Source organism: Bos grunniens, chromosome 11 (assembly GCF_055505025.1).
Source record: "Bos grunniens cultivar Pamir isolate PY7600 chromosome 11, Bosgru_T2T1.0, whole genome shotgun sequence".
NCBI lineage: Eukaryota > Metazoa > Chordata > Mammalia > Artiodactyla > Bovidae > Bos > Bos grunniens.
Window position 1 is genome coordinate 17,071,958 of NC_141175.1, and position 144,179 is coordinate 17,216,136.

General features: G+C 44.3%; 1 long non-coding RNA gene and 1 other non-coding gene across 3 annotated transcripts; one reads left to right on the forward strand and one right to left on the reverse strand.

Moving 5' to 3' along the window:
• Positions 1-21,911: 21,911 nt before the first annotated feature.
• On the forward strand, positions 21,912-104,991 carry LOC147362659 (uncharacterized). Of its 2 annotated transcripts, none has more exons than XR_015135743.1 (4): positions 21,912-22,410; positions 97,593-99,995; positions 100,655-100,994; positions 102,985-104,991. It is a non-coding gene; the product is annotated as an uncharacterized LOC147362659 (long non-coding RNA). The 2 variants fall into 2 exon arrangements; XR_015135744.1 differs by having other exon boundaries at positions 21,915-22,410; positions 97,593-97,718.
• A 2,541-nt stretch (positions 104,992-107,532) lies between these two features.
• TRNAY-GUA (transfer RNA tyrosine (anticodon GUA)) lies at positions 107,533-107,604 on the reverse strand. The gene has a single exon. It is a non-coding gene; the product is annotated as a tRNA-Tyr (tRNA).
• Positions 107,605-144,179: the final 36,575 nt, after the last annotated feature.

Here is a 144,179-nt window from a genome sequence, read left to right on the forward strand (position 1 = left end):
TTCCTCTGTCCATGAGATTCTCCAGGCAAGAATACTGGAGTGGGTTGCCATTGCCTTCTCCAGGGGCTCTTTCTGACCCAGGGATGGAACCTGGGGGTTCCCGTGTTACAGGCCAATTTTTTACTGTCTGAGCCACCAGGGAAGCCCATAAGAATGGTAATAATATTAATATATTTCTAATACTATATTGATTTTTCCTGAGAAGGGGACTTGCTGATCCATGTACATGGAATGCAATGAAGGTTATTCACAGAACACTTAGAACATCTTGCTTACATTTGGCAATACACATTTTTTTTTCTTTCAAGTTACTTTGCTCAGTTGTTAACTGGGGAACATAGGCTTGCTTAAAGCTGTCTTTCTTGTTTTGGAAATAAAGAACTGCAATCATGTGCTAGAAGAAATAGAGCTTTCCTTACCATTAAATCACATGGAAGTGTGCTAGTATTCAAATAAATTCTTGGAATATTAATGAATTTTGGAATATATTACTTCAAGGGTTCTTCTTTCTGTTTGTTGATAATATAACTCAAACTGTCTGATCTAGAGAATTTCTAGTGGCTTGTAGAACTCTGCTCAGGCCTGGCCTGCTCCAGAAGGCCTGCCTGAGAGTCCTGAGCCTTGGTTAGACACCTCTTCTCTGTATCTCCCTGGTACACACCAGCCTTTACACCCCACATGCCATTGTGTTTAGGTCCTTTCAATTATATCAATTTTCTACACACTGAATTCCTTGAAGACAGTATTTTGTGTTCCTCTCTATATGCCTAAGACCCAGCCTAACAGAAAGCATGTTATAAAAATCACAGTCAGTGTATGGAAAGTAGATTTAGATAAAACTTATTAACAAAAATCTTAAATAATACTGATAGACTAACATGCAATGCAAAAAGATTCCCAGAAATGTGTATGGGAAATAGGAAATGAATTAACCAGGGCTGGGAAGACATAGAGGAAAAGAAATAACATTAGAAAAAGAAAAGTATGAATAAATATGAAAGGAAAGTAATGTGCTTTTTATGATTAAGAACCATGATTAGTTCAATATGGCTCAGGAATGTTAGAAAGTCAGGTTGAGGGGAAATTAGAAGAAGCTTTGAAGATTAGGCTGAGACTTAATGGACACATCGATTGGCCAGGCGGAGATGTTTATGAATATATCCTGTGGGCAATTCAATCCTGCATGTGTGTTGTAAAGATAGAATCTTCCCAAGCCTCGGTTCCTCACATGTGAAGCCAAAAGGTTAGATTCCAAGGTGACCCCTAAGGTCTCTTTCTGATCCTTTCTCTATGATCTAGGGCTGGACTGGCTTACTCCACACTGACAGCCCTTTGGAAAGTGTTCACCTCACTGGGTCAGTGTTCTCTAAGCCCAGGGTATCAAGTAAATGCAATTATCACCTTGGCCTGTTCATTTAGCTTTCTTTCCTAACTCTCTTTTTATTTGTTTTCTCTTTTTTGTTGATTTATAATTGACACGTAACATGATATCAGTTTCAAGTTTCAACATCAGTTCAGTTCAGTTCAGTCGCTCAGTCGTGTCCGACTCTTTGCGGCCCCATGAATCACAGCACGCCAGGCCTCCCTGTCCATCACCAACTCCTGGAGTTCACTCAGACTCATGTCCATGGAGTCAGTGATGCCATCCAACCATCTCATCCTCTGTCGTCCTCTTCTCCTCCTGCCCCCAATCCCTCCCAGCATCAGAGTCGTTTCCAATGAGTCAACTCTTTGCATGAGGTGGCCAAAGTACTGGAGTTTCAGCTTTAACATCATTCCTTCCAAAGAAATCCCAGGGCTGATCTCCTTCAGAATGGACTGGTTGAATCTCCTTGCAGTCCAAGGGACTCTCAAGAGTCTTCTCCATCACCACAGTTCAAAAGCATCAATTCTTCAGCGCTCAGCCTTCTTCACAGTCCAACTCTCACATCCATACATGATGTCAACATAATGTGTCAACATAATGATTTGCTATTTTTGTACACTAAGAAATGGTCACTGCAAAAAGTCTAGTTACTCTTCATCACCATCATATTTACAGATATTTTTTCTCATAAGGAAAACTTTTAAGATGTATTTTCTCAGCAACTTTCAAGTATGAAGTATAGTGTTAATATCTGTAGTCAGCATGCTGTACATGACGTCTCCCAGGCTCATGAATTTTATAACTGGATGTTTATACCCTTTGACTCTTTTCAACCATTTTTCCCACCCTCTACCCTTTCCTAAACGTCTTGAAGACAATTCGTTAAGTAGCTCCTGCTCAGTTGTGTCCAACTCTTTGTGACCCCATGGACTGTAGTCCACCAGGCTCTTCTGTCCATGGGATTTCCCAGGTAAGAGTACTGGAGTGAGTTGTCATTTTCTCCTCCAGGAAATCTGGAGAAGAAGATCCAGGGGATCTTCCCAATTCTTTAACTCAGCTCTTTAGAAACATAAGATAATTAGTTCAAGAGAACCAAACACACTTTACTGACCTCAGGGAAGTGCTTTTCTCTGGGCACAGCTCAGTCAGAAACCAGGACCTAGAACCAGAGCTGGGTTGACTTCATATTGAGGAGGATGGAGAAATTCTGAAAAGGAGCTGGAAATTGAGGCCAGAACTCCAGAGTATGTGGTGTAGGTATGAGCAAGGAAAGATCTGAAACTCTGAAGTCATTGTGGCCAGGCCCAGAGAGGGTCAAAGTGTTCCGAGGAACCCCAGCAGACTACTGTGGCTGATTAGTTGTGTGTCCATGAGTTTGCGTTCCTAACCACTTCCCATGGGTATCTCCACTTGTGTTTCAGAGAAACATAGAGGCCCCAAGTTACTTATGATGGTTTGGAGGCAAACTGACCACGCAGAAGCTCAGATTGGCCAATACAAAGGCACTTTGGCAAATAGTTGAGTGAAATGCATTTATTATTGTACATAGCAAGCAACTGGAGGAGGAAATGGTGACCCTATCCAGTATTCTTGCCTGGGAAATCCCACGGACAGAAGAGCCGGATGGGCTACTGTCGGACACAGATTCGGACAAAACTGAGCAACTAAACAACAGCAATAGTAAGCAATTTGCATGGTTCTGTGGCAAAATAAAAATAGGACGTGGACCTTTGGATATAAAAAATTTTTGTCTACTATAATCTAGACTCAAAAAAAAAAAAAGACTTTATATGTGAGGAGTTCCTCTGACTGCTTCTTTCACAAGATGCTTTGACTCGGTTGTTTATTCACACTTGTGGGATAAAACATGACCCAAACACATGAAGTTAAGGTTTTTGAGCTTACAGAGTTTTATAGGAACAATGAGGATCATAAAACACACCTCTATTTACAGAGCCAGGTTCACACGCTTATAATCTGTATTGTCATACCAGGCCCATGCTCAGCAGGGTCCCACCATTGGTTCAAAGCTCTGGGATCACCACCTTGAAATTCTCATCATTTTTGAAAAAGGATTCAATATTTTTATTTTGTGCTGCAGTCCTACAAATTATGTAGTGATCCTGTCTGTGTGTGTAGATAGAAAGATGGGTAGATAGATGACAGATGATTGATAGATGATGTATAGAAATAGATGATGATAATGATGATGATGATGGTGATACAGAGAAATCTGAGTGAAGAAAACAAACCTCGGGGATGGGGATCTATTTTCTACCGTATGTTGAGTTGTTGGGCCTTTATTTTTCTGCAGATTCACTCTTCTTCTGCTCATTCACATTCTGTCTAGAGAGAACATTTCCATCCTATTATTAAAAGAGAATTTAAATGCTCTAAAGCACCTGATTTTTATGAGCTGCCCTAAGATTAGTTTGCATGCTTCATTAAATGGAGTCAACATTATTTATGTGGGTATTTTAAAAGAGATTAGAAAGCCACTTTTTCCTGAAAAGGTAGTATATTTGTCAATAACCTTCTCTTGACTTCTCTTTATCATAACTTCATGCCTCAGAACTAATCCTCAGTGAGAAAGATGACTCATGAACTCAAGATCATCCTGGATAAGCAAACTCGGACTTTGGGCCTGAGTTGCAAAGTGACTAAGGGAGATGCATTCTGAAGGCCATTCTGTGACAGCTGAGGATCCTTATATGGAGAGAAAGGGTCACTATGACAAGATGAGTATATTTTACAAAATAAGTTGCTTGAGATTCTCTAAACCTCAGTGTTAATCCACACCGCATTATTATTTTGATGATTACATATGAGTGGTTTCCTGCCTTCCCATCATCCAGTTATTCTACATTTGGGTTACATAAAAATATATATGGACTTCCCGGATGGCTCAGTGGTAAAGAATCTGCCTGCCAGTGCATAAGATGCAGGAGATGTGGGTTTGACTCCTGGGTTGGGAAGATCCCCTGGAGAAGGAAATAGCAAACCACTCCAGTATTCTTGCCTGGAAAATCCCATGGCCAGAAGAGCCTGGCAGGCTACGTAGTCTGTGGGGTCACAGCATTGGACATGACTGAGCATACATGCGAAAAAATATATATGTTTTCTTTCTAGTGAAGGAAAAATCACTGATTCCTGAATTATTAGAGCTGGAAGGTTTATTTGGCATTACTTACTTCATTGTTTTATACTTTTTCAAGTATTTGGTATTAGCTTCAGATACCAAATATTTGAAACAACAATATCCATTAAATTCTGGCTTTAATAAACTAATTTTATGTTTTTCAAAACAAACATACACACATATGCGTAACTACTTTTTCCTAAAGTTTATCTATGATGATCTATAAAATGGTTCATGTTTTTCTCTAAAAATATACAAGTTGAACAGAGGTGTAATTCAAACTTCTCCTGGTACACATGAGCCAGTGAAAGCAGAATGAGCTTATTAAAATAAAAACACAGATTATCCCACAACCCAATTAAAAATCAGTCTTAGAAATAAATTTCACAATCTTTATTCTGCATTTTCTTACCTCTTTGGAAAAGTCACTTAAAATCCTTGAACCTCAGTTTTGTCATATGTGGAACCTGAGTTTAATCAGCATCCTAGCTCATAGGATATTCCAAAGCAAGGAGGAAAGTTCGTGGTGGGGGTGACAGTGACAGATGACATGTGACCTGATCATGACAGTGAATATAATTCTGAGTGACAGAAGAGATCACCACCCAAGGTCACAGAGTCATCATAACACAAGGGTAGTTGACAGAGCATGAACAAAACCCAACTTTCCTAACTCTCCATTCAATGACCTTGGTGCCGAATGAAATAAGCTAATTAGATGTTGAATAAACTTCCCTGAAATCATGCTTCTGTTTCCAAAGCATTGGGTTTTTATATGGCTGATGGTGTTCACAGATCACTGATAACACTTTTTGATGAAAATATATGAGTACAGTATTGCCTAACGGTCACTGGTTCCATAATTCTTTTCTGACATGGTGGCCTCCCTGCAATTTATCTCTGAAGCAAAAGGTAGGATGGTTGGTTCCTTTCTGATTTTTCTTTCAATCTAACATATGGTTCTGTTTAAATGTGTCCATGTTTGCAACTTACAGTTGACGTTTTTGGCACTCGGAATAGTATCTTGCAATTATACTTAGTTTAGAAAGAAGGGTTTGCTTTAACAGCAGAATGCATGAAATAAAAAAAGTGCAAGTCAAATTTATTGGCTGCTGAGAGTGCTCGAGAATGTAGACGTCTGGTCTGGGGGAACTCAATGGATTTCTGTTCTTGGTACATGCACCCACTTACGTGCTCGTGTCCACCCCCATCCTCACAGCCATTACATGAAAGCATCTGAGTGTTGTACAAGGCTAAAGCTTTTTGTGTTAATCTGTCCCATATGGAGTAGGCATTAAACAGACAGCGAATTCACTCAAGGCCTGGGGGTAAGCATGCATTTGTAACACGGGGACACTGTCAAGGGACTTGTGTAGCAAAGAATAAGGGAAAAAAAATAGAGAGAAATGAGCAATAGAGAAATGTGAAAAGTAGTACCTTCTCGGCTACATTCAGCCTGAAAATAATTGTTTTTGAAGACTATGGTGGTTGAGGACATGCACAAACAGCTGAGGGGGCTGTCCTTGGAGGAAGGCTACTCTCCTGCAATTCTGAGCCCAGGAGACACAGATTTTTCCTGTTTCTGGGTCTCCCTGCAGAAATTAGACCCAGAAAGAGAATGATTCAGTGAAACCCAATCATATCCCAGCACCAGATTCTAGACATATGGAAATTAATGAAACACAGGAGTTCTGCAAATGTAACAGAAATGCACATGCAGACCCCTTTGTAATTTAAGCAGGACGATTTTATGTTTTAGGTGCTAGCTTTAAGCAAATGAGAGAGAGATTGAGAGATTTTGGTGGCTAGAGTATCTGTACCAAAGCAAGACATGGTCAGGCCAGTTGGTCACATCTCAGCCGACCCCAGAGATCTAGGATGGCTCCAGGGCAACAGAAGTTTCTGGGGCAAACTAGGAGAGAGAGGCATTTGTATACATGACCTTGGTTCAAGGACAGATTTGCCCCGCTCCCTCCAGAAGGGAGTAATGGAAACTTAATACCAAAACACAGCAATTAGATTGGTTTATTTCTATAACGTCTTATGTGCATTTTTGCTTGTTTATTAGATTTAAAATAGCTTTTTCTAGAATGTGGATCCATTTCTTCTGGGCAATTTTACTCTTTATCTGTCCTCACACAGTTCTCAAAGGACTCTCTCAGGTGATGCAACCCTAACATCTATTAATGGAAACCTCTTACACAGAATGAACCCATGCAAAGCCTGAAAAGTCATTTACCAAGCAGAACACATGCCCTAGTGAGTTTGTGAAGAGATGGAGTTTGGAGTTGGATGATGTCTAAATTTTCTTTTAGCTCTGAGACTATTATTCAGTGAAAGTTCCCTGGCTTCAAAAAGCCCAGCAAACATGACTCCCTGGACTGTACTTCTACCCTGCTTCCAGGGACTGAACAGCTCTGTGAGTCATTCAGATCAACATTCTTCTAGTTAATGCAGTTCTGTTCAACAGATACTCAGAATGTGCTATGAGCCCAGTACCGAGGACACAAAGTGAGAAAAACAGGCATAATCTCAGTTCCCATGGAGGTGACAGTTTCGAGGAGCAAATGTCACTCAAAGAACCACAATCAAAAGGACACCCATGAGAGTGCATAGACACAGTTGGAAGGAAAAGAACATGATTTCAGGCACCTCATTACCAAAGAGTCTGAGTCAGACTGGACAGTCAGGGAAGGATTCGTGGAGGAGGTGGTATTTGAGCCAAAATCTGGAGTAAGAGAATTTGACATGGGAAAGGGGAACATGAGAGATGAAACAGCTAAGCCCAAGGGGAAATTGTGACATTAAAAAAAAAAATAAAAGCCTAGATAGAGGCCAGTGGTCCAGAGTAGAAAGGTGGAGAGAAGTGATGGACCTTCCCTAGTGCAGGAGCTGCTCACAGACTCAGAGATCAGGTGTTGACCCTAAAGGGTGGAGGAAGACACTGGAGGTTTCTAAGCTGAAGGTTAACAAAATTGGAGTTGAATTTGAAAGCATCAATTTGGCATCCACTTACCCAGAAACAACCAAACCTAAATAGTCTTTGTATCAATAGCCAGGAGATCAAACCAGTCAACCCTAAAGGAAATCAACCCTGAATATTCATTGGAAGGACTGATGCTGAAGCTGAAACTCCAATACTTTGGCCACCTGATGCAAAGAACCAACTCACTGGAAAAGACCCTGATGCTGGGAAAGATTGAAGGCAAAAGGAGAAGGGGATGGCAGTGGATGAGATACTTAGTATCACCAACTCAATGGACATGAATTTGAGCAGACTCTGGGAGATAGTCAAGGACAGGAAAGCCTGGCATGCTGCAGTCCATGGGGTCACAGAAAGTCAGACATGACTTAGCGACTGAACAACAACTCTCTTTTACACTATCTTAGTAGATAATTCTCAGAAAATCTCCACTGCTAGGTGCCTGCTCTGTGTATCAGTGGCTGGGCTAATTAGCACATGATATCTTAGACCTAGTGGATACTACGCACTGGGGTTTCCTGGCCATTTTGTGCAGAAGAGCCTCTTTGATTTCCTTGAAAAGTTAAAGTCATTGGGAAAAAGCCAGGAGACACAGAGAGGTGTCTGAACAGAGACTGTGTTTGGAGAAGAAATATAATTAACTAACAAGACTGAACAATGGAGTTTTGAGAGATGGGATGTGGGAAGAACAGCCCAGAAAGGTATCAGAAATCCAGTTTCCGATTAGATGGAACACAGAGCCACTTTGCACTTCTGTTTACTTGCTTATAAAATAGGATCTGTTCATTCACACTGCACCTATGCTCTTTCTTATTTTTAAACAATGCAGCCATGCACCAAATCCTGTGCTAAGCTCAAGGGATAAAAAAAAAAGCATGGGGCTAGCCTTCAAGTCGGTTTTCCAGGTGGCTCAGTGGTAAAGAATCCACCTGCCAACGCAGGAGATGCTGGAGATTAGGTTCGATCCCTGGGTTGGGAAGACCCCTTGGAGTAGGAAATGGCAACTGGCTCCAGGATTTTATCTGGGAAATCCCAAGGACAGAGGACCACGGGGGTCCCAAAAGGGTCAGACATGACTGATAGACTGAGCACACACACAGCCTTCAAGTCACTGGTATTCTCCCTGGGGAGGCAAAAATCCAGCATGTATCAAACCCTGACCCCCTTCTAGACCCTGGGCTTGGCGCTTTCACATGTGTTCCATTTTTTTGGTCCTGAGCACAACCAGGTGAGATCAGAGACCTCTTGGCTCCACTCTTACAAATGAGAAAACTGAGACTGAGAGAGAGGGGGGCCCTCGACCCAAGATCTGCAAGCGGCGGAGCCAAATGTCACATGCAGGTCGGTGCAATTCCAAGCCCCTCGTCCACCCCACCACAACACAGTGTGAGCAAGTCATGAGAGAGCAGACCGAGGAGTGTTTGCGCTGAGGTATGTGGCAGGAATGAGGGCAGCAGGGTGCGGAGACACTAAGAATAGCCCCTCTGCCGCCGTGCAGGGCTGTCCCCAGGATCACAGGCGCTGATGGACTTGAAAGCGTCCTGGACATTAAAAAGTGCCGTGTAAATAGAAGGGATTACTCTCACCCACACAACCGGATCTGCTAAGTGGAGGCTCTGAGTAACTCTCAGGGTGAGGTTGCAGGCTGGGATGGTGGCTATTTCATTCATTCTTTTCCAGGACTTTCTTGGCATTTGAGACACCACCGCAGGGGTGGGTCTGCCAGCCAGCAGTCCCACACTTTTTAAATGGAAGCCAAAACCTGACAGCTGTGTGGGGACATTCCTGGGCGCTGAGTGCTGGAATGACACTTAAGGTTTTTATCTCCAAGCCGAGAGGGAAAGGGTTGATCTAGTCTGGAGCGGTCCCAAGGAGCACCCTCTTTCTCTCCCTCCCCTGGGCCTGAGACCCCAGAACTCAGAATCAGAGTCCTCTAGTGATCAGCAATGTGCGCCCCCCGCCTCCACCCCCAGGTCCTCAGCTGTTTCTGGTGGGATTGCCTGGGTTGGGCTGAGTCACGTCTCTACCTTGCTGCTGAGGCGGGGTGGTGGGGCATGCTCAGGAATGGCTTGGGGACAAAGCCTGTTTAAGATTACAGGGGTTTTCCAGGCTGCCCTGGGTGGGGGCTGCGTGGATTATAAACAGCTGTGTTCAGTAGCCAGCGACTGGCACCAGGGCTTTGTGACCCGGCTGGAGTCCTTGAGGAGACATCTGTGGCCAGGCTCAGGGCAGAAATTCTCACACTGACAGTGCTGGTGTTGTGGTTAGTGTGGGCACTGCCTGTCTGAATGTGTATTAGTGTGTGTCCCGGGGGAAGAGGGGAGGGAGACAGTGGGTGACAGTCTTGCTTTTCCCTTGTCAGGAGAATTACCCTCTCAAGGCAGACTCATATGCCAACTTCTGACACAAGGAATTTTATTTACTTATTTGCTTTTTTTTTTTTTTGAGATTTTTGTGACAAGAAGTAGAAAAGCAGAGAGATGGAGACAACTGAAAAAGAGAAAAGGCGGAACCAGAGGGTCAGGTGATGAGCATCTCGGTGCTGGGAGGAGAGGAGGAGGTGGAGACCTTCCTGACTTCCAGCCACGCGAGAAGAGACGTTTCTGAGGCCTATCAGAAAGACTCTGTGGTTTACACAACATTGTTGTTGTTCAGCTGCTAAGTCGTGTCCAGTTCTTTGCGACCCCATGGATGGCAGCACACCAGGCTTCCCTGTCCTTCACTGTCTCCCAGAGTTTGCTCAAGCTCATGTCCACTGTGTTGGTAGTGCCATCCAGCCATCTCATCCTCAGTCATCCCCTTCTCCTTCTGCCTTCAATCTTTTCTGGCATCGGGGTCTTTCCAATGAATTGGTTCTTTGCATCAGGTGGTCAAAGTATTGGAGCTTCAGCTTTAGCATCAGTCCTTCCAATGAATATTCAGGGTTGATTTCCTTTAGGGTTGACTGGTTTGATCTCCTTGCTGTCCAAGGGACTCTCAAGAGTCTTCTTGCAGGTGGTGCTAGTGGTAAAGAACCCACCTGCCAATGTAGGAGATGTGAGACACGGGGATTCAATTCCTGGGTCAGGAAGATGCCCTGGAGGAGGTCATAGAAATGCACTCCAATATTCTTGCCTGGAAAATCACATGGACAGAGGAGCCTGGTGGGCTACAGTCCATCGGGTTGCAAAGAGTCAGACACGACTGAAGTAACTTAGCATGCAATGAGAGTTTCAGGTTTTCAGGACTCCCATGTGGCACAATACCTACCAGGACTTGAAATACCTTTTCCAAAAAATGAGTCAGTCTAGATAAGCCACCTGAATATTAAATGCCAGATTTCTCTGAAAGAAAACTGCAGAAGCGTCATCCATGAAGGACCACAAATGTGCCTAACTTTGGACCTGGTATCCACACACATCGTAGTTCCCGTCCACAGAAGCTCTGGCCTTTGGACCTGGTATCCACACACATCGTAGTTCCCGTCCACAGAAGCTCTGGCCTTGTGCTGATTTAAGAAAACCATGCAGCACTCTTTCATTTATATTTTTGTGAGGACCGTGGGGTCACAGACAAAAGGTTATTTTCATGTCTGTCTTCAGCACTATTATTTTAAGAAATTAATATCACCCACCTTATCTAGGAATGCTTTTAGGGTCACGACCTGACCCGAACCGTGAATGAACCCCAAACTGAATGGAACCATATTAATTTGCAAAACCAGCCACTGAAACTGAAACCGTGTAGTGATTTTTAGCTGAAATGTACACTGAAACGACATCTTCTAAAAATGTGACTTGGCTTGATATATTTCGAAAGCTAATGAAGGGATGTAAAAACGTCTCTGACCGATGGGTCATCCAAGCCTTATTTGTAATATGAGTCAAAGCACATGCAGTGTGACTAAAATAATTAAAGAAGAGAAAAACCATGCAGGACCTTTGCCACGACTGAGCCATCGGCTTTCCAGACGGTTCTGCTGGGGAAAGTGAGGGTGGGGTGGGAGGCAGCCAAGGCTGGGAGGGGAACGGGGACTGAGGGAGCAAGGCTGAGCCTGGGAGTCAAGCTGGGAGGAGAGAAAGTGAAATAGTGAGTGGGGGACCTCTTCCTGGGGAGTTCAATGAACAGACTGAAGCCTTCTCTTAAGGCTGATGAAAAAGGAACGTGCCAGATGGCAAGTGATCCTCACACTGATGACATAATTGAATTAGAAACTTGCCTTGGTCCACGCCACTTTGGGATACTGCTTTTAGTTTAAAGCACAGCTTTGTGGTGGTAGGTCCAGATTGGGGATGCAGGGTCAGGGAGGATAAAGAAAGAAAGAATCTAGAAGGACTTCCCTTGTCTCTTGCACGAAGGACTCCCTGAGAAAGCAGCCCCCGAAGGCCCTGATTCCTCTGAGGTTCCTGCCCCCAAGCCCAGGCCTCCAGATTCACCGTCATGTCCATCCTGTCTTAGCCTCGCCCATCTGTGGACAGACAAATGACTGTATGAATGCCCCAAATACTCTCCTTGCTCCTCCATCCTCCTCTTTGCACCATGCCATGCCAGCCTGAAATGCATTCATTCAGGGTCCTTTTCCCCTGGGTCACAGGCCCTGACTCTCCATCTCCATCTCCATCTCATTCTAATTCCTCCATTCCCTTGCTTGGGTGTTTGTATACTTGGTCTCCCAGTTGTGTCTGACTCTTGAGACCCCATGGAGCCCTCTAGGCTCCTCTGTCCATGGGATTTCCCAGGCAAGAATACTGGAGTGGGTTGCCATTTCCTTCTCCAGGGGACCTTCCCAAACCAGGGATCGAACTCACACCTCTTGTGTCTCATGCCTTGGCAGGCAGATTCTTTACCACTGTGCCATCTGGGAAGCCCTCATTCTCTTGCTTAGCTGCTTTGAAATAATCCTTTTCCTTCAAATACCTTCTACTTGAATTATCATCTTGTCTTTCCTTTTACTTTAATAGTTGTATTCACTTCCTAGGGTTGTCTTAACCATGGTTTACAAAGCATTCGGCCTAAAACAGCAGCAATTTATTTTCTTCCAGTTTTGGAAGCTAGAAGCCCCAACCTGAGATGCTTGTAAGGTTGTGCTCCTCTCTTAAATTTTAGAAAAATGGCATGTGTTGAATTCTATTCCCCCAAATTCACATGCTGAAGTCCTAATGTCCAGTTCCTCGGAATGTGACTTTGTAACTTAATTTGGAAATAGGTTCATTGTAGAGGTAATTAGCTAAGATGAGGTTATACTAGAGCTGGTGTCCTTGTGAAAGGGGGATGAGGGCACACAGCAGAAGCCCAGGGAGAATAGCAAGTGAGGATGAAGCCAGAGAGCGGAGTCATGCATCTAGAGGGAATATGAGACAGTGCCAGCAAATGACCAGTATCGGGAGAGAGGCAGGAACTGACCCTTCTCCTCCCTGAGAACCTTCAGAGGGACCATGGTCCCCCAGCATCAGACTTTCTCCTCCAGAATTGAGACAACAACTGCCCGTTACTGAAGCCATCAACTGGTAGTACTTTGTCCTGGCTGCCTGAGCAGACATGGGGAGACCCCTTCCCCGCCTCCCCCAGCTCTGCTGACTGCCAGCCATCCTGAGCACCCCCTGGTTTGCAGCCGCCCCCTCTGAGCCCTGCCTCATCATCACACAGGTTTCTCCTGTAGCTCTGGGTCTACATTTCCCTCCTCTTATGAGTCATCTCGGAGAAGGCAATGGCACCCCACTCTAGTACTCTTGCCTAGAAAATCCCATGGACAGAGGAGCCTGGTAGGCTACAGTCCATGGGATCGCTAAGAGTCGGACATGACTGAGCGACTTCACTTTCACTTTTCACTTTCACGCATTGGAGAAGGAAACGGCAACCCACTCCAGTGTTCTTGCCTGGAGAATCCCAGGGACGGGGGAGCCTGGTAGGCTACCGTCTATGGGGTCACACAGAGTCGGACACGACTGAAGTGACTTAGCATAGCATAGCATAGCATGAGTCATCTTGGCTGAGTGCCACCCTAATGGCTTTGTCTTAGCCTAATTCCATCTGCTAAGACTCTATTTTCAAATCAGATCACATTCACAGGTGCTGAGGGTGAGGACTCTTTCTGGGGGACACAATTCAATCCAGACTCCTTGAATGGGTTAAGCACACTCCTAGTTTCTTCCTCAGAACCTGGTTACTCTTCATCTTTTCAATGCAAAGTGCATCCTGCTGCAGACACCCCGAACTGGGATCGTACCACTTTCCTCTTCACCATCTTAATCTCCGATGTTCTATTTTCTTCCTTTCCCTGACCTTGATGAGATTGCCTCCCAACCACTTTGGAGCAGACTTCCCACCTTTCTGATTTCCTGGGCCTTCTGTTGTGGGCCTGCTCCCCAGGCCTGGCACTCAGAGCACTGGTGATTCAAGCGGTATCCGCCTGCCTCTCCTCCATCCTCCCCTCCTTTGTCCTCCTGCCCCTCCTCCTTCCTCCCTCTCCTCCTCCATCCTCCCTCCCTCTCCTCCATCCTCCCTCCCTCTCCTCCATCCTCCCTCCCTTCCTCCCTCCTCCCACTCCTCCTCCATCCTCCCTCCCTCTCTTCCGTCCTCCCTTCCCTCTGTCCTCCCTCCCCTCCTTCCTCCTTCCTCCCCTCCATTTTCTGAGCATGGAGACCGTGTGATTTAGGCACCGGCAGTCCTCACACAGAATAAACATGCAGCAGCTCTTGAAGGAAAGAACAAAGACTTGAATGAATGGGACCTTGTGAATTTTCAGTAAGGGAGAATGACACAGCCTCGACTTGTGGTCTCTTTATCCCACCTTGAGAGATGGGCCCAGTGAGGCACTCATCATGTTCTGCTCGGTTGCACCCCAAGGTAAAGAAAGGAACAACCATGGAGTGTTGTGGAGAAAGGAACTGGGGGCTGTGGACACAGGCTGATCACTGCCCCCTCTCCCTAGGATGTGTGGGCGATGCTTCAGCGGGGGCTGGGGTCCAAGAACCTGCCCACCAGTGGCGGCTCTCAGAGTCCTTGTCTGACTGTGAAATGAATGAACATCAAGGATAAATGTCCTCCTTCACAGGGACATGACAGGGACAAATAGAATATTCTTACTTCTCTAGTGGAGACATTTAAATCCTAGCATAAAAGACTAGAAATAAAAACATCATAATGTGGGCAATAAGAAAACATCTTGAATCTGGACAGGAACAAGGGCGGGCTGCACCTACCAGCCAGGAGGGGTTTTGCAACTGCCCTGGGCTCCCCATTCAGCAGACCACACCCCCCCGCCCCCAGTGCAGGTGTGAACAGGTATGCTGTCTACTCGGATGGAATTCAAAACCTTCACTTCACATGAAGGAACTTTGAGCCTGAGAGGATTCAAAACAATGTCTTTAAAGTTATATGGAGACAGTCTCATTGTGAGAGCCCTTCTCTGAAACAGGAAAGCGTGGGGATGGTTTTACAAGAGGCACCATGCCACCCAGGTCCTTTTGACATTGGCTTGTGCAGTTAAAGAAATGACATGATTTGGGTAATTGAAAATTTGCAAAGACCATGATAGAATAGTAAAAATGAGTAATAATGGGTTGTTTCAATTTCTTCTCATTTTCAATTCAGAGCAGGAAATGAGACAGCACATTAGGTCAATGGTTATGAACTAATTAAGGGGCAAACTAAAAGCAATTTCATTTTTAAATAGGTTATGCACGGAATATGCAATACCTTACAAGTCTGTCCACTTACAGGCTTACAGCTTGGTTTCTAGGGCAGATAGCATGGGTTTCCATGGGTTCTTTCACTTATTAGCTGTGTAATATCAGGCAGTTTACCCCAACTCTTTGGATCTGGATTTGTTCATCTGTACTATATACACCTCACAGACTCTTGTGAAAATGTTACTGTATGGCTCATGTCAGCATCCTTTCTGCAGAGCTGGCTAGAGGATCTGTGTGTGATATTTTTAATCAGCATCTGACTTCAGACTGGGGGAAGCCAGAAAGGAAAACATCTCACTAAAAATTAAAATCAGCTGGTTGGGACCTCACCCCTAGATTCCAGCATTCCTTGCTTTGCCACGTTAAGCTGTTCATTAAATATTCATGGGCACTGTTCGTCTCTGAATCTACCTGGTAACCCTGGAGGAAAAAGCACATCCTGTGTCCTTTGAAAGGTTACCCCGAGCTAACGGACATGCTTGGATGCTGGTGGTGGGCAATCGAAGAGCAGGCGATGACGGAATGAGGAATGAGGGAGGCTGGAAAAAAGGCAGGTCAATTCAAGGGCAGGACCTGGCTTCTGAGCCACGTCAGCCAGAAGCCTGCCTTGGGCTACTTAGACCCAGAATCTCTCTGTGTTGTCACGCGGGTGGGAAGTGCACCTCGCCCCAGGAGCCCCTGACTGAGATCACAGGAGGGGTGCCTAGAAAGCACACAGGACTTTTCCTGCAGCCTACTTGCAAACTCCACAGTTTCTCAAAAAGACTAGATCAGCAGATTCTATCTTCACAAAGATGACCTCATCAACACAGAAACCATTTGTATCTATAAAAGGCAGAGTAACTGGTAACTACCAAAGTGAAATATTTTTGCTGCCTGTTTGAGGTTTCTTTATGTCTTGTCCTAATGGATTCCAGTAAGAAATGATGGTGAAATAGGGTCCAGAGCGCATGAGTGGTGACATGCTTTGTGCTCCAATTACTCAACTTAAGATCTTTACAGTTTGCATTGCACAGTGATTCGCACCTCAAAAAGGTCGTTTGCCAGGGCTGTTTCATCTCATTCATGTTAGAGGATCATTTTGCCTTTAAGAGAGAATTGGTGAGAGAGTGACCTGAAATAATATTTGCACCACAGGAGGAGAGTCCCTTTCCAGTTTTCAGCAAGGAAACTGACTCAGATCAGGGAAGGAAGTGTGGGGCGGGTCCCAAAGCATGTGTTCTCTGCCAGACCCTCCCTGAATGAATGGCCTGGCATATGGATCCTGGGCGAACAGCCCTGAGTGGTGGGTTTTACAGTGTTTTATTTAATGGATGAGGAAACTGAGATTGACACAGGTTAAGCAATAGGGCAAGGCTCTGTGGTTAGTTGATAGAAGAACTGGCATTTAAACTTCAGTTTTCTAGCTATATATGTGGTTTTGCTTAAATGATACTGAGAGACATATCAATGTAGCCTACTTATAAAAAGTATTTTCATGGGCTAGGCATAATAGCATATCTGACCAAAAAGAGAAAATAATTTCTAAAAGCAGACTGAGGTTGATGACTCTTGTGTCTTGCTGTTACCTGGAGGATGAAAGCACAGATTTTGTATTATGCAGGACTGGGTGTCCTTCTTCATCCTTTGCTTCCATGGCAAAGTCACAGGAATAGAGAAGAGCAGGGGAAGCATGGACCAGGAGAAAGAAGATGGATGATTTGACCCACTGACTGTGCAGCTTGGTGAAGGTGGCCTGGTTCTGGAGAAGGAGAAGGACCTGGAGAAATATCAACAACCTCAGATATGCAGTTACACCAGTCTAATGGCAGGAAGTGAAGAGAAACTAGAGTCTCTTGATGAGGGTGAAAGAGGCACCATCAGCTGGTGGCAGGAGACTTTTCAGAGGCACCCAGTTCACTGGAGCATTGCTTTCTAATACTCTAGAGATGCCACTTTGCTGACAAAGGTCCACGTAGTCAAAGCTGTGGTTTTACCAGTAGTCATGTATGGATGCGAGAGTTGGACCATAAAGAAGGTTGAGAGCCAAAGAATTGATGTTTTCGAACTGTGGTTCTGAAGAAGATTCTTGAGAGTCCCTTGGACTGCAAAGAGATCAGACCAGCCCATTCTAAAGGAAATCAACCCTGAATATTCACTGGAAAGCCTGATGAAACTGAAACTCCAATATTTTGGCCACCTGATGTGAAGAACTGACTCATGGAACAGATCCTGATGCTGAGAAAGGTTGAAGGCAAAAGGAGAAGTGGGGGTCAGAGGAGGGGCTGGTTAAATAGCATCACCAACTTAACAAACACAATTTTGAGCAAACTCTGGGAGAGAGTGGAAGCCTGGAGTGCTGCAGTGCGTGGGATTGCAAAGAGTCAAACGTGACTTAGTGATGGAACAACACCACCACCAAAAGGTTTGTCATAGATTTCCTTCCAAGGAGCAACTGCTAAGTTGCTTCAGTCGTGTCTGACTCTGTGCGACCCCAGAGATGGCAGCCCACCCGTCCCTGGGGTTCTCCAGGCAAGAACACTGGAGTGGGTTGCCATTTCCTTCTCCAATGCATGAAAATGAAAAGTGAAAGTGAAGTCGCTCAGTCGTGTCCGACTCTTAGTGACCCCATGGACTGCAGCCTACCAGGCTCCTCCGTCCATGGGATTTTCCAGGCAGGAGCAAGTGTCTCTTAATTTTATGGCTGCAGTCATCATCTGCGGTGATTTTGGAGCCCCACAAAATAACATTTGCCACAGTTTCCATTTTTTCCCCTTCTATTTGCCGTGAAATGATGGGACCAAATGCCATGATCTTAGTTTTTTGAATGTTGAGTTTCACGCCAGCTTTTTCTCCCTCATCAAGAGACTCTTTAGTTCCTCTTCACTTCCTGCCATTAGACTGGTATCATTGTATATCTGAGGTTGTTGATATTTCTCATAGCCACTGTCAACATGCAGAAAGTTATCAAACCCATGTGATATGGCTCAGGTGACTCTGGCTGTGTGACAAATCACCCCAGAGCTGTGTGTTTTGAAACAATGATCACATCCATTCCACTCACAGACCTGAAACTTCGGTGGGACTTGATGGAGGTAAGGCTCCTTTGCTGCTTGAAGGCTGGCATCATTGAGAAGCTCACCCACTCAGGTCTGGTGACCAATGTGGTCACTGGCTACAGTCTCAGCTGGGTCTTTCGACCAGGACCCCTGCGTGGTACCTAGCCACGTCACCTGAGCTTCACCACAATATGGTGCCCAGGTTCCCAGGTCAGGGTCTCAAGGTTCAGAGGGCCAAGCAAAGCAGTCCTACTTTTTATGAGCTTGCCTCTTGAGTCACATGGTGTCACCTCTGTCACATTCAATTAGAAGTGAGTTACTAACTCCAACATGTATTCAAAAGGAGATGAGTTGGACTCCACGTGTTAGGAGTGGAGTGCCAAAGGACTTAGAAGCATGTCTTTAAAATCATCACAAATATTCCCTCTGTATAAGAGAGGAACACCCACCCTGGAAACCCTTGGTCTTCCTCCTGCCACTAGGATATTCTTACTTTTCTCATTTTGTGTCCTATCTTTTCTAGAATGTTAGCTACATGAGATGATATCAATTTCGCTCAATATCAAATTATGAATATATAGCACACTGTCTAAATATTTTCTGCATAAATAGTATTTTACTGCACTCACTTGTTTACTACATTTTCTTATCCTACCATTGCCCGAAGGCTTGAGCTGTGTTTTATGTAGCTTCATAGTCCATTCTCCAGGCATGATAGGGTATAATACAGAGCGAGAACAACAGCTACTTGTGACAGAAATTAATCAGTGCATGGTGACAATTGCCTTTGTTATCTGTGCATATATGTGATATTTGTGTGGAGGTGTTTTTGAAAGTCTTTTTATTTGTCTGCTAGCTTCAGTGAGAACAGACATTTATTTTTCCTGCAACTCTTCATTCAACTCTAGGAAAGTATTTAGTACATAGATAACACATTGGCTTCCCTTGTGGCTCAGCTGGCAAAGAATCCCCCTGCAATGTGGGAGACTGGGGTTCAATCCCTGGGTTGGGAAGATCCCCTGGAGAATGGAAAGGCTATCGATTCCAGTATTCTGGCCTGGAGAATTCCATGGACTGTAAAGTCCTGCCTTTCACTTCACTAACATATAAAGGAGAAAAGGAAAGATATACCCATCTGAATGCAGAGTTCCGAAGAATAGCAGGGAGAGATAAGAAAGCCTTCCTCAGCGATCAATGCAAAGAAATAGAGGAAAACAATAGAATGGGGAATACTAGAGATCTCTTCAAGAAAATTAGAGATACCAAAGGAACATTTCATGCAAAGATGGGTACAATAAAGGACGGAAGTGGTATGGACATAACAGAAGCAGAAGATAAGAAGAAGAGGTGGCAAGAATACACAGAAGAACTACACAAAAAAGATCTACATGACCCAGATAATCACGGTATGATCACTCAGCTAGAGCCAGACATCCTCAAATGTGAAGTCAAGTGGGCCTGAGGAGGCATCACTATGAACAAAGCTAGTGGAGGTGATGGAATTCTAATTGAACTATTTCAAATCTTAAAAGGTGATGCTGTGAAAGTGCTTCACTCAATATGCCAGCAAATCTGCAAAACTCAGCAGCGGCCACAGGACTGGAAAAGGTCAGTTTTCATTCCAACCCCAAAGAAAGGCAATGCCAAAGAATGCTCAAACTACCGCACAATTGCACTCATCTCACACGCTAGCAAAGTCATGCTCAAAATTCTCCAAGCTAGGCTTCAACAGTATGCGAACCGTGAACTTCCAGATGTTCAAGTTTTTTTTAGAAAAGGCAGAAGAACCAGAGATTAAATTGCCAACATCCACTGGATCATCAAAAACATCTACTTTTGCTTTATTAACTATGCCAAAGCCTTTGACTGTGTGAATCACAAAAAACTGTGGCAAATTCTGAAGGAGATGGGAATACCAGACCACCTGACCTGCCTCCTGATAAATCTGTATACAGGTCAAGAAGCAACAGTTAGAACTGGACATGGAACAACAGACTGGTTCCAAATTGGGAAAGGAGTACGTCAAGGCTGGGTATTGTCATCCTACTTATTTAACTTATATGCAGAGTACATCATGAGAAATGCTGTACTGCAAGAAGCACAAGCTGGACTCAAGATTGCCGGGAGAAATATCAATAATCTCAGATACTCAGATGACACCACCCTTATGGCTGAAATTGAAGAACTAAAGAGCCTCTTGATGGAAGTGAGAGAGGAGAGTGAAAAAGTTGGCTGAAGACTCAACATTCAGAAAACAAAGATCATGGCATCTGTTCCCATCACTTCATGGCAAATAATGGAAACAGTGAGAGACTTTATTTTTGGGGAGTTCCAAAATCACTGCAGATGGTGACTGCAGCCATGAAATTAAAAGATGCTTGCTCCTTGGAAGAAAAGCTATGACCAACCTAGACAGCATGTTAAAAAACAGAGACATTTCTTTACCAATGAAGGTCCATCTAGTCAAAGCTATGGTTTTTCCAGTAGTCATGTATGGATGTGAGAGGTGGACCATAAAGAAAGCCGAGCTCTGAAGAATCGATGCCTTCAAATTGTGGTGCTGGAGAAGACTCTTGAGAGTCCATTGGATAGCAGGAAGATCAAATGACTCTATCCTAAAGGACATCAACCCTGAATATTCATTGGAAGGACAGATGCTGAAGCTCCAATACTTTGGCCACCTGATGCGAAGAGCTGACTCCTTTGAAAAGACCCTGATGCTGGGAATGATTGAAGGTGAGAGGAGAAGGGGATGGCAGAGGATGAGACGGTTGGATGGCATCACTGACGGGAAGGACATGAGTTTGAACAGGCTCCGGGAGATGATGAAGGACAGGGAGGCCTAGTGTGCTGCAGTGCATGGGGTCACAAAGAGTAGGAAGTGACTTTATAACTGAATAACCATAAAGGTAGCTGGGGAAGAGCCGGGTTGACCGTGGCGAAGAGTAATAAAGACAGGTCACAATGACATGGAGTGAGTCCTGTTCATGGTGGTTTTGCATGCGTCAGCTCATTCAGTTCATACAGCACCTGGATCAGCCCAGCGTCAGGCAGTGCTTTCCTGTCATGTAGACGAGGACGCTGATGCATCTACGTCTTCCAAGTTCTGGCGGAGTCACAGAGCTCAGAAGGGTGAGTGACTTGAAATCTGTAAGTCTTCAGTAACTCCAGTGATTGCCCATCTGTTGGCCATGCTGCCTTGAAAGCTACAAGAAGATGGCTTTTAAGGAAAGCTATTATAAGGGTGACGCTGGAGGGACTTTGGCAACCCACTAGCCTAACTGCTTGCAAGCCTGTGTGCACAGTGCAGCCCGAGAACCACGTCACCGGCATGAATCTGCACAGTTCAGTGACTATTAGAACTGGCACTGGGACCCAGGTCCCCCTGGTCTCAGGTCTATGCCCCTCTTCTGTGTCTCTCACGTTCCTCCAATAACATAATCCCTATTCTAATGTGCATTATTAATTTCCTATGTGGTTTCACTTTAAAAAATACCATGTCTCCCCAGTCAACCATATCCTCTCCATATGGAGTTTAAACTCATATAAATCAAATGAGAACATGACATGCAGGAACGAAGGAATGACTGCTGGATTTTTTTTTTTTAAGATTAAAATGACTTCGATGAATAGGTATTTATGGGAAAACACTAGAATCTTGACACATACCTTAATGCTGAAAACATATTTTATTGGCTTCATAAATAAAGGGGAGGAACTTTAACAGAAGCCTTGGAATTAATCGTGGCTGAACACGATGATTTCTTGGCTGGCATCTTTTGCAGGGGATGGGTTGTGAACCCCTGCATGGCTGGAGCCCTGGCAGAGAGCAGACCGGGCGTCAGAGCAGTGGCATCACAGAAGCCTGCATCTTGGAGACACGTGAGGGCTCAGAGCTTGGGGACGAGACAGTTAATGCCTCCCCGTGCGAGCGAGTTATATCACACAGCGCCAGTGCGAGGTCAGCGGTCTGGCTGGAGCCCGGATGGGGCTGAGTGTGCCAAGCGATGCCAGGCACCCAGGCAGCCCTGGAGAGGGTTTCCACATCTAGGTTTTGTTCTGCAGCTTGGAAGAGGCTTTGACGATCGCTTGGAGAAGGGAAATGTGAAGCTGCATCTGTGATTCCCAGACCAGCCACTTTGGAGCACGGACCTCTCCCAGCTGGAGCCCACTGCTGCTGGGACAAAGGGAGCCTGGGCTGAGACCCAGCTCAGGTGAGACCGGCCGCGGGCTTTGAGGTCCTGTCTCTGCCGTGTTAGGAGAGCGGAAGTCAGTCTGCTGGGACTGGATGCTGCCATCAGGCAGATTGATGGCTGAATGCTGTTGCCTTTTCTCTAATTCCTTTTTAAGAAGCGTGAGCTAGTTCGACGATGCATTTTGGTCAGAAAGCCACCTCTAAGATTGGGGAGCTGGTTTCCTAGAGAATCCAGCAGCTGGGGGATTCTGGCTCAGGCTCTCAGAGGTGTCAGCAGCAGACCAGAGTCGGATTAGCTCGTCCCCAGAGGCGATTTCTCCATGGTGCCCCCAGATTAATACTGGGATGGTGGCGACACAATATGCCAGGGGACCTGGGGTGCTGACTTCTAACTCAGAACCCGCCCTGGGGTTACCAGGGAACTACGTGGTCTCGGGAAAGATCACGTAACCACTTGGCATTTCAGTTCTTTACTGAAAAACGTGATTAAATATTTGCTGCAACAGGTTTGCGCTCCTTGGGGTCAGAATTGTGTCCTGTTTACTTTTGTGTCCTGAGTCCTTGGCACAGGATCTGATGAGCAGAGTGCCTAAAAATTATGCACTGGCTATCACAGTGGTTTAAAACAGAAAACAGCAACAAAATATGGGTGTGAACCTGTAAAGGCCATGGAGCCTAGGTTATCATCGCAGGGAATCCAGTTAGCCATTCAGATCCTTTGCAGAACGAAGGAACAGAGCAAAATCATGTGTGGTGATGTTGCCATGAATTGAGATCTGATCAGCCATGAGGCTAGTGTGGGCACCCGGTTGGTTCCCCGGCCCAGGTGGCCTGTGCTTTGGGTGAAGTGAGATCCCGGTGACAGATCTCAGAGACAGAAAGATGTAAGAATGAGCCTGGGACTTTGGGGGCCAGTCTGCATGAAGCCTAGCTACAAATGCCCAAAAAGTCCAATGACCTTGAGCCATACTCACTTTGGTGTCAGTCTCCAAGATGTCTGACCCACTGGGTGGGGCTTGTCATTGGGAAGCCCAGTGGCAAACAGGGTTCATAATTGGACAGATACCTGCTTTCGATCGCCAGAAAAGCCCTCCAAATGGCACCTCTAGCTGAACTCTTGAAAAGGCAGGTATCACTGTTCCTTTCTTGGTTGACACTGTCAAGCCTCCTCTCTGCCTTTAGGGCTGTGTTCAGTCTTCCTCTTGTGACCACCAGGCTGATTCCAGCCTCCGAGACCTGTCTCCTGTTCCCCTGTGCCCTCTGGTCTCGTTTCCGGACCCTCTGCTCCACGCGGAGCCTGCTGTGTGCTCATGTTTTCCTGCTGGCTCTCTGGTGCTCCTGTCATCACATCTGTTTCTGCGGGACCCTCTGTCTGTAGCTGGCAGCCTGTACCACTTGTATTCTTTGCTTAAGACCAAGCTTAGCTGCGGCTTCCTCCAACAAGCTCTGGGGCTCGTTCAGGATCTTCTCTTCCTGCCCAGAAAGCATCCTGTGTTGTTTCTATTCCATTGCATTGCAATCACCCTGCTGGGGGACGGGGGACGTGACTTGGGCATCCTGGTGCACTCAGAGCCCGACCTGCAGTAGAGACAGCCCTGTCTGACCACATGTAGAAAGAAAGGCTGTCCACTTCTGGGAAAGGCTTCAGAGGCTTCCAAGATTTCTGTGGTTCTCCCCAGAATGGGAACCCAACAACAAGATCAGGGAACCAAAACAGGAATGCAGAGTCCAGACACCAGGACTGAGGGCATCAGAGGGGCCCTGGCTCAGAAAGCTGAGCAGGAGGGTTCACCGGGACCAGGGCACCAAGACCCTCCCACGGGGCTCCATGACTGCCAGCCTGGGTCCACCCGGATGGGGACACTGAGGCACTGAGCTAAAGACCAAAGCTAGGTTGGAATGCTGGGGCGGGCAGTAATGGTCAAGCTGCATTGTCCCAAGTGTTCATACTTGCATCACTTGGCTCTCACAGGACCGTGCATTGCAGCGTGATGTGGGGGCATTTGCACAGAGAGACCTGTGAGACTCTGAATTTGTCCCCAAATCAAAATCCATGGCCCCCTGGTGTGGAAGGAAATGGGGCCACTCCTGCCCTGGGAATCTGGGTGCACAGGCAGACCCCTGGGCCCAGGAGCCAGGCACATTGAGAAAAAGCCCCTGAGTACCACTTTGCACAGAACTCACTAGGGGCAGGTTAAATAAAAACACACAGGTCACAAGCGGTGTCTGTGAGTCAGAAACTGCCTTGTGGCAAATATGTCTCAGACTGGTTTAGACGTGAAGGGACATTTTGGGGGTCAGGTAACCACGGGGATCAAAACACGATTTTGCTTCTGTTCCCAGCTGAATCTAGGGGTTCGATGAAGTCAACAGAAATCCACGGGTGTTTGTGTTTGTTTCGTTGTTTCCGCCCCCTCTCTCTCAGGTCTGCTTTTTTAATGAGATGGTTTCATTCACAAGCAAACAATGCCCAGAGGGCAAGGCAGAGGCTACCTCTGATAGTTCTAATTAGTAAGCTCCAAGACAGAAGACCTCTTTCCCCCAGAGTTCCAGAGAAATCCCAGTGTCCTTTGTGTGGCCTCATTTGGCTCCCAATTCCATTCTCCATTCATGGCTCAGACAGTAAGGAATCTGCTCTAGGGCAGGAGATCTGGATTCAGTCCCTGGGTGGGGAAGATCCCTTGGCGAAGGAAATGGCTACCCACTCCAGTATTCTTGCCTGGAGAACTCCATGGACAGAGGAGAGAGCTAAGGGTTTTTGTTTTTGTTTTTGTTTTAATTGGAATATAGTTGCTTTACCGTGTTGTGTTGGTTTCTGCTGCATAACAAAATGAGTCAGCTGTAAGTCTATTTACCCCCTCTCTCTTGGACATTCCTCCAACGCCCCGAATCCTGATCATCTTTTTTGCATGGCTAAGAAAACCAAAAATGAGATGAAAAGACAGCTCTCAGAATGGGAGATAATATTTGCAAACAAAGCAACTGACAAGGGATTAATCTCCAAAATATACAAATAGCCCATGCAGCTCAATATCAGAAAAACAACCCAATCAAAAATTGAGTGAAAGACTTCAACAGACATTTCTCCAAAGAAGACATACAGATGGCTAACACACACATGAAAAGATGCTCAACATCGCCCATTATTAGAGAAATGCAAATCAAAACGACTGGGAGGTATCATCTCACACCACTCAGAATGGTCATTAGGAAAAAATCTAGAAGCAAGAAACGCTGCAGAGGGTGTGGAGAAAAGGGAGCCCTCTTTCATTGTTGGTGGGAACGTGAATTGGTGCAGCCACGATGGAGAATAATACAGAGATTCCTTTAAAAAAAAAACGCAATAAAACTACAATGCTGCTGCTGCTGCTGCTAAGTCACTTCAGTCGTGTCCGACTCTGTGTGACCCCACAGACGGCAGCCCACCAGGCTCCTCTGTCCCTGGGATTCTCCAGGCAAGAACACTGGAGTGGGTTGCCATTTCCTTCTCCAATGCATGAAAGTGAAAAGTGAAAGTGAAGTCACTCAGTCGTTTCCGACTCTTCGCGGCAGCCTACTAGGCTCCTCTGCCCATGGGATTTTCCAGGCAAGTGTACTAGAGTGGGGGTGCCATTGCCTTCTCCAAAAACTACAATATGATCCAGCAGTCCCACTACTGGGCATACACCTCAGAAAACCTTAATTCAAAAAGACATATGCACCCCAATGCTCACTGCAGCACTACTTACAATAGTCAGGACAGGACATTTACAACAAGGCCTTGAGATTCTGAGTAAATCAGTGCAAGAGGTTATTTTCTGTTTCTTTTGTGGACATTGGCCATTTTACTAATCGGTGAGATTGCTCAGAGGCTTCCCTGGTAGCTCAGCTGGTAAAGAATCTGCCTGTAACTCGGGAGGCCTGGGTTTGATCCCTGGGTTGGAAGATTGATTCCTGGATTGGGAAGATCCACTGGAAATGGGATAGGCTACCCATTCCAGTATTCTTGGGCTTCCCTGGTGGTTCAGCTGGTAGAGAATCCGCTTGCAATGTGGGATACCTGGGTTCCATCCCTGGGTTAGGAAGATCCCCTGGAGAAGGGAAAGGCTACCCATTCCAGTACTCTGGCCTGGAGAATTCCATGGGCTGAGATTGCTCAGAGTCTAACTTCCATCTCCTATAAGTGCTTCAGTTGTGACATGAATTTTCCACTCTGTAAAATGGTGTGGACTGTCCAAATTCAATTTAATTGTTATCGATTAATCCCGATTGATCTACTAACAGGCATTAAACCCCTCGATGGGTCACTGAAGGGCCTCTGGGAAGGGCAGGTGTTCACAGCCCCCATCCTAGAAAAAGCCTTGATTCCCTTGGCAGAGAGACAATCCAGGTCTTTTGATGGCAGTTTTCTGGATAGTTTAAGGTGAAAACCAGAATACTTACTCTTCATCTAAGTTCAGTTTAAATATGCAACATAAGGGACTCTCTAAAGAGGACCCTCAGTTACCAACCTATTTGCATGACATGTGTGTGTGGCTCAGTCATGTCTGGCTCTTTGTAACCCCATGGACTGTAGCCCGACAGGCTCCTCCATCCATGGGATTTTCCCAGGCAAGAACACTGGGGAGGGCTGCCATTCCCTTCTCCAGGGGATCTTCCCAACCCAGGGGTCGAACCTCATCTCCTGCATTGGCAGGCAGATTCTTTACCACTGAGTCACCAGAGAAGCCCAATTTTCAAGATATTTTCAGTATAAAATGTGCACATTCATCCACATAAACACAGGACATGAGCGGGATCTTCTTGAACACCCTGTAGCTGGATATCATTTTTTTTGTTGTTATCTTTGGCTTAGCATTTATGAGATGTGTGCTTGGATGCTCTTGAGCCTCTCAACACCTTCCTTACTGAGTTCAAGATTCTGTGGCCCTTGGTTTGTGAATTAGGTGTGCGGACTATTCCTGTGACAGGAGGTGAAATTGAAGGCTCTTTTGCCCTGGGCCTGACATAGAAAAGTTGTCCCGGGGAAGGTTGGTCCCTTCAGCTCAGAGGTGACAAACTCAAGTGGCCACACAGGTGAGGCTGACAGCAAGAAGGGGTGATGCCGGCCAGGTACAGGGGAGCAGGGGTTGCCTGTCCTGCCTGGGGGCTGACTTGCTGAAGACCCTGGTCCAGCATCGCAGGGAAGTCAGAATCTGAACTTGGAGTCTCCTGGCCGTGAGAGCCCTGGTGCACCCAAACACCTTGGTGGGAGGGAGGGGTCTGAGGGCCCCAACTTTGTTACATCTGCTTGGTGCCCTCAACAGAACAGAGGCGTCTCCTGCTGGGAGGCCCAGTCCCCAAACCCAGACCTAGAATGGCTTAGAAGTGGTTAGTGGTTAGAAGATACATAAACAGAATCAATTTGAATGAAAGCATCTTTAAAAGAAGTTTCAGCTCTGGTTTGCCTCAGGCCTCACCACTCCCTGCTGTCTTACCCCAGCTCCCAGGCCTGCATCTGTGCTTCCCCTCTTTTCCCTATAGGCGTCTGCACAGTGAGCTGTGTGTACAAACAGAGGGCTCCCGGGTGGCAATAGTGGTAAAGAATCTGCCTGCCAAGGCAGGAGATGCAAGAGACACAGGTTTGATCCCTGGATCAGAAGATCCCCTGGAGGAGGGAATAGCAACCCACTCCAGTATTCTTGCCTGAAAAGTTGCATGGACCAGAGCCCAGCGGGTACAGTCCACAGGTCGCAGGGTTGCAAAGAGTCAGATACAATTGAGTACGCACGCATAAACAGATGGGTGTTTTAGTTTCTTGTCTATTCGGGTGTGACTCACTGGAGATCTAGGGTTGAACCAAAAAATACAGGACCAAAAATTGTTATAAATGACATCCTGTGGCCCACAGAGTGGGCCTTGGCCTTGGGAAGGGGGAGGGAATTTCCTTCCACCCGAACTTTCCCCTTCTGGTCTGTAATGTGCTAATTGTGATGTTGGAAACAAAATGCCTGAAGCGTGGATCACAGCACTCAATCCATAACAGGAACTCAGTGTATGAAACCTAATTATTGCTGCCATGAGCATTTTATGAGGAATATTTTTATTAGAATAACCTACCTCACTGGACCCAAATACACAAATAGCCTTGGAGTCACTGCAGAAAGGCTTGTGTTCACAAGCTTACAGGGCTCCTCTGCCAGGGGTTTCTTAGGACAAACACAATAGAGGCAAAATTCTAAAGCCCCAATTAAGTGGAAAAGGTCGCTTTTACGGTAACAATAGGGCAGAGCTAAGCAACAACAAAAAAAAAGCTACTTAGTTTGGCAACCTTTGTTCCAAAGAATCTTCTGAAGAAGCCCCCCTGGAACCTTCTGAATGGGGCCTGAGCCAGGCTTCTTAATCCCCTGCCCGTCTCACATAGGGTTAATTGAAAGCTGGGGAGGAGGGGGCGTCCCCTTTTGTGGCAGACGCTGGTCACAGAACAAAAACCAATCTCCAGGTTCCAAAGGGCTGCTTCCTCCGTCTCTGCGCTAAAACCACCCGGTGACCCCTTTTCCTTCTCGGCCCGGAGGGGTGGAGAGAAAGGTCAATCTTGCCAACACACCAAATTTACTGGAAAAGGTGGGAAGCTCCACCTCAAGCTCCAAATTTGAACGCAGACCCCCCCACCACCGGTCAGACACTGTGGCCCTTCTTCGTCTGAGGGAGCCACAGACGTCCCTCTAGCTTGGGCCGCAGCTTGGCCTGGAGGCCTCCACTCCGCACCACCCCCAGCCCCACCCCCAAACAGCAGGTTGCACCCGGTAATTAAACCTCTGGGGCCCAGAGATTTTGGACTCCCGGTTTGGAGAAACATGACAGAAAACCCGCCCCCAGCTCCTCCTGCTAGCCTGTGGGAATTTTCTTTAGTTACACATGGCTTCCCAGGTAAACAAGCTTGGAAGAAAAAAAAAGTCACTGGCGGGAATTAAATTAGCACCTTAGCGTTGCTTGTAATGAAGCAGTCTGCTTAATGAGATGAGCATGAACTGATAAGGTTGAAAAACAGCAGAGTGTAGCCAAAAGCGGAGGCTTTGCTCTCGCTTTCATAGGTCCTTTGCGGAACATCCTTATTAAATACGATAACTTCTTAAATACGAAGGTGCTTTGTTTACAGTCAACAGGTTGGAGTCATACAGATCCGGCCCTTGTTACCGAAGGACCATGCTACAGGGGTGCACGCGTCCTCATTCTCTGGGCTCCCTTTCTGGAAACGCTCATGGTTCCACCGTCTGTCTGGGAGTCCGGTCTGAGGGTGAAGGAAGGCTCTGTAAGGCCACGCCCTGAACATTTAGGATGCGGGCAGTGCTGCTGAGGTCCACTCATCTGGGACTCCAACACGGCCTTTGGCACACACAGGCCAAGAGCTGTCGGGCATGTGGGGGGTGCAGTAACTCACCCGCGACCACAGACGGCACGTGACGGCGTCCAAGCTCAAGGGGAGCTCTGCTGATCAGAGCCGTGCTTCCAGCACAGACCAAGGCCCCCAGACTCCGTGCCCACATGGCACAGGAGTGTCCATGCTGTCGCCGGCATCTGTGTCCAAGGAAAGAGACCGTCTTGCCTGACCTGGGGTTTGAGGTCCACCTGTGAACGTGGAGTCTGCCCAGGCGTCCCTGAGGCTACAGTTTACAGACGGGGACTTTACCTCAGGAATAATCACGGGGCAAGTCTGCTGGTTGGGCTTCCCTGATAGCTCAGCTGGCAAAGAATCTGCCTGCAATGTAGGAGACCCCAGAGACCCCGGTTTGATTCCTGGGTCAGAAGATACGCTGGAGAAGGGATTGGCTACCCACTCCAAAATTCTTGGGCTTCCCTGGTGGCTCAGCTGGTAAAGAATCCGCCTGCAATGCCGGAGACCTAGGTTCAATCCCTGGGTTGGGAAGATACCCTGGAGAAGGGAAAGGCGGCCCACTTCAGTATTCTGGCCTGGAGAATTCCATGGACTGTATAGTCCATGGGGTCGCAAAGAGTTGGACACGACGGAGCAACATTCACTTAATGTCTACTGGTCAGGGGAAGAAGGAAGGACACCTTCAAACATGTGCCGGGGATGGACGTGCAGGCTGCTCTCGCGAGACGTGTGTGTGTCCAGGGTCACCCTGTGGTCTTTCATGGGGGAGGCTGGGTCCCCTGGTATTCTTTCAAGGGTGGACGTGGGCAGCCCCCAGCCTGAAATCTGTCCTTCTAGGGACACAGAGGGAAGAAGGTGGGTGTCTCCAGCACCCTCCAGCACGTTCTGTAGAGACTTCCACATCAGCGTCAGCAGACAAAGCTAGTTGTTCAGACAGAGATGGTGATGGGAGAGGGGCTGTTTAGATGCCAGGTTCTTGGCGTTCGGAACCAGCGGTCACTACAGTGGCTGTGGTCGTAGAGGTTATGATAGCAGGAATAGAAGTAGGAGCTGATGGTCAGTGACTATTTACTCTATGTCCCAGAGTAAATGCTGGGATGCTCTTTATTTACCTGGATTTTCTATTTCTTACAAAAACCATAGAGGTAGTAGGGGTTTCATTTTCCCTGTGAACAGATGAGGGGTCTGTCAGTTAGAGAAATGAAACTCTTGGCCCAGGCACCACCCAGCCAGTAGCCAGGGCAGCTCTGGAGGATCCGTGTGTCCATGGCTCCCCATCTACCTTATCACAACACATCCTATTTTCTTGGGAGCAGAGGTCTTGGGGGAGAAAACACTGGGTGCGTGTGTGTGAGGCCGAGAGCACGGTGGATTCTAATGAGCGCCTCATGAGTGATGGTTTCCCCAGCCTCCTTCGTCCCAGGCACAATTCAAACCCCTGGTCCCGCCAAGGGATCCTTGGTTCCATCTGAAACGAGCTGTGGGCAGGGACCTTGACTGGCGCTCCCCCTAGTGGCAGTCAGCAGAACTGCCCTGTTCCCTCTGGGCAAGCCCCTCCTTGACTTCATCTCTCAATAGACTGAAAGCTTCTTGAAGGCAAGGCCTCTCCAGCAGTTTACTGTCCACCGATGTCTTCTGAAAGCTGGGGGCACAGGGCATCGAACAAGGCACGGTGACTTTCTGTGAGCAGCTGACGTCAAGGAGACAGAGGATAGGAACCCAGGCAGGACAAACACACAGACATCCGAGGACGGTTTTAGGAGCAGAGAAAGGAATGCCTGGCTCTGCCCAGAAGTGATCTGAAAAGGCGATGAGGTGGGGAGCAGCATTGGGTCTCCACCTAATAAAGTCACATGCTTCAACAGGTGGGTTCCTGGGCAGCGGGGCAGGCCAGGGGGTGAAGCTATCAGAGCTAAAAAAAACCCCAGGGACGATGGAGTTGGTCTCAAGCACTGGGGTAGAGAGTGTGAGGAGACAGCAGGTGATTTTCCTGGCTGATGGATGCTCTTTATCATCTCCATTTAAAAAATTTTAGTCTTGGCTGTTCTGGGTCTTCGTTGCTATGCTTTTCTCTAGCTGCAACAAGCAGGTGAAGTAAAAGTTGCTTCAGATCAGATCAGATCAGTCGCTCAATCGTGTCTGACTCTTTGCGACCCCATGAATCGCAGCACGCCAGGCCTCCCTGTCTATCACCAACTCCCGGAGTTCACTCAGACTCACGTCCATTGAGTCAGTGATGCCATCCAGCCATCTCATCCTCTGTCGTCCCCTTCTCCTCCTGCCCCCAACCCCTCCCAGCATCAGAGTCTTTTCCAGTGAGTCAACCCTTCACATGAGGTAGCCAAAGTACTGGAGTTTCAGCTTTAGCATCATTCCTTCCAAAGAAATCCCAGGGCTGATCTCCTTCAGAATAGACTGGTTGGATCTCCTTGCAGTCCAAGGGACTCTCAAGAGTCTTCTCCAACACCACAGTTCAAAAGCATCAATTCTTCGGTACTCAGCCTTCTTCACAGTCCAACTCTCACATCCATACATGACCACAGGAAAAACCATAGCCTTGACTAGACAAACCTTTGTTGGCAAAGTACTGTCTCTGCTTTTGAATATGCTATCTAGGTTGGTCATAACTCTCCTTCCAAGGAGTGTCTTTTAATTTCATGGCTGCGGTCACCATCTGCAGTGATTTTGGAGCCCAGAAAAATAAAGTCTGACACTGTTTCCACTGTTTCCCCATCTATTTCCCATGAAGTGGTGGGACCGGATGCCATGATCTTCGTTTTCTGAATGTTGAACTTTAAGCCAACTTTTTCACTCTCCACTTTCACTTTCATCAAGAGGCTTTTTAGTTCCTCTTCACTTTCTGCCATAAGGGTGGTGTCATCTGCATATCTGAGGTTATTGATATTTCTCCCAGCAATCTTGATTCCAGCTTGTGTTTCTTCCAGTCCAGTGTTTCTCATGATGTACTCTGCATATAAGTTAAATAAACAGGGTGACAATATACAGCCTTGACAAACTCCTTTTCCTATTTGGAACCAGTCTGTTGTTCCATGTCCAGTTCCAACTGTTGCTTCCTGACCTGCATAGAAATTTCTCAAGAGGCAGATCAGGTGGTCTGGTATTCCCATCTCTTGAAGAATTTTCCACAGTTGATTGTGATCCACACAGTCAAAGGCTTTGGCATAGTTAATAAAGCAGAAATAGATGTTTTTCTGGAACTCTCTTGCTTTTTCTATGATCCAGCGGATGTTGGCAACTTGATCTCTGGTTCCTCTGCCTTTTCTAAAACCAGCTTGAACATCAGGAAGTTCACGGTTCACATACTGCTGAAGCCTGGCTTGGAGAATTTTGAGCATTACTTTACTAGCGTGTGAGATGAGTGCAATTGTGTGGTAGTTTGAGCATTCTTTGGCATTGCCTTTCTTTGGGATTGGAATGAAAACTGACCTTTTCATTCCAAGGTTTGCCATTTCCTTCTCCAGCACTGTGGCCACTGCTGAGTTTTCCAAATTTGCTGGCATATTGAGTGCAGCACTTTCACAGCATCATCTTTCAGGATTTGGAATAGCTCAACTGGAATTCTATCACCTCCACTAGCTTTGTTCATAGTGATGCTTTCTAAGGCCCACTTGACCTCACATTCCAGGATGTCTGGCTCTAGATCAGTGATCACACCATCGTGATTATCTGGGTCGTGAAGATCTTTTTTGTACAGTTCTTCTGTGTATTCTTGCCATCTCTTCTTAATATCTTCTGCTTCTGTTAGGTCCATACCATTTCTGTCCTTTATCGAGCTCATCTTTGCATGAAATGTTCCTTTGGTATCTCTGATTTTCTTGAAGAGATCCCTAGTCTTTCCCATTCTGTTGTTTTCCTCTATTTCTTTGCATTGATCGCTGAGGAAGGCTTTCTTATCTCTTCTTGCTATTCTTTGGAACTCTGCATTCAGATGTTTATATCTTTCCTTTTCTCCTTTGCTTTTTGCTTCTCTTCTTTTCACAGCTATTTGTAAGGCCTCCCAAGACAGCCATTTTGCTTTTTTGCATTTCTTTTCCATGGGGATGATCTTGATCCCTGTCTCCTGTACAATGTCACAAACCTCATTCCATAGTTCATCAGGCACTCTATCTATCAGATCTAGGCCCTTAAATCTATTTCTCACTTCCACTGTATAATCATAAGGGATTTGATTTAGGTCATATCTGAATGGTCTAGTGGTTTCCCCTATTTTCTTCAATTTCAGTCTGAATTTGGCAATAAGGAGTTCATGGTCTGAGCCACAGTCAGCTCCTGGTCTTGTTTTTGCTGACTGTATAGAGCTTCTCCATCTTTGGCTGCAAAGAATATAATCAGTCTAATTTTGGTGTTGACCATCTGGTGATGTCCATGTATAGAGTCTTCTCTTGTGTTGTTGGAAGAGGGTGTTTGTTATGACCAGTGCATTTTCTTGGCAAAACTCTATTAGTCTTTGCCCTGCTTCATTCTGTATTCCAAGGCCAAATTTGCCTGTTACTCCAGGTGTTTCTTGACTTCCTACTTTTGCATTCCAGTCCCCCTATAATGAAAAGGACATCTTTTTTGGGTGTTAGTTCTAAAAGGTCTTGTAGGTCTTCATAGAACCATTCAACTTCAGCTTCTTCAGCGTTACTGGTTGGGGCATAGACTTGGATTACTGTGATATTGAATGGTTTGCCTTGGAAACGAACAGAGATCATTCTGTTGTTTTTGAGATTACATCCAAGTACTGCATTTTGGACTCTTTTGTTGTCCATGATGGCCACTCCATTTCTTCTGAGGGATTCCTGCCCGCAGTAGTAGATATAATGGTCGTCTGAGTTAAATTCACTCATTCCAGTCCATTTTAGTTCACTGATTCCTAGAATGTGGACATTCACTCTTGCCATCTCTTGTTTGACCACTTCCAATTTGCCTTGGTTCATGGACCTGACATTCCAGGTTTCTATGCAATATTGCTCTTTACAGCATCGGACCTTGCTTCTATCACCAGTCACATCCACAACTGGGTATTGTTTTTGCTTTGGCTCCATCCCTTCATTCTTTCTGGAGTTATTTCTCCACTGATCTCCAGTAGCATATTGGGCACCTACTGACCTGGGGAGTTTCTCTTTCAGTATCCTATCATTTTGCCTTTTCATACTGTTCATGGGGTTCTCAAGGCAAGAATCCTGAAGTGGTTTGCCATTCCCTTCTCCAGTGGACCACATTCTGTCAAATCTCTCCACCATGACCTGCCCGTCTTGGGTTGCCCCACGGGCATGGCTTAGTTTCACTGAGTTTGACAAGGCTGTGGTCCTAGTGTGATTAGATTGACTAGTTTTCTGTGAGTATGGTTTCAGTGTGTTTGCCCTCTGATGCACTCTTGCAACACCTACTGTCTTATTTGGGTTTCTCTTACCTTGGGCGTGGGGTATCTCTTCAAGGCTGCTCCAGCAAAGCGCTTTATTGCTCCTTACCTTGGACGAGGGGTACCTCCTCACTGCCGCCCTTCCTGACCTTCAATGTGGGGTAGCTCCTCCCGGCCGCCGCCCCTGACCTCGGACGCGGGGTAATTCCTCTCGTCGCCTACCCTGGCCTCGGGCGTGGGTTGCTCCTCCAGGCCGCCGCCCCTGACCTCGGACGTGGAGGCGTGGGGTAGCTCCTCCCGGCCGCCGCCCCTGACCTCGGACGCATGGTAACTCCTCTCGTCGCCGCCCCTGGCCTCAGCGTGGGTTGCTCCTTCCGGCGGCCGCCCCTGGCCTCGGACGCTGGGTATCTTTTCTCAGCCGCCCCCCTTAACCTCGGACGCGGGGTAGCTCCTCTCAGCCGTTCCTGCACTGCAGCAGTCTGGTACTCTTGGCCGCTGCCCCTGACCTCGGACGTGGGGTAACTCCTCTTGGCCGCCGCCCTTCGGGCATGGGGTCCTCCCGGCTTCTGCACCTGACCTCGGACGTGGGGTGGCTCCTCTCGGCCTCATGGCGCGCCCGTCGCAGCCGGCGGTGTGAAAGTTGCTTAGTTGTGTCTAACTCGTTCATGGGATTCTTCAGGCCAGAATACTGGAGTGGGTAGACTATCCCTTCTCCAGGGGATCTTCTCAACCCAGGGATCGAACCCATGTCTCCGGCATTGCAGGCGGATTCTTTACCAGCTGGGCCACCAGGGAAACCCAAGAATTCTGGAGTGGGTAGCCTATCCCTTCTCCAGTGGATCTTCCTAACCTAGGAATTGAACTGGGGTCTCCTGCATTGCAGGCAGATTCTTTATCAACTGAGTTCTCAGGGAAGACTGTGGCAAGCAGGCATTACTCTCTAATTGTGGTCATGGGCTTCTCATTGCAGTGGCTTCTCTTGTTGCTGAGCACAGGCTGTAGGGCACTCGGGCAAATGGTCTCAGTAGTTGCAACTCCTGGGCTCTAGAGCTCAGGCTTAGTTGCTCTGCGGCATGTGAGATCTTCCTGTATCAGGGATCGAACCCATGTCTCCTGCATTGGCAGGCAGATTCTTTACCACTGAGCCACAAGGGAAGTCCCAGCATCTCTATCTTTGAAAAATCATCTCTAAGATGCTGAGCAACACCTGGATGGATACTTAACAGAAGCCAAGAATTTTAAAATATTAAAAAAAATTAGAAAACTCAAACGGAGAATGAAATAGGAATAAGACCCTCAGAGACTAACATTTATCCTCCGAAAGTTTTAGCTTATCATTTACCTCATTAGTTATCCCTCATGAGGACAGTGGCCAATAGTGGAATACATAAGTTGTAAAATTCAAAGCCAAAGAGCAACACAGGCTTAGTCTACTGTGTAAGTGATCCATGCCTAGTACGTGCTCATCGGCATGCACTTGGTAAGCATTTTTGGTCCAGACCGTGTGTACAGGGTCCCCACAGGGTTGGAGCACAGAGTCACAGGGTCCCCACAGGGTTGGAGCACAGAGTCAGCGGGGTTGTGAGAGGCTGAGCTCACAACACAGAACAGAAGAGATTCCCGTCCATGCTCAGGCATCTGAATACCCCTTTAGCATTTGCTGTGTGGCTCTCTGTGTGAGCTCCTGCACCCCTTTGCCTGGACGCCTCCTGGAAGGAAGATGTGCACTTCAGTCAGGGTGGGCCTCACCCCAAAGCAAGAGCTGAGGACCGCTGTCTCCCTGGATGGCTTCTCAGCGGGTGGGCAGGTGAGACCCTGCCCAGAGATGTCACAAGGCGGGCTGGCAGGGGCCTGGCTGACCTGGAACTGTAGAGAGCTCCTGGGCCCTGCACTCATGAAACCTCAGCTTAGAGTCAGGGGTGAAGCTCCATGGGGTTTTGCCCCGCGTGCCCGAGGCGGGGTCCCCCTGTGATGAGCCCCCAGGCTCCCCTGACCCTCAGTCCCCTCCCTGCGTACTTCTCGCCTTCTCAGTGGACTTGCTTTAAAGCTGTTGGAGCCCACACTTGTGTTTCGCTTCTGCTCTCAGAGACCCAAGGCAGCACCAGGTCCCCTGCCCTCAGAGCTCCTGTTCAGGGACCACAGACCAGGCAAGGAAGGACCACCGCCCCGTGGCTGAGGAAGTCCCCGTAGGCGTGAAGGAAGTACTCAGTTGCCTAAGGCACAAGCATCAACTTAACTACATCTCATCTCTCCAAGCTACTGTATTTTTTTTTTTTTTTTAAAGAAGGAGAAAGTACTGCTTTGATCTTAAACGAGACAAATGTTCTTCGGATGGGCCCACTGCGGGGCATCAGGAGCAGGACTTGGCAGGGCTCTGGAGCCAGCAGGCACCAGGCCAGGTGGTGATTTCTTCTGGGGCATTTCCCCTGGTGGCTGGGGGTGGGAAGGGGTGGTGTGAACAGACCGGGCTGCAGGCTGCTGTCACTGGGTGGGGGGCGGGTTTCACTCTGATTTTTTCGCAGGTGGCTTCCCGGGGAGGAGCTGTGTTTCAGCAGAGCCCCCGTCCTGCCTCCCCTCCCCCACCCCTAAGGGCACAAGTGTACAGTTAGGAGAACACAGCGGGTCTGGACCCTTTCCACCATACACCCCGCCCTGCGGGGTCTGCCGAGCCCCTTCTCAAATGTCCGGACTCCCTCCGCCGGGTTCCCCAGAACAGATGTCAGCCTGGCTCCTATGACATTCACTCATGAACTTCACATATGCCGAGTGACGGACCCCTGGCTGTTGTATGTACTTCACTGCACGTTCCGAACGCACGCTGGTGTGGTTTTGTAGAGACTCTGCTCCCGGTGAAATTCTGATTTCTGTTCTCATCAGCCTTGCCCTAGAACTTTGCCAGGGAAGAGGAACCCTAGCAGCCCCTAGCCTTCCTGCTGGAGGGAATGGCAGACTTAGGAAAAGGAGGTGTTCATCCAGCTTTGCCAAGTTCAGGGACCGGCTTGGGGCTCAAATCTCTGCTCTGAATTTCTCATCCATCTGGGCTCTTTATGTCTCAAAATCTAACTCCATATTATCAGAACTTTTACAGATGGCATATTTAAAAACAAATGGTTCTGTAATTTTAATTTTTTAAAGACTTTATTATTTTAGAGCAGCTTTAGGCTCACAGCAACATCAAGGGAACACACAGAGACTTCCCATGTGCCCCAAATCCCATAGACGAACAGCGCCCCCTCAATCATCAACACTCGCACCAGAGCGGGACCTCGGTTACGCCTGATGAACCTGCCCTAACGCGTCACCATCACCCAGAGTCCACAGTTTACAGGAGGTCTCCTCTGGGTGTTGTGCGTTCTGTGGGTTTGGACAGTGTGTGATGACACGAACCCACCTTTACAGATCTCACCGAGTGGTTTCACTGCCCTAAACCGCCCTGTGCCCTGTCCAGTCATTCTGACTTCCAGTTCCTGGAAACCACTCACTGCTTTACTGTGTTCATGTTTTTCCTTCTTTGATGTTTTTTGAGGTTTCATTGCTAGCCTGAGTGATTATATGAGTAAAGAGTTCCACCCACCACAGCCTAGGGGTCAGATCAGCCAGGTGTCCACCTTCAGGACAGAAGCATTTCAGGAAAGCCCTGACAATAGCTTCCTTGTACGTATCAGAGGCTTCCTGTCTCCATGGCGACATGGTTCCACCCCTGCTCTGAAGACCGACGTCCCTTCTGGATTCTGGGATTCTGATTCCCTTCTCTTATACCCTCCACCTTCACCCCTCGGTACACCCCGCCTCCCCGGCACCCATATCCTGGGTGCCTGCCCAGCTTTCTGGGCTCTTCCAAGCCTGTTTGGACCTAGGTCCTCAGGGGGGAGCTGGTGGTTGTGCTGACCACTGCTCCCATCCCTGGAGATGCCGGCTGGGTTTCGGAAGGATCTCCAAGGATAAATCTCCAAGGAAAGAACAAATGCCGTGTTTAAGCCGGTCTTTCTGATGTGGTACACTACCTACCCCAGAGTCTGAGGTCTTGTCTCAGGGTTTCTAGGACTTTGGGTACAAAGCCATCACTCTCTAAGCCAGACTCCCTGGCTTCAACCACAGGCCCTGAGTCAGTGTGTAGGGTGAGTCCGCCTCCAACACAGGGGGCCCCAGGCTTCTGGGGGAGGCACTGTGGTGTGGAAGAGCCCGTGAGGCTGAGTGCTCCGGGACGGGGGACATGGTCTCCTCACCTGCCGGTGCACCTTTCTGTCCTTACGAGGCCGCAAGACTAGGGATCCAGCAGACGTCTGGGCTGCTGGCTGCAGCTATGTGTCCCCCCACCCACCGCTGCCCAGAAGCCATGGACAAGGTGCTGGTGGCCACGCCCTGCGAGGGAACACCCGCACCACATTGCAGATGCTGCCACATTTCCACGTGACCATTCACCCATGGAGGGGGGCCCTCCCATTGTGGAGAACCTCAGCCCACCCCCTCCCTGTCTGCTCCCACTCTCTGGCTAGTCCAGAGCAGCTGGGGTCATGGAAACTACTCAAGACCAGAGGTCAGAAGGCTCAGATTCCAGGCTGCCTCAGCCACCATGGACTGGGACCATGAACTGGTCACTTTCCCTGACTTTGGTTTCCAGTGGACACAGTGGGGGTGTCTCTATGCATTCCTGGTTCTCTACGCAGAGCCTCTGTGTGGTTTCTCTGTGCCAAAAAATACTCTTAACTAGGTTCTAACCTCAGATGCTTGGGCTCGGGAAGTTGGAACAGGGTTCAGACGGACGAAACTTGGGGCACAAAACAGCTGCAGAGTGCTGTGGACTCTGATGGGCTCTGCTGGGTCTTGGTTACAGTGTTCCCCTAACTAGTCATTGCTGGATCTGTGATCGCACCCCCCAACATCAAACTAGCAGCCTGGCCCCGTCGGGACAGCATCCCCAGGCTGTGATGCTGTGCGTGAGATGCGGCCTGCGATTGTACGTCTTCTGCTGCTCTGTCGGCTCCAAATGCACTGGGATCCCCGGGTCATAAGTTGGGTTGTCGTTGTTTAGTTGCTCAGTTGTGTGTGACTCTTTGCAACCCCAAGAACTGCAGCACACCAGGCTTTCCTGTCCTTCACTGTCTCCTCAAGTTTGCTCAGAGTCATGTCCATTGAGTTGATGATGCCATCCAACTATCTCATCCTCTGTCATCCCTTTCTCCCACCTTCAATCTTTCCCAGCATCAGCATCTTTTCCAATGAGTCGGCTCTTCGCATCAGGTGGCCAAAGTATTGGAACTTCAGCATCAGTCCTTCCAATGAATATTCAGGGTGGATTTCCTTTAGAATGGACTGGAAATCAACAGGGACCACCAGTCATAAGTGAGATCGAATCAGTCCTAAGATGCCGTCTGGGAGCGGCACAGGAGCAGCCCCCGCGTGGCCAGCATTCACAAAGCCATGATCAGGTGTTCGGGGTGGAGCCCTGAGTCCCCAAGGACTTTCCTTGAACTCAGAAGGACAGCCCTGGAGTTGTAGCCCTGCAGAGTCTGGCCTCATTCATCTAGGTGCTCACCCCTCACAGGGCAGCTCCACCTGTTGAGGTCACCCTCACTGACAGGCACTCACTCCCATCAGTGGAAAGATGAGACGCGGCCTCTGCTCCTGTCCTGGCCCCTTTGCCTGTGGATTAAATATGTGAATAGAAACAGTGCTAATAATGAGTTTGTCGGGAAAAGTTACTGAGGTTTCCTTGGTATTTCCCTCCCCTTCTGTGGACAAGTTTTCTTTCTGAGAAAATAGGCAAGACCATGTGCTCTCCTGCCTCTGGGATTACCAATATTCCACACCACAGGCTCCGGAGCAGAGGAGTTGAGGCAGCTAGATGGCATTCAAGGCCTTGTATGTGAAAGCCTGGGCTTCCCAAGAGGAATCGTACTGGACAAGCCAGTGGAGGAAGCCACAGGGATATGGGGGTTTCAGGGATGAGAGGCCAAGAAAGGGTACCAGATGGCTTGGGTGGAGCTTTGGATAACTTCCTGTTGCTGACATCATTGAGACTGTGGTCCAGGGAGTCCCCAGGACTCTGCTCACATCCAAGATGCTGGGGGATATGAGGATAATGGACACAGGCCTTGGGGACAGGGACAAAGAATCCCTGTGTTCACACTCAGCTCAGATGCAACCCACCTCAAAGGGAGCACAGGAACTGAACGGGAGTTTATCCATGGGGCACTCAGGGCTGAAGAACAGAGAAGGCTTCCTTGAATCGTTGGACTATACAGACCTTCTGGAATTTTGTTCAAGTCTGGGAGGGAGGGCTAAAGATAAGACTCATTTGCAGTGAGAAGGTTGAAGAAGCATTTGGATCAGATTTTATTTAACTTGGAGAAGTAACGGCATGTGGTAGTTCTGCTGGGGCCCAACGGGCTTGCGGGCCTTCACGGAGGGAAAGGGGTAGAAGGTGATGTGATGGGCTGTCTCCTGGTGTTCATCTCCAGGGAAACGGGGGCTGTCTTCAGGAGCGGGAGAGGTATAGGGCCCACACCGCCACAGTGCTGAGAGGGAAGCGGGGAGTGCCCTCCACCTGGCCCCAGCACAGCTGGGCTCAAACTGTGCCAACATCTTCAGTGGAGACAGTGAGGGAGGGGAGGAGAAAGTGGAGCAAGACAGGAGGGTGTGTGTGTGTGTGTGTGTGTGTGTGTGTGTGTGTGTGTGTGGTGTGTGTGTCTGTGGTGTTTGTATATGTGTGTGGTGTGTGTGGTGTGTCTGTGTGTGTATATGTGTGTGGTGTGTGGGGTGTGTGTGTGGTGTGTGGGGTGTGTGTGTATAGTGTGTGTGTGTAGTGTGTGTGTACTATGTGTGTGTGGTGTGTGTGCGTGCGTGCAGTGTGTGTATGTGTGGTATGTGTATGTGTGGTGTGTGTGTGAGTGATTGTGATGTGTGGTATGTGTGTGTGTATGTGTGTGTGTGTGGTGTGTGTGTGTGTGTGTGGTGTGTATGTGGTATGTGTATGTGTGGTGGTGTGTGTGTGTGCGGTGTGTGTGGTGTGGAGTGTGCATGTGTGTGGTGGTATTTGTGTGTGTATGTGTGCAGTATGTGTGATGTGGTGTGTGCGTGTGTGTGTGTGTATATAAGTGGTGTGTGTATATGTGTGGTGTGTATGTGTGTCCAGTGTGTGTGAGTGTGGTGTGTGGTATGTGTGTGTGTGGTGTGTGTGGTATGGTGTGTGTGTATGTGGGGTATGTGTGTGTGGTATGTGAATATGTGTGTGGTGTGTGTGTGTGTGGTGTGGTGTGTGTGTGGTATGTGTATGTGTGGTGCTGTGTGTGTGTGTGTGGTGTGTGGTGTGGTGTGTGCATGTGTGTGTGTGGTGTGTATATGAGTGGTGTGTGTATATATGTAGTGTGTGTATGGTGTGTATGTGTGTGTGTGTGGTGGTGTGTGTGTGTGTGCAGTATGTGCGATGCGGTGTGTGTGTGTGTATATGAGTGGTGTGTGTATGTGTGTGGTGTGTATGTGTGTGTGGGTGTGTGTATGTGTCGTGTGTGTGCAGTATGTGTGGTGCAGTATGTGTGTGGAGTGTGTGTGTGTGTGTCCAGTGTGTGTGTGTGTGGTGTGTGTGTGTGTGTGGTGTGTGTGGTATGGTGTGTGTGGTATGGTGTGTGTGGTGTGTGTGTGCAGTGTGTGTGGTGTGGTGTGTGTATGTGTGTGTGTGGTGTGTGTATGAATGGTGTGTGTATATTTGTGGTGTGTGTGTGGTATGTATGTGTGTGTGTGCAGTGTGTGTGTGTGGTATGTGTGGTGTGGTATGTGCATGTGTGTGTGTGCAGTGTGTGTGTGTGGGGTGTGTGTGTGTGGTGTGCATATATGAGTGGTGTGTGTATATATGTGGTATGTGTGTGTGGCACAAGAGTAGACCCAGCTACACAAATATTTCACTGATGCCCAAGTTGCAGCTACTTAGAAATAAGCACTTTCTGGCTGGTAAACGTTCCATAGGATTTCAGTGTAAATTAGTGTTCGTTTTTTTGAGGAGTTTTCCATTTTCTTTCGTATTGGAGTATGGTAGATTTCTGCTGCTGTGCTCATTTTGGGTGCACAGCAACGTGACTCAGTTATCCGCATGCATGCACCTGTTCCTTTTCAAGTCCTTTTCCCATTTAGGTTGCTAGAGGATATTGAGTAGAGTTCCCTGTGCGATAGAGCAGGTCCTGGTTGATTATCTATTTTATATACAGTAATGCATATATGTTAATCCCAAATGACTAATTTATTCATCCTCACCCTCACCTCTTCCCTTTGGTAACCAAAAGGTTGTTTTCTATGTATGTGAGTCTATTTCTGTTTTGTAAATGATAAGTTCATTTGTATCTCTGTTTTAGATTCTACACGTAAATGATTAAGTGATAAAAATGTATGAGCTTTAAACACACACACACACACACACATGCCTCTGTCGCCTGCCCCCCGCCCCTGGCCCCTGCCCCCGGAACAGACAGACCTTAGGCCCAACCAGCGTCTGGAAGGTCAGAGCATGGAGGTGTCAGTCCTGGGCAGCTATCACCCCGAGTGCCCCAGGGGAGCAGGGTGGCCTGCATCGCTGCTCAGAATCTTCCCAACTAAGCCTCCCCAGCCAGCCAGAGGGCAAACTTTTCTGTTAGGGACCAGAGGGGAAACATTTCTGTTAGGATCCAGAGGGCAAACCTTTCTGTGAGAAGTCAAAGGGCAGTTGTGTTCGTGGTGGTGGCTGCATGGGGGAGTCACCTGTCTGCAGCCTTAGCTCATGGGCTGGCATTGGCCTGTGGGCCCATGGCTCACAGAGGCCGCTGCCTGTAGTGCCTGGTGCCCCACAGATTTCTCACAAGCATCACAGATCTGGAGAGAGACCTGGGAAAAGGCAGCTGGCTTGGGAGTTCATCACCCCCACATGGAGAGCATATATATTCAAAAAGAACCTTCTAGGTAACAAAGTAGTCATGTATGGATGTGAGAGTTGGACCATAAAGAAAGCTGAGCTGCAAAGAATTGATGCTTTTGAACTGTGGTGTTGGATAAGACTCTCAAGAGTCGCTTGGACAGCAAGAAGATTCAACCAGTCCATCCTAAAGGAAATCAGTCCTGACTACTCATTGGAAGGACTGATGCTGAAGCTGAAGCTCCAATACTTTGGCCTCTTGATGTGAAGAACTGACTCACTGGGAAAGACACTGATGCTGGGCAAGATTAAAGGCAGGAGGAGAAGGGGACGACAGAGGATGAGATGGTTGGATGGCATCACTGACTCAGTGGACACGAGTTTGGGTGAACTCTGAGAGTTGGTGATGGACAAGGAAGCCTGGTGTGCTGCAGTCGATGGGGTCGCAAAGAGTCAGACACGACTGAGTGACTGAACTGAACTGAACTGAACCAAGGTAACAAAGGGGCCGTTGAAAGCTCCAAATGGGAGCTTCCTTTCCCAGCAACATCCTAGCTGCTTGTCAAACAGGCTCTGTGGTCTTGCGTGCTCTGCGTACACTCCTGTCCTCTCGTCCTGAGGCAGCTGAAGGAGGGTGGAGGATTATCCTTCCTCGAGGGAGAGCAATGCAAAGGGCAGCATTCTGTCTGCAGAGACAATGCTGAACAGGGAGGCATTTTCCAGGCACCTCTGCAAGGCAGGACGCTGTCTGGGTGAGAAGCCTCTCTTATACTCTGAGACCCTTTCAGCACATGTCCCCCTGTCTGATGATGTCTCCAAGTGCCTGGGATGATGACTCCAAGGGCTTTTATTTCAGATACAGTCACCTGCACAGCTTTACCCTGACTGTCTCGGGAAAAGTCCCTTGGGACTGCTTTGCTTTTTGAAAGGAACCATGATGACTTGGCCTTTTGACTCAGTTGGATGTGAACGTGGTGGCTCACTCTCTCTGCTCCAAAGCTGTACAGAAACATGTGGAAATGTTCTGTTTCTTAGATCAAAAACCATGTGCGCCACGTTTTCCCAGACCTGATCTTAATGTAGATAAAAGTGAGAAACCCAGAGGGGAGCCTGCTGTCGAAGGCCTGCATTGTATGCTCTAATTTAATCATCATGTGCCTTGGGATTTCTTTGCATAAATTATAACCACGGCATCACTTTCACAAAAGGTGGCCTCTAATCAGTTCAGATCTCCGAGAGATGGGCGGCAAGTCCAAAGCGAGAAGGGCTGCCCTCTGCCTTACAGAGCTGGAGGCGGCACCTGGGGCTCGTGGCGGACGCCCATCCACCAGCACCTCCCGGTTCTTCACCTACTCAGTTCATTTTCTTTTTCACTTGACACCTACTAGCTGCTTGGTTCTTATTTTCTGGGAACAAAGGGTCATTGGCAGTGGGTGCCAGCCTGGTGTCTGGAGGAGGGGGCTTCCAAAATGCCCCCCAGAGTAGAGAAGTAGTGGAGGGAACTGTCCTCTTCGGGTACCTCCCGTGGCCTCCTGTTTCTTGTCCTCTCCTTTTTCCCTTCTGTTGGACAAACACAGTTGTTAAATTGTCTGCATTGTCAACGCTCTTGGGTCTTCATCAGGGAATGCACTGTCTCTCATGCTTCTCTGAGCAGACCTGGGCCCATGGCCTCCTCTCTCCAGGCCTAGGAGGGTCTGTCTCCCTAGGAGCCCCGGGAGAGGTTTTATAAGCCCCTGCATTGAAGGCAGGCTGCCAGCCAGCTATGCATGTCCACGTTGTGCTGATCCCAGAGCATATGGACAATCCCTCTGGAAGAATGGCGTTGAGAAGATTCTCAGGATAGAGACAGCTCATTTCCATCTTTGGAGCTTCCCCTCACAAAGGACATTTGCTGTAAAGACAGAATTGAGTCTGTGAAAACTTTACTCTTTATTTCCCAATGGGTTAACCCTAGAGGAAATGGAATTTTTTTTTTCACATTTTCCCAATAGAGTGATGCTTTTAGTGCCAAAATCCTCAAAACAGAACAAAGATCGCATATCACCTGTATGGGCAACAGCAGGAATGTGTGATGAAAATTCAGGGACTACAAGGGGAGAGCTGCTCTTCGATAAAGGTTAAATGAATGAGTGAAAAATTCAATAGTGTCCGTGCTGCTGAATGAAGTAGTGGTTATCAACATATGCAGGTGTACACCGCCTTTTATGACCACAGCAATGCAAAGCCTTATCTCCTGTCAAATCACCATGAGAACCACTGATATTTATTCCTGAGGGCAAAATAGGAGACCAGCCGTCCTGGGGGTGCATGTGGCTGTGTGGGTACATGTATGTGTGTGTGCGTGGACACACACACGCCAACCCACCTGGACAGCCCCGCTCTGCAAGAACTCCTCTTGTTTTGTGTGTTTTCAGTGGGGTGAGGGGTCATAAGTCAAAATGCTTCCTTGGAATGATGTAAAGAATGTCAGACCATACAGCCTGAGCCAAAAGTCTTCCTCTGACTCAATTGACATGTATAAATATGAAGTTCTGAGTCTTAGAGAATAGTGAAAACAGACATGGCTACAAAAGGTATGAAGAACACAACAGATGCCTTTTTCTTTCTGCAAATCAGATTGTTCTGTCTTATGAATGCTCCTTTAATGCTCCTATGAGGTCAGACTTGGGAGATGTTTGGATTAGTAGCCTAATAAATCTCTGGTGTAAGACTGTGTGTGTGTGTGTGTGTGTGTGCGTGTGCGTGTGTATATGTGTGTGCACATCTACACACGCACGCGAGTGCATGTGTTCCCGTTCGTGCTGTGTAACTGAAGTCAGTCTGGACCCTGTGTCGTGCACATTCACCTAGCAAACAGCCCTCCTTTTCAGTTTCAATGGGGCCTGCCGACATGGGAACCAAGTTGTGGGATTTGTGTTGGGGCTGAAAGAAAAATTTGGCTTCATAACACTCCCCAGTTTTGTTTCTATGTGTTCCTTGTTTCATATTTCCCCCTCTTGTTTCTTTAGATTAAAAAGAGAAAAAAGCTATTGGAATGGTCCTGTGGGGTTTCTATTCGTTTAAAAATAAGCCTCCTCACTCAGTGAGACCTCGGATATTTGGGAAGCTATTAACACTGGCTCCGGAGTCGGGCAGAGATGGTGTGCATCCTGGTTTCCCTGTTTGCTTCGTGGAATCTTTCCATCTACTCTGCCACTCCAGCCCTCTTACTGAGGGTTTTCTTACCTGCAGAACAGAGGAAGCTATTCTTACCTTGCTGGGTCATAGTATTGAGTATAGTTCACATAGGAAAAACACGCAGTGCACAGTAGGCACTTAATACATAAATAGGAATTATTACTTGGTTTGTGGGTGTGTATCAAAGTGCACAATGCCCTTGACAAGTGAAAGTGAAAGTTGCTCAGTCGTGTCAGACTCTTTGCGACCCCATGGACTATACAGTCCATGGAATTCTCCAGGCCAGAATACAGGAATGGGTTGCCTTTCCCTTCTCCAGGGCATCCTCCAAACCCAGGGATTGAACCTAGGTCTTCTGCATCACAGGTGGATTCTTTACCAGCTGAGCAACAATGTCTTTTTATGTATTTAAAGCAAGTACATTACAGGTTAAAGACAGAGGTTTACAAAATGCCAGAAATGGGCAAATTTGAAATATTCACAAAGCTTTCAGTAAGAGATAATACAAGAGGGTCTTAGCTCTGCCATGAGTTAGTTTATGTAGCCTTAGACAGGTCATGTCACCTCCCTGGATTTCAGCTGTGTCACAGATAACCGTAAAGAGTCAGTGCTTCCTGCAGGGGCCTCTGGTGTGTCCCCTGGAGGGAAGTGTGGGTCTGCACCTCCCCCTCCCCAGCTGGACCCCTGCAGATCCACTTTTGGGTTCTCCTCCCGGGAGACTGTGGCCCTTCTTTTCATGTCTCACTTTCCGGAGATTGTGAGGGGTAGTGGTCTTTCTGGTCCTCAGAGGTAGGGAGGCTGAGCCTCTGCCCCACCCCACGGCCGCTCAGACGTCAGGTCTCCTCCCGTTGGCCACCCTGCTCCTCCAGGGCTCTGCTTTGCTGAGTGGGAGGCTGGAGGCCCCATCTCTCTGGAGCCTCAGGGGCAGCTCTCTCATTTCCTGCCACCAGAAATCAGCCACTCCTCAGCTCTGGTTCTGGCTGGGGCCTCAAATTCGCTCACCTCCTCGAGTTCCACTCCCCCTAAGAGGTGGAGGGCAGACCCATTAGGGCTCCTGCAGCATCAGGATATCAGGATTTCCCACGAGAACCCAGGAGGCTGCTGGAACTGGCAGGGACTTGTCATCCAGGTGGCGTGCCCCAGAGCAGACCCCCAGAAGCAAAAGGGACAGCCCATTCCACCATCTGTGGGGACACAGAAGGAGGGTCCCTAGCGAAACAAAAGACATTCCCATCAGCGGGGGCTGGGTGGGAAAGCAGCCGGTGGAGACGCCGGGGACGGAAGGTGACCAGAAGGCTGAGTCCCCGGAGACAATTAGAGACAGGCCAGCAGGCAGCAGCTGAGGCCTGGGCCCCGAGAGCCATTTCCTTTGCAGGGCTGCTGCAGAAGGGCCTGCACACTGTCTCTGCCCGGCAATTTGTCCACAAGGGAAATAATAGCCCGGGTCTCATTGCTCTGGGTGGCAGAGAGGACAATGACCTGCCGTGGAAAGAAAGATTCTGAGGACAGGAGAAGAAGGCCCACACGGTGGCAATTCAGGCGCCTTTGGATGCCGCGAGCACGCTCTTTAATGAAGCCCCTCTTCTTCAGCACACCCTGCAGAAACGCACCTGCCTTCCATCTGCCCGCTGGAGCGGCCCGAGCGTGACTTCACGCCGTCCTTCCTGAGTTCCGCCCGGGACTGTTCACGTGAGGCGGCCACGGGCTCACTTGCTCTTTCTCTCTTTTTCCTTTTTCTTGCTCTGAAAGATTCTATGAAAATCATGTTAAAAGTGTGTGAGCCAAGCGATTCCATTTATCAAAGGGAGAAAGCTGTAAATAGCATTCATTCTGAGAATAGCAAACAGTACTACCAGATTCCTAGGCAAGGGAGGAAGGCCAGAGTCCCCTTAATTGACCTAATCTCCATTTCATGCCCAACGCTGCATCTGCGCCTGCAAGCTGGAACACAAAATATCTTCCTCTCACAGAATTATTTTCGGCAGCAGCAGTAAACAACCAGGGCCTGAGACATGGGTGTGTGCGCTGTTTGCTGAACGACCCTGTCTTGTTTTGTGTCGCAGTGGTGGTGGCTTTTTTCGGGTGGTTTGGTGCTGACTCCGTTCTGCAAATGGGTTCCACTCACGTGGGCCGGGCAGTGGGCAGGGCCCCATGTCTGGCGAGGAGGCAGCGGGGTGCGCCCGTCTGCCCTCCTGGAAATCTTGCTGTTGCCAGGATGGTGCTGGGTCGTCGCTCGGGGCCCCTCCCCTCCCCTCACAGATGTTCTTGCCTTTTCAGGAGAGGCCCTGCGTGAGCTGCTTCCCTGTCCATATGCGCCTGCTGGCTCCAGCAGCAGGGGAGGCTGGTGCGAGCCCAGCCCAGGCCTGGCACCACCCTGGCCCCCATTGCAGCTCAAGCTGCCTGGCTACAGCTCTGGCTTCAGCAAAACCACACCCTTTATACCTTCTGGGAGAATGGCTGTCCCAGGAATAGGGAAGAGAGGGCCCCTATTGATTTGTGCAGGATGCACAGTAACTGCAGGAGATGCCTGTGTCCTAGAAGCTGTGAGCGGAGCCTCAGAAGCAGTCGCCCTGGGATCTGAGATCCTCCTGGGTCCTCCTGGCCCTGAGGGCTCACCCATCAGACACTGGCTCCTGCTGGCTGATCCTCTGCGCCTATGCACTCTCCAGGCTTCCCTGACCACCACCCCCATCCCCAACGTGGTTTCTGGACACACCCCCCTTTCCCTGCCTCCTTCCATCCTCCTTGACTTCGGCTTCTCTGTGCATTGCCCTGAAGGCTCAGGACCTCTGGGAACACCCTTGTTTCCCCATTGTCCCATTCTTCAGTGATCAGCCCAGAACTTGCTGGGTCTGTGGAGCTGAGAGGGCTCTTTCTTTCTTTCTTTCTTTCTTTTTTTAATATGTTTGTAATTATTCCGATAAAAGATTGCTAGGCTCTGATTTGTCTTCGCTGCCTAAAGAAAAATGGAAAATTAAACACAATTCTGCTTTGAGAAAAACCCAACCGTAAAAACAAAATGATGATTCAATGGAAGGTATTCAGGAAAATCTGCAGTTTGAATAAGCTTGATGATTTTTAGCACTTCCAATAGATTTGCAAGCCCTTAGCATCATTTATTAACTATTTGGAGACTGTGGATTGATGATTATTCTGTCTCCTTTACAGACTAACAGAGGTGTCCACTGTCTCCCAGAGTGGCTGGGGCAAGGAAAGAAAGAAACCTGCCAGAAAAACAGTCTGGCTTCTCAAATGGCTCATAATGGCTCGTGAAATTGAGGAGAGGAGTAGAGACAGAGAGGGAGCTACTATTCCGGTGGAATCTGTTTGCAGCTAAGGCCTGGGCAGTTCTATGTGGGACATGGTTTGAAGTCAGGGATTCGGTTTCACAGTTTGCACAGGAGAATGTACACGCTCTCCCAGGTTAGGGGGTTGGGGCAGAGTGTTCTCTGGCGAAGGGGCTGCATCTTGCTCAGGGGTGCCTCTAGCATCCGGCAGCCTGGGCCACTGTCCTATAAGGTCTTGAGTGTGCCAGCCCTGCCCACCTCCACAGGTGTGGGTGATGTGTCCAGGACACACCTCCATGATTCCACGGGTCCTCCTCCCCTGTGGGTGCCCCTTCCTGGAGCAGCTTTTCAATCTTTCTCATTGTCTGCTTCCAACGTACCCCACTCTTCACAAAGCTTTCTCTTGCCTCCCCCCACCTTCACTTGATGCTATACCTTTCCCTTCAACGTTCCCACTGACAACGGAGACTTTGACTTCCAAGTTTATGTTCATAATGCTTTCTATCCAGCTCACATCTCTCTGATGAATCCTAGACAGATAGCTTCAAAGCCTGCTGGGCTCCTCAATGCCCCCCAAATGTCCAAACGACCCAGGGGTCTTTGCTGTCTCTGCCCTGACCTTGTCCTTCACCGTCTGCTTCTTCTCCATGGAGTCCCCCTCCGTAGAATCAGTGGCATTCGTGTAATTAACCTAGACTGGAGATGCACCCCTTCCTTCACACCTTCACACCCCTTTTTAATTGATTTACTGAGTCTTGCTTCCTCTGATGTGGGAAGATTTCTGGACCCCCTTTCCTCCCGTGACCCCTGCAGGCGCCTGAATTCAGTCTCTGCCCACAGGGATCCAAGGGCACCTGATGGGTTCCTGTCTCTGGTTTGCTCCTCACCCTCCAGTAGGTCTTCTACCTGCTGTGGCTTGTTTTTGCATAGAAAACTTTTATTTTCCAGCACTTAGACAATAAGCTCTTTAGCCTGACACTCGAGTCTTTTCAACAGAGCCCCCAACCACTCTGTGCTCCTGGGCAAGCTCCTGGCTACCCTCTTCCTGAGAGGCTGTGTGCAGGGCCTGGCAGCTCTGCTTGTGCCCCTCCACCTGACACCATCCCTCCCTTTGCATGATAAATCATGTTTTAAGATGACTTTAAAAGTTATCTGTGCTATATAATAATAATACTATAGCGTATGGTATTTGCTCTCCGGTGTATGCCATGTGGTATATGACATACAATATATGTCATGTGATATAAGTTATCTGGTTGCATTATGTGGTATATGCTATCTGGTATGTCATACGATATACACGATGCAGTATATGTCATGTGGCATATGCTATCTAGTATATGTCATACTGTATATACCATGTGGTATATTCCACATGGCATATGTCATGTAGTATATGCTTATATAGTATACTGTATCTAGTATATACCATATAGTATTAATGTATACCATGTGGTATATGCTACATGATATATGCCTGTGGTATATACTATCTAGTATATGTCATATAGTATGTACCATGTGGTATATGCCATTTGGTACATGCTATAGAGTTTATGCTCTCTCGTATATGCCATATAGCACATATCATGCGGCGTGTGCTGTGGCATATGTCATGTAGTACATGCTATTTGGCATACATCATATGATATATCAGTGTTATTCTCTCAGTCATGTCTGACTCTTTGTGACCCCATGGACTGTTGCCTGCCAGGCTCCTCTAACCATTGGATTTTCCAGCAAGAATACCAGACTGGGATGCCATTTCCATATGCTATACAGTATATTCCATATGATATATGCCATGAATTGTATGACATATGCTGTATGTGTCATATGATGTAATATGGTGGAAAATGCAACCAGACCTTATGAATCAAAGTATAATTCCATCTCGAGCCCACCATCTGCCTCCCACTCTGGATGCTCTGCCTGCTCTCATGTGCAGCCTCGTATTGGCTCCAGGTGAAACGAGGTGGCTGCTGACCCTGGAATGGTTCTGGGAGCCTCTCTGCTGTTTCAGGGGCTGAGAATAAGCCTCTAACTAGCTTCTTCATCCCAGGTTGCGGTGAATGTCTGCCTGTAAGGCGGCATCCTTGCTGAGTCATTAGCAAGCTGTGTGCTTACTGTCTATAATGACTCAGCACCTGTGTTGTTGTTATTCAGTTGCTAAGTCACATCTGACTCTTTGTGACCCCATGGACTGCAGCGCGCCAGGCTTCTCTGTCCTTCACTATCTTCTGGAACTTGCTCAAACTCATGTCATTTGAGTCAGTGACACCATCCAACCATCTCATCCTCTGTCACCCTTTACTTTGCTCTTTTCAAAGTACTTTCCATTCGTTTCTTACTCAGGGCAGGGAATTTCCATCCTATCATACAAAGAGGTGATAAAGATTCAGAAAGGGTAGCTCATTTTTCAAGGCAGTGGTTAAACCCTGCTTTCTCCTGACTTGGACCACTCTGTGGAAGGCCCACCTCCCTTTCTCTTTCTCTGTCTCTCTCCTCCCCCAGCCCCCTCTCGGCTCTGGTCTTCCCCCTATCTCATTTTCTGGCTACTCAGAAGTCTTGCCCTTTGCCTCGGCCCCACGCCATAACCTGGTCTTCCTCTGAAGTGCTCCAGGGTTCCCTGATCCTGTAAAGTCCAGAAGTGTGAGTGGTGACAGGTATGTAAGCGATGCTTTGATGGAGGTGGACGGACCACCAGAAGGGAGCTCTGCTTCCAAGGATTCCCCTGGTGGGCTCTCAGTTTTTATGCCAGAAGATAGACCCAGCTTCATCTGACTCACTGTGTCTTTTATGTAATATGAATTTACATTGGTTTTTTGCATCTTGACCAAAGGAATGTGTGATAGTCAGAGTTGAGTTTCCCAGAGGTTTTGCCCATGCTCATTTGAAGTCCTTCATTAAGAGGTCCAATTAAGTCACAAATATCAGTGCAGCACTATATTGTACAAAGTTCATCAAACTGCAGTGGGAAAGGGACCCTGGAGGCTTTCAAAACCTGTAATTGGCCTCATCTCTAGAGATTGTGACTGAGTCACAGGATTCCTTGCATGCCAGATGATTCTTTACCTTTTCCAGATTTCCTGAGATATAATTAGCTAATAAAAATTATACATACCTAAGATATATAACTTGATATAAACAGATAAGAATCCCACTCAGAGAGTTTCTGGTAGAAGGAGAATTGACTTTACATTTAGACAGACTTGAATTCAGAGCTGATCTTTGCTTTTCATTAACTTTCTAATTTTGAAACAAGTGTTCATTTTTGACCTTCACTTTATCACTTAGAAAAAAAAAAAAACTATGTCAAAGGATTGTCCTTAGGGTTAAAATAAAATCAATTAATTATATCATTAATATAAATACCCCCATGTTCCTCATGAAAATGGAAGATTGCTTTTTTATGTGAGTGACTAGTTTATTAAACTATAATGATATGTAAATAAAAATACTACAATCCATTGGGAAATATATTGGCTGCTTTATTTAGTTTGAGAAATGCATACAATTAATGTATTTCTATCTCTGGAAAGTGTGCAGGAATTACAATAGAAAATGATGATAATAATATATCTTGACATTTCAACTTCCACAGTGTGTTAGGCCAAGTACCAAAAACCTGTACCTCTAAAACCGAGCGGTAATTCTGATTACTCAGTTACAAGCAGGGTTTATGTGTATGGCTGAGTTTACAAAGAAGGACGGAAGGTCAGGAGCAGCCAAAATAAGGAACAAAGTATTAGAGCCCTAGGGCTGGCATGGGAGGCGGGCAGGAGGCAGGGAGGTCGCTCCGCTTTGTATATCAAGGGGCTTCTGTGTAACCATCAGAGGAGACACTGAGGGAAGTCTTGGAGCAGAACTCAGTCTACTCTCCTGCCCTACCTACAGGATAAAAATCAGGTACGAGGTGATTACATCTTAGTGGAAATCACACAAGAAAAACTGTTCACCAGCTCAGTGAATTGACACATTTTCAGGGCTAATTCCACCTGGAATAAGGTTTAATTAAAAGGCAGGGGTGGGGGCAAGTCCCCCTGAACGCGTGCGGCTGTGACCTACCTCATGTGGAGTTGGCAGTCAAATGGAGGATATCAAAGCCGTGAAGTCTGGGCAACCTGGCAAAAGCAAACCCAAAGCCACTCGAGAAAACTCAGGTCCACCAGAGAGGAGCCCAGCATCGCCAAGTGCAGACTCCCTGTGGCATGAGGGTGCTGGAAGGATTTAAAGACATCAGAGGAGAAGGTGAAGTCATTGAGAAGACTACTGCAAAGATGTCAGGTAGATTTTGGAGAAACAAGATAAAATGAAACGCTTAGAAATGAAAACTGTCACCACTGAAGTGAAGATAATTCAGTTCAGTTCATTTGCTCAGTCGTCTCCAACTCTTTGCGACCCCATGGACAGCAGCACACCAGGCCTCCCTGTCCATCACCAACTCCTGGAGTTTACTCAAACCCATGTCCATTGAGTCAGTGATGCCATCCAACCATCTCATCCTCTGTCATCCCCTTCTCCTCCTGCCTTCAATCTTGCCCAGCATCAGGGTCTTTTCCAAGAAGTCAGTTCTTCGCATCAGGTGGCTAAAGTATTCAGCATCAGTCCTTCCAATGAATATTCAGGACTGATTTCCTTTAGGATGGACTGGTTGGATTTCCTTGCAGATAATTAGAATGAGATAAATAGTATGTATGTCTGGATGCAGGAGAAATCTTAACATAAAAGAGCCCTCACGCCTTCCTTTCTTCTTGGTTATCTCCCACAGAGAGGCTGGACACATGTCTCCTCAGGTTCGCGCAGTCAGTGAGTGAGGGAAAGCTACAATTCAAAGGTGCTTTGCTCTGCCTGCAGCCCATGGCAGGAGTATGCCTTACAGAGTGCGTTGTGCACCAACGTCGGGAAACCACATCACAGTCAAAAAAAGTGTCATTGGCCAGAAGAAAGACTGACTTCTGTGGACCTCCCTGAAGGCAGGCGGCCTCCATGGGCCTTCTTGAAGGAAGACGATAATGTGAAGGTCGTAAAGTATAAGAAAAACAGAGAACAAATCTGCATGGACCGGGCCTACCAAGGATTATCTGTGTACTCTCGAGGCCGTGGGAACCTAAACCAGAACTCAGGGAGTTTCGGTTTTTCTGTGATATCGTGAGAACTATTATAATGAGAAACATAATTATATGGAGACAAACCCCCAGTGGTTTCTAAGCATCCTTCTCAGCCTTTAACAAATAAAGACATATGCATTTTGCATTCACGCTAAGGAATAAATAATAAATTATAAACAGAATAGAAACTATAATACAGTGGTGTGGTGTCTGTAGATTTTTATGGTCCCTGGAGTGTGCTGTTGTAGTAATGTATGCTCTTTCCTGATTTGGAAATATTCACAAGTCTTTGTGAATCCAGTTCACCATATCAGTACAGGAACATTGGAATGGAAAATGTATTTAGAATTCCATGGGCTCCGTTCCTCCATTGCATTTCAATTAGAGACACCATTTGTCTTGGGCCTTTTATCTCTTGGAACATTCTCCCATGTGCTGTCGGAAGATAACGTGGTTTTCAGGTCTTTGAAGTTGTGGGGTTTTACTCTGTGTCTCCACACGCCCCACAGGTGTATGTAATCTGGCTGTAACAGAGTGTTGTCATGTCTTGTTGACTAATTAAGCCCCTTCCCTTGAAATCCCAGCAGCTGAAAGTTCAAGTGTTAAACGGTGGGACGGTGAATCCAAAAGGGAGCCAACACCGAGCCGCCCCAGCCCCAGCTGGGTTTCATGTTTCTGCCTTTCTTTGCTCTATTTCCTGTCTGTCTGGCCAGGGGCTGCCTGATTAGAGATGCTAGTGTGTTCAGTCTAGAGCCAGAGACACCATACAAACGCGAGACTTGGAACCAGCTGATACGTGATGAGACACAGCAAATTCTCACAGCTTGGTATTGCAGTGGCAGGGTGAAAATTGTCGTGATCAACTGATCTGTGTATTCACAGGGCAAACATTGAGTGTCTACTGTGTGCTGGACACTGGGAAAAAGACTGGAGCTACAAAGATTTGGAAGACGAGATTTTGCCCTCAAAGTACACGATCTGGTGGGAAAGAAAGACAAACAGACAATTGCGGGACCTTGCGGTGGAGGTTGAGACAGGGTGTCTCAGGAGTCCTGAGAGCTTGGAAGAGAGGGGAAGACCATTATCTTTGTCATAAACAGGGGTCAAATCCGACAAGGTGACTTTGAACTGTGTGAAAATCAGTTCAAAGAAGGATGTGAATTGAAGGAGAGGAAGCAGGGCCCATCATAAAGGGCCACACATTTCACAGTCCAGGCTTTTGGTAAAAGACTTGAGGGTTGGTTGAAAGATTTTAACTGGGAAGTTTCAAGGGAAACCTTGAGGTTGAATCCATACATTGACAGCGGTGTTCAAGGATGGACTTACTGGGGAAGAAAATGGGATCAGACAAACTGGGGGACTCTTTGAAAGAAAGGGAGACATTGGGGCTCGGGGCTGAGACAGTGACCGGTTCTAGAATTACGAAGGAGCTCTTTGGTAGATGCAGCATGCAGCTGGGGTGAGAAGGGCTGGAGTCCCGTCTGGCTGCCTCGAGTGGAGAGGATGCTGCTTGTTAAAGCAGGGACTGCGGAGAGAAGACAGCAAGCTTCCAGTGCTGGTCAGTTGTGGTCTGACATACCAAGGAGGCATCCAGGAGGAAATGTGATGACCAGATGGCCAGGAGTGGCCAGAACCCCAGAGAAAGATCTGGGCTAGTATATAGATAGGTTCCTAATTCAGAAGCTTTCCAGAGCAGCTATAAACCAGGTGTGTAAACCATAAAACTACAGGTAGCAACAAGATAACTATAAAATTCTGGAGAATGATTCAATGGAAAGAAAATGGAAAGAAAGAAACCTGAGAGGCAGAGAGGGAGCCAGGGCCTCAAGAGGAAAGAGGAGACCCAGAGAAGGGAAGAATCATCAAAGCTAAGAGGAGAGATGCCATGGAGAGCTTGGGTCAGCGTAGAAGGGACCCCTACCCACTGCACTTGGAAATCCGAAGGCTCAGGTAAACATGAGATGAGTGATGTCAGTGGATTAAAGAGTGAATTAAACACTAAGCAAAGCAGAGGTCGTGTAATAGAGGTGAAAGAGGAGCTGAGAGTTACTCTGGCTCATTTGCCTCTGTCTGTAGATGAAGAGATTGAAGTCCAGTAAGGGTGTTTACCCAGCACACTTACAGGCTTGAAAACTGGGCTCATATAAGGGACTGGAAGAAGCATGCTTAGAAAGATGGCAGCCGGCTCTTGCGTATCGTCCTGAATTCCAGTGCAGGAATACAAGCTTCACTTTATTGCTGTCATCAGTTTCAACACGGAGCCACTAAAGTTTTTGTGCTGAGTGCTCGCGTGTTCATAAGAACATTTAAGAAGATCCATCTAAGGTAAATGAGCATGAGGGTGCAGAAAGATAAAGGATGAAAAGACAGGAAGTAGAGATTGGAGACAATAGCAAATTCAGGTGAAAAGGGCTGGGCTTACAGGATGCGAGAAAATTAGAGAATCATGAAGACTCTGTCAACATAGGAACAGAGGAAATGAAATTGAGATGTAGGTTCTCTCCATTCTTGTCTTGAAGGAAGAGGGATTCACTGGTAGGAATAGGAAAATCCAGTATTATTTTTGACATATATCTAATGACTTTTTTTTTTTGGCCATGCTGCCCAGTTTGCGAAATCTTAGTTCCCAACCAGGGATTGAACCTGGGCCCTTGGCAGTGAAACCACGAGTTCTAACCACTGGACTACCTGGGAACTTCCAAAATGCTTTATTTTTCAATGGTGCTTCTGATTTCCTGGAGAAGAACCTAGATTGTACCAGGAGGAGGCTAAACACGTCACCTAATATGTGTCTTTTAAGGTGTGTGTGCTCACTGATGGGAGAACACTGAGCAACCTTCACTTTATCCCTGAGTAAATTCTTTCTGACTCTCATGCTGCTGTATTCCCCAGCCCAGCCATTGGAATGCAAGCCCCTGGTGGTCTGCCTCACCTGTCAGGAGCTATTGAATAACAGAGAACAGCGGTGAGGGCTCATGTTACTAATATTCCATTACTTTTGCAAAGGAGACAAGAGTACATTCATTAGTACACTATGAAATATTACCCTAAATAAGTAAAATTAAATTATGCTTGTCAAAATAAATGAACACTGCACATGCCACAATTCCGTGTCTCTAATTCTTTTAATTATGTTTTTTTTTTCTTACTTGCTAATTTGTGAAATTTGCTAACTCACAATGGGCTCCCCTGTCATTAGTGAGAATGAGCTGACTTCTGCCTAGCAGTTTGCACACCCTGCTACCCGTGGCTTCTGGCGTGTTCTACCTTGGCCCCATACAGACTAATTGATTGGTTCTTTTCCTCTCTTCAAGCTTGCTGCAAGCTACATATTAATTTTCACCTTTTGAAATTGGTGATTAGGAGACAAACATTCTCTCTGCAGATGGAAGGACACCATTTCGCTCTGAAATTGGAAATTCCAGTCTACACAGTGACTGTACTTGCCTTCTTTTAAGTGTGGTGTGTGTGTTGTGTTTTCTTTTCAATCAAGAGAAACGATTGTGTTAATTTCCAGCGTGTGACTGCTGATCCATCACCCGGAGGGATGCAAAAGTCACTTTGGCCCAGGTGTTCCTTGAGAGGGCTTCGAATCCAGGCCGTTGTTCCCTGAGTACCTTCTTGTAGTGTGATGCATTCTGAAAGAGTTTTGCAAATATCATCCAATCCATCCTCCCAGTATTTCTATAAGTGAGGCATTTTGAACACCTTTTAATGAATCTGTAGCTCAAAGCTGCTGCTGCTGCTGCGTCGCTTCAGTCGTGTCTGACTGTGCGACCCCCAGATGGCAGCCCACCAGGCTCCCACATCCCTGGAATTCTCCACGCAAGAACACTGGAGTGGGTTGCCATTTCCTTCTCCAATGCATGAAAGTGAAAAGTGAAAGTGAAGTCGCTCAGTCGTGTCTGACTCTCAGCGACCCCATGGACTGCAGCCTACCAGGCTCCTCCATCCATGGGATTTCCCAGGCAAGAGTACTGGAGTGGGGTGCTGTTAAAGCAGTTAGAGGGATTCCCCAAGTTCACGTATTCGTGAGAGACAGGATGGGAACACATCTCCCCATCACATGTCTTTTCCTGACCCTGGTGTGTTATGGGCTCACATCAAACTGCCCGGAGATTGCCTATTATTAAGAAACCATAAAGAAATAGAACCTGTGAAGAGAGAGAGAGAGATGATGGTGGGGAAGTGTTAGAGGCAGGAATTGAAGAAAGGCTTACATAGTTATCTCATTCCTAATTTTAACTATTTTTTTGAAGGATATGTTTATTGAAGAACATTGAGAAAAGTACAATGAAAGAATGGGTTTCCCAGGTGGCTCAGTGATAAAGAATCTGCCTACCAATGCAGGAGACGTGGGTGTGATCCCCAGCTCAGAAGATACCCCTGGAGGAGGAAAAGGCAACCCACTCCAATATTCTTGCCTGGGAAATCCCATGGACAGAGGAGCCTGATGGATTAGAGTCCATGGGATCACAAGAATCGGACACGGCTAAGCGACTGAACAATCACAACAGTAACGACAGAATTGATGCCTAGCAGCGCGGTATTTGCACATTTTATCTTTTAATATTCTCAAGCTGGGATCACACAGCCTCCCCTTGACCATGCACTGGATCTCTGGGCTCACAGAGCAGGAAGAAGACATAGGACGCTACCTGACCTTCTCTCAGGCTGGGCTCTGTGGGGCTTCCCACTGGCTCTGTTCTTCCCTGGGGATATGCCCCGGGGAACCCGGCACGGCCATGCTGTGTGCTTGTTCACCCTGAGGCCACCAGGCTGGAGACACAGATTAGACTCAGGGAAACCCCAGGAGCTCAGTGTGGTCCTGGCACCCGCGGGTGAGTGAGCGCACCTGCCAGCCTCAAGCCACATCAGCTCTCCCAGGGAGAGATGCTGTCCTCATGGAGACCTGCCCTGTAGGCTGAGTTGTGAGGGAAATTAAAAGAAGTGGATTCTGTTTTAAGCCACTAAGTTTGGGGTGGTTTGTCACATAGCCATTGTTACGGGAACACAGGCATAGTTTTCCTTTCCTGCTTGTGATCATACTGTACCAGGCTCCTCTGTCCATGGGATTCTCCAGGCAAGAATACTGGAGTGGGTTGTCATCCCCTTCTCCAGGAGATCTTTCTTATCTAGGGATTGAACCGGGGTCTCCCATATTGTGGACAGATTCTTTACCATCTAAGCCACCATGGAAGCAATTAAGTATATGTAATGTCTAAAAGAAAAGCTCTTGCAGATACATTTCTTTTGTCTAATTATGAGAATGTCCATATAGTAAGGGGAAACATTTTTTGCTGAAACTATTTGATACTTTGGCCACCAGATGTGAAGAGCCAACTCATTAGGAAAAAACCCTGATGCTGGGAAAGATTGAGAGCAGGAGGAGAAGGGGGTGACAGAGGATGAGATGGTTGGATGGCATCACCGACACAATGGACATGAGTTTGAACAAACTCTGGGAGTTGGTGATGGACAGAGAAGCCTGATGTGCAGGTGACCTTGGGGTTGCAAAGAGTCCAACACAACTTTGCGACTGAACGATAGTTTACTTTTAAACGTCTAATGTAATCATGAACCAAATCCATTGTGTAGATGTGTTACTGTGGCCAATTCAATAAGATAGGTTTGGCTCAGATGATTTTTAATTCTCCTTCGAAAACATTTGGATTGGGTCTTGGTTAGTCAGAAGGTGATCACCAGATCCAGTGCCATAAAATAATGTGTGCTTAGTCACTCAGTCATGTCTAACTCTTTGCCACCCCATGGACTGTAATCCTCTAGGCTCCTCTGTCCATGGGGATTCTCCAGGCAAGAATACTGGAGTGGGTTGCCATGCCCTCCTCCACGGGATCTTCTCAACTGAGGGATAGAACCCAGTTCTACTGGGTTATTACAAAATAATGGTAACATGAAATACCTTACATTCTCTTAATACTGAAGCAACACTAGTTGCCTTATTCATTTAATTTAAAGACTGTCAGCATCAGTGTGGGTGTCAATCTAATATGCACTTGGGGGCTCACCTTATGTTTTGGGGTGTTTCTAAAATCATGGATGTCCCACGTGGCACGGCATCTCGCACTATTCACTGCATCCCCAGCCCGGGAACTCCGTATGAATTTTGCCCTTCTGGGGAACTTTGCTCCCATTAGTCCATCTTCCCATGGCTCCTTCTCCATCTCAATATTCAGGCCTTGCCTCCTCCTCAGATCCTGATCATGTGAACTAAAGAGTTTCCCATATCTCTCTTAAGCCCATCACCCTATTTCATATTTTAAAAGTATGTATCATTATCTGAAAACACTCTACCACCCTGCTGGTTTGCTTGTTCCGGCCTCTCCTATTTTCTGTGGAACTGAAACTGCTGAGAGCAGGACCCTTCCCTGTTATTCACTGAGTTATCCCCCACTGCCTGATACATGCCTGGAAATTAGCAACTGTGCCATAAATACTTGTCAAGTGAATATAGGAAGCAAGGATGGATAAGGACTTGATTTCCTTAACAGAAAATCCTTAAAAAAAAGGTTATTTTTGATGTGCTGACCACACCTGTCCCCATCTTCTCTTATTCTGGCTCCTGATTCTTTCCCACCCTGTTTTGAATTCTGCTTTTGGCTCCCTTTGCAGACATGGCAAGCATGTTGCATTCAGATCTTCTGCTATCTTTCTGCATCCATTTCTTTTATTTACCCTGCCTATAGCATCACACCAGTCAATCAATCCCAAAGGAAAACAACCCTGAATATTCACTGGAAGGACTAGTCACTGCTAAAGCTGAAGCTCTGTTACTTTGGCCACCTGATGAGAAGCGTCAGTTCATTGGAAAAGATCCTGATGCTGGCAAAGATTGAGGGCAGGAGGAAAAGGGGGTGACAGAGGATGAGATGGTTGGATGGCATCACTGACTCAATGGACGTGAGTTTGAGCAAACTCCGGGAGATGGTAAAGGACACGGAAGCCTAACATGCTGCAGTCTATGGGGTAGCAGAGAGCTGGACACAACTTAAGTACTGAATAACAGCAAAATGTAGCACAAAAGCCCTTCACATACACACACCTGAAAGTTGCTGGATGTAACTGGTTATATAAACAGAAATATTTGGTTGGGAGAATATGACAGTGACAAGCTCACGGAGCAGCACTTAGGAAGCCAGGCGGTAGCCTGAGTGTTCCAGTTTGGAATTTCCCTATTATGGAGAAAATGAGAAGCAGGGAAGAGGATTCTTTTCATCTGTCTTCAGACAGGCTTGGCACAAGTACATGAAAAAATATTATCCACTTAGTTCCACTGGCCTGGCAGTTGTCGTAAATGTATCTTAAATTCCTAAATGTATCTTAAATTGCATTCTATCCTCCCATGGTGTAGTCAGAGGTTTGATTTCTGAGGCTACTAGCCAGACACACATTTTGACAAAAACTGGGGTCCATTTGTCTTTACTGGAAATATATATATATTTCCAGTAAAGATATATATATATATATGTGTGTGTGTGTGTATATATCTATCTATATATATAGATATATATGAACAGATCCAAGTGGGGAAGTATTCACAGAGGACAACTGGTTTTCATTCAGTCTTCACATTGGTGCTATTTTTGATGGAAGTGTAATTTGCACAGAGTAGCAAGAGATGCTTTGAATACTCTGAGATCTGACTCTGAGAACCAAAGGTGGTTTTCACAGAAAATGCTTTGCAACCATCAAATCTATATCCATTAGTGGAATAAAGGTTTCAGTCCCATTGCATTCCAATCAGAAATTAATGCTTTCAATGCAGATTAACTGTGGGTTACTTGCTCTATCGGATTTTTAAATGTATCCCTGGAAACTAAGCTTGATGCTTTGCCAAAGAGCAGGCCTTTGCCCTTGGCCTTGACATAGCTATTCTTCCTCCAGCAAGCCCCTAGATACTATCCAGAAGGACCAAGAATCCCACTCTAACGTGTCGGGGTGCAGGGAGGGAAGGGGGCTGAGGAATCACGCAAGAACTGCAATGCCGGGGGGGAGAAGAGCCACTCATCTGGGTGTCAGCACGTGTGAGACCTCAGCCTGGACACCCATGTGCAGGACCGCTAGGTTCATTCACCCAACAGTAAGCACAGGGAGATGCAAGGTAGACTCTGCATGGTCTCCTTCTGTCTTTTTAGACGGCATTTCACTTGCAGTTGTAATACTTTGGAGATGATTTAATCTTTCATTGAAAGAGTCATGTGAATCAAAGCAAGCAGTGGTGACCATGCAGGCAGTACTCAGCAGGAGTAAAGGAAGGACAGGAACCAGATTTGAGAGGATGACAGATTTTAAGAGCTTTGGAAACTGCTTAGCTGTGGCAGAGGGGGAGAAGGGGCAGGTGAGTGAGGCTTGCAGGACCACTCCAAAGCAGATGCCCTCAAATGCACTGGGTCAGGATCCAACAAGCCAGTCGGTAAAATTAGGCTAAAAACCAGTTTAGTTTACTTCTCTCTGGCTCTGTCGATGCTCCTACTGAGAACAGCAGCTCTTCAGATTCCCTGACTTCCACTTTCCCATTCTGTGAATGCAGCCGTGGCATCTCTGAAGTGTCCTCCTTTGTCATGATGCAGCCACTGCCTGCTGCTTTCCTCTGGCCCCACTTTGTCTACTAGAGGCCTGGCCCTTTCCCCATCTGTGTTAGTTTTCTCCAGCCCCTATAACAAAACACCAAAGATCAGGTGGCCTAAAGACAGCAAATAGAGAAATGCATCATGTCACAGTTCTGGAAGCCAGAGGTCCAAGATGGAGGTGATTCAGAAGGCTGTGGGGGGAGTCTGCTTCTGGCCCCTCTCCTAGCTGCTGCTGGTTTGCTGGCATCTTTGGCCTCCCTTGGTTTATCGATGAACCTCCCCCGTCTGAGCTTCATCTTCACCTGGTGTTGTATATGCGTGCAAGGCTGTGTCCAAGCGTCCCCCTTTTATACAAACTGCATTAGGGCCCACCCTGCTCCTGCCTGGCCTCATCTTAACTAATCACATCCACAACAGCACTGTCCACACATCAGGCCACAGCCCAGGTGCTGGGGGTTAGGACCTTGACATGTGCCTTCCCAAGGAACACGTTTCAGCCCATGACACCATCTGGTGCTAGGACCAGCAGATATACTCACCAGGACAGGGAAGACACTGCCTCCAGCGGCCCATGTTGGAGGCACCACCGTTACTGTTGATGAACCCCGAAGCTTCCACGCTGGGTATTCTCTCCAAGGGTAACATTACCTGTGCACGCAATGAGTGGTGTGGTGCTGCTGTGATCTCAGATGTTCCACCCTCCCAGGAGACCACAAGGAAATGTTGTCCACTTGAGATTTGTCTTTAATACATCCCTCTAGCTGGGCAGTTGAGCATGACCCACAGAACTGGACTATTGGATGACTGAAGAAGAGACCCTTGTTTTGTCTAATGATCCCTGTGATGGCTTGCCATAGAACATGGACAGGTGATGAAAAGGCTGATACTGAAAACCACTGTTCAGCACATCACTTCACAAAGTCATATGGCGACATTCTGAAAACCACAGTCTTTTCATTGTCTCTCTTAGCCTTGCAAGGCCTTCTGTGTTTTATAAAACCTGAATGAAGTTAGGAGGAGATAACAATGATGAATGGGTCTCATTCATATATCAAGGAAAAGTACCAAATGATTTTTTCAATTCTATGTAAAGCTACTGAGACCACTGTAGAACTCACTGGGTACATAATACTGGATTTGAGTCGGGAAGTTGTGCATTAAAAAGATGTTGTCAAGATTCAAGTTACTCCGTGGAGGATGGCATGGATATAGAGTGTTGACCGTAGTGAATTCCCTGTCAGTGAATGTGGTCAAGTCCAAGGTAAATGATGAAAGGCCAAAGAGCTGGGCAGAGAGCCAGGTGGTGACTAACTCATCATGGGGGTTCAGTGTCTGTTGGAGGGATGAATGAATGAATGGAAACATCATATGCATCACCCAAATTCATTGACTTTAAAGTGTCTCTTAACCCTGAGAATCTATGAGTCTATAATTATCTTGTCCCATATCAACCTGTGAAAAACTAGCAGTATTCTTTCTAAAATGTGTGTGCAATGTAAATTACTTTATTGATAGCTAAGCCATAGATTCATATTTTGGCATTCTGAGAGAGGAAATTCTCTCTGAATGCTCAATGCTGATACGTGTATTGGCTGTCTGGCATGCCATCATTCATGCCATCTGTTCTGGTGGCATTATGCCTAATTGCAAGGTGGCCTGACAGTTTTAAGGGGCTTTGCATGCCAATCACATTTGAGCTTAGCTAGCTAACCTGGAGAACTCAGAACATAACAAGCTGAAAAAAGTTGCCCTGCTGGTAGATCACAACTTCAAATGAAAAGATCATGCCTCATTAAAAATGGCCATGTTTTTTGAGTGTGGCAGGTACCCTTCAAAGAGTCTCTTGCATTTACCTTTCCTTCAGTGACCACTGCTGTGGGCAGGTCATGTGTGAAGAGGATATAATGGACAAAGATTCCGTCTTGTCCAGCCTGAATCACTGACATGTTATAAATGCTCAGGATCCCTAAAACTCTCATGCTTGGGAATAAATGCAGCGACCTGCCAGAATTTCACAGCATTGTCTTCCTATAATGAGCAAACATCTGTTCACTCAAATCCAGTTTATCTTTTGGAAATGATGCAGTTGGAGGCTGGATGTGGGTGCATTTGCTTACCTCCTGAAATTGTCATGGAAAAGACCCAACATAAGCATTAAAGTATGTAGATTGCAAAACAGGAAATTAAACTGCTTTCTTGACACTGAAAATCTGGGAGTGTACACTTAGGCTTACAGCTGCTGGTTACAGATGAGATAGTAGTAGGCTCAGAGATGTTAAAAGACTTACTCAAAATCAAATAGGTAGCTTCTGCAGAACTGGGATTATATCAGCCAATATACTCTCCTTTCTTCCAACATTACTGGAATAATGATATTTGTTATTCTGGTTAAAATGGTCATCATGGCTCTACTCAAGTCTGGATTGACCATAATGTGTTTTTCCTTTTTACTTTCTCGCCCTTTAGTAGCTTTTTTTTTTTTTTTTTTTTTTGCAGTATCAACTCAACTGTCCATGCATTTAAACATATGTCTTAAGTATTGTTGTCATTGTTTAGTCACTAAGTCACATCAATTCTGCAACCCAAAGGCTGTAGCCTACTAGGCTCCTCTGTCCCTGAATTTCCCAGGCAAGAATACTGGAGTGGGTTTCCATTTCCTTCTCCAGGGGATCTTCCTGGCCCAGGGTTCAAATCTGCATCTCCTACTTGGCAGGCAGATTCTTTACCATTGAGCCACTAGGGAAGCCCTTCTTAAGTATAATTTGAAGATCTGATGTTTTTCATCTTATAAATAAACTCTTTGAGATATTTAATAAGAGTTAATATAAGTCATATTTTTAATGAAGTGATCTCTGTTTGGAGCTGAGCTCTCACTGTACCTGCTGCAGACAGATGCTTTTGTGTTTTCATATATTCCATAGTATAGTACTCAGTACATAGCAGAAGCACAATACTATTCTGTTCTGAATAGAGAGGAATGATGTGAACAAGACCAGAGAATGTGGGAATGGAAGGAAAGGGAAGTAACATTGCCCATGACTGTGTATATGAATGATGGTGGCTTCCGAGGGCAGTGCTCCTCACACACTATTTCTAGGTATCATTCTCTATTTAAACACATTTGCACGCATGCGTGACTTCAATACTGCATGCACTGAACTTGACAGAGCCTAGTTAAGACTATATTTTTATCCCATTTTAAACCCACCTTACTGGTCTTCTTTACTTCATTTCTAAGTGGTTAGTTCTCATCCCTATTTTCATCACAATAATGTATTAAAATACACTCATTTGCAGTCATTAAAACCTCCAAGGTGGTCTAAGTCAGCATTTGTATCTCACTTCTATATTTCCATTGATCCCTACCCCAGGATTCAGGCCTGAATAAGGCTCTGCAGCCTTCCACGGGAAAGCAGGGTGTCATCTGCTCTGACTCTTCATCTCATGTTACTTTCTAGTTTCTTACACATGCTTCCTCTAAAGGAAGGAGCAGGATAAGGTCCTCTGTGATTAAGGACCTCTGTGCAGATTCTACAACATTGGTTAGTCACGCTGGCGCAAATGCTGTGGGTTTAACTGAAGTATAATTGGCTCCATGTCCTCCTTGTTCTCCCTGCTGATGTCAGATAATGCATTGATTGTGTCAGATAATGCATTGACTTTGTCAAATAATGCATTGATTATGTCAATTCAGATCAGTTCAGTCACTCAGTCATGTCCAACTCAGCAACACCATGGACTGTAGCATGCCAGGCTTCCCTGTCCATCACCAACTCCTGCAGCTTGCTCAAACTCCTGTCCATTGAGTCAGTGATGCCATCCAACCATCTCATCCTCTGTCATCCGCTTCTCCTCCCACCTTCAATCTTTCCCAGCATCAGGATCTTTTCCAAAGAGTCAGTTCTTCACATCAGGTGGCCAAAGTATTGGAGTTTCAGCTTCAGCATCAGTCCTTCCAATGAATATTCAAGACTGATTTCCTTTAGGATGGACTGGTTTGATGTCCTTACAATCCAAGGGATGCTCAAGAGTCTTCTCCAGCACCACAGTTCAAAAGCATCAATTCTTTGGCTCTCAGCTTTCTTTATGGTCCAACTCTCACATCCATATGTGACTATTGGAAAAACGATAGCTTTGACTAGACAGATCTTTGTCGGCAAAGTAATGTGTCTGCTTTTTAATATGCTGTCTATGTTAGTCATAGCATTTCTTCCAAGGAGCAAGTGTCTTTTAATTTCATGGCTGCAGTCACCATCTGCAGTGATTTTGGAGCCCAAGAAAAGAAAGTCTGTCACTGTTTCTATTGTTTTCCCATCTATTTGCCATGAAGTGATGGGACTGGATGACCGACAGAGGATGAGAAGGTTGGATAGCATCACCAATTCAATGGACATGAACTTGGGTGAACTCCAGGAGATGAAAAGGAACAGGGTAGCCTGTTGTGCTGCAGTCCATGGGGTCCCAAAGAGTCAGACACGACTGAGCGACTGAACTGAACTGATGGGACCAGATGCCATGATCTTCATTTTCTGGATGTTGAGTTTTAAACCAGCTTTTTCACTCTCCTCTGATAATGATTTCACTCTTTTCTGATTATGTCAGATAATGCATTGATTGCATCAGATAATGCATGGATTGTGTCAGATAATGCATTATCTGATGTCAGACTCTGTATTACACATGACCCAAAGTATGGTATTATCAATGTTTATGGGAAAGCAATGAGATAATGCCTCGGTATGGATGATGTTCAGTTGCTTTCCTGGGAGTCTTCTCTTGCCTATAGGAAACCCCCAGAATTCTTGCTCTCCAAAGTCTGCAAATATATACACCTGCCAGGGGGAAATACAGACCTCTCCCAAGGGAAATGAAGACACTTGACAAGAGACGTAGGGCTGCCTGAAAGGAAAATGCCAGCACCTTCCAGTGTTAGAGCATCCTTCTCCAGTGGAAAGGCAGACACATCCCTATAGCAACACAGACCTTCCCAACAGCAGAGGTGTCTGCCACTGGAGTTACATTCACCTCTGGAGGTGATGCTGTGTCCACCACTCACCCAAGTGGAATCCAGGCCCCTCCTGAGAGCCCTCCTGTTCCCTTGGGGGGAGGCTAGTGTCCCCAGCCTCTCCCAGGTTTGTTCCTGACTGTGGGAGTGGTGCAGTTATTCCCAAGATGGGATGGGGGAACTGGCTGGCTCTTGGTCTTTTCTTGGGGTGGCACCCATTCTCTTCCTGAGGCACCTCACTTGCACCAGCCTGGTGGTGATCCTGGGGGCCCTCTGCCCTGTCTTCCCTTTTCTCTCTCCAGCTAGAGTTCATTTCTAGTATCTCCTTATTTAAAGTTCAAATAAGAATGATAGATTATCTCAGAACCACCTTTGACTACTTCTTAGTAATTTCTGAAAAGGATGGGTCTAGCTACCATTTTTAGAAAGCGACAGACTTGTCCATCTTGGTTCTCAGCTTAATGGCTCTAAAAATGAGGAAAAATGTATATCCAGTTACATTTATTTATATTCAATCTTGATCTTAAAACTCTCCAAGGTAGTTCTTAGAAAAAATAATATTTAATTACTGGTGCACGATAACACAGTTGAATAATTTTTCTAGGAATTCACTCAATCCCTGTGTTTAGGACTGTTTATTATATGATAACCCAAAGCAACCTTCAGTTCAAATGAGTTCTCTAGACAAAGGATGTATAATAATAGTACAATGTTTTAAAGTTTCTTTGATAAAATGCAGCATTTATCTTAACAATGTTTATGAGAAAGCAGTGAGTCATTTTCTCAAAGGGAGGCAGAGATCAAAACGCTATAGATGGTCCAGGTGCCATACATGCAAATTGAAAGCCTGGGATTCACTTAGCTCTTAGTGAATTCACTTAGTTCTTACACAGAAGTAGCAACACCATTTTGATAGCATTCCTGTAAAGGAATGGAAATTAAATGTATCTCAATGAGTTAATCTAGGGTTTGCACAATGTAGCATAATGTCTCCTAACTGACACATAGAAACATTTCTTTAAATTTGTGAAAGAAAAATGTGATTTATTAAAATCAGTCTTACCTAAGTAAACACATTTTGAACCATTCAGAGGATGAGATGGCTGGGTGGCATCACTGACTCGATGGACGTGAGTCTGAGTGAACTCCGGGAGTTGGTGATGGACAGGGAGGCCTGGCGTGCTGCGATTCATGGGGTCACAAAGAGTCGGACACGACTGAGCGACTGAACTGAACTGAACCGAACTGAACCATTCACATCTCTCAACATTTTGTTTCAAGAAACCCGGATAAATATTATATCCCCATATAATGGATGGGAAAATTGATCCCAAGGACATATTTGCTAAATAAGTAAGAACCTTTCTTGAAAGACAAATCATAGCATCATAGTTTTTATCATGACTGGGGAGTGAAATCACTTCGCAAAGCGAGAATGTTCTCCGCGTGCTGTCTGGGTCAATTATCATCATTTGGCCGGTCCTTCTGCCTCTCACAGGGAGGCCATGTCAATAAGCCAAGCCCTCCAAGGCTTCATGTGGCTGCAATTAAGGTTCAGCCCTCCCCTGGGATTTTCAGAATCTGGGCATATTGTGGATAAATCCACACCATCTGAAAAGGTGGAGAGGAGAGAAATAAACAGGACAGGAGATTGCCAGCTTTCCATGAGACATGCTTGCTTTTCTGCAGCCTTCTTCGCTTCAGTGATGACTTTTATGTTCTATTGATTTTCATGTTATTTCCCATTTTTGAGCAGAATGGCTTGAAGCAATAGCAGCAATAAAGCAATGTTTCTGTCAGTCATCTCTGTCTTTCTCACTCACACACATGTTCTCTCCATCGCGTACATACAAACACACATAACTCTCGTGAGTGTTGAGTTTCCAAATAGAGGAAATAAGGCTGAGATTTCTAGGACAATCTAGGACCACCCCTCAAAGCTTTTAGAATTTAGAACTGTTCTTAGAACACATCTGAAAAGGGATGAGCGCATTGAACTCCAGCACCTCTGATCTTGAGGGCTGACATCATGGACCCGTCAACTTTTTCAACTTTGGCATTTTACCCAGAAATGTTTCCCCCCCCCCCCAGTTTCTGCCCTATGTTAGGCCATGTGATAGTATTCAAGAGTATCTGTAGAATAATCCTGAAGAGGACAGCAGGGCAGAGTCAGCATAAAGCCAGGAGGAGTTAAAGACCAAGGGCCATGGTTGACAAAATTATAAGAAGCCCACCTGGTTTACACACCTGGTGTAATCCTTAGGACAGTGAATAGAATGGATACCACTCCCACGATAAGATTAGATTACAAAGCAGAGCTGGCCCTAAGGTAAAATGTCCTGGGAAACACTGAGCTAAAGATGAGCCCTTATAGGTGATAAGCCTAATCCTGAACGTATGCGTGCTCAATTGTGTCCAACTGTTTGGGACCTCATGGACTGTAGCCCACCAGGCTCCTCTGTCCTTGGAATTCTCCAGGCGAGAATACTGGAGCATGTTGCCATTTCATTCTCCAGGGGATCTTCCCAGCTCGGGGATCAAATCCCCATCTCCTTCAAGTCTCCTGCATTGGCAGACAGATTCTTTACCACTGAGCCACCTGGGAAGCCCCTCAACCTGAATAAAGATGAGGAAACCAAATACATAAATAAGAACAAAGTATGAACAGGAAGATTTTACGTGAGGAGGATACTTTATTTCTGGCTTTGAGATGGGGGGAACCACCTGGCAGGGAAGATAGGAGGCCTCTAGGAATGAGTGGTACCAGCTGTGAGTCCTTCAACTTTGTTCTTCTGTTTAAAGATTATTTGGCTGTTCTGTCTGCGCTGCATCTCCCTGTGAATCTTAGGTTTGGCATGCATTTGTTTTTCCTTAAGATTATTTATTCTACAAAAAAAATAAATAAATAATTTTCTTAGGTACAGGCAGCAATTCCATCACCATTTATGGAAAATGAAAAAGGTTTTGATGCTGGAACACTGAATCTTGAGTCCTGTGTCTCAATCACTTTACATTTATCGTCTCATGTACTTTCTTAGGGAGGCAATGGGCTGGTTGAGAATAACTGGCTTAAGGGAAACACTGGGACTGTAGCTGAGAAGGAAAGAACAACCTGAAGGCCAGGGGTGAGAAACAGATAGAAATTCCAGGCCCGAGTGAAGCCACAGCCACAAGCATAAGTGATGTGGTCGAGGTGCCTGGCACACATCACACTACTTCACAGGCATGTACTGAATTAATTACTAGGTCAAGGTCAAGAATCTGAGTAATGGTGTGGGATTCACACGGAGGCTCTCTGAGCCATGTGGAGGGCCAGAGGGTCATTTCTGTGAGGGTGTAGCTGTTGCCTGGGTCCCAGAGTAGCTGAGTAATGAAAGTATACAATCTACATTGTATAATTGTGTCCTCCTCTCTTATTTCCCTCTAAGTCCAGTTCTTTTGAGCCTAACCGCGACACACTCTTATGACATTTGATTACTGGCTTTTCAAGCACAACATAACACAGTCTGTTTTCATCTGCTGTTTGCTTAGTGCTCATCAGATGCTGGCCACCCCCAGCAGCCTCTCAGTGGAAGGGCACTGCCTAGAGATCAGCTCGGGTCTGCATGCTAGTATCTTAGCTTGTTCCGATGCCGTCAGAAAATCCCACGGACTGTGTGGATGGTAAACAGCAGAGATTTATCCTTCACAGTTCTGGTGGCCACAAGTCTAAGATGGAGGCACCAGCAGGGTCTCCTTCTGGTGAGGGTCCTCCTGGTTCACAGTTCACACCTCGTTTATGGAGGAAGGGGCGATGGAGCTCTCTGTGTCCTGTTTATAAGGATCTCCTAGAACTAACGCAAAAAAAAGATGTCCTTTTCATCATAGGGGACTGGAATGCAAAAGTAGGAAGTCAAGAGATACCTGGAGTAACAGGCAAGTTTGGCCTTGGAGGACGAAATGAAGCAAGGCAAAGGCTAAGAGAGTTTTGCCAAAAGAATGCACTGGACATAGCAAACACTCTCTTCCAACAATGCAAGGGACGACTCTAAACATGGACATCACCAGGTGGTCAATACCGAAATCAGATTATATTCTTTGCAGCCAAAGATGGAAAAGCTCTATAGAGTCAGCAAAAACAAGGCTGGGAGCTGACTTTGGCTCAGATCATCATTTCCTTATTGAAAAATTCAGGCTCAAATTGAAGAAAATAGGGAAAACCACTAGGCTATTCAGGTTTATAAGAACATGAGTCCTATTTATGAGGGTTCCTCCCTGGTGACCCTCCCAGCTCCCAAAGGCCCTATCTCCTAACACCATCACATGTGGGGTTGAGGCTTCAATATATGAATTTGGGGAGGACACAAGCATTCAGTTTCAAGCACAGGTCAAACGACATAATCTTTCCATGACTCAATCTCTTTGTCATTAAAAAACATGAATAATCGTCACACCTACCTCATAGTTTGTTTTGAGGATTAGATGAGTTCGTATATGGAAACTACTTAGAATAACCTCTGTCACGCTGCTGCTAAGTCTCTTCAGTCGTGTCCGACTCTGTGCGACCCCATAGACGGCAGCCCACCAGGCTCCCCCGTCCCTGGGATTCTCCAGGCAAGAACACTGGAGTGGGTTGCCATTTCCTTCTCCAACATCTGTCATAGATAGTATTAATCTAAATACATATTAATATATTCCACTGTTCTGAAAGGTATCTGAAAAATTATACTTCTCATTTCTCCAGGGATTTAAAAAGTACTTAGGTAGATATAATGCAGACATGAAATAACCGGAGCATAACTAAGTAATAAATCTTGTTTAATTGCCTGTAAGTACAATGGGTATCGGGGCTTCCCAGGTGGTGCTAGTGGTAAAGAACCCACCTGGCAATGCAGGAGCTGCAGGAGACACAGGTTTGATCCCTGGGTCGGAAGATCCCCTGGAGGAGGGCACGGCAACCCACTCCAGTATTCTTGCCTGGAGAATCCCATGGACAGAGGAGCCTGGCAGGCTAGAGTACACGTGGTCGCTAAGAGTCAGACACGACTGAAGAGACTGAGCATGCAGTGATTATTCAGAGGTCGAGAGAGCATCTGGAATAGGCACAAGCAGAAAAGATTCCTAAAGAGGATCAGGAGTCATCCTCAAAATACAAGATGCCGCTTTTTTCTGCTACACTGTTTCTCCTCAAGTCCAACGTTTTTGGCAAGAGCAGCTACTGCCCTAACTTCCCCCTCCTGTCACATTATGCAAAATATTGCCATCTTTAAACCTTGGCCGGGAGCATTTGTGCAGTTATATGAGGAATGGAATGTGTATTCCAGAGGGATCTAATTCCATATATCACTCAGCATCTAAATAGCATTTTTGAGTAGTTTTTAGGGTTCTTTGATTAATCCTCTCCCCCTGACAGGTTTTAAATAATCTATTCAGGATGTTTAGAGCTTAGCAGAACCTAAGCACCACAGCCCTATTCTGGAATTTCTCTCTGTGGTCACTGCTACACATTATTCTCCATGGTCAGGGTGCGGAATGGTCTTCCCTGGTGGCTCAGATGGTGAATCCGCCTGCAAGGCAGGAGACCTGGGTTCAATTGCTGGGTTGGGAAGATCTCCTGGAGAAGGGAACGGCTACCCACTCCAGTATTCTGGCCTGGAGAATTCTGTGGACTGTATAGTTCACGGGGTCGCAAAGAGTCAGATGCAACTGAGCAACTTTCAGTTTCAGGGTGGGGCGCACCCAGCACTCGGTCAGGAGGACTCACTCCAGCCAGCACTGCGGGTGCTGACCTGCTGGGCTCCACCAGCATCTGCATCAGGTGGTGTGCCTTCTCTCTGGCTGGTCCTGCTTCCCGGACACACTGAGTCTTCTTGAGAGGATTTCTTCTGACTTAGGATGGTTCACCCTATTTTCTGACGTTATGACATGCATGCAGTATAAACGGCACATGAAGTTTGAATTTTGATTTTTTCCACGGTGAGAGACATGCTGTGAGAAACCCTCTGGTGAAGCTGGGAAGGGACAGTCCCAGCTCCTGTGAGCCACGTGATCCAAAGGGTAAGTAGCTTCCACCCTGACAACTGTTCTGCACCCAGATGACACTTCCAGCACAGTATTCAATAAATCACAGGAGATTTTCAGCACTCTATTATAAAACAGGTTTTGTTCTAGACAATTTTACCCAACTGTGGGCTAATGTCAGTGTTCTGAGCATGTTTAAGGTAGTCAGTGACAACTGACTCCAGTACTCTTGCCCGGAAAATCCCATGGACAGAGGAGCCTGGTAGGCTGCAGTCCATGGGGTCTCGAAGAGTCAGACACGACTGAGCGACTTCATTTTCACTTTTCCCTTTCATGCATTGGAGAAGGAGATGGCAACCCACTCCAGTGTTCTTGCCTGGAGAATCCCAGGGACAGGGGAGCCTGGTGGGCTGCTGTCTATGGGGTCGCACAGTGTCGGACATGACTGAAGCGACTTAGCAGGAGCAGCAGCAGCAGGCTACGTTAAGGTGTTAGGTAAATTAAAGCATTTTTTACTTACAATGTTTTCAACTTCTGATGCATTTATCAATCTCTACTTAAATAAGTCTGATAAGTAGATAAAGATCTGTACATAAAATAATACATATATATAGAATACATTTATACTTATATATTAAATAGAGTATAGGAACTCTATTTTTGGAATATTAAAATAGAGTTTAATATTTTTAATTTTAATTTTAATATTTAAAAATATTAAAATTATTTTACATAGTTTTAATATGTACAATATGCAAATTGTTATGATTTATCAGGTTTATATAATGCTATCATAATTAAAGATCTGTACATAAAATAATACCTATATATATAATACATTTGTGATTATTATAGATAATACAGGAATATATGTCACATATAATATATTTATATAATCTATAATATGCACAATATAAATATACAACATATTTATACATTATATATTATATATCATGTTTTATATACATGTATTAAAAATCAAGAGTCTTCCATTCCAGAGACAGTAAGAGCATTACTTCTCTTTGGAGGTAGTGTGGTAAATAATTAGCATGTGTATGTTGAGTGGAGGACAGAAGATATTGTAGAAAAGGAGAGGTCAGGCAGCAAGCAACAGCTAGGAGCAGGAATCTACCACTGGCCACTGGAGAGACTCCCTGTGGGTAGGATAACATGGTGAGGAAGGGTCTGCCTTTTGGAAAGAAGCTGAGATTTCTTGGCCTGCATTTGCCACATCTGAACTATCTAGTATTGGGCAAGCCTCTTTGCATTCTTATCTGCAAAATGAGATTAGTAACACAACTTATTCCATAGCATTGGTGAGAAGAAAAAAATTGAAAGTAAAAGAAACAGAATAGTTGTGTTAGGACATTGCATAACACAAGATAACTTTGTCATAAATATCAGCTTTAGTCATTAGTATTTTATCCACTTTTAAATGAAATGTTTGAGAAAACAGCTGTACCACACTTTGATAGATAACATAGCATTTGAATCATCCAACTGACTCCACATGTTTGGTTCCCATTCTTACTAAAACAATTTCTGATTTTGCTTCTTTCATAGCTCAGTTGGCAGAAAATGAATTCACGTTCACACTGAAATGAACTTTCCAGCCTGTGTGACACAGCTTTCCCATTAGAAAGGAACATCCTGACATTATGGTTCTGGCATTAAGAACTGAATCAGTATCATTTAATCCCCCTGAGACAAATCTCTCCTGGGTATAAACAAGAGTGGATTTCTGGTCAACCTCCCACCCCCAAGCATTTTGAGTTCATTTGAACAACATCAATAAATGGGACCTTTAGTGGTCATCTGTGGTGCTAGTTCCCACATCTACTTAGAACCCACTGAAGTGTCCCCAGGACACCCAGGGGAGTCCTATGCACACTGAAGTAAGTGGGAAAGGTTGGTTCCATTGGCCTTGCTTCCCTGGGGTTTGTTAATCATAATATGATCTGATACAAACATCTTTGTTCATTATTCTTCCCAGCAAAACACCTACAAAGATACCCATCTGATTGTTATATCCTGTATTTGAGCTCTTGCTGCTGGACAGGCTGCAAAACCAACTGGGAGGTATGCAATCTGTTATAGGTTGAATTGTGTCACCCAGAAAGATATGTGAAAGTCCCAACTCCCAGTGTCTCCAGATATGATCCTATGTGAAAATAGGGCCATTGAGGATAAAATTGGTTAGCATGAGGTTATGACGGACTACAGTGGGCCCCAAACCCAATATGATTGGTGTCCTTAAAAGAAGAGGAGAGACACAAATAGGAGAATGACATGTGAAGACAGACACATGCTAACCAAGGAAGGCCAAGGATTGGTATTAAGTCTAGAGCTGGAAGTGGCAAGAAAGACTCTCTATAGACTTCAAGGGGAGGATGGTCCTGCCAACACTGTGATTTTGGAGTTTTCCTCTCCAAAACTGTAAAACAATAACTGTCTCTTGTGCTGTCTCCCAGTTTGTGGTGTTTTGTTCCAACAGCCATGCCCCCCACCAGCAGCCATTAGAACCCTTGGCCTCACTGACCCTGGATTTGCTTAAGGCACCATCCTATGCTGAGCATGTGTTTGACATGAGGTTGGAAAAAGGCAGCACTTCATCTTAGGCATCAAATACAAACAAATAAGAATATTTGGTATCCTAATGTGAAAATGCCTGTTTCTATTAGTTGGCTCTGATTAGCTGTCTGCCTTTTCCTACTAAAAGGAAAATCCATGGCATAATTGAATTAGTCAGTCTCTTGTAAATGAATGGTTTAGAACAGAATGGCTTTATCAAGACATCCTTGTAGGATTTTTATCCCTCATTGATTCCATCCCAGTAAGTGCATACAATTCAACATCAAGAAAAAGAAGAATATGCTGAAGACACATTATTTTATAATGCAGGAAAGCAGACCTATAGAGATTCTTATAGACTTTGAATGCCAGCCAGATTTTTTAAAGGGCTAAATTCTTCCGAGTTATTTCTTATTTTGGGGAACTGGATCCATACAATAGTGAAAATTTTACCATATCAGTTAATATGATAGAAAAATGTGATGTATTGATTATCCTCTGATCAAATACTCCATCTCATAGAACTCTTGATTCAGACATTCTGACTTGACTGGATGGGTTATTAGCCAAGGAATAAACTGGCTGATCTCATGAAAGCATTATAGTGAGGGAGGTGCAGTTGTTAAAAGAAAAAAAAAAAAAGAGCGCCATAAATTTTGTGCCCGGTAGCTCTTCATGCAGACTCACATTCTACACAGATGGCAGCGCATTTCAGTTGCAAAAGCAGCCCCTTATCTCTCTTTTGTGTACGTTACCGTGGCAAGCAGAGCCCAAGGCTATTGGCAGAGCTGAAAAAAAAATTTTTTTTTAAATGATTGCCACTGCTTTGGGATTAGGTAAACTGCGAGGAACCAGAAGCAGGGCTTTCCAGTTTGAGAGCTTGTGCATTTGCCAAATGAGTGGTTTTGAAAATTGGCCTTCCTTTGCTGAAACATGTTTTTCTACACTCTAAGAAACCTCCGCATAAAAGGGAAATGTTGTGTCAGGACACAGGAGGCAAATTGAACACTGTGTCTCCTACTTTTTCTTTATTTTCATTTTCTCTTGTGGAATGAAGACAGGCCAAATACAAGCCACATTTATATTCCACCACTCTTTTTGGTGGCTTCCAGGAGACAGTCTGGAGGCGGTTGACAGACTGACCCCACTTGCAGGAGCACCTACTATGCCTAAGAGACAGCAATGAATAACAGGTTGACCAGAAGTCCAGGTGAGCGGGGAAGCCTCCAGGAAGCATTTGAGATAGATGTTCAGTGACCTCAAGTCTATAGAACAGACTTTGACAAAGGCACAAGGGAATATTGTCCAAATGCCCTTCTTCCAGTCTCACGATTTTTGGCAGAATATATTGTCAACTAAGAGCCAGGGTAGTATGGAGGACCCCCAAAATAAAAATCTTGAAATCCTGGAGGTTTAAGTAAGGAGACCCTCCTTCCCAACTTGCTGCCAGAGGCAAAAGCTAGTTGAGTTGGAAGACTAGTTGCAGAGAGAGGGTGGGCAGTGGGGAGGTTGGTTCAGAACCAGTATCTACAGCTCACAAGTGGTAAAGGAGAGGAAGGCACACATTTCACCATCCTAAGAATCTAGATATGTGGCCACAGAGCCTGTCTCCTCAGAATAAGACTTTTGGACTAAAATCTAGAGCTTCTTCCATGACATCAACTTGCCTTCTCTTTTTATTAACCATGATAATGGAGACCAGAGATCTCAGATGTTTGATCTTTAAATGCTCTGCAGCAGTTACTACTTGAAGGTAACTAATGGTTACCCTCCCCAGCCTGAGGGTGGGGGAGGGGTGATAAGCTCATGCTGTCTTGGCTCAGCATCCAGATCCCAGAAATTTGAATGAGGTATAGGAATTTATTTGGGAGCCAGGAGACCGCACATAGTTATTTATTTATTATCCTACCATGTATGTTGCATGTCCATCAGCTGTTCTAGGCCCAAGGGAGCAGAACCAATATGCTGCTGCAGATGCAGAGGGCAGCCCCGGAAGGGGTGAGTCTGGCGTGGGGGCATTGGGGGAGGGGATGAACACAGCTCAGCTGCACGTGGCTGTTCTGGGGAAAGCCCACTTAGCACCTCTCATTTAATGAGAACTGAGAGGGAAAAACCTGAATCATTTTCTTACTATCTGATGATTGAGTCTGGTATGGAGACAATTGAGGGGAGGAAACAATGAAAACTCAGGAACCTGAAATATCACTGAATCTTCAAGGCAGAAAGCACTTGGTTATTGGCCCACGTGCCTTGGGAAGTCCTGTTGGCCTGGGGCTGCCCTTGCTTTCCCATGGACAGGAGCCATGAAGCCTGAGAAGACATCACACTGTATGGCCATGGACTTCTGCACCTGTCCTGGTCTAGGTGTCCCACGAAGTCCAGGACTCCAGCATCCTCTGTCTTCCCTTCAAGAGGAGAGCTTAACAGCATTCTCCTTGAGTGTAGGCTAGACTTGCTTCTAAGACACAGAATAAGGAGGAAATGATGGTGTCTGACTAGGTCATAAAATCTATAGCAGCCTGAGTGGCCTTCTCCTCTATCTTTCTCTGTCTTTGTCTCTCTCTCTCTGTCTCACATACTCTCCTCTGTGTCCCATCACTTGATTTGAGGGAATCTGATTGATTTGTAGATGGGCTCACATGCCAAGAACTGATGCCTCCAGATTCCAGGCACATGAGGTAGCACCTTGGAGGCTCACAGTCAAGCCTTCAGAGGTTGTCACTCCTAGCCAACAGCTAGACCATCACCTTTCAGGATACCCTGAGCCAGAGCACTGTGCTAAGCTGAACCATTGTTTGTTCCTGACCCTAAGACGCTGTGTGTTGTGCTAAACTTCCAAGTTTTAGTGGTAATTTGTCACAGGCCAGAGATAACTGATATACCCTGGACTCATCCTTTCACACAGCTTCTCTAGTCCTCTGGCAGTACCGCTCTTACCTGGGTTATTAGTAGATCCAACCTGCCCTCTGAATTCCTAAACCAATATACAAGCTCTTGAACCCAGAATCCAGCGTTCTTCTTGGCATCTAAGGGATTAGCTCGGAAACCTTGAATGGACCTTATTATATTGGTTACACTTCCTGGAAACAGCTTCATCCTGGTTGGTTGCTTAGGGAAAGTATAGGAAATGTAAGGGGTTTCATGAGAAGGTGAACGGCACTGAAGCTGAGCTCTGTTGTTCTTGAGTGGGAGTGAAGGGGTGGAGGTAATTTTAATTTGACAAACAGTGGGCATGGGAGTGAAGCAACCATGTAGTATCATTTATTCTGTGACAATCATTATTTCTTGACATTAAATTAGTATCATTTCCCATCGCAATTACAAAGGTGCTTTTTTTCTCCAGTCTTCAAAATAAAATTTCACCAACACATATTGAGTAATTACATGCCTGAACTCTGGCATTTTAAGTATGATTAAAACATTGAAATTCAATTCTATAAGGGACACAGACATCTCTAAATCCCTGGGTAACTAGATTAAGAGCTACTCTGGATATATAAAGGATATGTTAATTGAAATGCTTTATGGGAGAGAGATTGCATGAAGACGACAAGACTTTATGGAAGAAGGGTGAACAGAGTTGAAATATGAAACATGTCTAGAATTCCAACAGGGTAGAAGTGGGGAAAAAAATATTCCAGGTGAAGGAAACACCCTAATCGGAGGCTTGAAGATGGAGGAAATACAATTTTAATGCAGACTGAATTATCTGAGTTATTCAGGAAATAAGACTGGAAGAATCCACATGGCCAATGTTGAAATATTCATAGGGGTCTGGCTCTTTCTTGCATTTTAAAACCTATTCCTATCAAATATCTCAACTTTGTTAATGCTGTCATCGTGGTATTCTATAGTTTTCCACGGTCTTTGAAACTTGCAAAACATTTGAGTTTCATTAGCTCATAGAAATTTACTAGAATGAATCAAATTTAGCAAACTGTTACAGCTTCTTCCAGTGGCAACAGGAGTGGAGAACAAGCTCAGAAACACAGAAGGGACTCATAAGACATTAATCATCGTGTTTCTTGGCCCCGGTGCTGGTCACACCAAGAAGCATTGGCAAAAGCCCAAGAGACAATGAATATGCAACATTTAACCTTTTTCCTTCAAATGACAGGTACTCCTTTAGATGTGTTATCTGACACTCAGTATAACAGATACCCTAGAAAGCATGACTCTCTCTCTCTCTCTCTCTCTGCAGTCCCTAAATTTGAAGTCAAGTGGATCTGTTTACAATTCTGTGAAAATGTTCATATTTGATATCCCAGATATATTAAAAAATTCTGAATTTTTTTAATTTAAATAGTACAGTTCTTTCTGTACTGTTTCATATAGGCCTGTATGATTTTATTGATTCTTTTTTTTTTAATGACTGGCTTTCTTATTTGTATTTTCTGGATTTGGCTGAAATTTGATGTTAATTCTTTTAAATGAATAATCTTAATGGGATACAGAATTTTCCATCATTAATTACTAAACTGCTAACTTTGTATCTGGATAATTGCTGCTGCTGCTAAGTCGCTTCAGTCATGTCCGACTCTGTGCGACCCCATAGACGACAGCCCACCAGGCTCCGCCATCCCTGGGATTCTCCAGGCAAGAACACTGGAGTGGGTTGCCATTTCCCTCTCCAACGCATGGAAGTGAAAAGGGAAAGTGAAGTCGCTCTGTCATGCCCGACTCTTAGTGACCCCATGAACTTCAGCCTACCAGGTTCTTCCGTCCACAATTAAAAGTTGAAGTAAATCCTTTGAGAAGTCCACACCTAAACCTAAGTCATTCAAATTCAGGGCCTCTCCATAATTATATTATGAAGTAAACATAGAATATGTTACTTTCTAATCATGACATTTCCTAAGCATCCCATGAGAGCATCATCAGGAGAGAAAATAAAAGAAATATTTAGTACCAAAATAGGCCAAGAGGGCAAAAAATGTTTCATATCTCATATCTGAATGTCTTACTCTTGGAGCTCTTGGTCTAAAAATGATATTTGTAGAGTGTTTTAGAGTTTAAAAAGAATATTCATCCCCTTTTTCATGTTATTCTTTCAGTATACTCTGAGTCATCATCAGCCTTATTTTTCTAATGGAGAAACTCAAGATCATAGAAGTTAAATAATTTATTTTGCTGGATTACGTTTTGCCTTAATATCTTTGAAGTAAGGATCCATCTCACAATTAATGCATTAGCAATTATGCCTTTGTGGCAGTATTTTCTTTCATATCAGTGTTACATATACATCTTCAAGTCAATAAAATATGCAAATTCTAAATTTCACGTGGCTTATGAGTAGTGTTTAAAATCAAACAAATTATTAATATAGTCTCTTCCCATGAAACTGCTACCTCACTCAAGATCATCTGTGAAAAATAAATCAACCAACAGAAAAAGATTTGAACACAGTGGATTTTGAGCTGCAAATACATCCATATTCAAAATATGCAAATATTATATGCTGCATTGCTTTTTAATAACAAAATATCAGTGCATTCCTATCAAATTTGAATTATCTATATCTTTTTGTTGTTGTTCAGTTGCTCAGTTGTGCCTACTCTTTGTGACTCCATGGACTGCAGCATGCCAGGCTTCCCTGTACTTTCTCCCAGAGCTTGCTCAAACTCATGTCCATTGAGTCGGTGATGCCATACAACTATCTTGTCCTCTGTTGTCTCCTTTTCTTGCCTTCTATATCTTTTAAATCCAGTGTAATTATGTAAACACTTACCAAGAGTGTCTTTTGTGCAGGAGACATTGCCCTTCCTTGTGAAACTTCTACATAGCTTCTTAAAATTCAGATTACACACTTATGAGAGAAGATGATGGGGAATATAAATTGATAAGCAATCCTACTATGTAAGGGGTTTGTGTTCAGAACTTTTACAGACTTTGCCTCATTAGAATTCCCTTTTTGTAGACGAGTAGACTGAGGCTTATAAAATGATGCTTTCCCCATGATATCAGAAATAAAATTGTTGAACTGAAAGTAAAATCAAACCTTCTCACTCACCAAACCAATTTTCTTCCTTTATTTCACGTAAGTAGGTAGCTCTTATATAAGATATGGAAAGAGACACACAATTATTTTGGGGTTTTGTAAGAAGAGAGTTTTGTAGTATATGGAGAAAGCTAGTACAAAATAATCTCTCCTCTAATCAAACAAACTTTCCTTTACTTTGTGAGCAAACCTCCTGCTGGGGGTATTTCTCAAGAGACATTCTCATCACAAGTGGAGTATAAAATCAATAAAATGATCAAAGTGTTGGCACAGGAGAAAAGAGAAGGCCTGGCGACTTTATTTGTTAATAAAAGTGCTAGATAATTGGAAACTTTAAATTTGTTTGTGAGTTCTTTTCATTTCATAAAGATACTTCTATCCAAAGAGAAGGAGAAAAGGCACATTTTTTTCAACTCTAACCCTGAGCTGGGTACTGTATGTTTACCATCAATTTTTATTTCTGAGACAACTCTGCGAGTTATTGTAACTCTTGTAAGTGTAAATATGTTGCAATGCAAATATCTTGCTCAGGGTCACATAATTGTGTTTCGTTCCAGAACCACAGGACCTTTCTACTATATAACACTGATGGGTTTGGAGAGCCTACCACGTATGCACATTGGCCAATAAATGAACAGCTGGAGTCTGGAGACTGCCACCCAGCTGCCTGGGATACTGACTCATCTGAACTATTGGAGCTTCTGTTTGAGTTCTGATAGAGTGGAACTAAATGAATCTGAATTAATACTAATCATATATTTCATTGATCACTATTAATCTTAAAACATGTTTTCCACTCTCGTTTATCTTCATAACACTCCGTTGCTGATTACCATGTTTGTTGTAGCTGTTCCTACATCATAAAACTAATATTATTTTTCAGATGAGGAAGAGTACATGTGTAGAACTGACAAGGTCACACAGATATTATGGGATAGATCTCAAATTTTAAGCTCTTTCTCAACATCGCTCTCCATTTGAAAATGTGTTTTTGGGGGGAGTCCAGGCATGGATAGGTGACGGATTTACTTCCTTGGTGTATTTAAAAAGGTTGAAGATAATTCAGTCAGAGATGTTGGTGTTTTGGAAACCAAAGACTGACAGATAGACCTATGTTTCCTATGCGGAATATACAAAGCAAACCCTGGGGGTGATGATGAAGACAGAGTTAGTGTAAGTGAAATGGATGTTAGTAAGAGTTCTCCAAGATGGAGGCACTGCAGTTGGAGAGAAGGAGACAGTCTCAGCAGCACAGACTTCATCCTTCACAAGAGGAGTGATGTGTTTCCTTGGCTATCTCCATGCCCTTGGAGAAGGGCACGGCAACCCACTCCAGTATTCTTGGCTAGAGAATCCCATGGACAGAGGAACCTGGGAGACTGTGATCCATAGGGTCACAAAGAGTCAGATAAAATGGAAGCAACTTGGCACACATGTCCTTGACCTGTCTTTAAAGAAAGGCGAACTGGTGGGTCGTTAAGAATGTGAGCCAGAGGTGGGAAGGAGATTCAACAAGGGGGGACATATGTATACCTATGGCTGACTCATGTTGATATAAGGCAGTCAGTCAGTTCAGTTCACTCAGTCGTGTCCTACTCTTTGAGACCCCATGGACTGCAGCACTCCAGGCTTCCCTGTCTATCACCAACTCCTGGAGCTGCCTCAAACTCATGTCCATTGAGTCGGTGATGCCATGATGCATGTATGGCAGAAGATAACACAATATTATAAAACAATTTTCCTCCAATTGAAAAAAAAAGAAATTGAGCACTAACCATTCTTGACCCCGGCTTCTCCACTGAATATCTCTGAGACCTCAGGTGGTTTACCTCTGTTCTCTGTGCCTCAGTTTCCTCCCAGGAAGTCAATGGTGATCTTACTTTCATCTGTCTCAGACTTTTCATGAGAATATATAAAGTGCTTGGAGCCATCTTGGACACAGATTCAGGAAGGAGGTGTTAGGGACTGTTCTTCTACCTGCTATAGCCTCCATGTTCCTATCTGTAGAATGGGGGTTGATGTGACATTCTGACAAGAATCACATGAGAAATACAGATTTATCAAAATACATAAAAGCAGAAAGTGAAGAGGAACTAAAGAGACTCTGATGAATGTGAAAGAAGAGAATGAAAAAGCTGACTTAAAATAGCATTCAAAAAACTAAGATCATGGAATCCAGTTGCATCACTTCATGGTGAATAGATGGGGAAAAAATGGAAGCAGTAACAGATTTTATTTTCTTGGGCTCTAAAAATCACTGCAGACAGTGACTGAAGCCATAACATCAAAAGATGCTTGCTTCTTGGAAGAAAAGCTGTGACCAACCTAGACAGCATATTAAAAAAACAGAGACATCACTTTGCTGGCAAAGGTGCATATAGTCAAAGCTATGGTTTTTTCAGTAGTCATGTATGGATGTGAGAGTTGGACCATAAAGAAAGCTGAGCATCAAAGTTGATGCTTTTGAACTGTGTTGCTGTAGAGTCCCTTGGACTGCAAGATCAAACCAGTCAATCCTAAAGGAAATCAGTCCTGAATATTAATTGGGAGAACTGATGCTAAAGCTCTAATTCTTTGGCCACTTGTTGCAAAGAGCTGACTTATTGGAAAAGACCCTGTTGCTGGGAAAGATTGAGAGCAGGAGAAGGGAGCAACAGAGGATGAGATGATTAGATGGTATCACTGACTCAATGGAAAAACATGAGTTTGAGCAAACTCTGGGAGATAGTGAAGGACAGGGAAGCCTGGTGTGATGCACTCCATGGAGTCGCAAAGAGTTGGACACGACTTACTGACTGAACAACAAAGTAATAAAAAGAGACAACAGCAGTGGGAGAAACCTCTCAAAGAACAAGTACCAGATGCTTTTCACTCATCAGGAACTGTTTTGTACAAGAGATACTAAAACAAATAATACACAGATTCTGGTCCTCAGGGGCTCACAAGAGAGTAAAGAATCCAGACATACAAAGAAACATTTCTCAAATGCTGTCATGATTTTCCTGGAATCCTGAAGAGAAGGGAGGAGATGTGTCTGGAAGCCTGTGAGTGTCCATGGACTCATCTAAACACAAGGGAAGATTAGCTTCCTCTTACTGAGTTTTACACCAGGTGGTATCATGGAGCCAGGGCATTGCACCAGCGCCCAGGTGGCCTCATCTTAGCCTTCGATGCTGTGTAACTCGGGGATATTGCTCATTTCTTTATGTTTCAAACTACTCATCTGTCTTTGACTGAGTGTTTGCTGACTGGAAACACCTCCAGTGCTACAGGCAGTCAGAAGACAGAGGGAAGTCTTTGAGAAGTTGGCTATTTTGTTGGTGAGAAAAGACTTAAATATGAAAACCCAGACATTCATGGGTTAGGATTGAGCTACATACATCTGCTCCCGTACAGTGTGGATCAGTGTCACTTCCTGGAGGTGAGAGTACAAGCCCAAATCTGGGACAGAATTATTCCAGGTCTCTAGGAAGGTGATTCTAGGGATTAAGTTGAACCTTGAGCTTCTGACTCAAAGATTAAAAATAATCTTCCCTCCTCTCAACAATTAATACTTGTGATCTATCCCCCCCACATGGGTTTTGTCACTTTCCAAAAGTGCATTTAAGTTGCTTGTAGGAATTTTTAAAATTCTCTTAGCAGCCTGAACATTCTTTAATGACAGAGCAGGTTTTAATTATCTTTATTGCTCCAGCATGCGTAACTTAATGCAAGCTCATGACATGTGCTTATTAATGGTGGTAACAAATGCATGAAATAAAGCAGAAATGGAGTGGTCCCTGAGTGTGGGGCAACCTCCTGAATGTCCCTCAGCAAGAGTTCTAATTAAAGGGAATAAAATCTGATGGCCAAAGCCATGAATAAATGGGTCAGGATTTCAGCCAAGTGACCCATCGCCAATTAGGTGAAGAGGGTGACGCCCAGGCCAGGGACCCTAGGAAGGAGGTCAGCTCACAGTCTAGCCTTCTTCCACCTGCCCTGTTTATAAGCTTTCCTCTAGCTTCACCTCCCCTGTGTTTGGCCCCAGAAATGAAGATACCTTCTTTGTCATCATTGTGGGTCATCCATATCCCTCTAAGGGAGTCCAAAATGGAGAAGCAGACACCAGGCAAGAGACAGGTGCAGAAAGGAGAAGCAGGGTCACGGATGGGAAGTGAGAATGGAGCCTGCACTCTGGATCTCCCCTCTCCCTCCAGGACCTCTCCCTCCCCCTTCTCCTCCTCCCCTGGCAGGACTGCTATACCCCTTGGACTCCAGGAGGGCTTCCCCTGCAGGGGTGTGAAGCAGGAGAAGGAGGTCTCAGCTCTGTCCCTGCGGGGTGGCCTCCGGCTGTTTCCCCGAGTGAGGGTCGTCAGATACCCTCTCCTTGCACCTGGTTGCATGTACACCATCGTCTTTGTTTCCTGGCAGCCTCTCAGAGCTCTCCCCTCCCCTCACCCCAGTACTGGTGCTGGGGGCTATAATAGCTCAATTGATGGCAGCCTCCAAAGTCCTACAACCCACCCCAAGCTCTGTCATTAGCATCTTTGCAAATAAAACTTTATAAATCCTCCTATTCAGGATCTATTTCCTGTTAGAACCCTAACTGATGTGGACCCATAGATCAGAACTTAATTGCCCAGCACAGAGCGGTTTTATGTTTTACTTCCTGCTCCCCATCTACTCTGTAAGTTTTGAGATACTTTCTTTACTCTGTGACCTGAACAAGATATTTAGTTTGCATAGCACTTCAGTTTCCTCTTCTCCAAAGTACAATTAATACTTGGGTTGTTCTAGGCCTTAGACAAAATAATGCATGGGAGATGCAGGTACGGGGCTTGGAAAACAGTAGATATTGGATGTATTTCAGCTTTGAGAAGTCCTGAATATTCATTGGAAGGACTGATGCTGAAACTGAAACTCTGATACTTGGGCCACCTGATGTGAAGAGCTAATTCATTGGAAAAGACCCTGATGCTGGGAAAGATTGAAGGCAGGAGGAGAAGGGGACGGTAGAGGATGAGATGGTTGGATGGCGTCACCATCTCATTGAACATGAGTTTGAGTAAACTCCAGGAGTTGGTGATGGACAGGGAGGCCTGGTGTGCTGCAGTGCATGGGGTTGCAAAGTGTCAGACACAACTGAGCGACTGAACTGAACTGAGTCTTGGAGCACCTTATTCTTTCCACTTTAGTAATAAATGAAAAATACACATCATTGTGTGTCCTGAGTGGGGTTTTATAGCAAAACAGTAAAAGTCAAAGATGAGGGGAAGTTGTTAACTAAAACAAAAAAACAAAAAAACAGAAACTAAGAATCACTCTATGTGAGTGATATTAGCCTCAAAAACATCACTGCCTCACCCCCTCTATGCTCATGGATTCTAGAAAAAAAGGGAAAAATAGGTCTGCTCAAAGGGTCCTCTGAACAGTACAATTCAGAGAGGTTTTATGAGAGATTATATAGCTCTGGAAAGAACTTGATCAAACATGACAAGAGGCTCACTGATAACATTGTTGTCAATTTACTTGATTGAGTTATCTGAAAAATATGGGATTTAATTAGAATCTATTCTCTGTTCTCTACCAACATGAGCAGAGAGAGGTGCATGCCAGCCAACCCAGAACAAAGATGCCGAGCTCCGAGCAGAGCCGCCCACTCCTCATCCTTCCCAAGGCCAAGTAATTAGAAATTATTAGGATGCTTATAGCTGAGGCAGAGAAGAAAAAGCAGGAGCTTCTCAAAAATGTGAATTATCTTCTTGCCTGAAAGGAGCACAGAGAGAAATTCCACACGTATTTCTCTGAAAGGCAGGACTGGGCTGTAAGATTACCCCCAAATTATTCAGGATAAAGTAAAAGACGGTTGTGGTTTTGAAAACATGAGGCCCAGGAGGCGTCTATGGAAGCAGTGAATAGAGAGACCGTTTGTTTGGAAAGAACACCATTTATCGGAAATTCCTCATCTCCTTTTTGCCTTCAGTCTTGGTGACTGGATGGCAGAAGTTAAACTTGGCAATGCATATTTCCCACCCTTATGATGTAGGAGAGGGTCTGTTGATTTTCAAGAAAAAATGAGTGAAAACTTTATTTTCTGCATTAAAGTCAGAATGGTACATTTTCTTTATTCTTCAAAAGTTTCCTGCCAGGGTTAGGCCATAGAGTAGAACCTAAATAATTTGATGTAATACTAACATTAGGCTTTTTCATGAGATCAGCTCTTACAGACTTTGATCAATAGATATTCCATTCTTTCTGGCTGATTTGAAATCCTTGCTCTCGCTAAGAAGACAGAATAAAAGTATCTTGTGGTGGCAGGGGAAGGGTGGGAGCATTCAAAAGTGTGGCTCTTTATGTGCAACCTTCTTCAGGGCCCAAGGAGGCACCAGCATCTTCTCATAGTTTATCTGGTCCTCAGATCTGTCTGGGACAAATGCTCAGACCCCAGTTCTCATCCCTTTCCTTTCACAGCAGCATCCACCATGGGGGTGTGGGGCTTTCCTAAATGAGCATGTTTCAGAGGCATAAACTGGTGTTAGACCCAAGAAGGGCCAGTCTATGCATTAGTAGCAAGGTGCCCATTAGTTCTGAAATCTAGGTCTGGTTTTCTCTGTATTCCATACTATTTTGTAGATATTTGGTCTTCTTCTCTTTGTTAAGTTAAAGGGCTTTCTGCTTCCCAAGTTCACCCAGCTCATCCCCAGACACTTCTAAACAAACCAATAGAGCAATTCTTCCTGAAACAGCAGCTCTTTAAAGCAAGGCACTGGCCTTCCTGAGGCAGGTGTGCAAGTTACAGCATCCTACCTGAGTGGGGGAAGCAGATGGTTTGTGCAGGAGTGTCACACTTTTTCTGACAGTCTTGCTTCCACTTTGCAGTTGCCTCTCCAGATCTCGATGGGAAAATGCCATCCTGAGAGGACCGTGAAGGGCAGCTGGGCCCAGGTGGCTACAGGGTGGGAACCGTCATTGTCGTTGGCCACAGCTATGGTGTCCAGTAATGGTGTGGTTTGATGTACTCCTGGCAAAGTTTCCAGGGTTATCTGTAAACAATAGCTTTCTGTGACATGAACGAATCCCAAGAACAGATTCCATTTCTTAAAGCATCAGTTAGGCTTTTTATTTTTTTCTTTTCAAATGACAGAGGGGTATGGATGCTCCTGGCACTGAGTGAATGAGTGTGGCAGGGTGCTGGGTGCTCCACATACGTGGCTGGAGTCTCAGCTTGGGTGAGAGTCATGGTCGACTGGGGCCGGTGTGGTCACCCTACGTGGTGGCAGGGGATGACCTGGGGACACGCTCCATACTGACTATTTGCTCAAGTGTCAGCTTTCCTTCAACATCGCCTGTTCCCCTTCAGCCACCTGTGCCCGCAGGGAATCCCTTGTGTACTCACTCAGGTTGTGTAGCTGTCGTGTGTAAGAGGGTGCTTTTTTCATAGCTGCCCTCTTCCACACTGCTACTAGAAACCACATGATCATGAAAAGACAAACGAAACAATGATGCTAATGCAGCCCTTTCCAAAATAATCAGAGACATGGATGGCATTCACCAGAGCTGCCGTCCTCACTTATTTATGTCTCTGAGTACAAACATCTCCGCATTGTAAGGCTTCCTCTTTTCTTTCCAGTGCCCCAGCAATGCTGGTGAGGCAGCTTCCTTCTCAGGCCTGAACGTGTGGGCACCAGTGAAACTGCGACTCTAGAGTTTCCACTGGGCAGTCAGTCTTTGCTTCCACATCTAAGGTTGCAAACACTGCACTGCGGAAGGTGGTCACCTCGCCTTTTCACAAGTGGAACCCACAATGGAGAAAGGGAAGAGAAAGGTCACAGGGGATTTCACATCCAGAAGGGAGAGGCTCTGGGGCACTGTGAGGGGCACCAGTCAGTGGGAGGGGTGAGGGGGGAAGGGGGGTCTGGGGAAATGTGGCTGAAGTCTCAGCTCTGTCATGGAGCTCTTTGGTACCATGGATACATTGTTTACTGAATCCAGCTCCTGCTTTCCCTCCTATGAAATAAACGATGTTCTCAAACTCTCCAGAAGCATTTGGAAAAACTTACAAATTCATAAAAATGTTGCAAGAATAAAAAATAAGAGTATAAAGAACACCTATATACTCTTGATCCATTAATAGATTTGTTTTGAATTTTTTACTGTATTTGTATTTTCTCTATCTCCAGATATGATATAGATAAAGACAGAGATAGAGATTGAGATCAATATTGAGATATATAGATACAGATACGTGGAGCTTCCCTGATGGTTCAGCAGTTAGAGAATCCACCTGTAATGCAGGACACACAGGAAATGCAAGTTCAATCCTTGGGTCAAGAAGATCCCCTGGGGGAGGAAATGGCAACTCACTCCAGTATTCTTGCCTGGGAAATCCCATGGACAGAGGAGCCAGGCAGGCTACAGTCCATGGGGTCACAAAGAGTCAGACACGACTGAGAAAATAAACACATACACACACATACACATATATACACATACGATTGTTTCTGGATCATATGAGAATAAGTCCTATGCATTATAACCCTCTATCCTAAATACTTCAGTGCACATTATATACACTAATATGTACATATATACATGTAGCACAGTTATAAGCTGTAGTGAAATTAGTATTGGTATAATACTTCTATCTAACCTATTATTTTATTGCAGTTTTTGTCTCATCTCTTTTAGTCTGGATCATTTCTATTATCTTTCCTTGTCTTTTACGACATGGACATTTTTGGAGAATACACTGCCTTTCCATTTTAACACCATGTTTCTGAGCTGGGGTTTGCCTGCTGTTGCTCCATGGTTACACCAGCTCATGTTTTGGCTGTAACATGGCTTAGGAGATGCTGTGTCCTCCTCCAGGAACTTGATCTAGAAGCCCAAGATATCCATGGCTGTAATCACCCCATCAAAAGATTTTCTGATTTCTCTGGCACTGTAGTTTATAATTTTATTTTGGAGCTGATAAGCTATGCAAATAAATACTGCTCTGTTCTTCATCAGAATGTCCCTCTTGATTTAGGATAAATGGATGATGTTTTTCAAGAATCAGTATTTACTGTGAGGTTTGAGAAATGATGGATTTCATTCTGCTACATTCTTTTCACATTCATTAGCTTGCCTTAGAAGTTCTACTGGAAATAAGAGCCCCTTCTCAGTCCCCAGTTTCTTATGTATTATTGGTATGAACTCTGGACTCAAGGTTATTACAGTTTAATTATCTTGATATCCCCCAGCCTGGCTGCAGTCTCCGTGACTTATCCTTGTCTTGGTTTTGAGCACTTTACTACTTTCTGGTATAAAACAATGTTCCAGGCTCAAAATGTACCTACACTACCCTCGCCCTGGAATCACCATGACATGAAAATTTTTTGAAAACATGAGTTCCATTGTTTATCCTGGAACACTGCTAGCAGAGCAGCCTGCATTATGTGAGACTGAAGCTCTTTAGACAAGAGTAAAGTAAGTCCCTTCAGTCGTGTCTGACTCTTTGCAATCCTTTGGATCTGTAACTGCCGGGCTTCTCTGTCCATGGGATTCTCATGCAAGAATACTGGAGTGGGTTGCCATACCCTCTACTAGGGGATCTTCCCAAACCAGGGATCAAACCTGGGTGTCCCACATTGCGAGCAGATTCTTTACCATCTGAGCCACCTGGGGAGCCCTTTAGACATAAGAGCATGTTTGTAGGGTTTGTTTCATTTCTAGCTTCAGGAAAATTCAATTATCTAACCTTTCTCTGACTAATTCCTATACCTGAAACATAGCTTAAAAAAAAAAATCCATTAAGAACATGATCAAGTGCTTTAAATTTCCAAAGTTCCTGTCCATGGCATCGTGTAAAATTTAAGGAAATAAGAAAAAAGACTCTATCCCCAACATTTGAAGGATACTATAATTAATCAGAAACAGTTACCAGAAGGTTAATTCAGACAAACAATCTCTGCAAGTCTGAAGGTGGGCAGACATAGGCCAGGTAGAGGATCTCCCTGGACAGGACAGAGCATCCTTAGTGGGCAGCCTCAGGCATGTTTGACTGGTTCTTACACTTACCTGCGTGTAGAATTCAAAGGCATCTGGAAAACAGTAAGAGCTTAGGTGCCTGATCTTCATTATCTGAGGCTTCTCTCTTGGTAAAACCGACAGATGTTTCTCATAGATTTCTGACAAAGGAAAGGGGAATGCCACATGCCAGTGGACTGCAGCTGGGCTCGTGGTTTCACCAGGAGAGGAGGTGATGGGGTGTGGGGACCAAGGAGTGAATGCTGAATTTCAGGTCCCCAAAGTGCCCAGAGTAGGATTCTACCACAGGCCAGTCACTGAATTCAGTTAAGCTTTCTCTACATAAAATATTGTACTTGCTTCCTAATTATTTTAACCCATCCTTTAGACATGTTAAGGATATGTATGTTTTAGCCAAATGAATGTTGGTTGTTAAAATAAAAGCAGAGTTATTTCCCAGACAATATATAGATAGACTAAAATTGTCATAAACAATTAGAAAATTTTAAAAGGTGAATATAAAATAAAAATTAAAAAAGCAAAAAAAAAAATCGAAACAAGAAAGGATTCTGCCTTGAAATCTTAAGCAAATTCTATTTTGTCAATGATATTTGATGTTTTCTTTTTGTAATTGTGTCAATCAACTTGTAAGGGACTTTTAACTTCCATTGTAAAGTAATAACATACACTATTTTTTTGTTCACAGTCAATTACACCAGTGATATTTATTAAAAAGCCATATTTTCAGTAGAAGTCTGAAAAAGAGAAATTTTTAAAAGATATATATGTATTTTTTCAGAGCACCACTTTATGTCTAAAGGTGAAATATCTGCTTATTTCTTTTGGCAAGTTCTCACATGTCCACCTACGCCCCCGTGGGTTTATCCAAGTCACAGGACTCTCTGCTATTGCCCAGTGAAAATCAAAGACAGTTCTCCACTGCCTGCTGGAGCTGCTGAACAAGAGTCTACACGTGGTGATGTGGACAGAATTCTGCTCTACTCCACACAGGGTGAGGACGTCCACCAGAAGCTGTGACGTGAATTTACTGCTGGCTCTCATCCCACAAGGGCAATAATATAATACAAAGGCTCTCCCATAGGCTTGATTTTTTTTTTTTTTTTTGTACTGGGTGTTTTTTATTGTTGTTGGTTTTTTTTATTTTTTTTATTTTAAGGAATAGTTTTATTGAGAAATAATTCACATACAATTTACCCATTTAAACTATAAAATTTAGTGAGTTTTAACATGTATAAATTAACTATATACATTTATACTAAATATATACATATATCCGTAGCTGTGCAATCATTACCACTGTCTAATTTCAAACAATTTCATTTCAAAGTGAAACCCAGTACTCATTAACTGTCATCCCCCTTATAATTGAGTTGTGATAATTCCTTATATATTCCATACCCAAGTTCTTTATCAGACACATTATTTATGAGTATTTTCAGTCAATGATCTGTGACTGGTCTTTTCATTCTCATCACAGTGTCTTTCAAAGAGCAGAAGCTCTTAATTTTAACAAAGTTCAATTTGTCAATTATTTTTCTTTTCCAGATTGAGCGTTTGCTGGTATTTCTAAGAAATTTTTGCTTAGTCTCAAGATCTTTTCCTGGGTATTTTTAATGTGCTTGTGTAACCAAGCACTAATTATAACCTATCTCACCAAGGTCAGAAAATGCCCAGACCTTGGCTTTCAACTCCAGCCTTTTTCTCAGGCAAAATGGACTCCACAGGCCTGCTCCGACGTTTCTTCTGTCTTCCCTCCCAGAGATGATCCCAGAACAAAATATTAAACCCACTCAGTGGCTTTCTTTCTCCGTCTCCTCCCTTTTTCATTAATATTTCATCTCTAAGCCCGAACTGCCAGGAACCATGGTCAAAGAACGGTGTGGTTTTGATGAAACAGACCCTCAGTGTCTGACTCACTTGAGAGGCCAGCCTCGATAGAAGCCTTGAGGATGGAGCGAAGTGGCCGCCAGGCTGGGGAAAGAGAGCTGACGACTCTGAGATCAGGCTGTCGCCCACCCCCAACCCCCACCTCACCCCCGCCCGTGTGAATCCATCTGCCTGTAGCTCCTGGTTTTGTGAGCTTTTGTTCTTTTCCAGTTTTTTAAGCAACTGATTTTTGTTGCTGTTGTTGTTGTTTGTTTAACGTATGCATGGTGGGGTTGGGCACATTGGTTAATGAACAAGAAGCTGCTTTCTGATTCTCCATCCCCTTGTTTCCACCTGCTCAGATCTGCGGGGCCCCATGGCATAGGACCGCACTTTACACCTCGCCCCTGCCTGGCAGGCGGCAATTAGGTTGTGTTTGAAGACTGAAGAAGGTAAGCATCTTGCAAATAACGTGAGAAAAGGCTCTGCAGCAACTGGCGCTCCAAAGCGGAGGCGCGGGGGTCCGAGATGCTGGATCCTCTGGGCTCACCGCTCGGAGGCTGAGGGGATGTTCGTGTTGTTTGGGAAGGCACGAGGCCCCGCGCCAACGGGGCTCGGCGTGCCCCAGCATCGGTCGGAGAACGCGCGTCTGTCTGAATTTTGCCTGGGTGACCTCCTGCTCACGGGACCTCGAGGCGCCGGGAAGCCTGGCTGTGTGCCTCCGTTGGGGAGGGGGAGGGATGGGGCGGGGGTTGCCTAGAGGGTGGTACCCTAGGGGTTCCCAAGAGAGTAGCGACCAATATGAGCATCAATATGGAAGCAGAGGTGGTCTGGGAGCCTGACCAGAGCGAGGTCTTGATTTTTCTTCTCTGTTTCTCCACCCTCAGCTCGGTCCTCCTCTCAGAAGCCCCTCCCCGGGGGAATTGCATCTACCTGGGGAGAGAGAAGACGGCAGGCTATTGGTCTCCTTTCATACAGCATATGTGTAGCAGGGGCGTTTGCCAGCTTTATTAAGGAAGCTTTAGATTCACGTTCTGGTAGGTGAGAGGGAAGGGGAGTCGGACAGGAAACAGTGGCCGCAGCGGTCAGTCCGTGACGGATGCCCCCAGCGCCCCCCACACACGTGAATTACCTGCTGACCTTCTCCTGGAGACAGAGGGAGGTTACAGTCCAGTGTGGGGGGAGGCAGCAACTAATGTGTATAATAATATGAGTTTAAAAAAAATCCCTGTGGATGAGAAAACCGCAGATAATGGGTGGCTACAGTTATTTAATAACTTTTCTATCTTCACACTGTCTTATCTTGATCAGGAGACCCATCCCATCAAGCCTGCTAAGTATCTCTAGCTACATGTGGTTGTTATATGCATTCGGGGATGTTTTCATAGATATCTAGATGCCAGAACTGCAGCCACCCATTATCTGTGGTTTCCTCATCCACAGGGATATTTTTGAACTCATATTATTACACATATTAGTTGCTGCCTCCCTCTACACTGGATTGTAAACCCCCTTCTGTGAGAGTGTAATTCCATAAGGCAAAATGGATCTGTCTCTCAACTGAAATGGGTAAATAAGAAGCATCAACACAGTGAACTGGGTGTCCCCTCTTGTAAGACCCCAAAGGTCTTGCATATTAGATAACAAAGTGGCTTTTGTCAATTTCTGAATGGTCCTGGTGAATATCAGATTGTACAATACAAGCTGTACTCATATGTTAAAAAGGAAAGGGAAGTAGAATATGGTCTTACACACTTCACATTCAGCTGTGGAAACACACACACACGCACTAGGATGGACAGGGAAGCCTGGTGTGCTGCAGTCCACGGGTCACAAAGAGTCAGACACAACCAAGTGACTGGATAGCCACAAAGGATGGATAATGAAGCAAAGGAATGAAAAGGAGAAAAGAAACGAAGGATGTCTTTACTAGGAGAAAACAGCTGTTTTAAGAGCGCCTAGATAACTAATGCTTCTTTCTGTTGATCAGAAACTATCATGAGTTTGAACAAACTCTGGAAGACGGTGAAGGGCAGGCAAGCCTGGCATACTGCAGGCCATGAAGTCACAGTCAGACATGATTGAATAACAACACCATGATGGGAAATGGAGGAAGGTAAGTGTGTGCAGGTGTAGATGTACACACACGGCTGCAGGGCCTTGATTCATCAGGACATTGACAACATGCTCTTATCTTGTGCACAAGCTGAAAAATAGTGTTAAAGGAAGAGTCATTTGGATTTGTGTCTGATGATAAAACCTTTCTCTTGATATTTTGATGAATGAATTTCTGTCCACCAGATGAGGAGGAGATCTAGACCCGTGGCAAGGATCCTACCTAGTCCTTGTGTGTCCAGTTCAGAACTTGTATTAGTATAAAGTTGACCGTGTGTGTTTCAGATTTTTTTTTATTAAATAAGGGAAAAATGAACATACATTTTCTGATGTCTTGAAAGCTTATCATTGTCATATGATAAATCTTATACACCCTCAGAGTTGGTGTTTCTTGCTTTCCCTGACTGCCTGGGTTGGGTATCAGCTCTGGTGCTGATTCTTGCTGATGTACTGACCTGGGGGCCATTGGGAGCCCCCACTCCATCTGCTCCATTTGCCTGAACACTGTTATCTTTATCCTTCATCAAATATTTAGTGGGCGCTCCTAAGCTTTCTTATACAAAAGAAAGAAGATCAACCTTTAGGATTTGAAGCTTGTATCACAGTGTAGCCTCAGCCTCACAAACAAGGCTCCTTCAGGAAACCTGTTCAGCTGCATTCAAGGTTCCAGTGGGACCCCAGGATCCTAAGAAGACCTGGACTGGGGGTGGCTCTTCTGCCCCACACAGCTCCTCCATTTCTCCAGTTGCTTCCACCCATCCTGTGATCTGGGACCACTATCCCTAGCCCCTCCTCTCTGCCTCCAATCTGCTGAGGTCTGGCCCACACTTAGCTGTGCATCTTCCTCCTGCTTGCTCTTCCCAGCTCCTCCTCTCCAGAACTCTTCATATGCCTCTTGAGTCATGGAGGTCATGCCCTTGCAGGATAGGACTGACCTTCAGCTAGTGGGCTTTGGATGTGGGCATGAAGGAGAATATTCTCCCAGCGCTCTTCCTAAATCAGGGACAGTGGTTCTGTTGTCATGTGAGAGAGTGAACATTTAGCATCTAGGCCAATTTTTATATGCTCTCTAATTTTTTTTTCTTTTGCCATGCTGTATGGCGTGTGGGATCTTAGTTCCTTGATCAGGGATTAAACTGGTGCCCTCTGCAGCGAAATCTTAGAGTCTTAACCACTGGCCCACCAGGGAAGTTCAAAATATGTATTGATTTTTGACAGCTCCAGCATATCCAGATTTACACACACGCACACATTTTTACAGACAAATCCATCTGTCTAGGTTATAAGAGGCAAAATTGTGTAGTAGCTAAACTAGAGTCAGAACGTCAGTATTTGAATCCCTTCTCTCATCTCACCAGTTGTATATCCTTGAGCAGGTTATTTAACATTTCCCTGCATCAGTTTAAGCATGTGTAAAATGAGGATGACAACGGTATTATTCTCTTGCCTTTGTTACTGAATTTGCATCAGTTTATTTCATATGATCCACTCAGGACAGTATCACCTTTTAGGTTTACAATTCCATCCTCAACATATTCATGAAAAGAGAGTAAACTTAGCAATTCCCAGGGCCACAGACACTTCGCTGACCTTAGTTGATTGTCGACTATATTTCAGGAGCTGTGCTGAGCACTTGCTGTCAGTTGAATTACACAAGTTTACTGATAACCTCTGTAATTAGGAAAATCAGGCAGCTCCAATGAACAGTTTTCTTATCCACAGAATGGGCACAGAATCTCTCTTTTGAATTGTGATAACAATTTAGTGAGGTTAGATGAAGGACTGGTCACAGTGTTTACTACACGTGACTGCAGTTATTGTTGTGATGGTTGTTAGTACTGTCCTTACTATTAATCACAGCCACTTGTTTTCTTAAAGAGTTAAAACAGATTGTGCTCATCCACAGACCCCACTCGCCAGCAGAAGTATACCATGATGCACATGTGTTCTTCTCAGGCCCTCAAGGTCTGGGGGAACATTTATTTCTCTTCTCCTTCTAAAAGCATGTTTAGTCAGTGTACGGGTGAAACAGGGCTTCCCAGGTGGTTCCGTGGGTAAAGAATCTGCCTGAAATTCAGGAGACGTGGGTTCAATCCCTGGGTCAGGAAGATGCCCTGGAGGAGGAAATGACAACCCACTCCACTATTCTTACCTGGCGAATCCTATGGACAGAGGAGCCTGGTTGGTTACAGTCCACGGGGTTGCAAAGAATGAGACATGACAGCCTTGACTGAACACACGCACACACCCCATAAGTGAAACGAGAGCAGGAGCAAAGGTAAGAGAACTCAGTCTTTGTTTTAAAATAACACCATTATTTTGATATGGGATGGGATGTTCTAATTTTTCCAAACCTGTGTAGTTTTATGTATTTTGCTTGCATAATTGAAGAAATTAAGTACTGCTCGTTCTCATTAACAACAGGAAGAGAAAAAAAAATGGTAAAAAAAAAAAAAGGATCAAATAATGTCCTGCAAACCTCACTGGTCCTGGACGGTTTAAAATTGCTTCTCCACCAATGCAGCTGTGACACAGAGAGTGTTTCCTGGGCTCCTGGAAGCTTTGTCTATAAATGACTCCATTTTGAGAGTGGCCCCTTGTTCTTTGGTGGTGGTTGTTGTTGTTACTTATTTATTTCTTCCAGGAACAATATAAGGGTCTCCAATTAGTTGCAGGTGCAAATATTATGCATGCAATTAATTGTCTTCAAATGGTTAATTATGGGCAGAATTGGCTAATTTGGGGTGCAATTAACTGCTTGCCACTTCTTCAGAGAATGCCCGTAGACAATTGTGTCTGCAATTAATTTACAAGAGCCATTCCAGTGAAAACCTTGAGCTATAAATCCAAGAATAGAGTGGGAGGATTTTTTTTTTCGAAGCAGGATTTCATTCTGGGTTAATTGCATTGACTCTTTCCTTTGGCTTTTCTATGCAGGTTGACTGTAAATGGGGTTTTCTATGAGCTTCAGACGTGATTGGAGCAGGCCTGCTCCCTTGGAGAATGCTGAAAAGGAGCAGAGAATCAGGGAACCTTCATGGAAGCCGAGGGACCCTTGAGCAGCCAGGATCCAAGTGGCCTTTCAGGGAGCCCTATTGTCCATGTGGTGGTGGTTTAGTTGCTCAGTCATGTCCATCCGACTCTTTTGTGATCCCATGTACCTGCCAGACTTCTGTCCATGGGATTTCTCAGGCAAGAATACTGGAGTGGGATGCCATGCCCTCCTCCAGGGGATCTTCTTGACCCAGGGATTGAACCTGGTCTCCTGCACTGACAGGTGGGTTCTTTACTGCTAATCTGCAGGGAAGGCCCTGTTGTCCATTAGTTCAGTTAGGTAGCTAAGTTGTGTCCGACTCTTTGCAACCCCATGGACTGCAGCATGCCAGGCTTCCCTGTCCATCACCAACTCCCAGAGCTTGCTTAAACGCATGTCCATCAAGTCTGTAATGCCATCCAACCATCTCATCCTCTGTCGTCCCCTTCCCCTCCTGCCTTCAATCTTTCCTAGCATCAGGGTCTTTTCCAATGAGTCAGCTCTTCACATCAGGTGGCCAAAGTATTGGAGCTTCAGTTTCAGCATCAGTCCTTCCAATGAGTATTCAGGACTGATTCCCTTTAGGATGGATTGGTTGGATCTCCTTGCAGCCCAAGGGACTCTCAAGAGTCTTCTCCAATACCATAGTTCAAAAGCATCAATTCTTCAGTGCTCAGCTTTCTCTCGGAGAAGGCAATGGCACCCCACTCTGGTACTCTTGCCTGGAAAATCCCATGGATGGAGGAGCCTGGTAGGCTGCAGTCCATGGGGTCGCTAAGAGTCAGACATGACTAAATGACTTAACTTTCACTTTTCATTTTCATGCATTGGAGAAGGAAATGGCAACCCACTCCAGTGTTCTTGCCTGGAGAATCCCAGGGACGGGGGAGCCTGGTGGGCTGCTGTCTATGGGGTCGCACAGTGTCGGACACGACTGAAGTGACTTAGCAGCAGCAGCAGCAGCTTTCTCTATGATCTAAGTCTCACATCCATACGTGACTACTGGAAAAACCATAGCCTTGATTAGATGGACCTTTTTCGGCAAAATAATGTCTCTGATTTTTAATATGCTGTCTAGGTTGGTCATAGCTTTTCTTCCAAGGAGCAAGTGTCTTTTAATTTCATGGCTACAGTCTCCATCAGCACTGATTTTTGAGCCCCCAAAAATAAAGTCTCTCACTGTTTCCATTGTTTCTCCATCTATTTGCCATGAAGTGATGGGACTAGTTGCCATGATTTTAGTTTCCTGAATGTTGAGTTCTAAGCCAAGTTTTTTCACTCTCCTCTTTCACTTTCATCAAGAAGCTCTTTAGTTCTTCACTTTCTGCCACAAGGATGGTATAATCTGCATATCTGAGGTTATTGGTATTTTCCCTGCAGTCTTGATTCCAGCTTGTGCTTTACCCAGATCAGCATTTTGCATGATGTACTCTGCATACAAGTTAAATAATCAGGGAGACAATATGCAGCCTTGATGTACTCCTTTCCCGATTTGGAACCAGTCTTTGGTTCCATGTCTGGTTCTAACTATTGCTTCCTGACCTGCACACAGGTTTCTCAGGGGACGGGTAAGGTGGTCTGGTATTTCCATCTCTTTAATAATCTTCCACAGTTTGTTGTGATCCGCACAGTCAAAGGCTTTGGTGTAGTCGATAAAGCAGAAGTAGATATTTTTCTGGAACTCTCTTGCATTTTTGATGATCCAGTGGATGTTGGCAACTTGATCTCTGGTTCCTCTGCCTTTTCTAAATCCAGCCTGAACATCTGGAGGTTCTTAGTTCACGTACTGTTGAAGCCTTACCTGTAGAATTTTGAGCCTTACTTTGCTAGCATGTGAGATGTGTGCACTTGTGCCTGTTGTCCATGGTTCCTGCTTATTTGTTTTCTCTGCATGTTCATCCATCTCTGTACCTTTTCCGGAGCTGCATTTCAGCATTTGCAGAAATGGGTGTCCTCATGTCTTCCCCATCATGTTCAATGTCTCCACTCAACAATCGATTTTCACAGCTACTTTTTAATTTACTTATCAGCAGAGATCAACACTTAAACAGATCCTTTCCACAATCATTTAAGTATAGTTTTAAAATTTGCTATGTTCTTTCTATGGGCCAACCACTGAGCTAAATACTATGATTACGTTATCATATTTAATCCTTACAATAATCCCATGTACTAGGCCCTCTTTTTATCCCCATTTTGCTTATAAAATTAAAAGAGTTTTGGTGTCTTGCAGGTAAATGGTGGAGCTGAGGTTAAACCATGCCTGTGTGAATCCAAGCCTTAGATCTTGGCAACTCTGTGATATTGGGGATTTCAGACCTGAAAGAGCGCTTCCATGCCACCCTCTGTAACTTCTTCTTGGACAGATGGAGGAACCCAAGACACACAGCTAGGGACAAAGCCAAGCTTAGGAACCAGGTTTCCAGCCACCCAGACTAATGTTCTAACTACAAGGAGTTGCCAAATGCAAATTCCATGCACACAGCTTGGTCCGTTTTCTGTCCTTTCTTCATAAAGGATCATTTTCCTGTGGAGTCTGAGTTGTCTGTGTGTCCACATTGACCACTGATGGGGAATGCCATTCCACTGAAAGTGCCTCTCAGGACTGTCCAGGGACCACCAGCAGAGAAGAGCTCAGGTTGCAGCCACTCTCCAGGCTGGAACAATTGTGCTACCCAGCCGTTCCTCACATCTTGTTTCTTTAGCACTGGGATAGGACGGGTAATCAAAGATGACAAGCTCCCTCTGCTCCTCCAGTGTCTCTCGCTATGCAGGCCGGCCACATGCACATGAATCTGCAAAGGCAGCTGCTGCGAGTCTCATATACAGAAACTCTGAGCCACATGGGGCTTCATCACGTTGCTGCAAGGAAGGAAGGAATGGCATCGGTCATCACATTATTGGAAGGAAGGAACATGTTTGTAGCTAGCAGAGAAGAAAGAAAGTTCTGCCAACATGAGATTAAATCACCTTGAGTTTGTGTAACTGATTTGGTCTGCATCTCTTTTAAGGATGCTTCTCTGGTACTCAAATATGGGGATGGCAGAGCAACTCATCCCATGGAGGCTGGCCCACTTGAAATTTTTTGTTCCCTGCCATTGGCAGAGGCTCTGAGAAGCTAAAGCGGTTCAAGTACAAGTGGCAATAACCTAAATGCTGTATGATGAAGGAGGTCAGCACAGAAAGGATGGATGTCCTTCTCTTTGTTTCTGGTGAATTGTAAACTTCTTGGAATAAAAGTCGACAAAGGGAGTGAAAGAAATCTATCCAGATATATACATCTGCCATGTGTCAGGGTCTTCATACACCTTGTCTTTAAACCTATCCATCTGCCTTGCATGAGGGATGTTTGTTACCATTTAAATAAGGAGTAGATAAATCTGGGAGGGACGAGCCAGCTTGCCAAAGCTCACACGCCCCATCAAGCAGAGAGAGCCCAAAAGGAGGTGTCATGGGGTTGACGATAATGATAGTCACGACTCGTTTCCTTGTGTTGTGTTTCCCAAAACTTTCTGTAAGATGACTTTGAGTAAGGTTGAGTTCTCACCACTTTTTAGGATGAAGGGTAGCTCTAAACTCTTTTCTCCTGTAAAATATGATTTTGTTTTGCTCCTAAACAGGTGTGGCTTGGGGAAACATCTTCTGTTCCCTTCAGGGCATATGTGATCATTTGATGGGTGTGCGGGGATGATGTGTGGAGCCCCTTGAATCTGATCTCCTACTCTGCATCCGAGACCTGGTTTCTTATTTATGTCTTAGGTCTTGGCCACACTCTTGGATTTAGGATTTCTGATTTGCACTTCTAACAGAGATTAGGATGTTCAGTACTACTTCTGTCAGTTTGTCATTGTCTTCAAAATCTCAGGCCCAGCGTGACAGCTCATAGTGAGCTCTTGTTTTGAACATAGACACTCCCTGCCCATTAAGTCCTTCTCCCCACTCCCACCCTCTGATGTGACATATACCTCATGATCAAAGTGTGGATTCCAGAGCATGCACCTGTAATAAGAATAACATTGTTCATTCCTTGTCCTAGAAGATACAAAAGGTACCAGAAGGCTAAAAATTTGGTTTTCAGAAAGAAACAAGGAAAAAAAATAATCAATTTCAGAAAGAAAAGACTTGTCAAGGCAATTTCTTGCAAGAGCAAACCTTTCATTAGAAATCAAGTTAGGTCTAGTTTTGAAGGCGTGGCGAGATGTCGCCTGGTGTTTCCTATTGTCATTTCTTACATGACACAGACAGAGGAGAGTGATTGTTTTCAGTCCCACTTATATTAAAAGAGAACTAACCAAATGAGTAAAATCAAATATAATTAGTTTTACCTAAATTGTAGGTTTTCAGAGCAATTAATAAAACTGAGAGTTGAAAGCCGCTTGTTAAGCGAATCAAAGATCAAGGAATATATTTCCTTTATTGAATGTCATTCCTATGTAAACCAACCTACACAAATCATCTTCATGTTTGAAATATAGCAAGTGGGTAATTGGAATATTCAGCCACAGCAGTAACTTAAGCACTGCAGGCATCTCCCTGGATCCTGACTATAACATGATATCTCCACCCCTAACTCCAGTTCTCATCCCTGAGGAGCTGAAGGCATAGTCGTCAAATACCAGAATGCTGGAATCAGGAAGGACTCCAGTTTGAGTCTCAGCTTGGTTCCCCCACTGACTCTGGGAGCAGGAACACTCCCTTTACCACCAAAGCCCCACATTCCCATCAGTAAAGCTGGTCTACCCAAGTCGTGTAGACCCTGATGCCAGGAAAGACTGTGAGCAGGAAGAGAAGGGGAAGACAGAGGACAAGATGGTTGGATGGCATTACCCACTCAATGGACATGAGTTTGAGCAAACTCAGGGAGATGATGAAGGACAGGGAAGTCTGGTGGGCTGCAGTCCATTGGGTTGCAGAGTCAGATACAACTGAGTTACTAAGCAAGAACAACCCAAGTCATATTGGGTTGGAATTCTTCAGGAGGAATTCTTCAGATGCCTTATGCAAAGTATTAATATTTAGCAAACTGCTTTTCATATGGCTTAAGCCAATAAGTGCTTTTTACTACTATTATTCTTATTTTCCAAATGATATGTGAAATAATTCTGGGGAGCCAGTTATGGTCTCATTATCTTTTCCAGAACTTACCAACCCATTATAGTGTGCCGTAATCGTGCATCTCTCTCTCTAGTTGATGGCAGGAAACTCACTTTCCTGTCTTGAGCCTTGATCTCATCAGTACAATGGACACTCCCTTCAGCCTTCATAGGAAGGTCCTTGGAATAGAGGTCCTTATGGCAAAGTTGTGCCACATGCAAGAGCTGTATCCTTGGGTGCCCTTAAAAATTTTGGGAAAATATTTCTCCGTCTAAAAATTCATACAGCTTAGGATCCCAGGGTGACTTTCCAGGGACACGTCATTATAGAACCACAAGCCCAGGGGATACTAAGAATTCCAAGGCAGCATCTGAAACTCCATTCCCATGTGCTTCATTCTATCAACCACTGAAGCATTTGCGTTTGTTCTACCTGAGCTGATCTCGCATTTTCCATGGAAAATAAGGCACATGTGATACTGTGGTTTTATATTATATATATAACATATAGTCTTTGTTTCTGCTCAGAGTTCTGAAAACCCTTGAGGTTTCTTGAGTGAAGAGAGTGACAGAGCTGTCTTTTGTTATGTTAACGAGGGGATGTTTGGAAAGCACCTCAGGTCAGGGCAGAGCAGGGTGTGGGGGTGGGGGTTGCTGATTGCCTAGAGAACCAACCGTGTGTTTGAAGGGCTGGCACTTTAATGCCCTCCTCCTGGCAGCTGAAAAGGGAAGAGGAGTTGGAGTATGCACCAGTGACCAATGGCCAATGATTTCATTAATTATACCTATGTAATGAAGTCTTCATAGACACCAAAGTGGAGGGCTTGGAGAGCTTCTACATCCGTGAATGAGGGAAGACTTGGGGAGAGCGGCATGATCAGAGAGCCTGGAAGCACCACACCCTGTGCCCACAGCTTGCCATCTACATCATATCCACCTGGCTGTTCCTTATCATAAGTGGTTAATCTAGTGAGTGAAAGGTTCCTCTGAGTTCTGTCAGCAGTTAATGGAACCCAAAGAGGAGTTGTTGGAACCTTGTTCCTAGCCAGTTGGTCGGAAGGGTGGGTAGTTATTTGGACTTGCGACTGGCATCTGAGAGGAGGTTGGATGGGTGGTGGGCAGGCTTGTAGGAAGGAGCCCTTAACCTGTGGTGTTGGACACTATCTCCATTGTCAAGACACCCAGCTCATATCCAAGATTTGCCGGGTGGTGTGGAAATATTTGCCATACACTGGAATCGGGGACTGGAATCCTTATCATGTATCATTATGCCTGTTTAGCAGATAAACACACTGAGACAACAGAGCACAGAACCTGTCCACAGAGTGTGGGATAAAGTGTAAAACGTGCCTTCTCTTAATGTTTATGACAATGACTCCATAGACCTCTTACTTTAGCATCTTGTTAATATTACTCCTGCTTTTAGGTTTCTGTTGTTTGGTTGGTTGATTTTTTTTTTTTTTAACAGATGGCAGAACAATTGCAGGAAAGATGAGGACCTAATTTGTATGCCTAGTTTCCTGCAGCTCCAAGGGGGTCTCCAGGATTCCACTGAAAGTGAAAGTGAAGTCGCTCAGTCGTGTCTGACTCTGCGACCCCATGGACTGTAGCCTACCAGACTCCTCCGTCCATGAAATTTTCCAGGCAAGAGCACTAGAGTGGGTTGCCATTTCCTTCTCCAGGGGATCCTCCCAACCCAGGGATCGAACCTGGGTCTCCTGCATTACAGGCAGATGCTTTTCCATCTGAGCCACCAGGGAAGCCACTGAACCAGGCATCAAATGATGGGTGGTCCTTTGTTGAGGACCTGAGAGTCCCCTGAGAAAAAGGACCAAGGAGATGCTGGAACTGACCTTCCAACCAGGGTATTGAAAAATAGAGGTTTCCATAAAGGAGCAAAGATTTTTCCTGGAATCTTCTCAAAGAGAAAATGTAACACATTTTATTTGGACTGTAAACAAACTTACATTAAAAAATGCTTGCCTTACTTCTAAATTAGATGTGGTACCAGGTAATGGGGTAAATGGGCAGCCTGCAGGTTTGGGAGACAGAGTAGTCTAAATCGTCAATCCTCCTGTGAATGGCCTCATGCCCAAGGTAAGCTCTGTTCTGTGGGTTCACCTGAGAGTGAGGGCAGCGACCTTTTTCGCAGCTCTCTGGGAGGACCCAATGAGACGCTGCATATCACCTGCCCTGTTGACCTTAGTATCGTGAGTCGATTGTAAATGGAGAGATGTTCAAACCCATTAATACATCACCATTTTCCATCACAACTAAGTAAGGTTTCCTTTTTGGAAACAAACAAGGGTGTACAGACTTTAATATAAAACCCCATTCCCAAATAAGCATACAAACCTTAATAGAAACTTAAGGAAAAAAATATTGAATAATTGAATAATAAATAGAACAGCATATAGATGAATTAAGAGCCCAGGAATGAGCACCATATGGGTGAGAATTTGCTTAAAATACACACAGGGCTTGGAGGGAGGGGGGCAGAAATAGAAGATTGTTGGCAAAAAAAAAAATATGCTTTGGGATGATGCCAAATTTGAAAACATTTGAATAAATAATTTAAGCTTACGGAAAGTATAGAAAGATTTCTCTCATCCTCCTAGATAAATGAGAGAGAAGAAATGTAGGTGTAGATCCAGAAAACTCGCAGTGAACATGCAGGCGTTTTGGCAGAAACTAGTTTGGAGTTGGCTTGGCCAGATTCAGAAACAAGACTCTTCCTCTAGGATGTTACTATTTAGCACACAACACTCCGTTGAATGCTTGCATGTAGAGGCATCTTTCACTTTAGTTTCAGCACAAGCTCCACCAGGATTCAAATAAGGGGTGTGCCTGGCACATAGGACTCCTCATACCTGTGTAATAAGAGCCTGCACCTGTCTTTTCTGCAAAAAGGACATGAATCCTCCTAGAATGTCGGTTCACAATCACATTCTTTTTGTTCAGTCCACCGTCTCACTTTTCATTTTCATATTCTCTGCTGTTGTATGTGAATATGGAAATGTGCCTTATTTTCACTCGTTTTAACCAGGACAATGACTTCATTTAAATAGGCATCATTCTCCCAAATATTTTGGTCCTGGGCTCAAGAATCTATTATATTTCAAATAAAACATGTACAGGGAGATATAATGTTGTGTTAACTGTGCACTGACTTTCAGGTTAGAACTCACTGACATCCATTCTTTGGTACTATGTGGTCAAGTTCAGTTCAGTTGCTCAGTTGTGTCTGACTCTTTGTGACCCTGTAGACTGCAGCACGCCAGGCCTCCCTATCCATCACCAATTCCTGGAGCTTGCTCAAACTCATGTCCATTGAGTTGGTGATGCCATCCAACTGTCTCATCCTCTGCCATCCCCTTCTCCTCCTGCCTTCAATCTTTCCCAGCATCAGGATCTTTTCCAATAAGTCAGCTCTTCACAGCAGGTGGCCAAAGTATTGGAGCTTCAGCTTCAGCAACAGTCCTTCCAATGAATATTCAGGACTGATTTCCTTTAGGATGAACTGATTGGATCTCCTTGCAGTCCAAGGGACTCTCAAGAGTCTTCTCCAGCACCACAGCTCAAAAGCATTGATTCTTCAGTGCTCAGCTTTCTTGGTCAAAGAAAGCACAACCTTGTGGTCAAAGATAAACACCATTTTGAGTTGGAAAGAAGTCAGTTGTGTCCTCACTGTCCAGGGAGAGATGATCCTTCATTTCTTCACCCTCGCTGCCCTCAGAGCACTGACCTGAGGTTTCCAAGGCTGAAGTCCCATTTCTGAAATCAGAGGAAGTCTGTTTGTGTGCCCAGCACTCTGTGCCTGCTCCAATTTCCCAAATTCTCAGTTACTCACTCATGGTGCTCTGCACTGAGCACCTACTGTGTGGCTTGGCACGCATCATGGCAGGTCTCAATTTACAGAGCCTCTGCCTTGAGAAGCCCCCACCTGCCCCTGGAACATGCACGGTGCATACTCAAGAGGCTTCAGAAACACAAGAACAGCAGACAGGTGGACCGTGATTTAGCACCTCACGTGGCCCTTCGCTGCTCCCTGGACGTCAAGACAAATAGAACATATGACAAAAGTACAAGCTATCCAGCCTGCTCTCCCCCTTATGCCTTTCTTGTGGATCATTCTATAAGCCATGTGCTCTGTCGCCTTGAGGAAGGTAATTTGTTTTTATCAGTGCAAGTGATAATACTTCTTCCAGGGATTTCTGTTTCTAAAAGATTCTAATGACTTACCAGTCTTTGGTGAGTAGACCTGGTCGCTGGGACCTTCATGATCTGGGGTTAAATCTCTCCTTTTTTTTTTTTAATGATTCAACCAAAGTGTTGGAGTCCACACTGTGCTTTTCCCAACTCTGCATCTCTGTTCACTCCTCTTTTTTCTTGCACAGAATGTCCTCTGTCTTCCTTTGTGTCTTTGCTCCTCCTCTCTGGACCCACCCAGTTCTTGAAGTGCTGAGTCATCCTTCATCTGCGCACCTGGACCAGCTAACAGCCTGGTAGTGAGATGCTGATTTCAGGAAGCCTTGGCTGTGGATCTTGGATCCTCCAAATTTATTGATAATTTTGGGTGGATTATTTTCTCTCATTGATCCTCAAATTTCTTCACCTGTAAAATGGGACCAGCAGTGCTTATTTCTGAGTTACTGCAGGTGAGATTAAATAAGATGAAAGTTGCTCAGTGGTGTTCAACTCTTTGCAACCCCATGGACTGTAGCCCACCAGACTCCTCTGTCCCTGGGATTCTGCAGGCAAGAATACTGGCATGGGTTGCCGCTTCCTCCTCCAAGGGATCTCCCAAACCAGGCATCAAACCCAGGTCTCCTGCATTGCAGGCAGATTCTTTACCATCTGAGCTACCAGGGAAGCTATCTACATGCATTCAGTGCTACTCAAAGTCTTTGTTTTAGTTATTTTTATATTTTTTAACTCAATGAAAAGCAGGTTCTTGTAATTCAAGACACTACTCTTCTTTTGTACCACCATGATCTTAAAATGATGCCTTGATAGGCAGAGTAAACAGGACACATGCCAGTATTAGTATTGTTTCTAAGTAGTTTTCAGGCACGTAAAGTAATACCTATATGACAAGAACAGTTCAGAATTTTGCCTTTAAAAAAAAATCTACAAAACACAATTTTGTTTTAGTTTATTTGTTGATTTTTGCACTACTCAGATGTGTTCTCATGCTGTATTCTACACATAAATTTTATTTTATTTTATTTATTTTTTTTAAATTTTATTTTACTTTTAAACTTTACATAATTGTATTAGTTTTGCCAAATATCAAAATGAATCCGCCACAGGTATACATGTGTTCCCCATCCTGAACCCTCCTCCCTCCTCCCTCCCCATACCATCCCTCTGGGTCGTCCCAGTGCACCAGCCCCAAGCATCCAGTATCGTGTATCGAACCTGGACTGGCAATTCGTTTCTTACATGATATTTTACATGTTTCAATGTCATTCTCTCAAATCTTCCCACCGTCTCCCTCTCCCACAGAGTCCATAAGACTGTTCTATACATCAGTGTCTCTTTTGCTGTCTCGTACACTGGGTTATTGTTACCATCTTTCTAAATTCCATATATATGCGTTAGTATACTGTATTTATGTTTTTCCTTCTGGCTTACTTCACTCTGTATAATAGGCTCCAGTTTCATCCACCTCATTAGAACTGATTCAAATGTATTCTTTTTAATGGCTGAGTAATACTCCATTGTGTATATGTACCATAGCTTTCTTATCCATTCATCTGCTGATGGACATCTAGGTTGCTTCCATGTCCTGGCTATTATAAACAGTGCTGCGATGAACATTGGGGTACACATGTCTCTTTCCCTTCTGGTTTCCTCAGTGTGTATGCCCAGCAGTGGGATTGCTGGATCATAAGGCAGTTCTATTTCCAGTTTTTTAAGGAATCTCCACACTGTTCTCCATAGTGGCTGTACTAGTTTGCATTCCCACCAACAGTGTAAGAGGGTTCCCTTTTCTCCACACTCTCTCCAGCATTTATTATTTGTAGACTTTTGGATCGCAGCCATTCTGACTGGTGTGAAATGGTACCTCATAGTGGTTTTGATTTGCATTTTTCTGATAATGAGTGATGCTGAGCATCTTTTCATGTGTTTGTTAGCCATCTGTATGTCTTCTTTGGAGAAATGTCTATTTAGTTCTTTGGCCCATTTTTTGATTGGGTCGTTTATTTTTCTGGAGTTGAGCTGTAGGAGTTGCTTGTATATTTTTGAGATTAGTTGTTTGTCAGTTGCTTCATTTGCTATTATTTTCTCCCATTCTGAAGGCTGTCTTTTTACACATAAATTTTAAAATTTTGTTTTTCAGATGTGAGAAAAAAATGTTTCCATATGATAGGATGTATTAGTCTTCTAGAGTTATCATGGTGAAACATCACAGACTGGATTAAACAGCAGAAATGTATTTTCTCAGAATTCTGGTGGCTGGACGTCCAAGATGAAGGTCCAGCAGGTGTGAGTCCTGCTTGCAGATGGATGCCTTCTGGGCTTGTGCTTGCCTACGTGCCTGTGGAGGGAGAGGGAGTGAGGTCCCAGATGTTCCTCCTTATAAGGGCACTAATCCTGTCAGATCAGGGCCCCATACTAAGGCCATACTTAGCTGTCTTTACTTTCTTAGAGTCTCCATCTCTGAATAAACCACACTAGAGGTTGGACTTCAACATCTGAGTGGGTGGGAGACAGAATCATTCAGTTGGTAACAAAGGATAATGGTCATCATCTGAAAATAACCTCCCAGGACCTTATGTGGGTAGGGTTTCAAGCAACATTTTCACCACTTCTTGGGTTGATGCACACTCCTGTGCATCTTTTTGTTCCTTTGAACATCCGCAGGATCTTACTTTCCATTCGGTCCTCTTTCCAAGCTCCGATCGTGTTTGTTTGTTAAAGAAAAGCCACCAAATAGTGGTTGACTCTATGACTCAAATCTTGATGCAAAGATCTCTCCAAAACTAAGGAATATTTTTAAATAGATCTGATGTCAATGTGTTGAGTGGAAACTGCTTATGTGCTGGTTTCCCCAGAGTCAGTGGAATGGCTATATTTTGTGTGACTGGTTTGTATTTAATTTTAAAAAAGAAAGATGAAATCATAGGCCCTGAAAATAAATTTAGAAGCAGTTGAAAATAATTGAATCATGACAAAGTAGTGCAAATTTTTATTCCAAAGCTAATATTCATTATTTTACCTCTTTGTATTTCTCTGCATCTATATCTAAACACATACAGGTATCTCCAATATGTGTGAAATATGTCGAAATAAGTATGTAATCTTTTTGCTTGATTCACAAGTACACAGACTAATCCAAACCCCAACATGTGCACAAACCAATCCAAACCCCAATACGTACACAAACCAATCCAAACCAGCTATTGTGATTCAACTCAAGAACAGGGGATTCTCTAGAAATAAGTGTGCAGGTAGAACTTATACAAATCCTCCATGTGTGATAAAATTCTAATTCTGCAAGGTGCTCTGCACACCCCCTGCCGCACCCCCAGCCTCACTGTGTACAATCTTTTATCTTTAATATTTCCGTATATTTTATACTAGTGGGTCTTGATGAATTTAAGCCTGGGCACTGCACGGATTCCAGATTTCAAATGAATAACTCTTTCATTTAGTTAATAGCTGCAGCAGAGCCATAAAATGGTAATAGTTTATGACTTTCAGGATATAACCTGCAACCACAGACAATATAAATTATATTACATCGCACTTTACGGCCGTGTGAAGCATAGCCAGGAGCTCACCACTGGTGTAAAGTCTGAGGAGGAGGGGGTGGGTGAGGGAAAGAACTGTTTATTTTTTTTGCTTGTTGGCTAAAAAACGCTTTCCTCCCATGACCCAGTGAGCCATAATTCTGATCGGAGGCGTCCACACCACTGTGCTGAAGACAATTGTGGCCACAAAAGAAAACTATTCATAAGGAATGGAGGTGGATATTTTCATTCCATCCTCAACTTACAGGGCTTCATCCAGCACAAATGGAAAAGCAACCTCCATTTCTGCTATAGGCATCAGTAATTATTTTCAAGGAGACATGTGTCATTAGAAAAGTGAGGTATGGGGGAGCGCATAGAAATGTGCTGTGTCTGGACTCGCCAGGGTTTTTGTTTTGTTCTCTTATCTGTGAAGAGGAGCCTGGGTGATGTTATCCTTCCTTCAATTGTTCCTGTGGCTTCTAAATCCTGCTTCATGTCTGGGCTTAAGGTTAGGCCTCTGAACTGAGAGGGGAGGATGAACCCTGATTCTGTAAATGGACCGTCTAAATAAAAAATGAAGATAATAGAGCTTCAGAAATTGTTAAGGGCCAGAGGGAGAGAGTGAGGCAGCCCAGCTTTTGAAATGACGGAAGGCCACTCACTCCTTCGCTGCACCTGCTGCCTGAGAAGGGCTGTGTTTTTGAAGAGGGCTGTGGTCCGATCTGCATATCAAATAGCTGATTTGTAGATGAGGTCATTCATTTTGTGGTCTGTCTGTTTGCTGGGCTGAGGATGGGCTGTTGCCTAGCAGTGGCCCCCAGGGTCCCTGCAGCCCCTTGAGTCAGCAGCCCTCCTTGTCCATTCTGAATTCAAATCCAGGATTGCCTTTCATGAATAAATCTCTGAAATATCTAAGGGATTGGTAAGTTCAAAGCATGGGCAATACGTGACCAGCAAAGCTTTTCCTTGATGGCGTTGGTTCATCAACTTAGGTATTGTTTAGGTAAAAGAGTGAGCTTGTCAACATTTCTGTCTCCTGCTCACTATCACAGGGATGGGTAAGGCTTTAACATAGAAACATGGTACCTGCTTTGGTCGTGTTTAGGAAAAGCTTACTGCTTGAACACAGGGTGAAAGGAGAAATTAAAATATGCTGCCCTCTCTGTGGAAATACATAAATATGGTAGAATTCAATGTGGAAGATTGATTCCAACTTCCAAGCAAGTTTTCTTGTTCTAGAATTCTGTTAACCTTCTGGCTGTTTCTGTGTGCATGTATGTGTTTGTCTGTGTGTGTGTGCATATACACACCTGCATATTCCTGTACACACACACACACACACATTTTAACTGCAGGCTCTTTCCAATAGAAATCTGCAAAAGAATAAAGTCATGACTTCAAGTCAGCCAGCGCCTTTGTAATGTAGTCTTTGTATGCTTTTCAAAAGAGAATAGTCATTTCACCTGGTCTAATTCTTTAGATTGCATTTTTCATGGCTTCATGGCTTTGTCTAGTAGAAAATGTTCCAAAGCAGAACTTTCTTCTAAAACTTAGGAATTAGAACCAGGAACAAAATTTGATTTAAATACATAAAGATGACACCCATGTTGTGGAGGTGTGCATCTTATCACAGATCCTTTTCTGGAATAAATATCTTCCTTTGTTATGGATCTCTGGTTCATTACATTTTTCAGTCTCCAACTGCTATTTCAGGCTGAAGGAATAGCTTTGCAGACTGGGAATATCCTATAAGATTACAAAATGTTGTCAAAATAATCACACACATCTATAACAACATTAGCAAGAGGGGGAAAAAAAGCTAGAGTTCCATAAGTCAGGTGGTGAAATATAAAGAGTATGTTTAGATCTTAAGGTGTCACTCCCGGAATAATCTGTTTCCTTCCTTAGACAAGGGAAATCATCCGACATATAGAACACTACCATTTACAAATTACTTCAGTGAAGTGTGGTCAGTAAGGAATGCTTTTCTGATTGTGAAAGGGCCATTTAGAAGTAGGTAACCAGAAGTAAACTGGTCAACAGTGAAACCAACTAAATAGTGCTATTTGTGCATTTTGAAGATTGGCAATTCTACTGATTAATATCTATATCTATATATATCTTTTAGTATCTTGCAAAGCTGACATAAAATTATGGAAATAATGACCTATGTTTGCATGAGTTTGAAGCTCATAAATACTTGGGCCTCCCTTTCTTGATCTGCAGGGACTGAGGCTTCAGAAGCTGTGACTTAGTCAAGGTCATTTAGCAAATATGGAACCAGGACAAAAATGTGGTCTTCTCACTTCTGGACCGATGCTTTGTAATGGCATTCCCCAACAGATAACTGAGTGGATATCTGATGAGAACTGTAGGCTAAGCACATAAAGAATTCTATGATAGGATAATTATATATATGCATTACATATATATAAGAGGATGAGATGATTGGATGGCATCACTGACTCAATGGACATGAGTTTGAGCAAGGTCCGGGAGTTGGTGATGGACAGGGAAGCCTGGCCTGCTGCAGTCCATGGGGTTACAGAGAGTTGGACACGACTGAGTGCCTGAACTGAATGAATGTATAGTTAGAAAGCAAATCATATTTTTTCGAAGTGGCATTTTTAATAGCAATGTGCAGGAAAAAGAATGCATTTCTGAAATCCAATTCTGGAAATACAATCTGGTTGTATATGTTGTGGAAGTGAGCAGACATCAGTTTCTTCAATAAGACTGGAGAGTAGAGAGCTATCCAATCCTAACCGTTGTTAAAGATACGTTCCTGTATATGCAACATTGAGTAATAAAACCGTAGTGACACAAGGTACCCAGAAAGCCCAGGAGGAGTGGAATTTACATCTAGATCTAGCCTGATCTTTGACCCTTTTTACAGACCAAAAGCCTTTTGGAAACTGAAGCTCTCAGCCACAGATTAATGAACTGCAGGCGGGCCGTGGGCCCTGCAATGCTGCTCAGAGAATGTGTTCAGTTCCTACAGCAGTGAAGAGGTTAACATCAGTCATCTCCTAGGGAACCAATTGACGGTTCACTGCAGAGTGCCGGGCGATGACTGGTTTTCTGTTTAATAAAGTAAAGGTTGATGGCTATGGATGATTCTTTTTTTGAGTCCATTTTTTTTTTGTCACTGTAAGCAAGTTAATGCCACCTACCATGGTACAAGCCCAGAGATATTCTTCACACTGGGAAAAAAACTTGGGATTTAAAAGCAACATCAACAACAGGAATATTTGTAAAAATGCTCTGATAGTGTGTATATTTACAATGTCTTATTTTAAATATTTTTATATGGAATTACAAGGAAAATAATGCAAGGTGTTCCCACCTTGTAAAATCATTTACGAAGCTGTATCACTTTCTTCTTCGAGAATGAGAAAAGGTTAATTTCTGTAAATTACACAAAACAATTTTTAAGGTATTGGATATTTTGTGATATATTTGCCAGCTTTTTTAAAAAAACCGGAATCTTGATTCTGAAAATAAACCAAAGCAGAATTGTGTAGATACCCCACCTTCAGACACACACACAAAAAGATTCAAAGTTCCTTATGCCTTTCTCCTTTCTTTTTCAAAAACAGCTTTTCTGCGTGTTGTGGTGTTGACAAGAGGTAACAGGAAAACCAGTGCATTTGAGCTTAATGAGCAATTCATCTGCACACTGAGAAGGAGGAGGGAAATAAATTCAGGCCAGCACTGTTCAGGTGGTGGTGGTGGGGGAGAGACATTTCTTATTTATCATGCTGCATAGTAGAGAACCGATCTCCTGTCCATAAACTCCCAGCCACCAACAGAACATCTATTTTGCATCCTTCTGCTCCAGCACTGACTTTCCCCACGAAGCAACTTTGTTCCTCCACCTAAGAAGCCTCGGTACCCAGCTTGACATGGATTTTGTTTGTTTCTTGGCTGTCTGATTACTGTCCCCAAATATACCCTTAATAATTTAAATATACACACACAAAGATACTGGCCTCATTGATCAAGGGCAGAGCATATGCAGGTGTGGATATAAAATGCACAGACTCTGGCCCCATAAATGAGGCCACCATCTCACAACAGCAGGGGCAGGATTGATTTGGGGGAGCCACAGAGAAGACGGCCCTGTGAGGAGCCTTCTGAACACATGGCCAGGGCTCCGGTTTGCACCGGGAGCCCAGGAGGCTGCAATCCTACAAAAGAGCTTTGTTAAACCGAATCTTTAATTCCAAGAGGAGTGCCTAATTTACACCCTGCCTCAGGCTGGGCATTTTGCATCTGCTATTTTTACAACATTTCTGAGGTAGCCCTTTGTTGCAGTTACCAATGGAAAATCAAAGGCTGGCTTTCTCCCCTCTCCCTAGTAATCTCCCCGTGTTTTGTCATCCTCACTCTGCTCGAGATTAGAAAAATCAACAACATGATTCCCAAACCTAATGAATAGACAACGCTAAGGAATGTATGTGATTTTTTTTTTTTTTGCACCAAGTATATATTCTGGTAGTAAATTCTGTGATGTTCACTGCATCAATGGTGCGTAACCCTGTGCTTTTCTTAATAGGATTTATGCTTGTCGGCTTTATATATGCCCTGCCATGCTGGATAAAGGCAGGCAGAGTTCCCCTGGTAACCACGGCCACTCCAACACTCCCAACTCTTGGCAAATTCCTCCTAAAGCGTAAAACAGACAGCACCGGGAGACAATGTCCGCTGATACATAAACATGACAGACCCATCTCTGGAAGCCCAAGGTGTCCAGCCTCCGACCGCATCGTGATTTTTCTGATTGTTGGGCCAGATGCTTCTATTCAGTCTTCCCTTTGAAACATCTGCAACTGGCAAAACAAGAAAATCTTAATTCTTTCCAGATTCAAATCTCTTTCTAGTCAAATGTCACCCAGATTCCACGGAGGATGGAGGACACAGAAGTCTTCCTGCCTCTGCTCAAATTGGAAAGGTTATTTCACTGTCTTCAAGATGGCTCGAGCTGCCGGGGGAGGGGGGCGCTGGAGGGGTGGGGGGGGGGCTGGGGGGCTGAGCCCTGAATGCAGGGGTTGCTAGGAGATAAGTCCAGCTCGCCGACCACATTGGTTGGCGTTATCTCTAATTGACAGCTCCTTACCCTCAGGGTCTCATTCTAACCTTGAGACCGAGACTATAATGAGAGGGCAGCTTGCTGTCACCCCTGTTTTGGGCTCAGGCAGCGAGATTCCTGGCAGCCTGTTTTTCTGGGGTTTTGTTGGGCCTCTTTAGGATGGAGGCCCCGAGAGGGAGAGAGACTGTCTGCAGCCCCCCTCCCTCTGGGCATCACTGGGGGCTTGTTCGGTTCCTGCCACCTGAATAAACTTTCTCTTTCACTTAAGATGGTCTCCCTTTGAAATCAGAAGTGTGTGCTGGGAGAAGCCTTCACTGAACTTTAAAAGGATTTGGAATTTGAGCAGGGAAGGTGAATTTTTAAAAAAGGGGGGGTTAGGGGAGAGGGGGAGGGGAGTTGGGCGAGGAGGAGGGGGAGGGACAGAGAAAGGAAAGAAAAAGAAAAAAAAAACCCACTCTTTCTCCATGTTCAGTTGTCAACGCCACCCCCCAGCTGTCCTTAAAGGGGTTTGCTGTGGCCTGTGCTGCTCATGAGACACGATTTAGTTCTTGAGGATAAACAATAAACAGAGACGCAGCACCAGGAAGAGGCTGCCAGGCCTGGAGAAGGCGGTTTGGTCCGACAGTCTGAGGAGGGTGCTGACTTATTATTCTGACAAAATAACATAGATCATGAGATTCTTCCAAAGCCTGAGGCTTATCCACCGAATGGGCTGAGGGATCCTTTGCTTTGCAGAGGTGTCTGTGAAGCAGCTCAGATTGCTGTGAGCAGGAAGGTGAAGCCAAGGAGGGAAGCTGAAGTGATCCGAGGCCGAACCATTCCCTCTACAGGATTCAGCCCTTTCTTCTCTTCCAAGGCCTCGCCCCGCCCCTAACTGCCAAGGACCCATTTAAAAATGACACCAATTTTGCATTTTTGAATCTGATTGCTGTCATTTCACGGATAGCAAACCCTGATCCCTGCTTTTCCTACAGGAGGAAAATTGTTACGTCGGGTGCTTTCCTGCTTAATAAACATATTTTGAACATGGAACATACAATTTTATTAGAGGTTGTAATAATTGTGACAAGGTAATATTTCTTTTTCACCAGGGGAGGATGGCTAAAGGTTCATTTAATTGTGAGTGGGTTTATGGATGACTTAAAATAGGGAAACATCTGAGGAGTCAAGACCCAGAGATTAGAGACTCTGTTTATCTGATCGTGAACAGCCTAGACACCAAAGTCATGTGTTTTCAAGCCAACAGAGCGGGAGTGGGATGGATACAAAAGACCAAAATCAAAGCATATTCTTGAACAAAATAGTACGTTAGTTTCCTCCTATTTTCTAAATATTTTTGTTGAAATTTCTGCAAAGCAGGACTGTTTCTAAAAAGAATATTATTTCTAAATGCAACCTTTGATGGAGTTAAAAGAAAAAACTACAAAAGCATCATCTTTACAGTTTTAATTACATTTTTATTCAATTTAGAAATGTAATTAAAAAAAGAGTACATATCCAAAAAAAAAAAAAATGACTGGTAATGATCAAAATAGTCAATAAATAACAATATTTTCTTCTTATATTTTAAAGAATATTCTGGATGCAATTTTAGTTTACAGAAGAGTTGCAAGAATGGTTCAAAAATGTCATATCCTTTGCTCATACTCTTCAATTGTCTACATTTTGCCCATGGCATTCTCAAATTATCTGTGAGAGAGAGTGTGTGTGTGTGTGTGTGTGTGTGTATTTATAGATTTTTTTTTCCTGAACCATTTGTAATAGGTTGGAGACAACATGTCTCTACGTCTAAATGCTTCAGTGTGTTTCTCCTAAGAATGTTTCCTTCCACAACCACTGTGCAATTACCCAAATCACAAAATTTAACACCACTGAGAAATTACTATCTAATTCACAATCTAAAATCAAATGCTGTCGTTTGTCCCAACAAAGTCCTTTATTGCAATGTTTTCCTAGTTTCAGATAAATTCTAGATCTCATGTTGAATTTAATTATCTATAGGAGATTTGTCATCCTTTCACCTGGAAGGGTGTAGAATGCTTACGATGGAACACTGTAAGACACATCAATTTTTGGCTGTTTTTAATATGCAAAATTGGGAGCAAAGAGAAACTCCAAGGTGAGTCTGACACGGGTTCTATGAGGTAAGTCTTGACCTCTTTTAAGGAAAAATGGGTCATTTATCCTCACATACTGCCTCTAACAAAAATCAGTAATGGCAATTTTAAATAAATACTTTGTAAAAAAAAATTATTGATCTTATACAAAATGAGAAACGGCATTGACTACAAGATAGCTGTAGAAACCAGCATGTGTATTTCTAAAAGATTCATACATATAAGCTGTCACTAGTGTGGAAACTTTTCCATCACAGGTTGAGAGAAGGGGGATTAGAGATCATGAGAGAGAGAGTGAAGAAATGATATAATAATTAAATCATCAGCTCAAGGTGTAAAGAAACAAAACTGTTGAGAAAGGCAAGAACAAAATCAATTTTAAAAGTTCAATTTTGTATCATCTCATTACCATGAATATTGTTGTTGTTTAGTTGCTAAGGCATGCCTGACTCTCACGACGCTGTGGACTGTAGCCCCCCAGGCTCCTCTGTCCATGGAATTCTCCAGGCAAGAATACTGGCATGGGTTGCCATTCCTTCTCCAGGGGATCTTCCCGACCTGAGGATTGAAGCCGTGTCTCCTGCATCTCCTGCAGGTGGATTCTTTATCACTGAGCCACCAAGGAAGCCACTACCATGAATACTGTTTCATAAAAATGAATCCTCCTGCCTTGTAGATATTGTCTTGCTCTCAGGTCCTTCAGACCTGTTTGGAGTCCCGGGGGCTGTTGCCTCTCTTACGTCCTTATCAGCCAGAGCAGGGGTAATGGGCCTTCTCTGAGCGGTGTTGACTTTATTTTTTTAATTGGCATATAATTGCTTTCCAATGTTGTGCTAGTTTCTGCTGTACAATGACATGAACCAGCTATAAGTGTACATATATCCCCTCCCTCTAGAGCCTCCCTCCCATGCTCCCGCCACCCTCTAGGTCATCACAGAGTACTGAGCTGAGCTCCCTGTGCTGTACACAGGGAGCTTCCCACCAGCTACCTATTTTACTCATGATAGTGTATATGCTGCTGCTGCTGCTGCTAAGTCACTTCAGTCGTGTCAGACTCTGTGTGACCTGATAGATGGCAGCCCACCAGGCTGCCCTGTCCCTGGGATTCTCCAGGCAAGAATACTGGAGTGGGTTGCCATTTCCTTCTCCCGGTAGTGTATATATGTCAGCTATTCCCTCAATTGGCCCCACCCTTGAAAAACAGTACTAATGAGCCTGTTTCCAGGGCAGGGATTAGAGACACTGATGTAGAGAACCAACTTGTGCGCACAGGCAGGGAAAGAGGGGGTACTGACTTCCAAGCACATAATGTGTATTGAGTCAGTGGCCGAGCTCTCTTCCCAGACAGCTGTGCGCCTGTTCCCAGCTTGCTGCATTTCCAACCTTCTCCGCACAAATGAGCACAAGAGCCATCACATAAGGATGTGAGATCACCAGGGTGTCCCTCCCTGTGTTTCTCACTAACACGGGACAGGAGCCCTTGGCGTTTCCTGGCAGCATGAAGCTTGACGTGTATGTACACCTGCACCAGCGTTTGCACAGCCTCAGGTCCAGCTCTTTTGTTCACAGCCAGGATGCTCCCTCCCCTCAGGGTAGTTTTGTAGCTCATAGGACTTTCTGTGCAATTAAACAAGCGTATTAAAAAGCAGAGACATCCTTTGGTCAACAAAGTTTCATATAGTCAAAGCCCTGGTTTTTCTAGTAATCATGTATGTATCTGAGAGCTGGACCCTAAAGAAAGCTGAGCACTGAAGAATTGATACTTTCTAACTGTGGTGTTGGAGAAAGCTCTTGAGAGTCCCTTGGACTGCAAGGAGATCAAACCAGTCCATCCTAAAGGAAATCAACTCTGAATATTCATTGGAAGGACTGATGCTGAAGTTGAAACTCCAATACTTTGGCCACTTGAGGTAAAGAGTACACTCATTGGAAAAGACCCTAAGGTTGAGACAGACTCAGGACAGGAGGAAAAGGGGACAACAGATGATGAGATGGTTGGAAAGCATCACCAACTCAACGGACATGAATTTGAGCAAACTCCAGGAAATAGTGGAGGACAAGGAAGCCTGGCATGCCACAGTCCCTGGGGTCACAAAGAGTCGGACATAACTTGGCAACTGAACAACCAAAACATTATTTTCTCAGGGGCAAGGATTCTTTGAGAGCCAGTTTTAAATTCACTTTTCAAAACTTTGCTTTTTTCTTTCAAAGTAAACCACAAACTTTAGGCTGCAGCCTGTCAAAAGAGGTGGTGGTAGGCAGAGAATTCTACTCAGAAGGTGGCCTTTTCCAGGAAAGAAGTTCCTCAGGGTGGGAGGACAGGTCCTGATTGTCTGCAGCAGCCGTGACATTGATCAGGGTTTGCTGGGCTGAATTGAACACTGTTTCTGGCAGTGGTTTTACTGATGCCTCATGGCTCCTGAAGATGAGGCTGATGGAATCAGGGAGAATATGCTCTGTTGTCTTCAGCTATAATAACTGGACAAGAGAGGACACACATTTTCATGATCAAAACATCCTTGGGTTCTGCACTGAGTTCCCAGTATAAGCACAAGTTGTCTATAATTGATCATTGTTCCACAATAATTTTCTTTCTTTTTTTTAAAGAGGGTGAACAGGTATAGGTTCAAATCCATGTCCATCATAATGAAAGCAGTTACCTACACTGGCTCTGATCACTCCCTATATTTGTCCACCTGTGCATGCCGACAGAGTTCATCATGACAGCAGACTCATGACTTTTTCTCCTCTCTTATGAGAAAGGAGGACATCATTAGCTTGCAAGACAAGTAGATGCTGATGATGAAAGCGCGAAAAGGAAATACATTTCCAACACGCAACTAAATGCCAGGAGCTCCAAAGTAAGGAACCACAACATGCAAAGGCCCATAGAGCACACTCCTGCAGTCTGGTAGGTGAACAGCTTCAAGATGGTTGCAGACAGACTGGGAGGTTTTTGGCACACGCTGGGGTCAACTATATCTTATTACCGTCTTCTCAGTCCTACCTATGACCCTCCCGTCATACAAGTCCCGTCTTGTGACTACGTGTATAAACCATCTTTCACAAACACCCACACATACAACCAGCATGCCCTGCCCTGTCCTTGCTGGAGAAAAATGGGCTTCATCTAGAACCACCCCTGATCCCTGTCAAAGAGGATCTCAGGATATTTCAAGGTGCAAAGTGCTCTATAAATACTTACTATTTCTAGTCCGCACTGGTATCCTCCATGAGTTTTTTTTTTACTGTGTTCCATGTGATTAGAGTGGTTGGGGTGAACTAACATGTGAATGTGCAAGTGTGAGTTGCTCAGTTGTATGTGACTCTTTGCAGCCCCATGGACTGTAGCCCACCAGGCTTCCCTGTCCATGGCATTCTCCAGGCAAGAATACTGGACAGGGTTGCCATTCCCTTCTCCAGGAGATCTTCTTGACCCAAGGATCAAAGCCAAGTCTCCTGTACTGCAGGCAGATTTTTTGCCACCTGAGCCTGACCTAACATGGGTATATGTGCATCCCTGAGTCTAACCAGGGCTGAATTCATGACATGCCTTGAGGTTAATTTTCCTTTATTATTATTATTTTTTTAAGACAGCTCATCCCTCATCTACAACATCCCCTTTACATTTTGCTTTGAGGTTGAGGCATTTAGGCCCCCACCCAAAGCCAAATGTGTTATTTAATCCATTAGCACTTTAGCCCAAAATAAATAGCACTCAGAAACAAGTGTGGCTCAAGAGTCATTTTGAAATCTTAAGCCCCAAAATGACTGATCTGGAATTTCCTGTTTAGTCCTCAAATAGAAGAGCAGGTATGGTGAGGGTGAAGCTGGGTTGGGGAGCAGAGATGCTCCTCTCATTCTACCGAATATTCCAAGCAGAGAGTCAGCCTGGCTGCCTTGAAGAATTCACAGACAAGAAGCCGGATGGGCTTCTTGCTGAATTTCTGGGTGAAAACTTTCATTAGAAACAAACAAAAACAACAACAAAAAAATAGAGAAGAAAAAAGCAGTAATCATGTACTGTATTTTGTGTGGAATTGGAGGCATACAAAAACCCTGGCCTTAAGGACACAGAAGACACAGCTATTATATGGTGTGTTGTGTGCAGCATGATATGCTGTAATTATATGTAAACTGTTATGGGATTACAGATGAGGGAAATTAATTCTCCCTTGTGGAGTCAGGGGTGACTTCACAGAGGAAGTGACATTTGCACCGTAACTTGAAAAGGGAGTGTGGCTTTGCCAAGCAGGCAAATAAGGAATATCATTCCAGGTAGCACAGTAACTTTAAACTCGCAGGTGGTGTGAATTTCACGTCATGTTCCCAGAATGATGGTAAGCCTGCATCAATAGGGCTCAGGGCTCAGAGACCAAGGGGCAAAACTCAACCTGGGTAGGGATCCCCTGGGTGGGGTGACCCAGGGCATTCATTCCAGGTGATGGATCAAGCACCTGCCCTGAAGGGTGCCTGGTTCCTGGTACTCTGGACACAGGGTCAGCCACACAAGGTGTCCCCAATATAAAGAGAGAATTTTAGATAATGAGGAGAGCTACAAAAAAGACAGATCATGCTATCTTCAGAGATAAAATCTATACAGTGAGAATGAAGGTGTCTGCTTTTGGCTGAGTTTTCCAGGAGTTTTGCTCTGGGAGCCTGAGGTCTGAGCTACAGCTATTCAGCTGTCCTTCTGGCTAAGGGTCTGGTACTAATCTCAAAGTTAGCACTGCCAGTAATGAGACCGACTGCCAGCATGAACCTCCCAGAGTCCACATGGGAAGAAACTTGACATCACCTCTGTTGTACTCCTGCCAAAAATTGAATATTCTGAGTCATCATAAGGAAACATTAGACAAAGCCAAATTGGGAGACATTCTACAAAACTCTGACCTATGCTCTCCAACTGGGGAAATCTGAGTAAGTTCTGTTGATTGCATCATAGAAATATAGTATTAATTGCATGATGTTGATCACTGGAATGTGTTTATGAGAAATAATTCTTTATTTTTGAAAACTCACACTGTCGTGTTAGTGGTAAAGAAACATCTTGTCTGCAACTTATCTTGAAATCATTCAGAAAGAAAAATACATAACTGAGTGAGTGTGTGTGTGTGAGAGAGAGAGAGAAGGCTAAAGCAAAAAGCAAATGTGTTAAAATTGGAGTAATCTATATAAACAGTATCCAGGAATTTTTTGTTCTATTCTTGCCACTTTTTTGTGTGTTTGGTCTGAAGTATACCACAAATTGTCCTGTGGAAGGTGATGGTTCTCTGGAGGATGGAGTCGCACGGTGTCAGCTCAGGCTGTCCGATTCTCAAGGGTTTGCTGACAATCCATATTTCTGTGTCTAGCATTGCATCATTTCACAGTGCAGGTTGCAGACAGCAAGTTCTGGCAACAGCTTGGAGTTCCATCTGGCTGATGGAGGCTCACTCTCTGGGTACATATTGGTGCCTCACCCCAGCCCTTCTCAAGGATGACAGCTGGGCCAGAATGCTGTGCTCAGCCTGCGGAACACCCTGCAGTCTGAACTGCGCTCTCCTGACCCGAGAAAACTGAGTCCCCGTGAGAGTCCCTGTGAAGCGCCCCTTTGTGAAAGCAGCCTCCCTCCTACCAACAGTAAATGTTCACCAACTCAGGGCTGTTTAAACTGCGAGGCAAAGTTCCTCTTGATTTTTTTATATTAAAGATTAAATCTTTCATTTCAGGGAAAAAAGAAAGTAAAACTCCTATTATCAAGAAACTGTAGGAGGAACCATAAACTAATAACACTAGTGATCTTTTCCAATTAGGCTTATGTAACTTACAGAGGGAAACACTTAGCTGATGGCTTCAGTAGTTTTTTTTCTCTTCTATTACATAGAGAAGCAAACCACGTGTGCTGACTCAACAAGTCTGACTGCTTTGGCCAGGTCAGTTTATCATTTCCCTGGATTAAGAACTTCCAATTTCCTAATGCTTCTGACATCCAATCCAATTTTTTTCTTAGTCTGGAGCCCGAAACCTCCTCTCAATGGACCTCATTCTTTCTATGGAATCTTATTTTCAAAATTGCTCAAACTCAGCCATCATTGCATTTTCTCTCCTTGCTAATTAAAAAACAAAAATTGTTCATCAAGCTTCCCCAAACATGAGGTTCTAGCTTTCAATCTAATGGCTCTTTAGTAAGTACATTGAAAATAGTCATCAAATTAAAAAATAGACAAATCTGATACAGTTTCTTACTAGTTAAATAATAACAGAAAATTTATTTAAACATCTCCTGACTCTTAGTTTTACTTCTTGTAAAAATGGGATTTTCATTTTATAAGATAATTATAATTCAATTAAAAGTGCAACTCACTAATGTACAAAAATTGTCTAGCTTAATATCTGGCACACAGTGGGAACATAATAAAAGTTGGTTTGATTTCTCCCTCTTCTATGAATCTTTTCGATGACCCTTGTCTACAGAAGCGTTTTTCATTTTCTAAATATCAAAAGCATTTTTCTGTGCCAAACAATTCAGAAACTCAACTGCATATCTTTTTTTTTAATATTCTCTCCAGTTGTTTCACAGAAAGTCAAGTTATAGGCCATTTAGGGAGAACATTTTCTTGTTCTTTCATATTCTGTTGCAACACAGAATATTTATTTAACAAATACAAACCGACTTCCTATATTCAGGGTTTGAAGTGATGACTCTGTGAGACCATGAATTAAATAATTTATCTTACTAATAGAAAAGGGCACAATACTCTCAATTCTGACAAATATGTAAATGAGCCAATTTGCAGTAGCTAATAGAGTGCTCCCTACACAGCAGGTCTTCAATACGTGTTCCTGAATTATTGACAGCGAGATATCATGAAATTCTTGCATTTCAACCCAAGTGACAAATAAACATAATTCTTGTGTTCTATTAGTCCCCTATTTTTTTCTATTATATTCAACCAGCAATGCATAGTTTCAGTGGGAGGAATGTCACAGTTTCTATAATGCAATACTCTAAGTCCTGTGTCACTGAGCACACATTTGTGGTCCTGAAAATATGGAAGCCAACGTCTCAAAAATTAATTCATACTAACTGAAGCTCATGTGGCTTCCTTGGTGGCTCAGCAGTAAAGAATCCACCTGCAGGAGACGTGGATTCAATCCCTGAGTCCTGAAGATCCCCTAGAGAAAGAAAAGGCAACCCACTCCAGTACTCTTGTCTGAGAAATCCCATGGACAGGGGAGCCTGGTGGGCTACAGTTCATGGAGTAGCAAAAAGCCGGACACAACTGAGAGAATAAACAACAACATCAGGGTGTCAATTGAGCATAAAAGAAAGGCAATGGAGATACAAGAAAGGACATGAAAACAGCTTCTACAGCAACCTTAGTGAGAAAATTGCTGTGGACCCCTGGCCCTTTGCTTCTTTTCCTCTTCCTTCATGGCTGGTGGAGGGATCCCAGGATTGGGAACCAGAAACAGAAGCATTGCTATGGTTCTCCTATTTCAAGTTTTCTTGATGAGACACAAGGACATAAAGAGCCCAGGCGGGCCAGGTCCCACAAGGGGACTGATGTGGCTGCAGGGCAAGCTGTCTTATATGCTTCCCAGAGAGATGAGTTGGGGTGGGGGTTGGGGGACTGGAGAGGATGCAGCCAATCCAAGCAAAAGTGGAGCCCGATATTGAAGAGACAATGGGAAATATGGATTTTTAATACATTGGTCTCAGAATAATCAAAACACCTAAAAACCTACATAACACCAATAATCGTATAATAACACACTATGAACAGTGTTCAAAAAGACCAAGGTCAATTCTACATGATTAACAACTCATAAACTAATGCCTCTTTTATTATTAGATCAAGTTCTTTGAGAGGATACTTGGGACAAAACGATACAGAACAGCGGATTTTTCCTGGTTCCTAACACGGTTTTCTGGACTGTGTCATGAAGGACCATGGGTTAAGAGTACAGAATCAGGATCTACTTGTAGTACATCCCTAATTAGCTGTAATACAGGAGGAGTCATTGGACATTGTGAACCTCTGTTAGTCTGGGAAAGTGACATGGTGGGAGACTTCTCCAGGTTGTCAGAGGAAACTGAAGGTTTCATGCACGAGTGAAACCTGACTGTACTCATACACTGTAATGTTTTTAATATTTTAGAGATTAAAAATAAATGCCTAAGATATTCATAGGTTTTTCTATTTGAATAAGGAAAACAAATGTCATTTCAGGTATCAGTTAAAAATTGTGCAGAATGTACATATCAGTCCCTGGAAATATGTTGAAAGAGCTCCCTGCATGCGTTGTCTGAAAGCACCCGTGACTGCTCTCTCTCTGATCACAAGTCAGAGATGTAATTCAGCAAATCTTTTCTGCTTTCTTCCAAGAAATCTAATAAAACCAGTTCTAGGAAAAGCCGATATGGTTAGAATCTACCAGAGATGAATATATACTCAGAATATTGCCTCCAGGTCCAAATAAATAGATTTCCTTATTATGGCTACAATATGATTGCCAATGTATGAAATGTGGATAAAATAATAAAAGTAAAAGACATAGAGCAGAAAACCACAGGGCTAAAAGAAAATTTCTCAAGGAAATAATTCAAATGATCTGAAATATCTCAGGAAAGTTTTCTCGAATAATAATAAAAGAGGGTTTAGATGTTTATACACTTCAGCATCCCACTCTGCTTCCCCAGGGGGATGAACCCCCCTCTCCTCTGAGTTGTCCTTAGACTCCTGCATATGTATTGACATGAAATTGCCTACTGAGAGATCTCAGCCTGGGCAGGGGCAGGCTGGGCAGTGTGTGTGGCGGGGAGGGATAAGGGGGGAGGGGTGAAGACTTGCAAAGCAGTAAGGTGGATAAGAATTGCTCCCTGCTGAACTAGATTTCCTCCCAGGTGAAGCTCACATTTAAATTGTGTTCTGATAAGCTGGGCAAGTCAAATAAAAGCTAAAATCAAAATACAACCTCACTCTTGACCTCTATCTCTTTTACAGTTTCTCACTCAGTGATATCATCCACTGAGCACCTGCCGTGTACAAGGCCTGATTGGGAAATGAACAGGATGGAGATTTTAGCTTCCTCTCTCTTTGTACCTATAAGTCAAGATGTATATTGCAATTAATACAAGACGTGAACAGTGAGGTTCCTTAAATGCATTGCCCCTTTCAGAAGAGAGATTGTGCTCAGATAAATATTTCAGGGGTTAATGACAGAGATTTGCTAAGGCAAGGAGAAAGGGAACTGTTAAGTTGTAGCAGGAAGAAAAGGTAAGATTTGAACTTTGGAAATTGATAAGGCAAATGGCTTCCCTGGTAGTTCAGATGGTAAGGAATCTGCACATAATATAGGAGACCCCAGTTTGATCCCTGGATTGGAAAGATCCCCTGAAAGAGGAAATGACAACCCATTCCAGTATTCTTGCCTGGAGAATTCCCATGGACAGAGAAGCCTGCATCCGTGGGGTCACAAAGAGTCATACATGACTGAGAGACTAAGCACAGTACTTAGGCAAAAGGCTTCAGTCAAGGCAGCAAAAAGAGGGAGTGCATGTATGTTAAGGAGCTTCCCCGATGGCTCAGCCAGTAAAGAACCCGCCTGTCAAAGCAGGGGACACAGGCAATGCAGGTTAAATCCCTGGGTTGGGAAGGTCCCTTGGGATGGAAAAGGAAATGGCAACCCACTCCAGTATTCTTGCTGGAAAATCCCATGGACAGAGGAGCCAGAAGGTCACAAAGAGTCAGGCATGACTGAGCAACCAAGCGCACACACATGTATGTTAGGATATCAGTAAAGTGGGGTTACATGAGGAGTATTTGGAGCATATATAAAGTGACATAGAAACCGCTGAAAACCACTGGACTGATGATTTTATGCATATTCTGTGGGTGACATAAAATGAAAATATGTTGTAAATAGAGGAGTGACATTAATAGGGGGGTTTTCATAAAAAGGAAAAGAGAAGGAACTGGACACGCATACTGATTGGGTACCTGCGGTTTCAGCCACACTTATAGGCACTTACTCACTGAAGATGACCCCGGAACAAATAACCCACCTGAGAGATGGTGAGTTACATTTTCAAAGTCATTTGGTTGATTCTGGTAATTGACAGAGATGGAATTGGAACTGATTTCTTCTTGGGAGAAATGCTTTCTCTCTCTCCCTCTTTCTTTCTCAATACCATGTCTTGAATTGTATAGAATAATCTGATAATAGTTTTAAATAGGAACGGAAAATATAATCCTTAATATGCTTTGCAAGAGAAGCATACATAAAGGTACAAGGAGGTCTGGCTGCAAGACATTTGATAACTCTTAATCATATAGTGAAAGTGAAAGTTGCTCCGTCGTGTCCAACTGTTTTCGACCCCATGGACTGCATAGTCCATGGAATTCTCCAGGCCAGAATACTGGAGTGGGTAGCCTTTCCCTTCTCCAGGGGATCTTCCCAACTCAGGGATAGAACTCAGGTCTCCTGCATTGCAGGGAAGCCCAGTAATATTGGAGTGCATGGCCTATCCCTTCTCCAGCAGATCTTCCTGACCCAGGAATCTAACTGGGGTCTCCTGCATATAAAATGATGACAAAATAGTAACCGATATCCATTGCATAGTGAAGACAAGGCAGTGACTTACAAGAATCCATTCTTTAAGAGTTATGTAAAGGTCTCTACCAGTAGGAGAAAGTTTATTCCAGGAGCAGACACAGTCTAGGCAGGCTGAAGCTGAAGCTCCAATACTTGGGCCACCTGATGTGAAGAGTCAACTCATTGGAAAAGACCCTGATGCTGGGAGAGATTGAGGGCAGGAAGAGAAGGGGACGACAGAGGGTGAGATGGCTGGATGGCATCACTGACTCAATGGACATGAGTTTGAGCAAACTTCAGGAGATAGTGAAGGACGGGGAAGCCTGGTGTGCCGCAGTCCATGGGCTTGCAAAGAATTGGACATGACTTGGAGACTGAAAAACAGGCAGATCAACTGCAGTTCAGGAGCTATCACTGCACTGATACTGTTGTGCAGTCGCTCAGCTATGTCCAACTCTTTGCGAACCCATGGACTGCAACACACCAGACTTCCCTGTTCTACACCATCTCTGGGAGTTTGCTCAAATTCATGTTCATTGAGTCAGTAATGTTAGCTAACCATCTGCTGAAGCGTAATTTGAGAGTAAAGCATCCAGTGATGAGCCCAAGTGACCAGGCAGGAGCTGATGGTGACAGCTTTGCATGGCACTGAGCTGCATGTCTTAAAGCATTCAGCTTTAAGAAGCCTTCACAACTTTCCTTCAGCTTGCTGATGCTTAGTAGTTACTACTGTTCGGTAACATGTGTTTCAAGAAGGAAGTGGTAAAACTAATTAAAAAATTAATCAGGGCTCTGGCCAACAGAAAAATTCAAAGTACTGCTAAGCTCAGCTATAAGCCACTTTATGGTTTTATTCCTTGGGGGTTAATTAATATCCTGTGAAAAAAGGAATGGAAAAGTGATCATGTGTCTCTTTGGAATAGATGGAGTTTCCCGTTTAGAGCAAAGCTCCAAAGTTTTGTCATCTTTTTGCTGACTAGAAATTATAGATATTTGTACTCTATAAAGGAATATGCCAGAGAGTTTAGAAATAAGTCCTATTAGTCAGGGTAAGTAATGCCAGCTACTGTGACAACTGACCTTCAAATCCTAGCAACTCAACAAAATAGCCTGAGTATCTAGATATCCAGCTCACCAGACAGCATCAGAGTCCAGCAGAGTCATGGCAGGGGTCCAGGGGCCCAGGGGTCCTGCTGGTCCCTTCCTGTTCCATGCTGTGGACAAAGCCATGAAGAAGATGAGGAAGGCTGGCTGATGTCCTCTGGCGAAGACACTTTGTTGGCCTGGCTGTTCAAGGACTTTCCTGCTAGAGATCAATGTGAGACTCAGAAATCTCCACAATGCCCAATACCCCGCTGTCCAACATCAGGCTTCACCCCTTGTGATCTCAGGTTCATTTATGTCCCAAATCACTGCAGATGGTGACTGCAGCCACAAAATTAAAAGACATTTACTCCTTGGAAGGAAAGTTATGACCAACCTGGGCAGCATATTAAAAAAGCAGAGACATTACTTTGCCAACAAAGGTCCGTCTAGTCAAGGCTATGGTTTTTCCAGTGGTCATGTATGGATATGAGAGTTGGACTACAAAGAAAGCTGAACACCAAAGAATTGATGCTTTTGAACTGTGGTGTTGGAGAAGACTCTTGAGGGTCCCTTGGACTGCAAGGAGATCTAAACAGTCCATCCTAAAGGAGATCAGTTCTGAGTGTTCATTGGAAGGACTGATGTTGAAGCTGAAATTCCAATACTTTGGCCACCTGATGAAAAGAGCTGACTCGTTTGAAAAGACCCTGATGCTGGGCAAGATTAAAGGCAGGAGGAGAAAGGAACGACAGAGGATGAGATGGTTGGATGGTATCACCGACTTGATGGATGTGAGTTTGGACGAACTCCAGGAGTTGGTGATGGACAGGGAGGCCTGGTGTGCTGTGGTCCATGGGGTCGCAAAAAGTCAAACACGACTGAGCCATTGAACTGAACTCTACTGATACTCAAATCTTTAACAAAGGGATGAGTTACTATAACTCAGACAGCAGTTTCTAAGACTGAGTATTTATGTCTTAAAGTAATTTTAAATATCATTTAATATTTTGGAGTGTTATAAATCATCAGATTTTTCAACCTATAAGGCTTTTATTTCTATACTTTCTTTATCCTTTTTCTTTCCTGCTTACGAACTGGTTATTTCTTTCTTGAGTTTATCTGTTTCTTTGCTAAACTCAGTCATCAAGAATGAAATCAACATACTGATTCCTTTCAAATTTTTTTCTAGAGGTCTAAAAAGTAAAGTTACAAAATGAAGATATTCTCAATATATACTAAAACTAACACAAAAGTCATAGACATAGTCTTACAAACCATTAAGAAAAACATAAACCTCACCAAAAAATGGGAATATATGAACAGGTGTTCTATAGAAGAGGAAACACAAATAGCAAATAGACACAGATAATCAGAACCGTTATAGGTCAAGTGCATATAATTTAACACCTCCATGAATTACAATTATATCCCTGTTCTCCTGAAAAGAATATTAAAATATATATGATTAAGAGTGTTAATATTAAGAGTTCATGACTACAAAAATCTGGAAGCAATCTAAAAATAATCAAAAGAAAATAGTGAATAAACTATATGCCATTGTTATTAATTTATTTTGAGTCTGAAAATATATATCATTGGAGTCAAAATAAACTAATAACAATGACATACAAGATATGATAAATCTTGGCAACAATTTCAAGTGAGCAAAGGCTTCCTAAAAGATTATAAGCAGCATACAATATATTTTGAAAAATTAAAGCAACTAAGATGGAAACACGTATCATAAAAACTCTGTGTGATGGCAAACACCATGACGAGGATATAGATGCCCTCGAGATCGCTGCCCGTGGGTGACCAAGGTGATGGGTGAATGCAAGTCCCTGCTTTTCTTTCATGGGAGGTTCATGAGTACTTCTCAGAAGACTCTCAGTAGGTAATGTGCTAAATCAATGATTGTGAACTCTATGTGGACTGATGTGCTTTTCATGAACCTAAACGATTAATCCATAGTCCAGTTAAATGCACTTGACATCCAGAAACCAGGAAGGAAGGAGGAAAGGAAGGATAGAGGGAGGAAAAAGGAGGGAGGGAAGGGGGAAGAAGGGAAGGAAGGGAAAAAAGAAGGGAAGGAAGAAAAAAAAGTAAGAAAGTTAGGGGAAAAAAAGAAGGAAAGAAATTTTTTAAAAAATAAATCAAGCAGAAAAATTATGCTTCCTAAAAGTGATGAAATTAGCCTTGTTTCAATACCAGTAGTCAATGCCAGAAATATGGCAGTGGAGGAATATCTACTAATTTCTTAGGGAAAGAAAATGTGAGCCAAGAATATTACATGCCCAGTTATTTTTTTTTTAACTGTAAAAAAGGAAACAGAAAGACATCCTCAAACACTAAAAAAAAAAAAAAAATAGAAAGAAAGAAATATAACCCCCATATGTTCTTTCAAAAAAAAAAAAAGTATACTTAATGAAATAACTAATTCTTCAATTGTTGTACAGAGAAGCAATGATACAAAGAATGCATGCTGGCCTCAGGGCGAGAAAGCAATACAGCAGAAAAGAATCTGTGACCCAGTGCTTCTATTCTTGTCTAAGATGTCATTCAGGTACAAAGTCAGCAGGTAGGTTAGAGAATCGTTTGCTCTTAATGACGATGAAAACCCATCAAACAAGAAATCAACAAAAAAATTGTGGGAATGAAGATGTTGGGGGAAAAAAGTGTTATAGCAGCTATGAATCAACTTAGGTACATAACTTGTGCTACACAACAATTATAGTTACATAATTGAATATAATTTTAATAAAATGCAAAAAATATAATTTCAGAAACCAGGAGATGAGGAAAGAGAAATGTAAGAGCACTATTTTCTTCATTTAATATAGCTGACAGTAAACCAACCTTGTGTAAAAATAAAACAAATATTTAAATTGAAGTGAAATTGGCAACGACTGTTTTTTTGTTTTTTAACACAGAATCACCTTATTACCTTTAGAATCTTTCTTGGACTCAAATATGTAGAAAGGATGGAAGTCTGTAGTTCTTTCAGTTACATTTTTTAAGATTTTAGTGTTTACAGAAGTTTTAGGTTTACAACAAAACTGAGAGGGAGGTATAGAGATTTCTCATACACTCCCTGGCCCCACACATGGTCCCTGCAAAGTCACTTATCAAAATGGTACATATTTTACCAAGGATGAACCTCATTATGACACCATACTCACCCAAAGACCAAAGGTTACATTAATCTTCATTCTTCATACTGTATATGAAGAAACCAGTATCCGTATAATCCATCATTATACTTACAGAGTATTTTTTGTTCTCCTAAAAATACTCTGTGCTCTGACCATTCAACTTTTCCACCCTCACTTCTGGCAACTACTAACCTTTTTATTGTCTTTATACTTTTGCCTTTTCCAGGATGTCCTATGGTTGGAATCTTATAATTTGTAGTCTTTTCAGGTTGGCTTCTTTCAATTAGTAGTATGCATTGTTTCCTCCACGTTCTTGGGTTGCTAGCTCAGTTCTTCTTAGTGATGGATAATACTCCTTTGTCTGGATGTACCACAGTCTACTTGGTCACCTAATGAGGAAATCTTGATTGCTTTCAAGTTTTGGCAATTATGAATAAAGCTACTATAAACATCCTTGCCTAGGCTTTGTGTGAACATAAATTTTCACCTGCTTTTGGTAAATGCCAAGAAGTTTTGTCGCTACATTGTATCGTAAGAGTATACTTAGTCTTGTTAAAATAGTTTTTAAAAAAGGCCAAACTGTCTTCCCAAGGGTCTACGCCATTTTGCACCACTACCAGCAATGAATAAGAGAGTTCCTGTTGCTTCACATCCTCACTGGAATTTTGTGTTGTCAGTGTCTGGATTTTGGCCATTTTAATAAATCTGTGATGGTATCAAATGTCTGTTCTAATTTGCAATTCCCTTATTTTTTGTGCTCCAAAATCACTGCAGATGGTGACTGCAGCCATGAAATTAAAAGACGCTTACTCCTTGGAAGGAAAGTTATGACCAACCTAGATAGCATATTCAAGAGCAGAGACATTCCTTTGCCAACAAAGGTTCGTCTAGTCAAGGCTATGGTTTTTCCTGTGGTCATGTATGGATGTGAGAGTTGGACTGTGAAGAAGGCTGAGCACCGAAGAATTGATGCTTTTGAACTGTGGTGTTGGAGAAGACTCTTGAGACTCCCTTGGACTGCAAGGAGATTCAACCAGTCCATTCTAAAGGAGATCAGTCCTGAATACTCATTGGAAGGACAGATGCTGAAGCTGAAGCTCCAGTACTTTGGCCACCTCATGCGAAGAGTTGACTCACTGGAAAAGACTCTGATGCTGGGAAAGATTGGGGGCAGGAGGAGAAGGGGACGACAGAGGATGAGATGGCTGGATGGCATCACTGACTCGATGGACATGAATCTGAGTGAACTCTGGGAGTTGGTGATGGACAGGGAGGCCTGGCGTGCTGCAATTCATGGGGTCGTAAAGAGTCGGACACGACTGAGCAACTGAACTGAACTGAACTGAATGACATATTGTGTGGAACATCTTTTTTAAGCTTATTTCCATGTTGTGTGTCTTCTTTGGTGAGGTGATCGTTAAGGTCCTTTGCCAGTTTTGTAATGGAAAGGTTTGTTTCCTTACTGTTGGAATTTTAGAGTTCTTCATGTATTTTGGATAACAGTCCTTTATGAGATGTGTTTTTGCAAATATTTTCTCCAAGTGTGTGTCTTGTCTTCTAATTCTCTTGATACTGTTTTTCACAGAGCAGAGCTTCTAATTTCAATGAAGTCCAGCTTATCAGTTAGTTCTTTTATGAATTGTCTTTGATGTTATATCTAAATAATCATTGCTATATACAAGGTCACCTAGGTTTTCTCTTATATTATCTTTTGGTTTTACAGTTTTGAAAATTTTACTTTTATGTCTATGATCCATTTTGTGTTTTTTTAATGAAATTAATTTTTTTTTGTTCTGTTAAAGTAAAACAAATTTCCAAAAATTTCATAAAATAACACAGCATGATCTCATTTTTATGAACTGGTTTTCCCTGTATTTTTGTTTATCTATCTCTGTATCTCTCTGTTGACCTAACCTTGTTTCTATATAAATGGACATAAATGAGCAGCAGTTGTAAACGCACTGTCCAAATTTAACCACACATGTAAATTGTTTGGTTCAACAGGGTTCTGTTGTTTTAACTCACATCTCAGCGCATTTAGCAAGGGTCTGCCATTTCTGTTTCTTTTCAGCCACCTCATCCCATTTGTCTTTTATCTAGTTAATTCAGTATTTATTTCACCTTATTGGCCCCTGAAGTAATATGATTCCATAACAATTGCATGAACAGTGTACAAAGAATGTTCTTAGAATCCAAATAATGAGATTTGTTGTATTCCTATGGTATTTTTTAAAACTTTTAATGTCTGTAGTGCTGGAAATGTGTATAATGTGTTGGTAGAATTTATCTTAAAATTGTAAAATCAATGTAAATATTTTCAATGTATGCAATCAGTTAGAAAAAGATGCTTATAACATTTTTATTTATATGGTGACTTCCATGAAAAATAAGTGATAGTAACATGTAGATTGATGACAATTTTGATACCATTTTATCCAAAGCAGATTCTGCAACCAACATGTCAGATGTCAATATTTATAAAACAAGCACAGTGGTATGTGTACTTAATTATGTCTCAAAAACATTAGGAGAAAGGCATTGATATACATGAAGTGCTTTGAATAACTTGGAAGAAAAAAATGATATACAAACTCAAGATGGTATTAGAAAGAATGATAATTTACTGTGGGATTTTTTTTTTTTAAACCAATGGATCTCAGCCCCACTTAAATCCGCTGTCTGGAAATTGTTCAATAAATTCCCAGAAATGTGTGGATCAATCTAGATCAGCTTACGTGAGCAGATTCTACAAATCAAAGCAAACTTTTCTCATGAGACTTGATCTTAAAATTAAATGAATACTGTTGAGAATTCTCTAAGCTTTCTTTATTCATCACCTGCCTTCTAGCATCCACATTTTCTGTCTTTCACAGGTGATCTGCAGCTTAGATTTTATCTTCCTTTTCTGCATCCTCAAGCTCCTGCCCAGTCTCTAAAAATCTTTGTTGTAGGCACAGAAAACTACTCTCTCCCGAGGAAAGCATGAATGTCCACACCCTGATTCTATGCATTGTGCTGGAATTAACTAACCTCTTCCCTCTTTTTCCTACACCCGCAGTTTTGTGCTCATCCTTCAAAGCCGGATCTGTGCCATCTTCCCAGAGAACCCTTCCTGATGCACTCAGAGATGACTAAACACACTCTGGGTTTCAATAGTGGGTTGCTCAGAGTATTGCACAGTGTCCACATCACTGTGAAAGTCTGGGCTGGGCTTAGGTATTCTCTCTGCTTCCTGTCAAATATATTAAACCTTGATACCACTGACAGTACGCATGGGTCTTGTGCACATGGTGGGTTGAGAGGAATTGAGTTACCGTGAAATAAAAACCAAGTTTAGAATTTCATTTAATAAACTTCAAGTAGGTGGTCTCAGAATTATAGCCCCAATTATCCTAGTAGTGAGATCTGGATACCCAGATAAGCACGTCTACTGGAGAATTGCCTGAGAGATGATTGCATCTGTGATTCTGTTTTTCAGATGGGATATTACTTTATCAGCTTTCCTGGTGGCTCTGTGGTAATGAATTTGCGTGCCAATGCAGGAGATGCAGGTTTGACCCCTGGGTTGGGAAGATTTCCTGGAGAAGGACATGACAACCCACTCCAGTATTCTTAGACAGAGGAGGCTGGTGGGTTACAGTCCATGGGGTTGCAAAGCAGTCAGATGCGACTGATTGACTAAAGAACATTGCTTTACTAGGTCATTCTTGTGTAAAAAGGAGTGATTTCATTAGAATAGTATGTTTTAAAAGATCACCTAGGACTATATTTTACTCCATGTTTGCTTTATGTTTCAACTGCATTGTAATAGCTTCAAAGCTTCTAGAACACAGGCTTTGCATAGCATGAGTCAGAAATAAGTGAGAGTTGAGGTGCAGGGTCTTGACTGCCTCCTTCATCTCTTGCCCTGTGCTGGCTTCAGTTCCATCTCAGGGGCAGGTCTGAGGTGTGGAAGAAGGGTAGTCACTGCTGAGGACAGTTTCATCCCAAGCCATGGATCTCACAGGTAGTCCATTCCGAACCTGCGTGGCTCACAGAATCTCACATTTGCCACTAATGCAACACAAAGGGGAAGCCGAAAACTAAACAGTATTATTAATAGTGACAGAAAGCTTTTAGCCTGACTCCCTTATGCAATGATGGATATTGTTTATCATATTTCACTTGTTGCTTTTAAACTTTCCTTGTCAGAATGAATCATGGCTACTAAGGGGAAGGGGACAAGATTATAGACAACATGATTTGTCTAATTGCAATTGCCCCTCATCAAGAGGTGGGAGCAAAAGTAAGCAGAAGGAGCAGGCAGGCCTGTCTAGGGATGAAAAGCATTCTGTTTGCCAGAATCTGTCATGGTTGCACCTGGACCCGCAAGAAAGAATGCAATCTGCCATGTGGATCATCTCCTGTCTGCACTAAGAGACTGGCATTTCAGTCTGATGCTTACTATCTGGTAGATTGATAATGAAGATTAATTTGCTTATCTCTTTGCTACATAAATTAGTATACAGAAAAAAAAAAAAATCTTGCAGCTGCCCAGAACCTGTCTTTAACGATGCCTTATTTAGTCTCCTCTTATATGTAATGAAGTGTGTGGAAATGCACAGAAGCAAGATTGCCGATGCCTGCTGCGCTCTCTCATCCTGACTCTCAAGGAATTCCAGTGCACTAGACGTTCAGTAAACATGTGGTAGCTTTTAACAGTCATTTGTATGTTTTTGTTATTTCTTTCTTGTTTTGATTCTGGCTAGATCTGATCTGTTTAATATTCTTGGGAAAGTGAAAGTCGCTCAGTTGTGTCCGACTCTTTGTAACCCCATGGATTACAGAGTTCATGGAATTCTCCAGGCCAGAACACTGGAGTGGGTAACCTTTCCCTTCTCCAGGAGATCTTCCCAACCCAGGGATCAAACCGAGGTCTCCCACATTGCAGGCAGATTCTTTACCAGCTGAGTCACCAGGGAAGCCCAATACTCTTGGGAGGAACAAAATAATTCAAAAAACCCTAAGTAACAAAAATCAATCTTTTGATAAATACAGAAGCTACAAATTCTGAAGCTGAAATTAAGACTGCTTCTTTAAAACAAAACAATAAAAACCATAGACATTTGGTTTTTCAAAATGAACAGAATTCATAATGTATCTGTAAGAGAGTAAGAGGTTATTAAAGGTAATTCTTACAGGTGTTAGTGGCAGATGGAAAATTATTCAGGTGCTGAGACTTCTCTGCGAAACACACTTACATGTTCATAGACCATCCTGCTTGCTATTTACTGTAGATGTTGTCTGTCTCTCTGATGTCAAAGCATACCCCAGAGACCCAAGAGTCAGAAAGTTTGGGTTCTAACCCCAAATTAGCAAAGCTTATTTCACCACAGTTCTTATATCACCACAGGTAATACTGCCAAAGTTCATCCAAATAATGTCCCTCATCAGTATCAAGAGGAAATGGACCAGAAGTCCTCCAACACCATGACTGCCTCGTTAGGCTCACACCTCTATGACTTGGACTAGTCAACACTGCTAATCTTCACCTAACTCAACATGGACCTAAAAGTACACCCTTAAATCATCAGGGGTTGTGGGGAAATTATAACAGAAATTATAACAATTAGAAAATATGTAGCATAGTGCTTTGTGCATTATGACTATTAACAACATGAGCTCTTATTACTGTCCTTGTTATTCATGAGCAATTGTGACACGACATGGATTGTAAGTAATTTCTACTGAGAAGCAAAAGAACACAAAAGGCAAAGATACTTTTGAATCCAAGCTATGGGATGGAACTAGGGCGGAACTGTGATGAGACACAGAAATGAAGAAAGACTAAGAAAAAGAGTCAAGGCTATGGTTTTTCCAGTAGTCGTGTGTGGATGTGAGAGTTGGACTGTGAAGAAAGCTGAGCACCGAAGAATTGACGTTTTTGAACTGTGGTGTTGGAGAAGACTCTTGAGACTCCCTTGGACTGCAAGGAGATCCAACCAGTCCATTCTAAAGGAGATCGGTCCTGGGTGTCCTTTGGAAGGAATGATGCTGAAGCTGAAACTCCAGTACTTTGGCCACCTCATGTGAAGAGTTGACTCATTGGAAAAGACTCTGATGCTGGGAGGGATTAGGGGCAGGAGGAGAAGGGGACGACAGAGGATGAGACGGCTGGATGGCATCACCAACTCGATGAACATGAGTTTGAGTGAACTCCAGGAGTTGGTGATGGACAGGGAGGCCTAGCATGCTGCAATTCATGGGGTCACAAAGAGTTGGACATGACTGAGCGACTGAACTGAACTGAAGAAAAAGAGGAAGTGGGATGGCATTCATGTGGGTCAAAAAATGAGTAGAAATTGGAAGGAAGAGAGCAACTGCCATGTACAGAAATCCGAATCTGTTTAGTTGTCCTGTAGGGCATGTGAGAGTTGGACCGTAAAGATGGCTAAGGACCAAAGAATTGATGCTTTCGAAATGTGGTGCTAGAGAAGACTCTTGAGAGTCCCTTGGACTACAAGATCAAACCAGTCAATCCTAAAGGAAATCAACCCTGAATATTCCTTGGATGGACTGAGCTGAAGCTGAATCTCCAATGCTTTGGCAACCTGATGCGAGAAGCTGACTCATTGAACAAGACCCTGATGGTGGCAAAGACTGAAGGTGGGAAGAGACGGGGGTGACAGAGGATGAGATGGCTGGATGGCATCACCGACTCAATGGATATGAATTTGAGCAAACTCTGGGAAACAGTGAAGGACGGGAAAGCCTGGCATTCCGCAGTCCGTGGGGTCACAAAGAGTCAGACATGAGTTAGCAACTGAACAAGAAGAGTATGAGGGTCGCAGGGCAGATGACTATAAGGGTAGAGTTGGGTCTAGATGTGATGTAAAGACAGGTCATGATCACTATTTTTCCAGTATTTCTGGCTTGAGTGACAGGAAGAATGATGAAGCTTACTGGGTGAAAGTCTTAATTTCTTGCTCTACACATTGCCAGGAAGAGGGAAGCCCAGCAGCGTGAACATCCCATCCTCTGCTCCACATCTTACTCATTCCTCCCTGAAGAGAATGGGTTGGTTGTGACAGGTCTGGATCCACTTTTCTGAACTGGATAAAGTCACTCTATTAAAAGATTTATCACTGTGGAGTTTGGACTCTTTCATTTCCTTCTGAGATCCTGGGAAACCGTTTTCCTCCATATGTGTGTCTGCTCAGACCCAAATCTTCCCACTGAGTTCAGCTGGCAATTTCAAGATCTGGATTTGACTCTGTGGAAGGGTGTCAGGCAGGGAACGCTGGCAAGTCCATTTGGTCATATGTTAACCAAATCTTTCTACCTAGATTTTATCTGTGATAAATGCCCCAGCTGTCTGATTCATGTGTCTGTCCCTCATTTGGTTCCAAACTGGGCTGTGAGTTAAATCCTGACACTAAAGCCTGAAGATGCCATATAGAATCTGGGGAAGACTGAAGACAGTGCAGTAGTGTCCAGGTGTATCCTGATCTACTCAGTAGACTTCACATGGCTCAGCTTGTTTCACTGTCAATAAGCCTATCGTCTGTGGAAGAACCTGAGGCTCTGAACTGAAGTCAGTTACAGACTTCGTAGGCAGTAATGCAAAACTAGAATCTAGAGATTTCTGAGTTAAATAAAGTGTGTTCTTTTCTGCTATATCTCGTTGTTGATTTTCAATTAAACATGTTAAATTTCATGTTTCCTTAGTTTTTCTTAATGTGTGTGTGTGTGTGTGTGTGCACGTGCGTGCATCTCACAGTCCTGGCTGGATTTAGAGCTACTCAACATAACAAAAGGAACAATAATACCAACTTCTTTCCCTGCAAAGCATAGAGTTGTTCATATTGTTGAACCTTTGCAAATACTCTTTCTGGATTATATTTATAGATTGTAAGTGATTACATATAGTTTACGGATTTTATGAAATCACACTTCAAGGGCCCTAGCATTAGTAAGTGTCAGAAATGAAAGTGAAGGCCAGACTAGATATCCCAGAATTGAATTTGTGCCAGGAACATGAAAGGTCTTAGATCACTCAGCTTTTTTGCAACCTCAACTTCCTAAAACTACCCATTACAGAAAGATGTCTAGAAGATCAAAATTCTGTCAGATACAGTAATGTTGAGACAGAAGAACCAGCATTAATGCTTAATAACAATGCTAATTCCTTAGGAGTTTACCCTGTTTTGAAAAGTCCTTTTATAGCAAGTTAGAATTTTTCTTTCTTCAGTTCATCTCCAAATCCACATTGGAGACAAGATTAATAAGTATGAATCATTGGTGCCTATATTAATCACTGTGATAGATGGGTGAGGTTTACTGACTAATTATATATTAAGTCAAGCAGTTCTCTTCCTCCTTGATATCATCTTCCCAAGGTTTACAGATTGTTTTTCTGTGTGTTTCCTAGATAAAATGCATTAACCCAGCTATACACTTTATGTTTATGCTAAGCTTTATAACAGATTCTCTAGTCTGCTATTATGTACCTTCTTGAGTCTCATGTCTTCTTGCTGGAATCTGTACAGGTACATAATTATTTGCTATGTCCATGCACTCAAAATA